We start from the raw sequence: 114,886 nt of genomic DNA on the forward strand, positions 1-114,886 counted from the left end.
ACAGAGCGAGACCCTGTCTCAAAAAAAAAAAAAAAAAAAAGGTTTTCTAGTGGCAGAAAAGGAAGTCGGAAGTCAGAGAGATGCAAACTTAACTATGCTGTTGATGGTTTCCAAATGAAGAGAGCTGCGTAAGAAGGAGTGTAGGTAGCCTCTAGGAGCCACGGGCAGCCTCTGGATGATAGCTAGCAAGTCAAGGGGGCCTCAGACCCACATCCTGAAGGACCTGGATTCTGCTAACAACCTGAGTAAGCTTGTAAGGGGCCTTTTCCCCAGAGCCTCCAGATAAGAGCCCAGCTCAGCTGACCACTTCACCTCAGCCTTGTGAGATCCTAAGCAGGGAACTCAGGTGAACACACCTGGATTTCTAACCTATATAACTGCGAGATGATAAATGGGTATCATACTAAGTTGTTAAGTTTGTGGTAATTTGTTATGGCAGCAATAGAGAACTAATAAATGGTGTGGGGATTCTTGATAACTACACCTAAACTTCACAAGTGGTTTTTTCTTAATGTTTCTTTGCAATGCTGAATCTGAAACTAAACTGTATCAGTGAACCTTTTGTACTCTGTTACATTAACATCTACTGGTCCGCCAGGTGCCATGGCTCACACCTGTAATCCCAGCACTTTGGGAGGCTGAGGTGGGTGGATTGTTTGAGGTAAGGAGTTCAAAACCAGCCTGGCCAATATGGCAAAACCCTGTCTGTACAAAAAATACAAAAATTAGCCAGGCATGGTGGTGTACGCCTATAGTCCCAGCTACTTGGGAAGTTGAGGCACGGAAATTGCTTGAACCTGGGAGGCGGAGGTTGCAGTGAGCCAGGATTGTGCCATTGTGCTCCAGCCTGGGCGACAGAGTGAGATTCTGTCTCAAAAAAAAAAAAAAAAAAATCAATTGCACTTTGAATGGATCTGTTATCCATGCATGATTTTGTAACATCATGCATTAGTCATCTGGAAAATATCTGTCTACCCAGTTATGCAGATCTTCCCATTGTTGACTCGTTTTTTGATTGTACAATATTAAAAAATCACATTCATTAATATCCCTACTAATCTTATTAGAAAGCTCTTTAGGATATTGAGAAGCTCGCAAGTTCACAGTGGCTGATACAGGTTTTCCAAAATTTTGCTTTTTCCTTGAAAGCTTAACTTTTATCATTGACAACAAATAGTAACAGTTGTTTTCCTTGAGGTGACAGGATCATTTTGTCCATTTTTAACAAAATACTTGCCAAGCACCCAAGTTCGAATAACCACAATTTATCTGTCAATCATTCAAGTAAAAAAATAAAGTGCTCCCCAGCACTTTGGGAAGCTGAGGCAGGTGGAACGCTTGAGCCCAGGAGCTTGAGACCAGCCTGGGCAACATAGCGACACTATGTCTCTACTAAAAAAATAAAACAATTAGCTGGGCATGGTGGCACAAGCCTATAGTCCCAGCTACTTGGGAGGCTGAAGTGGGAAGATTGCTTGAGGCTGGGAGATCGAGGCTGCAGTGAGCCATGATGGCACCACTGCACTTCAGCCTGCATGACAGAGCCAGACCCCGTCTGGAAAAAAAAAAAAAAAAAAGAGTTCCATAAAAAATTCGCTAGTTTAGCTTGCAAGTCAATTGTGCAAGTGCTTTTCCTCATGACAATTGCACTTCAGTATGCAAAAGTGCTTTATATATCCATATGTACTTCCTATTTTGTCACACAGATGATTACAAAGACATACTCAAAAGTTTGATATTGAATAAAAATTAATAACTTTTGCTGTTTCATTGAGACATTCTTAAATGAACCTGACATTTCTTCTACCAGGAATACATTGGTGACAAAGAAGAACATGAATACAATGTAGTGTCACTGCCTTGATCCATGCTAAGTCGCCAGCACTTTCACCCACCATAGCTTTTTCATCCTCAGTGCAAATGTCAACACAGCAAAAAAAGGCAAATAACGTCTTAGTACTATATGAAACGAGATCTTTTTTGTTTGTTTGTTTGTTTGTTTGTTTTTAGAGACAGGGTCTCACTCTATCGCCCAGGCTGGAGAGCAGTGGTGCAATCGTAGTTCACTACAGCCTTGAAGTTCTAGGCTCAAGTGATCCTCCCACCTCAGCCTCCTGGGTAGCTGGGATGACAGTTGTGCACCACCATGCCCAGCTAGTTTTTATTACTTTTTTTGTAGAGACAGGGTCTCATATGTTGCCCAGGCTGGTTTGGAACTCCTGGCTTCAAAAGATCCTACTGCCTTGGACTCCCAAAGTGCTGGGATTACAGGTGTGAGGCACCATGCCTGGCCCCATGAAAGCAGTTTTGACTGAACCTCCTGAATCTTAGGGGCTCCCTGGATCTTTGGACCACATTTTTAGGGCTGCTGGTCTAGGCTGAGACTGGAAGGGGAGGGAAGAGGCCTGAGAAAGAGTGGAGATGAAATTTTAATAATGCTTAGAAATGTCCTGTCAGTAGAGGAGACAGCTGGGCATGAAGAGGAGGAGAGGATTCCTAGGTTCCTTCCCAAAGGACCTCTGCTGCTGTTGTGCCCTTTCCTACTCCTGACCTGCCTTGTTCATGAGCTGTCCCAGCCAAGTTAACAGCGACCCTCTATAACTACTCGTATCCTGGGATCTTGAGTGCTCTGTCTTACGAGACCCCAATGCGAACAGAGAATCCCACCCTGGCCCATGCACCTGTCATAGCTGTCTGCCATCCTACCGTGGAGCCCCAAGGCTACTTGCTAGACTAAATCTATTAGTCTTCTCAGACCAATTACCTGTGTCAACACCATTCTATTTGCATGAAATGAATGCCTGCCATGTCCCCAGTCCTGGGCCAGGTGCTGATGGGAGGGAGGAGACGAGACTAAGCCACAGCACCTCAATACAAAGGCTTGCTTCCTATCCAAAACAGTGACTGAAAAAAGGGCTGACACCCCTACATGGGGGAAAGCTCAAATGAGAGGCCTGCAGAAGGAGGCAGATCTTAGCGTGGCTTGGAGGCTTCCTGAAGTCAGTGTGAATTCAAGGAGGACCTGGAAGGGAGGGCAGAATTTGTGTCATGGGGAAGTGAGGTGTTCTAGACTTGGAAGGGGTTAGGGGTGTGGAGATGGTCATGTGCAGGGATACTATAGTAACAAGCCTGCTGGAAGTAAGGGGGAGAACAGGGTGGAGTCAGAGGTGAGGCTTGAAAGAATAGGGAAAACGTGTAAATGCCTTTTATTCCCATCACTCATGAGCTGCCATTGCGGGTGTCTGAGCAGGATGGAAGCTATGTTCTGGGAAGCCAAATCTGGCCCAGTATGCAAAACACCTGAAAGTATGTGAGACAGAAAAGGAACACTAGCTTCCATACAGTATTTTATTTCATCCTCACTCTAGTCCTGGGAGATGGGTACTATTGTTTTCATCCCCAGGAAATTGAGGCTCAGAAATTGGTTCACTTACCCAACATTACCTGCATGGTAAAGGATCGAGGAAGGCTTCCAACCTAGGCCTGCTTCTAAACCCTGTGCTCTATATAGCCACAATGTATGCAATGATGGAGGGGCAAAAGGAATAATCATAATAGTCACCATTTACTGAGTACTAACTACATGTCAGGTTTTAAGCAAAATTCATGCACTATTTCTTTTGGTCCTCACTGCAACTCTGTGAAGTAGGAACCATTATTTTTTCCCCACACCCAAGTCTAGCTGTAGGGCCCAAGCTTTTTCCACTTTAAGTTTGACTGCAAAAGTACAGGCATTAGACAAGAAGGCCCTGAGTTAGAGTAGCAGACAAACCTCTCAATAGCTCCTTGAGCCTGGGTAAATTACTTAATCTCTCCATGCCTCAGTTTTGTGCTCACCTTTATTTTTATGGCTTTTTTTGTTTTGTTTTTAGATGGAGTTTCGCTCTATCTGCCCAGGCTGGAGTGTAGTGGTGCGATCTCATTTTACTTCAACCTCCACCTCCCGGGGTTCAAGTGATTCTCCTGTTTCAGCCTCCCGAGTAGCCGGGATTACAGGTGCCCCAAGCCACCATGCCCAACTAATTTTTGTATTTTTAGTAGAGACAGGGTTTCGCCATGTTGGCCAGGAGGGTCTTGAACTCCTGACCTCAGGTGATCCGTCCATCTCGGGCAGATCACCCAAAGTGCTGGGATTACAGGCATGAGCCACTGCGCCCGGCCTCTGCTCACCTTTAAATGTCAGTAATAATAGTAACTACCTCATAAGATTTTTGTGAGGAGTCAATAATAAAACAATAAAGCACTTAGCATGGTGCCTGGCACACAGTAAGCAGTCAATAGATGTGAGCTATTTTTCTTGTCATTGTTTTTGTTAGTTTCTCAGGATCCACATCCCAGGAAAATAGCTGCCACTAGTTACTAGTATCTTTTGCTTACTTAGCCAGGATCATCAGGACACCAAGACTAAAAGGACAAGAGGAAAGACCGCGCTACTGAGAATTCAGCATCGCTTCATCTTCCCAAGGTCTCAGGCCAGGCTGGGAAAAGGGGCTGTCTCAGAGAAGAAAGGATGAAGAGGCTGGCCCAAGGAGCCAGGGGAGGAGCTGGATGGAAGGACAGGACGGAGAAGGGATGGAGCCCAGCTGGGAGTGACGTTTCCAAACACCTCCCTCCTGCCCACCTTCTTCCTCAGAGCTTTGTTTTTCTAGGCTTCTGCAGTCCAAATGAGGAGCAAATGGGGAGCTGCGAGAGGTTCTGCCAAGAGAATCTGCACCACATGGGCCACAGCCCTGGCTCAAATGGTGGACCAAGCGGCGCAGGGTGTAGGAAGAGAGCTGACCCAGGAACAAACTGTTCTCCAGAGGGGACCCCCCGTCCCAGGAACCCAAGGGACTGCATATAAGAGTTGGCACATTTGGGACATTTGGACTGGAGGGCAGAGGCCCCAGGCACCATTTGCTATTTATGATTTGGAGGCGGGCCCAGGTTGGGGAGAGAAACTTCTCCTTTGCTCCTCTTTCAGAGCAGGCCCTGTGTTACTTCGGGCCTCCACCAGGCACCCTCACTGGATGTTTAGGCCTCCTGCCTTCAACCCCAGGAGCCCCAGCTTGCAAGGCAGAGGCCAGAGGGAAAGAGGAAGAGCTCCTTTCTGGAGTGGAGTTCAGAACCTGTTGCTGGAACTTTCAACCTGGCATTCAACGTTCTCCTCCCTCTGTTGCCCGCTGGCCTAGGCTCTCGCTTCCCAAGACAGCCCACTCTCCCCACTGTTTCCCAGTGGCAGGGTAGGACTGGGCAGTGGTTAGGAGCACAGAGACTCCCCGAGTTCAAATCCCAATCTTGTCACTTTTAGGTCTGTGACCCTGGGTAAGTTCCCCAGTCTCATCTTTAAAATGCAGCTTTTAATAGTATCTTCCTCACTGGGTTGTTTGTGAGACTTGAATTAATTCACGCAGAGTGCTTAGAACAATGCCTGGCATATAAATGTTTAACAAATGTTCTCTACTTATTATCCACCTCTGTGTCACTTTTCCCTGCCAGAATTGCATTTCCACCTGCTCTCTGCCTCCTTAAACCCAGTCCAGCTCAATCTCCCCCTCCTCCATGAAATCTTTGGGCAGTATCCAGTCTCTTGACCTCTGTTACACCCGGCAATGAGACCAGAACCATTTTGAGAGCAAAGGACAATGACGTGAGCAGCACTAACTAAATTAATCACAGAATAACATCTGTGCTATTCTCCTTAGTGCTATCAAACTTTTTGACTGTCACCCACAGTAAGAAATATATTTTATAGCATGGCCCAGTCCATGCATTTGGTATCAGTGTGTTCATTTGATATACAATGCATTTGTATATAAACATTGCTATAGAATATGAAAAAAAATAGCCGTGGGTGTTGGGACATACCTGTGGTCCCAGCTACTTGGGAAGCTGAGGTGGAAGGATCGTTTGAGCCCAGGAAGTCAAGGCTGCAGTAAGCTGTGATCGTGCCACTGCATTCCAGCCTGGGTGACAGGGTGAGACCCTGTCTAAAAAAAAAAAAAGAAAGAAAGAAAAAAAGAAAAAAAATACACTGTCTCAAGAATGATCCTGAGCCTTCCCTCCAGAGGCCCTAAACCCTGAAAAGTTTACAGGTGAATGGCATGTTTGCGGGATGGAGATAGAGTCGAGGGAGGCTGCAGTGGACGGCGTGTGGAAGGCCTTCTGAGGCAGAAGACCAGAGAGCAGGCTGAGCTCAGATGTCAAAGGGCTTTAACTGCCACATGAAGGAGTTTGGACATTTTCTATAGGCACTGGAAGTTTTTAAGGAGAAGAAGACCATACTTGGCTATGTATTTTAGAAAGACCTCTGGGGCAGCTGTGAGGAGAATGGATTGGAAAGGCTAACTCACAGACAGGGAAAACTGAGGAAGCTCTGGTTGAGCATCCAGGTGAGAGAGGATGGATGAGGCCATAATTTAAGAAACAATTGGGAGAGTGGAGGAGTGCAGAACATGGAGGAGACAAAAGTCAGAAATGGTGAAGACTGAAATCAGCAGCCAAAGTTTTGAGCTTGAGTAACTGGGTCAATATGATGCTGGTTTCCAAGGTAGGTACAGAGGAGATTTGTCCTGGGAGAAAACAGTTCAGTTTTGGAATAAGTTTGAGATACCCATTGGGAAAATTTCAGTGGGAAACATAACTCTCATTCTTTCATTTATTCAATAAACATTTATGAGACCGACATAGATAAACTAACATTTTGTTTTGCCAAAGTAGAAACATTAAAGAAATAAAGTAACTTCCATCATTGCCATCATTTCAAAGAACATTTTACTACCAAAAACTAGGAAGAGCATAATCTCAGAACGAAGGAGAGTCCTTTATAATTTTTTTTTTTTTTTTTTTTTTTTTTTTGAGAGGGAGTCTCGCTTTGTTGACCAGGCTGGAGTACAGTGGCACAATCTCGGCTCACTGCAACCTCCACCTCCTGGGTTCAAACAATTCTCCTGCCTCAGCCTCCTGAGTAGCTGGGATTACAGGTTTGTGCCACCATGCCTGGCTAACGTTTGTACTTTTAGTAGAGATGGTGTTTTGCCATGTTGGCCAGGCTGGTCTTGAACTCCTGACCTCAAGAGATCTGACCGCCTCAGCCTCCCAAAGTGCTGGGATTACAGGCGTGAGTCACAGCGCCCGGCCTAACCCTTTATAATTGAAAAGATTTATTTATTGAAAAACTTTCCTAGTAAAGTTTTTTTCATTTTGCCATGAAAACATCGCTGTATAATATCAGCCTGTTTTGTGGAGTGTAATTGGAGAACCACTGATTCGAGGAATGGGCAAAGGAAGAGAGGCCAGCAAAAGAGACCATGAGGAATGGTTCCAGAGGCAGGAGGAAAACCAAGAAAGCGTGATCATGCAGGCCAAAAGAGGGGACAGTTTCAGAAATGAGGACTTGGCCAACAGTGTCTTTTGCCACCCAGAGTTCAAAGAAGTAATCAAATTTGGCAATTAGGAGGTCATTGGTGACAGAGCCCTTTCACTGAGATAATGTGGCTGGAGCCAAACTCCTTTTGGTTGAGGTGTGAGTGGGAAGCCAGGAAAAGCGGAAGTCTAGCATGTAGAGTACTTTCAATAAATTTGAGACTGAGGGAAAGAAAATAGAGAGAGGAAAGGAGGGAGGGAGGGAGAGAAAGAGATCAAGAGAGAAAGAGCAAGTTAAAGGAGCAAGAGAACACACAGTGGAGAGGGAGTTCTTGTTTTTTGGGATAACAGAGACAAGCATTTTATAATTAGGAGAGAAAGAGCTGGTATAGAGAAGCTGAACTTTCCCAAAGACAAGAAGCATAACAAATGGCTGGAGGAAGGACCCAGGAAGGAGGTGGATGAGGCCAAGGCCCAGGCGAAGGGATTAGCCTTTAACCAGAGGGGCACCTTGTCCCCTGAGAAGAGAGGGCTGGAGGGGAAGGAAGTTGGAAAGGCAGGCCAAGTTTGAGGGGGGAATGGGGCAGGGCACTGAGGTAATTCACGCTTGAAGGCCTCTGTTTTCTCAGGGAAGTAAAAGGAGAGGTTATTCCACGCAGAGAGGGGAGGGGCAGGAACATGGTAAGGAGGTGAAGGAAGCTTGGAATGTGGCCAAAGCGAAATGTGGAGGCTGGAGCTGGGGCCTTGACAAGGGAACATGCTCAAGGATGACTGAGGCGAGCTGAGATTGGTCAAGTCTGTCTTCCCTCTGGTCTTGTCTCCCTCGCTAAGCTTGAGGCAGAGTCCACGGCACTTTCCTTTCCTGTCTGTCCCTTCGTTAGGCAATGCTAACTCCAGTACTCTCAGAAAGGTCTGGAAAAGCAATCACTGGCAAAACCCAGAAGCACTATAGGGCTGTTGCGGGGAACAGAGGTAAGATCTTAATTGCTCTGATAGGCAGGTCTCCATCTTGGTTGATCCAGACCTTTTCTGCTGCCTTGCTGACCAGTTTACTCCTGTTTTGTGTTAAGTGAAAAGGAGAACAGCTAACTTTTACCCAGCAACACTTGCAGGCCTTAAATCTTACAGGCCAGGGAAAAGCCAACAAGAGGAGCCAGCGGCTTCATGTCCCACAAGCTAAATGAGGCTGAGGCAATTCCTAGGAGGTAGCAAGACACAGCCATTGTGTAGAGAGGACAAAGACCCATGGAAACAGGACTGAAGGCTCCCTGGGCTCCAGGAGAGCATGCTGGGAGCTGAGTGTAAGTGGAACCCTGAGGCCTGCTAGTCAGAGGAGTGAAGGGACTGGACAGCTCCTAATGTGAAGGGAGTGACTGAAGGAACACAAGTTGAAGATGGGAGGTGGCATGATGGGTGGCATGGTTGAGTCTGGTCAGGCATAAGCCCCGAGCTCAGGAGGAATATCTGCCTCTTAGCCCTCTCCCTCCTTCCTTCTGCTGATTCTCAGAGGCCACTTACAAGTGGAAAAGATCCTAGAGTGTGACAACAGGTATTGTGCTTCTTTCTCCTTTGCACGCCATCTCCTTCCAGCCCAGTCTTTTCAGCCTGACTCCTTCTCTGAGCCACAATCCTCCTTTCAGCCAATGATGCAGTCAGTACAAGCAAATGCTCAGCTCATGAAGGTAAATTTAGCAAGAACTCTCAGAGATTGATAGATGCTCCGGCTCCCCAGCAACCCTCTCTTTCCCCACAAGATTTCCCTCTTCAGGACCTGGGATCTAGCTTGCACTTAGAAAATTCAGGGACAGAGAGCTCTCTCCAGTCCAAGGCAGCACATTCCACTGAACTCATTTCATCTCATATAATAAACCTGTGTTTATTGAGGGCTGGGACTGTGCCAGATCCTTGGGTTAGGTGGTGACTGAGCCATTAGAAAGTTTTCCTTTGATTGAGCCAAAATGTGTCTCCCTGTAGCTTCTAGCCATGGGCCTCAGCCCTGCCCTTTGAAGTCACCCAGAACAAGTGTAATCTCATTGCAGTCTAATCTTCAGATATTTGAAAATATCTGTCATTTCACCCAGCTTTCTCTCCTCCACGGATAAACATTTCTTTCTTGGTTTATGTTTATTTTTAGTGCCTTTCCTTTTCACTACTCAAATAATATCAGTTCATTGTGGAACTTTTTAGAAAATTCAGAAAAACATAAAGTAAAAATCCACCCCACTGTTACTCCCAGAAATGACAACCCTAGCATTCTTTCTTCTCACCAGTCTTATTTTTTCTCTGCACGCTGTCCATTCTACATCTTTTTTCTTACCAAAATGGGATCATCCTTTAAGTAATATTTTAGACACTTATTTTGTTTTCACTCTTTCAATATGTTAACTTTTCCCTCATTCTTCTACCATGCCAATTTTAATATGAAATTGTGTAACTGCCCAATGATTTATCTAACCAGCTTTTAAAAGTGAGACATTTAGGTTGTTTTCAATTTTCCTTTGCTGAAAAGAACATAGTGAGACTAGAATTGGAAGTGAGGTGAAGATGAGGGGTAGGTGAACAGAGAAATGAGGAGCCCTTAAATTAGTCATGCTATCTTACCATCTGATTTTTTTCCATTGTCTGTGTTGAAAAATTACACTTCCCAGAACATGATCATGAGCACCTGCTTGGTATTCAGTTGCAAGTATTTGCCCTAATTAATGTAACTGGTTTCCTATTATTGGACATTGAGGTTGTTTCTAATTTTCGACCATTACAAACCGGACTGTGATGAACACCCAAGAAGCTAAATCTGTGCTGGGGCTAGACACTGAGGTCAGGAGGAATATTTTTGAGACCTCTGAAGCGTAAGGTCCCTGCCAGTAGTTGTAACTAGAAGCTTTCTGGCAAAGGCCCAGAAAGCTGGCTAAGGCCGAGGACTGTGCTCAAGCCTCTGGACTTGCCCAGGTTCAGTACCCATTTATGTAGCCCCCGTCAGAGAGTGTTCAGGCTGGCATGGTCCTATGGGACCACTGGGTCAGCACCCTCATCTTTCATGTGAGGGAACTGAGGCCTAGGGCTGGGGCTGGTCCTTCAGCGGCTCTGTAGTCGGGCAGAACTTTGCCTCTCCCCAGCACCCTGGCTCCTGAACTGGAAGCTGAGCTCTGAGGTTTGGAATCTCACCCAGAGGCCCTGTGAAATCCCGCCTGCTCTCCTTCACTGGGCCACTTACTGCTGAGGCTGGAGGGGGCACTTTGGCAAATGAACTGATCAGTAAGGGGCTGAGGGGCATTGAAAGAAGACTTAAGGTTTACTGTACAGGCAACTGGGCCTGCTCTGCCCAGAATGCCCCCTTTTTTCCCTAACCCAGATGATATGCTTAATGGCAGTCACCCTATATTCAGGTCCACCTGGCAAATCTATTTGAGGCTGAGCTGAAATAACAAGTGAGTCCCTCACTCTCCTTAAAGAAGTCAGCTGTCTCTTCTTGCCAGGAATTGGCTTTGTTAAAGGCCTGTCTATTCAGCCCTCTGTCCCTGACAGCTCTATGGTTTCAGAGTGCTAATGAGCTCCTCTCCTTCCCCTCTCAGGCCTTGCTACTGCCTGGGGAATTCATACAAATGGTGTGCGATTTGCCCCTTCTGTGTTTTCCTTTCTGACTTGGAGGCAAAGCAAATCCCTCACCTCCCACTGACACCATGTTTATTCAACTGGGAGAGATTTCACACCCAGGAACCCAGCTCTCCCTCCTTGAGCCCCTTCCCTAAATCTTTGTCCCCCTCCCAAATCATCCCACCCCTGTCCTCCCTGAATAATTTATAAGACCAGGCAGGGCTTATAAAAGGGTGTCCCAGGAAAAGCCAAAAGAGTGCAGAAGGTTCTGGGAAGTAGGGGACCCCACAGTCCGCCTGGCTCTGGTCCCCTAAGAATGGACTCTGCTGCCTGTGTTGCTGCTGCCACCCCTGTTCCAGCCCTGGCCCTGGCCCTAGCTCCAGACCGAGCACAAGCCCCACTGGCACTCCCTGGCCTGCTAAGCCCATCTCCCCTTCTCTCCTCTGGAAAAGAAGTAGATGGGAGTGAAAGGTAAGTTGAGCTTGGCCTTTGGCAACCTGAACTTAGGCTTGAGGGCTTCCTGAGAGAGGAAGGAAAATGAGATGTCCAGGGCACCCTGTTCTTTGTGAAGGGGGAAAAGCAATGGCCTCATAGCCCTCCCTCCTCATCTCTAGCTGGAATATCTCATCTGGCTTTTCACCTCACTAATCCCGCTGGGTGGCAAGAGGGGACTTGGGGACAGTGGCTGTTGCCAAAGCTGAAGGTGAAGCAGCCAGGTCTTCATAGGCCAGGTGGCTTAGTCCCCTGAGGGGGATGGGGAACTGCTATGAAACCTGGGCTTAACACAATCTAGACTGTGGCGGTGCGGAGTATGGGGAAAGAGGACCAAAGTCTAAAGAGGTCCTTGACTGGGACATTGTCTTTTTCCTGACCATGACATAAGATTTCCATTGGCTTTTTTCCTACCTCTGCAAGTACAGTGGGGAAGCAGTGGGCCCAGGAACATTTCTGGCCCTCTTCCTCAGCCCAGGAAAATGGTAGAGCTCTGAGTTCTACTTCTTGGAGCAGGAAGTAGGAGGCAAGATATTTTCCATCTAACCCCTATTCATTACTCCAAACATTTAGCCTTCAACAAACATTTACTGAAACAGCTGCTGTGTACCAGACATTGTGCTAGGTGTTGAGGATTCAGATACGATTGAACATATCTTTGAGCTTAAGAAGCCCAAAGACAAGTAAATAGACAATTACAAAACAGGATGATAAAAGCAATAACAATATTGCTGAAGCTGAGAGAAGGGGCATCTGTCCTGGAAGGGGCTCAGGAGCCTTAGGAAAGGCTTTCTGGAGCAGATGGCACCTGAGCCAAGCTTTTGGGAGGCCTCTTGTTATCTCAGGGAGTCCACCTTTCAGTCTCTTCCTCTACCGATTAATCTCTTCTCTTTGTCCCAGAGGAACTTGTCTCTGGAGGCCCTGGCTGTCTTCCACAAATGATTCCCCAAGGCAGATGAGGAAGCTGGTGGATTTGGTGAGTTCGAGCCCTTGTGACGCATGACATGCAGCCACATGCATTAACACTGACCAGGTCACTTCCCAGAGAACCCCTGACCTCAGTCCAAGGGTGCAGATCTGAGATAGCATCCTCACAGTTTTGCCAACATTTGATTCCAATAGAGAGCAGATCCAAGTTTTCTGTGGCAATTGGAAAGATGAGGAGACCAAGGCTCAGAGTGGACAAGAGATCTGGGCAGGCCCCACATCCAGTGTGGGGCAGTGCTGGTGCTTGAGGCCTGGTCTCCTGGCACCTTGCTCCAGTGCTTTCCCACCCACCCCATCTCCTTGAATCTTTGCTGCTCCAGTAGAACTCTGTCCCCTGGAGAGCCTCCAAACAGGTGCTGGAACAGAAGACGGAAGCAAACAACCCACAGGACTCTGCTTGTTTTTTAACCAGAAACAAGAGAGACCCCTTGTTGAGGGGCAGGTATTGGGGGTTGCTGGGTCCCAGAGATGTCTAAGGTCTCTTCAAGATCATTTTACCTGCAGCTTTCTGACCTCTGGTACAGACGAGGAAGTTATCTAGCCATGTACTTTGAACCACATGCTAGCTTTTGCTTTGGACAGGCTGCTGGCGGAGCAACAGCTGCTGAGGTCACCAAGGCTGAATCCAAGTTCCATCACCCTGTCAGGTAAGCTTCTGGCATCAAGCTCCAAACTTGACATAGATCCATTAGCTCTTTGAATCTTCACAAAGATCTTGTAAAGCAGGAGAAGGGAGGGATTGCTATCTATGATCGCTGTTTCATAGAAGAGAAAGTTGGAGCCCAGAGAGGTTAAGGGACTTGGCCAAGGCTGTCTTCCCTGGAGGCATTGTTACTAATACCCAAGAATGATCCCCCATGGATGGGTCAGTGAAATAATCCTCAGTGGAAGGAGATAGGGGCCACAGGGCTGGAGAATTCTTGGCTAGAAGCCTTCTGGGGTAGGTAGCAGATGGGGTCAGAGCCATAGTTGATAGATGCTGGGGCTGGGCCCCCGCCCCCACCACTATAGGTCCATAAGGGGTTACCTTCCTGCGTGGGGCCATTTTGTAACAATTGCAGAAGGTTCTATTACAAAACTTTCTTTCTTCCTTTCCCTCTGACCTCATTGTTGCAGCCAAGAGAAGGGGTTTAGGGGCCAGCTTCTTTCTTGGCCCTACTGGCCCCTCTGCACATATGAGACCTGCCTAAGTTAGGGGCCATGTTTCTTCTCTGTCCACAGGCTCTTCTGGCCTAAATCCCACTCCTTCGACTATCTGTACAGTGCTGGGGAGATTTTACTGCAGAACTTTCCTGTCCAGGCAACCATCAACCTATATGAGGACTCAGACAACGAAGAAGAAGAGGAAGATGAAGAAGAGGAGGATGAAGAAGAGAAGTAGGAGGCTGATGAAAAGAGGCCAGAGGGTGTTGTGAGGGTACCAGGGTCCATATCCTACAGCGCCACAGCTCATCCCCCTTCCCTACCCCTAACCTATCCAAATGGAGGCAGCCAGAGCTGATTGGGATTCAATTTGTCTGGCAAGTTTCCACAGACATCAATTAGATAGAGCTTTCTGGACTGAAAATTGGGTCCTCTAACTGCCCAGCTCACCCTGGCTTACCTGACTGGCCTATAAGCCCAGGCCTCTGGCATCTCATTGTCTGGGCTGCTGTTGTGTTGACCATGGGAGGGTTCTAGGAGCTCTAGAAGAAGGAAGGCTTGCTGAAGCCTCCAGGAAGCAGAACAGGGCAGAGCATGCCTTTGCGGAGGGAAGTAGTCACTCCTCAGGCCCTTTGACTCCCCAGCCTTCCCAGGTGGGCATGTAGTCCCGTCTCTCTGTGGAAAGCCTGACTTCTGGCTTCACCCCCAGGAATACCAACAGCAGATCCATGTAAGGTTGGGGTGCCTTTTTGATGAGTCTTACAGTAAGGGAAGGGGGCGTGTAGAGAATCGGCTTCCTCTGGGGATGACCCCCATTTTGCCTGCTGTCCATTGAAGTCTGTGTGTTGGCATGAGATGAATCAGGAGAAAAATAAACTGGAGGGTGTTTTCCTTTTTCTTGGAACTGTGCTGATTTCTTAACTGAACTCTGCCCATGCTGTGAAGCCATGGGCAGAGGGTCAGAGACCAGCTCAAGGCCAATTCATTGCTTTTCCTACCTGAGGTCAGTTAACAAGTTTTTCTTCATGGGGTTGTAGGGCTGGGGACCCAGCATGGGGCCAGGCCCCCTCCATCAACTTGTGAAATCAGACTTGATTAAACTTCAAGGACGGCTTGGAAAGGAAACAAAAAGGCCCCCAAAAGGCAGCTTGAAAGTTGGGAGTAGGGATGGAGGTGAGAGGGGAAAAGTGACAGGTGCAGCCTCATCTGAGCCTCAGAGATGGCTGTGTGCATGTGGGGAGGAGGGCTACTACGTCCTAGCATTTTTTCCCCTCAATTCCCTTTGTATTTACTGCAGCTCAGACCCTCATGCTTACACTTGCTTCAATTACTCTTCGACTATTTTTTTTTTTTTGGCCTCCAGCTGTCCCTTTGTGATTCATCTTCCACACTGACCACCAGATTAGACCATATCATGCCTTTGCCAACACTTTTGGGCTTTTTTTTTTTTTTTTTTTTTTTTGGTCACAGATCCCCTTGAGAACCTGTGGCTTCTCTACTCAGAAAAATATATGTGTTCACACCACACACACATACACACACACACACTCATACACAGTGCTATATCTTCACAAATCAAGTACTTAACTTGATATTCTAGGCCTTTCAATTGTGTGGGTTTTGCCTGTCTCTTCAGACTCATCTCTCAACTCTTGAAGTTTACACTGCCTCTCCTTGAATGTGGCATGCTCTCTAACACCTCTGTGTCCTTAACCCTGTCTGGAATGCGTTTCCACTTTCGCATGCCTGGTAAACTCTCATTCATCCAACAGAACCAGCTCAGACACCCCTGCTGTAGGAAGCCTCCCCAGACCCCTCAGGCACCAGGTTGGGTGCCCCCACACATTCAGAGCCTCCTCTAACATAGCATTTGCCTCCTTTCCTATGTAGTAATCTGGGGCTGTATTTGATATTCCCATATGACTTCATTGCACAGAACACTGCCTGGCACAAAGGAGGTGCTCAGAAAATGCTGAAAGAGAAAAGATTCTCAAGTCTTCTGAAAGCAGCTCTTGGTGGAACCACCATTGCTCCTCAACTTGCCAGCTTCCTGGTTTAGCTACAAAGGGGAGAGGGTAATGTCATCTCTCTCAGGAGCAAAACGATGACCATCTTTCTTTTCCTCCTCCCTCAACATGAGACAGGCTGCTTTGGTTCTGAACCCTAGCTGGGACTTGCCTGCATTGGACAAAACCTTGAGTAGGCCACCATACTCACACACTGGTGCCATCTATTGGTCAAAATTTAACCTTGTTCTTTAATTAAGGCTTCCAGGCAGTTGACCTTTGACTACATTAATTCTTTTAGTCCATTCTGTTTCTGTTTGCAAGTAAAGTGGAATCTACCATGTGCTAGCAGTATGACCTTGGGCCAGTTACTTATCCACTCTGAGTCTCAGTCTCTTCATCTGTAAAATGGGGCCAATAATACTTCCTTTCAGAGTTATTGTGGGGATTAAATGAGATAATATATGTAAAGTACTTAGCATGCCCCCTGTCGTATAGTACAAACCCTCAATAAATGGTAGTAGTCATAATAATAGTAGTCTTAGTAGCTGCTATTACTGATTTTATAAAGGAAATGATCTTATAGGCCAGAGTCAGCTAATGACGATTTACTCAACTAATAACTGATTTGTCAGTTATCACCACTTGATCTTCCTGGCACCATTTGATAGTTTACCAGTAAAAGCATCTTTTCAGTGTTTATTCCAAAATAAAAAAAAAAAAAGAAAGAAACCCCAAACAATAATAATAATAAAAAAACAACAACAAAAAGCGGAGGCGAAGTGTGGCTCCCTGGACCACTGTCTACATTCAAATGGTAGCCCACAGGTTTCAGTTCCCTTTTTCCAAGGCCAGAGGTTTGTAAACATATTTTTTGTGCTTTAGCAGGAAAACTTTTCTTTTGAATTGAATGCAGAATCCCAATATATAAATCAAATAAAAATGGAGCTACCCAGGTGGAAGCCATAATGCGGGGGAGGGCAGAATTCTTATGCTGGTGTCTTCTCTGGTAAAGTAGCTGTCTCCACCCCTTTCTGTGAGGCACTTTCAGGGATCCCTAGACTGTGGGAAACACAATTTGGAAACCACTGTCCCAAGGGTTAAACCAGGATTGATTTGAAGTAGAAGGGAGATTAATTAGTACTTCAAAATGTCCAGTGTTCAGTTTAAAATCCTTGTTTTGGGTCCTAAGCACCCAGCATTTCATAGCTCAAAAATTGCTCGAATCCTTATACCATAGGTTATAGGGATTTAAAATCCTTGGAATCCCAATATCCTTGGTTTTAAGGTATTATATAGCATAGAATTACAAATCCCTAAATCCTCAGGGATTTAAAGACCCTAAAATCCTTGGAGTAGTAATTCTTAACTCAGAATGGACTCTTCTCATTTCCCAACCCCACCTCTCTTACTGCACACATGCTGTTGTTTACTGGGCAGACATTTTGTCTCACTGTCCTCTCCGTCCCCTGTCTTGAAATGGCTTCCAATCCTCCTCCCCATACGTGGTTGCTAAGTAATTGGAATTCACTGTTCTGACTAATCAGAGCTCAGTATGAGTTACTTTGTTATGGGCGTTTCCAATGTTTGTACCAACTTCAACTCCAGTGCACAAACTCAGGAGAAAAATCTCTGTGCAAAACTCAAGAGTCCTTCCTCCAGCTCCACCCAGCTGGCCCATTCTAGTGTTCCAGTACTTCCCCATCCTAGCACTGATTTCCTCCTGTTTCTCCCACCTTGTAGCAGCAGTGAGAGGACACATCTGTTGGGGTGAGGCTGCATTTGAACTGGGCTTTGAAAGATGGGCATGAGTAGTAATGGAGGGAGAAAACTTTTCAGAAAGAGGCAGCACTATGAATTCCTTCATTAAACAATACTTATTGAGCACTTACTATGTGCCAGCCCTTAATGTTGTAATGATTAAGAGCATGGGCTTTGGAAGCAGATGTACCTGGGTTCAAATGCCTTATCTGCTGCATGCTGGCTCAATTCATAGGCCCACTCCCCTCAAGTGTCAAGGTCAACTCTCTGCTCTTAACGCTTTCACTACAACCTCTGTAGTTTTTTTTCTTTTTCTTTTTTTCTTTATTTTTTTGAGACAAGGTCTCACTCTGTTGCCCAGACTCGAGTGCAGTGGTGCGATCTTGGCCCACTGCAACCTCCACCTCCCAGGCTCAAGCAATTCTCCTGCCTCAGCCTCCCGAGCAGCTGGAATTACAGGTGTGCACCACCATGCCCGGTTAATTTTTGCATTTTTAGTAGAGAGAGGGTTTCACTATGTTGGCCAGGCTGGTCTTGAACTCTTGACTGTAGTTCTTTATTGTATCACACCTCTTCCCCACACAGCACATGCTCATTAAAATAGTTGCCTATTCTCCTTTGCCTGGTCATGGAAAGCCGTCTGCCTTCCCAGTGGGTGTTACAAAACCTCACCTCTCAGCCCCTCCTCGAAACTGTGCCTGTGTGACCCATCTAGTGGGTAGATACATTGTCTCCTTTACTGCCCACTTCCTTTTTGCCAAATGGTGGCCAATCCCCGTCCCAAACAAGGTTGTTAGCGGACCTGAATCCACTGTTTTGGCCTATCAGGAACATGGTGTTGGTTCCTGTGTTTTTCGTTTATCCCCTGGCTGGCAAGGCTCGTGACAACCTCCGTGGAAACACAGAAACCCAGATACAGAAAGCCAACAAGGAATGAGTGCTCTGAAAGCGGGTGCCACAGCACTTGCTACGGACATTACACCCATCGTCTCGTGTGGTACTTGTAATCACAAGAGTCCTAGAGATAGGTCTTATTATTATCCCCACTTATTAATGAGAAAACTAAGAGTTAGTTGGGTTTCTATGCCTGGGTTTGTGTGCCTGCATGGAAGATGCTACAAACCTTGTCAGCGGTGATTAAGTAAAAAAATACAGGAACCAACATCAGGCCATGACAGGTAAAACAGTGAAGTCAGGTAGTTTATGACAGGAGACTGGAGAGGAGAGGAGATGAACTGTCTCTCCGCTAGAGAGCCATACAGGCACAGTGGGGTGGGGGTGGGTAGGAGGTGGTGACACCCACAAGTGTGGGAGTGGGGCTTTCCCTGTCCAGAGAAGACTAGACAACAGGATACCTAGGAGGATAAGAGAACAGCTGATAATTCTGGAATTCTTGTTACGAACCTTACATGGATTAACTCCTTTAATACAACAACTTTGAAGGATCGGTATAGTTGGGAAAACTGAGGCTTAGACTGGTTTTTAAAATTTGCCCCAAATCACACAGTTGGTAAACTGTGGCACCTTCTAAGTGTCAGGCTCTTTACACATTTTACCTCATTTAATCCTTATGGCAACCCTAAAACTCAAGCACTATTATTTTCCTTGTTTTATGGATGAGGAAACTGAGGTTCAGAGAGGTTAAGGAATCTTAAGGTCACGTAATTAATAAATGACCGACCCAAGATTTGAGAGATGACAGCAATTGCTCCAGGTTACATTAATGGTAAGTGGCAGAACCAGGATTCAGGGCCGCCTGACTCCAGAGCCCTGAGCTTTCAGGAGGTGGAATCAACAGGGTTTGCTGAAGGATTAAATCTGTGGGAGGGCAAGGGAGAAAAGGTTTAAGTTCTGGCTGCAGGGAAGTGAGTCATAGGATATGAAGAACTCTGGGCCAGGTGCCAGGAAAAACTGAGGGCCTCTGAAAGGTGTCACTGAGGGAGGAATGTTTGGGGACCTCCTGCCTGGCAGTGGCAGACTCTCATAGCACCTGGGCTGCGGGCACAGTGCTACCAGAGGTGAGAGGGGGATGAGGGAATTCTGTTCCTGCCCCTCAGTGCTGTGCTGCCTCAGAGTGGAATGGGCCCTGGCTGGGCACGTCTCATTCTGGCTGAAAAGTGGGAGGAACTACCAATTGCTGAGCTCTCCCGTGCTATCCCAGGCACTGTACTTGGCACCACACACGCTTTATCCTGAACTGGGTGGTGGTGGTGGTGGGGCATCCTAATGTTTACAGATAAGAAACCGGGACTCAGATAAGTGAAGTGACCTGTTAGTGGCACAGGCAGTGAGTGGGAAGCTGGGGTAGAACAGGACAGTGCGACTACAGAGTCCTGGCTGTTAACTACTAGTCTCCTCCTTCCCTTCTCCTTATTCCCCTAGAGAAGCCCTGAAAGTCCCTTAGGGCAGGCAGCTCACCTTGGCCTCCTGCAGCCTATGGGGAAAGAAGTGTGTAAACTGTCACACAAAGGCATTGCTATCCCCATCACTGGGGACACCTTGAGGCCTGGGACCAACTATGAATTAAAAGAGGTTGAGGGAGAGACCAGGAACCAGCTGGAGTAAGGCTCTGGGTTCTTCTAGAAGTCTTCCACCCAAGGGAGAGAACGGCGGCCTCCAAGTCCCTAGCGATTCAACTTGTGTTCGCTAACAGCAAGACAGGCAACCCCCTCTAGTGGCTGAACTCTAAACCTACAGCACAAGGCCCGGGATGAGGGGGCTCATCCACCCAGAGGATTCTACAGCCAGCACTGTTTTGTGCCTGGTGGTTAAGGAGACAGACTCTGGACTTAAAACTAAACCTGGGTTCAAATACTGGCTCGACTCCTTGTTAGCTAAGTGACCATGAGAAAATGTCTCCAAGCCTTAGTTTCTTCATCTATAAAATAGGAATGATAATAATACCATTTTAACAGGGTTAATGTAAGAATTAAATGAGACAGCATATGTAAGGGACTAGCAGAGTACTTGGCACATTACAGATGTGATAGAGACATACATATATATTTATATATACATGTTCGCACACTACTATATATAGTGCATAGGTGTATATATGAATGTATACACATCTAATAATTGTTCTTTTTGACACATGGTATCATAATACTCGTCACCATTTTGACTTCTCTTGCCTTTTCCATCTGATATGGTTTGGCTGTGCCCCTGCCCCCCAATCTCAAATTGAATTGTAGTTCCCATAATCCCCACATGTCATGGGAGGGACATGGTGGGAGGTAACTGAATCATGGGGGTGGTTACCTCATGCTGTTGTTCTCGTGACAGTGAGTTCTCAGAAGAGTTAATGGTTTTACAAGGGGCTTTTCCCCAATTTGCTTGGCACTTCTCCTTGCTGCTCCATGTGAACAAAGACTTGTTTGCTTCTCCTTCCACCATGATCCTAAGTTTCCTGAGGCCTCCCCATCCCTGGGGAACTGTGAGTCAATTCCTTTATAAATTACCCAGTCTTGGGTATGTCTCTATTAGCAGCATGAGAACAGACTAATACACTATCTAGCTCTACTAAGCCCTGGTGCCCCAAGTACTGTCAACACACTCCCTTGAAGCTTATGGGAAAGACATGGGCTAAGATACTTGCTTTTCTCCATGTACACTTTCAAGAATCTTGGACTGCACATCTTTGTCCTTCAGTATTCTGGGAATGTTAATAAGCTTGCTTTACACAGTTTCTAGGCTCTTTCTGTGTTTCAAAGCAGCTTTACCTCCGTGATCTCACTTGAATCTCTTAATACTCCCAGTACTCTCATTTTTTTTCATTTTGTTTTAGAGATGGGGTCTCACTGTCACCCAGGCTGGAGTGTAGTGGCTCAATCATAGCTCACTGCAGCCTCAAACTCCTGGGCTCAAACAATACTTCCAATTCAGCCTGCTGAGCAACTAGGACTACAGGTGTGTGGCATCATGCCCTGCTGATTTATTTATTTATTTTTTAGAGACAGTGGTCTCATTTTGTTGTCCAAGCTGGTCTTGAACTCCTGGGCTCAAGCAATCCTTCTACTTCAACCTTCCAAATTGAATTACAGGTATGAGCCACTGTGCCCGGCAACAATTTTTTTAATGAGGATATTGAAGATGATGACAAGGGAAATGACTTGCTCAAGGTTGCACAGCAAGTCAGTGCAGGAGTCAGGACTAACCTCCAGAATCTCGATGTTGAGTCCAGTGCTTTCTACCAACCCTTGCAATCATCCAGGGCCTTGAGCTCTGACTAAATATGAAGCACTTGTAATCCAGGACGGAGCTTACTTTTGAAGGCCACACCACTACACTTTGACACCAATTTCCCGCTTCTACTGAGGCCAAGGTTGTATTTCCAGGAAACTATCAAACTATGATTCTTCACCTAAAAGAAGTGGCACCATGTTGCCAGGACTGGTGACCCAAGACAGCCACATCTCCAAAACATGCCAAGAATACAATTAAATGTTAGATGATGGGTTTGCAGAGAGGTGAACATTATCTTCTCAGCCAAGCTGCATGCACTGCTAAAGAATTAGCTGCTGTCCCGTACTCACAGCCAACTTGACTTAGCAACTCTTTTCATGTTGGATATAACCATCAGGGCAGGGTCTCAAAAGGGCAGCCTTGTCCCTAGTCAGCACAAAGATTGGGAGGTGTTGATGCATGTCATCAGCATGGGTCCTGATGGCAGCATCTGTTTGTAGGCACTGAGAGAAGCAGTACGATAATAACTCAAAGCTCTCGGTGTCATTTGATATGACTTTGGGGGCAGAGGATGCAGGCTTGACTGTCAATAACAGTGGCCATGTTTTCTCATTCTAACACACTGGTGACAAAATGAGCACTGCTGAGATAACAAATCATAGAGCCCAAATACCCTCTTCCTAGCCCCCATGTGACACTGGCAAGCTTGGTTCTGCTCAGAGGGAGATCTTGTTACTTCCTTCTGGAGTGCTGGATCTCTGGGTGGCACTGAATTTCTCTTTCTGCTATCATTTGTTTTTCACTTGCTCATCACCATGGCAACTCGAGAGCGGGAACCAACATTGAAATCAATCTCTCCCCAATAGACATATGTGAAACAGCAAGTGTACTCCCTCTCTAATATTAGGGAAGCAAAACATTTTTAACCCTCTCTCCGTGCTTCAGCCTTAGTCCATGGTGAGAGAAAATACTTTCACCTGCAAATTCAGGCACCTTTGCTCTTCCTGCATGGGAGTTTCTAATCTCACTGGTCTGAGGCCAATCATTGGGCCACAGCTCACTGGTGAGCTAGGTCATCACGGTGAAAAGAATTATACACATCTGTGACTAGATAGCCAGTTCCACTTGCTGCTGGATGATTAGGTCAGGCCAAATTTGTTCTGAAGACTTTAGCTTCTCAGTTTCAGAGTGAAGGGAGTAGCTTAAGCTGCATTTTCCAATCCATTTTTTTTTTAAACCAAAGAACCCTGCAAAGGAAAGAGGAGAACAAGGTTACCAAGCCTATGCTGAATTCTCAGATCAAGCGTTTATTAATAGACACTTTGCTTACTATTGCTTACTATTGCTCCTTGCACATATAGTTCTCTTGGTGGGAAGGGTTAAGGAGAAGGGTGAGATTCAGGAATTCAGGAATAAAAACTCCAACTTGAACCCACAACATCTAGGAAGGTTTGCCCAAGGTCAGAGTCTTGTCCCAGCCTGTGTCTACACTGGGCAGAAAGGATGCACATGTTCAATTTCCTCACCTTCTGCTGGGGATTTTGGGAGCACATTCAATTGAAAATCAAATTTTATATTGAGCTTTCAGTAGTGTGTAACTCTTTCACAGATACCGAGAAGTGACCTGCCCATGTAGTGAAATTGTTAGCCTGGGAGTAGGAGCTTTGCCTTGGACTAACAGTGGAATTTCCCTCTGCTCAAACACAACCATAGAAACTTGAGTACCAAAATATTCTTGGAAAACTGATGACAATTTCCACGTGTAAGAAAGGCCTGAAATAAAAAGCCATTCTTTGCAAACTTAGCAGATTTTTTGAATGGATATTTAATATCTTCTGAGATGGGGGCAGTGTGGTGGGAAGGAAAGGGCACCAAGCATCAGAAGACTGACTCAGGTACTTGTTTAGTTCTGTCATTTATTACTTGTTCGGTTCTCTAATACGTTGGACAAGTGATTTAATTTTCTTATCTCTAAAATGGGGACAACCTTTAGCCTATCAACCGCACAGGTTTTTGGCAATGAGGTTCCAGTATATAGTTACATTATATGAGGTTCCAGTATATAGTTACATTATTAAACCACTCAGAAAACTGTAAAATGTTATATAAAGTTGTACTTTAATAAGCACTGTGGAAACAACTTCAGGATAATACTCTGCCTTTCAAAATGCAGACACAAGCCCTATAAATTTCTGGGAGAAACCCTTGGCGATCTTGCATAGAAGTCATTCATGTAAATTCCTAGAGAAGCTAAACCTCATGGCTTCACTTAAAAAGGTAGTAGAAATAGTTTTTGTCTGCCCACTTTTCCTGGATACCCCATTTCCTAATAAACTTGGGGAAGTTTTCCAAGAGGTCCTGTATGTGAAACTGTAAATGTGGGAACAGTAACTTTGCTTGAATTACTGGGAGTGGTGACATTTGGTGGTTGCCATTGGCAATGGCTTACAAAATCTGAAGTTCACGTTATTTCTCCGAAGCTAGGCTACTTGTGCATTTGAGTAACATGAACATATTATTTCATTCATTTTTTTTTGAGACAGTCTCACTCTGTCGCCTAGGCTGGAGTGCAGTGGTGCAATCTCAGCTCACTGCAACCTCCATCTCCAGGGTGCAAGCAATTCTTATGTCTCAGCCTCCCGAGTAGCTGAGACTATAGGTGAGAGCCACCATGCCCAGCTAATTTTTGTATTTTTAGTAAAGACGGAGTTTCATGTTGGCCAGGCTGGTCTTGAACTCCTGACCTCAAGTGATCTGCCTGCCTCGGCCTCCCAAAGTGCTGGGATTACAGGCGTGAGGCACCGCACCCGGCTACATATTATTTCACTCTGAAGACACTCAGCATGTTAGGGAAATGGACTTTTCTTTCTACAAACAACTTGAAGGATTCATACTATTTAAACTCCAAAAAGGTAGAGGGAAATTTTCAGGGTGTTTTTTTCTCCAATATAGTGGAAAAACTTACAAATAATCCATAAGAGAATCATTCCAGGTATAAGAATACCACCAAAAATGGTAGGCAAAATTCCAACTGACCAAAATGTTTGCTGAAACATAAAAAGTAAAATGAAGATAGAGGAATACAAATAAAATGATCAAAGGTAGGAGAGTTTCTTTTTACTTTTAAGAAAAGGAAGGGTGAAGATACTAGTTTTTATGTAACATATTATACACTTTTTGTGGACTCTTCCCCTATTAGATGTATAGAAAACCATACATAGGCTCATGAGGAGTTAGTAGAAATGAAAACTTTGCTCTTCCTATCTGAATAGAAGGTAAGAATCATAAATGTAGATGTTTGCAATGCTTCCTTATATATATTTTTATGAGTCCAATAAAATTGCATGCAGCTGGAGACTCCACAACTTTAACCAAATAGAAGGCAGTAGGATTAGACTGGGCATGGTGACTTATGCCTGTAATGCCAGCACTTTGGGAGGCCATGGATAACTTGAGGTCAGGAGTTCAAGATCAGCCTGGTCAACGTGACAAAACCTCCTCTCTACTAAAAATACAAAAATTAGCCAGGCATGGTGGCAGGAGCCTGTAATCCCAGCTACTTGGGAGGCTGAGGCAGAAGAATCGCTTGAACCCAGGAGGCGGAGGTTGCAGTGAGCCGAGATTGCACCACTGCACTCCAGCCTGGGCGACAGAGTGAGATCTCATCTCAAAAGGGGGGAAAAAAACGACAGTAGGATTAAAAAGAAAGAAATAGGCAGGGGATTGAATAATGAACCCTCTTTAAAATGTTTAGTATCCAGAAGCGCAAATCTGTGGTTGTGCTAGGCTGATGACATTAGATGTGATTTTACTTCATTTCCTCTTTTTTTCCAAATGTTCCTTAAAGGGCTTACATTGTTTTTAGACTTTTAAGTTAAGGGTTAAGACAGTTGGAGGGAAAAAAGAAGACATATTAACCTCAAAAGTACAACAATAAAACCGACAGCTTAAGAGAACCAATAAAAGTCAAAGACAATAGAATGAGCTTATCAAAGTGCTGGAAAATTAAAAAAATAAAATAAAAACAAAAAAGTAATCTAGAACTTGATATCCAGCAAAAATATCTTTGTAAAATTGAGGTGACTATCCTCACACAAATATGCGAAATTGATTTTTACCAAGACGTAAAAGCAGCCATTTCAAAAAATGGTACTGGAACAATTGGACAGGCAGAGGCAAAAATAGAAAATGAACCTTGATCTAAACCTCACATCTTCACAAAAATTAACTAAAAATGGATTATAAACAAATGTAAAATGTGAAATTATGAAACTTTTAGAGAAAACTATAGCAGAAAATCTGTGGTATCTACAACTAGGCAAAGATTTCTAGACTTGATGTCAATATCATGATACTATATAGGAAAAATTGATAAATTAGACCTCATTAAAATTAAAAACCTGTGCTCTGTGAAATGTCCTGTGAATTAGATGGAAAGACAAGTTAGAGACTAGGGGAAAATATTTGCAAACCATATAACTGACAAAGGACTCACATCTAGAATAGAAAAATAACTTTTAAAACTCAACAATAAAGAACTCAAACAATTCAATTAGAAAATTGGCAAAAGACATGAACAAATGTTTTTCCAGAGAGGATATATCCATAGTGAATAAGCATGTGAAAAGATGTTCAACATCATTAGCTGTATTCATTTGCTAGGGCTGCCATAACAAAATACCACAGACTGTGTGGCTTGAACAACAGAAATTAATTTGCGTACAGTTCTGGAGACTAGAAGTCCAAGATCAAGGTGTCAGTAGTGTTGGTTTCATTGTGAGGCCTCTCTTGTTGATGGCTTGTAGATGGCCATTCTTGCTGCCCTTTCATATGATTGTCTTTCTGTACATATGTGCCCCTGTATATCCGTCTCTTCTTATAAGGACACCACTTATATTGGATTAATGCCCTAATCTAATGGTCTCATTTTAACTTAATAACAATTTTAAAGACCCTATCTCAAATATGGTTGCATTCTGAGTTACTGGGGGTTGGGACTTCAACATATAAATTTGGAGGGGACACAGTTCATCCAATAATATGTAATAAGAACATAAAAAGATGCTCACATTAGGGAAATACAAAATAAAACTGCAATGAGATACCACTAGATACCTACTAGGATGGTTACATAAAAAGACAGACAATAACAAGTGTTGACAAGGATGTGGAGAAAATGGAAACCTCATACACTGCTGGTAATGTAAAATGGTTCATTCACTTTGGGAAACAATTTGGCAGGTCTTTAAAATGTTAGACATAGAGCTACCATATGATGCAGCAATCTCATTCCTAGGTATATACCCAAGAGAAATTAAATCATGTCCACACAAAAACATACCATGAATGTTCATAGCAGCATTATTGATAATAGAAAAAAGGTGAAAATAATCCAAATGTTCATCAATTGTTGAATGAATATATAGATAGCAATATATCCATACAATGGATAACAACTCAGCAATTAAAAGGAACTAACTACTGATACTTGGCTACAACACGAATAGCCTCAAAAACATTATATGTAAATGTAGCCACATGCAAAGACTAAATGTTGTATGATTTCATTTATATTCACTGTACAGAAAAGGCAAATTACAAAAGGTAGACAATAGATTAGTGGTTACCTGGGCCAGGAATGGGAATGAGGATTGGGAGCTCTCTTTGGAGTGATGGAAATGTTCTAAATTTGGATTTTGGTGATGGTTGTAAAACTGTAAATTTACTTAAAAATCATTGAATCTTACATTTAAAAATGGGTGGATTTGCATTGGGCACAGTGGCTAACATCTGTAATCTCAGCACTTTGGGATCTGACACGGGAGGAGCATATGAAGTCAGGAGTTTGAGACCAGCCAGGGCAACAGAACAAGACCCCATCTCTACAAAAGATTTAAAAATTAGCTGGGCATGGTGGCATGTACCTGTAGTCCCAGCTACTTGGGAGACTGAGGCAGGAGGGTCGCTTAAGCCTAGGAGTTTAAGGCTGCAGTAAGCCATCAACATGCCACTGCACTCCAGCCTGGGTGACAGAGTGAGACACTGTCTCAGAAATAAAAATTAAAACAAAAAACACAAAAGGATGAAATTTGCGGTACATAAATTGTATCTCACAGAAGCTATTTTTAGAAGTATATAAACAATAAAAATCACATCTTATGAAATAAAACAATGCTACATACTGTATGATTCTATTTATATGAAAGTCTAGAAAAACCAAAACTACAGTGATAGGAAGCTGTTCAATGTTGCCAAGGGCGAGGGGTGGAAGGAGGAGATTGCCTCAAAGGGGCCGGAGGGAACTTTTTAAACTGATGGAAATGTTCTATATCTTGATTGGAGTGGTGGTTGTATGAGTGTATACTTTCTTTCAAACTCCTCAAACTGTTTAAAATTGGTAAAATTTCATTATCTATGCATTATATCTCAATAAAATTGATTTAAATATTTTTAATCAGTGAAAGATTTTAACAAGCTTCACAAAAGATGATAAAAGAAACGTCCATAAGTACATTAAGTGACATTGGACTCCATTACATCAGTGAAATGCAAATTAACACGACAATATGAAATACTCTACACACCCTCTAGAATGGCCAAATTTAAAAAGACAAAATTTTTAAAATGCCAAGTGCTAGTGAGAATGTGGAACAACTGGAGCTCACATATACTGCTGGTGGGAATGCAAAATGGTTCATTAATCTGAAAAACAGTTTGGAAGTTCCCTAGGAAGTTAAAAAATATGTCCCATCATTTTCATTCCTGAATATTTACCCTAGAGAAATGAAAATATGTTTACACAAAGACTTGTAAGCAACTGTTCCTAATAACATTATTCATAATTGCCCGAACCTGGGTACAACCCGAATGACAATCAAAGGGTGAATGGATATACAAATTGTGGTATATTTATACTAATGGAACACTAAAAGGAATAAACTTCTGATATGGGCATGGATGATTCTCACAAACATTATTCCAGAAATGGCAGACAAAAAAACTTAGTGTATGACTCAGTTTTTATAAAACTCTAGAAAAGAAAAATCTATGATGACAGAAAGCAGATTAGAGGTTACCTGGAACTGAGGGTGGGGCAGGTTGACCTGGTTGAGGAACAAGGGAACTTTCAGGGTGATGGAAATATTCTGTATCTTGATTGCAGTGTGGTTAGTTACATGGGTGTATACATTTTGTGAAATTCATACATTATACATTTTGTCAAAATGTATACTTTAAATGAGTGCCTTAACTCTGTGTAAATTATACTTCAGTAAAGTTTACTTTAAAAAATAATTAGGAAAACGCAAATTAAAACTGCAATGAGATACTATTATACAGCCACCAGAATGGCTAAGATGTAAAAAGGTAGACGGTATCAAGTGTTGGTGAGGATATAGAGAGATCAGAATTCTTATTTATGACTGATTGGAGTATTAATTGGCACAACCACTTGGAACATTGTTTAGCAGTATCTATCAAAGCTGAACATATACATACTCTATTGACGTAGCAATTTCACTTCCGGATATTTAAATATATACCCAAAAGAAATGCATAAATATAGGCATCAAAAGACAAATATAAGAAAGCTTACAGCCACATTATTTTTATATTCCCAAACTGGAAACAATCCAAATTTCCATCAACGGTAGAATGGATTTTAAAAACCATAATATAGCCATACAATGAATTATCATACACAATAAAAGGGAATGAACTGTTGATACATAACATAGATGAATTACAAAAACAATGTTGAGTGAAAGAAGCCAACTAAAAAGATGCATGTTGTATTATAGCCATAAGATTCAATTTATATAATTTTTCATGGTATTTTTAATGGACACATAATAATTGCACATATTTATGGAATACAGTGTGATATTTTGATACATGTATACAATGTGTAATGATTAAATCAAAGTATTAATGTATTCTTCACTTCAAACATTTATTTTTTCTCATGTGCTGAGAACATTAAAAATTATCTCCTCTAGTTATTTGAAAATATACAGTAAATTATTAAATATCGTCAGTCTATGGTGATATAGAACACTAGAACTTATTCTCCTATCTAGCTATAATTTTAAATCTGTTAATCAATTTCTTTCTATCCTCCCCTCCCCCTACACTTTCCAGCCTTTAGAAACCACTGTTCTCTATTTCTGTCTCAACATTTTTAGCTTCTACATGAGTGAGAACATACAATATTTCACTTTCTGTGCCTGGCTTATTTCACTTAACATAATATCCTTTAGGCCCATCCATGTTGCCACAAATGACAGGATTTCATTATTTTTATGCTGAATAGTATTCCACTGGGTATATGTACCACATTTTCTTTATCCATTTGTCTGTTGATGGACAATTAGGTGGATTCCACATCTTCACTATTGTGGATAGTGCTGAAATAAATATGGTAGTGCAGATATCTCTTGGACATACTGATTTCCTTTCCTTTGAATATATACCCCGTAGTGGTATTGCTGGATCATATGGTTTTCTATTTTTAGGTTTTTTTTGAGGAATCTAAATACTGATTTCCATATTGGCTAATTTTTAAATTTACATTCCCACCAACAGTATATAAGAGTTCCGTTTTCAGCCGGGCACAGTGGCTGACACCTGTAATCCCAGCACTTTGGGAAGCTGAGGTGAGCTGATCGCTTGAGCCCAGGAGTTTAAGATCAGCCTGGGCAACATGACGAAGCCCCGTCTCTACTAAAAATACAAAATTAGCTGGGCGTGGTGGCGTACACCTATAGTCTCAGCTATTTGGGAGGCTGAGGTGAAAGGATCACTTGAGCCCGGCAGACGGAGGTTGCAGTGAGTGATCATGTCACTGCACTCCAGCCTGGGCAACCGATGGAAACCCTGTTTCAAAACAAAAAAAGAGGTCCCTTTGTCTCCACACCCTTGCCAGCAATTTGTTATTTTTTGTCTTTTTAATAATAGCTATTTGGACTGGGGTAAGATGATACCTCATTGTGGTTTTGATTGGCATTTCCCTGATTAGTGATGTTGAGCATATTTCCATGTACCTGTTGGCCATTTTGTATGTCTTGTTTTGAGAAATGTCTGTTCACCTTATTTGCCCATTTTTCCGCATCATTTGAGGTTTTTTTTTTTTTTTTTTTTTTAATGTGTTTAAGTTCCTTGTGTATTCTGGATATCGATGCCTTGCTGGATGAATAGTTTGCAAATATTTTCTCCCACTCTGCAGGCTATCTTTTCACTTTGCTGATTATTTCCTTTGCCGTGCAGAAGATTTTTAGTTTGGTATAGTCTCATTGGGTCTATTTTTGATTTTGTTGCTTGTGCTTTTGAGGTCTTATCCATAAAATCACTGGCCAAAGTCCTGAAGTGTTTTCCCTATGTTTTCTTATAGTAGTTTCATATTTTTTGTGTCTGACATTTAAGCCTCTAATCCATTTGAGTTAATTTTTGTATATGGTGGGAGGGGTCCAGTTTCATTCTTCTGCATATAGATATCCAGTTTTCCCAGCACCATTAATTGAAGAGACTATCCTTTCCCCAATATGTTCTTGGTACCTTTGTTGAAAACGAACTCTGCTGTAGGTGTGTGGATTTATTTCTGTGTTCTCTATTTTGTTCCATTGGTCCATGTCTGTTTTTGTGCCAGTACTATGCTGCTTTGTCCACTATAGCTTTGTAGTGTATACTTTGAAGTCAGGTAATGTGATGTCTCCAGCTTTATTCTTTTTGCTCAGGATTACTTTGGCTATTCAAGGTCTTTATTGGTCCCATACAAATTTTGGGATTATTTTTTCTATTTTTGTGAAGACTGTCATTGGTATTTTGATGGGGATTGCATTGAATCTGTAGATCACTTTGTGTAAAATACGGTCCTTTTAGCAGTATTAATTCTTCTAATCCATGAGCATGAGACGTCTTTCCATTTTTTATGTTCTCTTCAATTTCTTTCATCTGTCTTTTATAGTTTTCATTATAGAGATCTTTCCTTTACTTTCTTACATTTATTCCTAGGTATTATATTTTTAATAGCTATTGTTAATGAGATTGATTTCTTGATTTTTTTCAGCTAGTTCATTATTGGTGTATGAAAATGCTATTGATATTTGTATGTTGATTTTGTATACTGCAAATTTATCGAATTTATCAGTTCTAAGAATTTTTGGGTGGAGTCTTTAGGTTTTTTCTGTATATAAGATCATGTCATTTGAAAACAGGGACAATTTGACTTCCTCCTTTTCTATTTGAATGCCCTTTATTTCTTTCTATTGCCTATTGTTCTGGCTAGAACTTCTGGTACTATGTTGAATAAGAGTAGTGAAAGTGGGCATCTTTGTCCTGTTCCAGTTTTTAGAGGAAGTTTTCAACTTTTCCTTGCTCAGTATGATGTTGGCTGTGGGTTTGTCATACATGTTTTTGTGTTGAGACACATTCCTTCTATACCTAATTTGTTGAGAGTTTTTTATCATGAAAAGATGTTGAAATTTATGAAATGCTTTTTCTGCATCTATTGAGATGATAAATAAAGAATGTAGTACCTGGAGTGCTTGCAGGTGATAACATTTCAAGGAAATAGGAAACTGGAGATTAAATAATCTGGTTGAGTTTGAAAGCAGTGATAATTCTTTTAGTATTATAATATGGGATGTTGGTAGTCCATGTGCCTATTGAAGGCAAGGCTAGATGAACCAGGTAACTGCCACTACAGATTATTTTGGCATTAATAATGAACCCAAGAATTGTGAAGTGGGCTAACTTTTTCTAACTGTGCTCTAGAGTTTAAAGAAAGAAAATGGCTACACTGGGATTTACATGGTCAGCACAAGAAACAGACAACTATGAGTTTCTATTCCCTTATTTCTTGTTGATGTAGAACTGACATAGTTGAAAATTGGCCAGAGTCTGATATAATGGGTCATTAAATTATAGTATACATTGAACTCACAGCCTTACTAGCTCATTTTTGTGAAAGTAAGGATATTTATCAGGATAGAGTGAGACCACCCAAGAATAGAAATGGGGACATTTGGTGCCTGTCAATGATAGACTGGATAAAGAAAATGTGGTATATATACACCATGGAATACTATGCAGCCATAAAAATGAATGAGTTCATGTCCTTTGCAGGGACATGGATGAAGCTGGAAACCATCATTCTCAGCAAACTAACACAGGAACAGAAAACCAAACTCCGCCTGTTCTCACTCATAAGTGAGAGATGAACAATGAGAACATAGGGAGGGGAACATCACACACCAGGGCCTGTCGGGGGGTTGGGGGGCAAGGGGAGGGATAGCATTAGGAGAAATACCTAATGTAGATGATGCGTTGATGGGTGTAGCAAACCACCACGGCACATGTATACCTATGTAACAAAATTGCACATTCTGCATATGTATCTCAGAATTTAAAGTATAATAATATATTTTTTTAAAGAAATGGGTACATTTGGGTAGATTCAGATAACTCTAAGTAGTTTACCAACAAGTGTGCTTTGCCAGCAGAAGCAGCCCCGGTTTAAGGCTGGTCCTGCCTTCCTTGAACACTCTGAATTTACTTTTAGGGGAATGTAAACTTTCTTCATAAAGCACCCCTACCCCCTCTTATTGCTTCCAGACTTTTAACTAGAGTCAGATAAGCATATGCTCCAAGGGTACAAATATGAAGTCTGACCTGGAAGGAGACAAGAATTGCAAAATTTTGCTAATTTACAATGACAGAAGTCTGAAGAATATGTGTAGAAATGTGTCTTAGAATGGTATACCACGGAAGAAAAAAATAATTTTTGATCAGGCCAAATAGACCAACATCTGCATATTTACCAGAGAGTGTAAATTCAATTACTAGCTTACCTAATTGGAAGTGGTTCTGTTTGATCAGTTGATTGACAGAAGCCAAGGCTCAAAACTAGCCCATATTAAATGAAGTTGATATGGCAGATATTCCTTGGCATGCTGAAGAGGAAGTACTCCAAAGACTTAAGGAGACAGAAACATTGGAGTACATTTATATGATTTAGTCACTTACATTTTAACCATGTCCCTCTTCCAACAGGGACCAGAGGATGCTTTATTACTCAAGGCATTGAAAATTACCTTAATGAGAGGAGTCCCAGTATCCTTGAAACATGCTACAGTGGCTGTCTTTTGTAGGCTATGATTTATGGTGAAATTAAGTCTCCTTAACTTCTTTTTTAAAATTAATTTTTGACACATAATAATTGTACATATTTATGGGGTGAAGTGTGATGCTTCAATACATGTATACATTGTGCAATGATCAAATAAGGGTATTTAGCATATCCATCACCTCATATATTTATCATTTCTTCGTGGTGAGGACATTCAAAACCTTCTCTCCCATCTTTCCCAGCTATTTTGAAATATATAATACAATATTGTTAATCATAGTCACCCTAATATTCTAACACCAGAACTTATTCTTCCTATCTAACTGTAACTTTGTACTCCCTAATCCATCTCTCTCCATCCCTTCCTCCCCACTACCCTTCCAACCCTCTGGTAACCACGATTTCTACTTTCTTCTATGAGACCAACTTTTTCGAGATTTCACACATATTAGTGAGATCATGCAGTATGTGTCTCTCTGTGTCTGGCTTATTTCACTTAACATAATATCTTCTAGATTCATCCATGTTGCCATGAGTGACAAAATTTCACTTTATTTTATGGCTGAATAGTATTCTATTGTGAAAATATACCACATTAAAAAAATCCATTCATTCATTGATGATTACTTAGGCTGATTCCATATCTTGGTTATGTAAATAGTGCTGCAACAAACATCAGAATGCAGATATCTATTAGACGTACTGATTTCCTTTCCTTTGGATATATTCCTAGAAGAGGGATTGCTGGATCATATGGTAGTTCTATTTTTTTTTTTTGCTTATAAATTATATTCTTTATTATTTTTATGTTAAAATAGTGTCAAAATACAGTTAAGACTTTACATGTCAGAGAATTCAAAATGACATTTCTTTTAATTGCCTAGTCATATCTCAGGTACCATGTTTCTCATAACCTTAATACATTTGTGACATTTATTTGAAAATAGTTGCTGTGGAATCCTTTATTTTAAATTTCCTGGGTTTGTGTATATATCTCTAATTCTTATCCACAATGCTGCATTTATTCAGGGGTGGATTTTTAAACTTTTAAATTTATTATTATTATACTTTAAGTTCTAGGGTACATGTGCATAACGTGCAGGTTTGTTACATATGTATACTTGTGCCATGTTGGTGTGCTGCACCCATCAACTCGTCAGCACCCATCAACTTGTCATTTACATCAGGTATAACTCCCAATGCAATCCCTCCCCCCTCCCCTTGGTAGTTCTATTTTTAATTGAGGAACCTCCCCACTGTTTTCCATAATGGCTATACTAATTTACATTCCCACCAACACTGTGTAAGTGTTCTCCTTTCTCCACATTCACACCAGTATTTGTTAATTTTTGTCTTTTTGATAGCAGTCATTCTAACTGGGGTGAGGTGATACCTGATTGTGGTTTTGATTTGCATTTCCCTGATGAAAATGGTGAGCATTTATTCATATATCTGTTGGTCATGTCTTCTTCTGAGAAATGTCTACTCAGGTGGTTTGCCCATTTTTCAATTGGGTTGCTTCTTTTTTGCTGTTGTTTGACTTCCTTGTATATTCCGGAATATTAGCTCCATATTAGCTCCATGTCAGATGGATAGTTTGCAAATATTTTCCCCCAGTCTGTAGGTTGTCTCTTTACTCTGTTATTTCCTTTCCCATGCAGAAGCTTTTTCATTTGATGTAATCCCATTTGTCTATTTTTAATTTTGTCATCTGTGTTTTTAATTGTGTCACCTGTGTCTTATTAAAAAAAAAAATCCTTGACCAAACCAATGTCATGAAACACTTCCCCTATGTTTTCCTCTAGTCATTTTATCATTTCCGGGCTTATATTTAAGTCTTTAATCCATTTTGACTCCACTTTTGTATATAGTGAGAGACAGAGGTCTAGTTTCAATCTTCTGCATGTGGCTATCTAGTTTTTCCAATACCATTTATTGAAGACTATCCTTTCCTCAATGTATGTTCTTGGTGTCTTTGTTGAAAATCAGTCAGCTATAAATGCATAAATTTATTTCTGTGTTCTCTATTCTGTTTTATTGGTCTATGTGTCTGTTTTTGTGCCAGTAACATTCTGTTTTGGTTACTATAGCTTTGTAGTATACTTTGAAGTCAGGTAGTATGACACCTCCAGCTTTGTTCCTTTTGCTCAGGATTACTTTGGCTATTCATGGTCTTTTGTGGTCAAACATGAATTTTAATTTTTTTTTACTGTTTCCATGAAGAATGTCATTTTTTCATATAAATTGCATCAAATCTGTAGATCACTTTGGGTAGTACGAGCATTTTAACAATATTATTTGTAGGTCTCCTTAATTTCTTAGTTCATGCTGCCATTGTCAGGAACTTGCTAATTCTTATGAGAATAATGGGAACCTAGAATGGCAGAGACCAAGTGGTAGAACTTAATGACTAGAGATGAGGTGAGCATGGTGAGCATGATAAGAGCATGGCCAAGGAAGTAATCTATATGTTTTGAATTACAGAGATGTTTGGTAGTGGCTAATTTTTCTTCAGGTCTCTTAGATTAAAATAAATGGTAGCCTACTAATTACTACTTTATTTGTATAGGCAAAATATTTGCAGTCTGGTGAACAAAGATCTAATTTGAGTAATCATTATGGAGATTTAAGGTTTTTCACCCAATTTGCAGACCTGAGTCAGTTTACACACTCAGAGGCTCCTGAAGGAAAACCAGGTGACCTTAAGGAAGGATTTTGCAACACCATGAGCATGTGTTGTAAATCTTCTTTTAGGAAGAGGAGCCATTTACCAGGGTAATTTGCACTGGGCAAATGACTTGGACTTTCAGAGATTATTTGACACTGACTCTGAGTTCACATTCATTCCTGGGAGAGATTAGAAGGGGTTAGAACACAGTGGTTAACTAGTGGTCAGAGGCAGGGCTTATGGAGTCAAGAGATACAGTTTTATCTTGAATCAGTCTACAATGGATCTAGTGTATTTGCAAATATATTATATAGCTATTTCCTGGTTCATGAATGCACAACTTGAAATAGCCACAAGCAGCAACTGATAGATATACTACATCTGCTCCCTGATCAGTGTAGTAAGAACTTTTTGTGGTAGAAAGGGCCAAGTAGAATTAGTTGGGTCTGTCTAGGGAAATCACAGAGATGAGTGTGTACCAAAGATTTGAAGAACGTGTGTGTATGGCAGGTGGGGGTGATTTCTATCATACCCTCCTTTAACTTGCCTGTTTGGACTATGCCGAAGGTAGAGAGGTCTTAGAAAATGATATTCAATTATCAAAATTTAATCATTTATCTAAAACAGGATTTTTTTAAAGCTGGATAAATCATAGGAAACTGTAGAACACTAGAAAGATCAAGACCTTAAAAGTAGTCATAAAGAAATGGCATTATCTGCAAAAGGAAGACAAGTAGAATTAGGAGCTGGGAAATACATTGCTTGATGTTTCTGGGATGGGAGAAATATGTAGTTCTGATGACAGAAGTGGAAACTGCAGCATAATGTGAGAGATAGGATAAAATGTGCTTCTTTTGATGGTTATATGCCTAGGAATGTAGTTACTGGAATAATCTGCCTTGCCTTTAGGGACCGGAGCTACAGGGCCCCAGTGTCACATGCATCAATCTTGCTCCTCTCCCCTTGAGTGTGCGCAGGACCTGTGATTTGCCTTTAACCAACAGAACATGGTGAAGGGGATAGGATGTCATGGCTGTAATTATGTTACATTATAGAAGACACTGTCTTGCTAGCAGATTTGCTCTAGAGACTTCCCTTGCTGGCTTGATAAAGTAAGTGGCCATTTTGGGGGAAGCCGATGTGGCAGAGAACTGTTCACAGAAGGTGAGGGCAGCTGTTAGGAACTGACTGAAGCCTCTAGAAGCTGATGGTGGCTGCCAATGACTACCAGCAAGAAGCTGTTGCCCCAGACCGGAAACCACAAGGAAATGAATTCTGCCAACAGCCTGAGTGAACCTGGAAGTGGATTATTCCTTACATGATCCTTCACATGAGAACCATCCTGGCTGACACTTTGGTTGCAGCCTTGTGAGATCCTAAGCAGAAGGTCGAGATAAGTTGAGCCCAGAGTCCTGACCCACTGAAATGGTGAGATAATAAATGTGTGCTGGAATTAGTTATGCAACAATAGAAAACAAACACACTGTTCAATTTGCTTTCCACCCTCTTAGTTTGCCTTTCTATACTGTAGAGGCTAAAAAGCTAAATTTCCCAGATTCCTCTGCAACTAGGATTCTGGATTTATTAGAGGCTAATCAGATGCACACATGTGAGACTTGAATGACAAGAGTGAGGTGTTGGCTATGTTTCTGCCATTTCTGCTGTTAAACATAGTTGTGAAGATGTTTGGCTGTTCTATTGCAATTTAGTCATGAGTTTGTGGGTGATGAGAGGCAGGGTGCCTGCCATCTATTTTGCTAGTGTAAATCACAGCAGTTGAAGCATGGTTCCTGAGGTAGCAGCAGTAATGATGGCTTTTTATGACAGCAATAGGAAGTAGCAGTGTCCTTATCACTGAAGAGTTAGCAATTCCCTTGGTGGCCTGATAGTGGTGTGTCTTTGGAAGTTGTTCTTGAAAGCTCAAGTTAGTCTATCCTCCTGGTAATTATGTAAGCCACTTGATATCCAGTAATCAATCTTTTCCTGACTAAACTAACTAGAGTGAACTAGTTCTCTGCAATTGAATTCTGATACAAGAGGGAAGTCCTCAAGTGATATCTGAGTTAAGTGTAAGTAAAAATATATCATAGTTCTGTGTGAACTGAAATTTAGAAAAAGAAAAAAAAAGGCTGAACATGGTGACTCACACCTGTAGTTCACACTTTGGGAGGCTGGGGTGGTAGGATTGCTTGAGCCTCGGAGTTTGAGAACAGCCTGGGCTACATAGGGAGACCACATCTCTATCAAAAAAAAAAAAAAAAAATTAGCCAGGCATGGTGGTGTGTGTCTGTGGTCTCAGCTACTTGGGAGGCTGAGATATGAGGACTGCATGAGCCTGAGAGATCAAGGCTGTACTGCACTCTAATCTGGGTGACAGAATGAGAGCTGTCTGTCTGGGTGACAGAATGAGACCTGTCTCAATAAAAAGACAAAAAAAAAAAAAAAAAAAAAAAAAAAAAAGAAGATAGAAAAGAAAAGAAAAAGGAAAAAAAGGTATCATGATAAACAATATTAATCTTTTTAAGTAAACCATTTTTCATGTTTAGTAGATATAATATTTATTTTTATAAAGACAAGTAAAGCCACCTTATAACATATTTAATTTAATGTATAAGGTATAATGAACTGGTTCAGTTTAACACAACTACATAAGATTTTTAATATTATGAACAACCTGTTTGGTTAACAAGATAGCAGCTATAAAAATCTATAATGTTTAGTTTGTTTCTCCTGCAGACTCAGAAAATAAATGTTTTCTTTTTGCTTTGCATTTATAAAATTCTGCAACTCAAAAAATATCTTTCAGTATTGAATTTTAATTAATCGAGGCTAAAATATACTCAGTAATCTGTACTGTTCCGACTTTAAAATCATATCAAATATTAATAACATATGCTCTTAAGAAAGTACCTTTCTTTGTAAATACAACTGACAAAATATTCAACAAAGTGTGTACAATAGTGCCTTGTATACATGTGTCTTTCTGGAGCTACTTCAGTGTAATTTAACAATCATTGCATAATAGCAGATGTTTAATAGTTTCCATATAAACTATTAACTAAGCTCTAAAATATGGACATAGTTCAGCAAATCATTTCTGAGAAAAGGCATAGATGTTTATTTACCAACTATCTCTTTAAGTGGTAATTTCCTTGAAAAGACAAGGTTTATTAAATCATTTTAAAGATACTACTGGTAAGTATTTAGCTAAAACCAATTTATGGAATTTTCAAAGGCTCAACTTGAAAATTCTTGAACTTCTTTGAAAATAACATATTCTATGGGCGATGAAGCCCCATGTGTTGAGCTTTGTTCACAGTGGATTCTTCCCAAAGGCTGACTGTACCAACTCCCTCCAAGAAAGGGAGACCTCTTGAGTCACTCTGAAGGAGGTCTGCCCTTTCATGGTTTCACATCTAGAAAAGTCAAAGAGCTTATAACCAACGTCTTTTGTAAAGAAAGACGCTCCAATGAATGATTTCTCCCCCAATTTCCTAAGTCAATTGATTAATAAATTGCCCCTGGTAGGAATAGCACAGGACAGTGGACAAATGTGGTTTGCTGTTTTTTTTTTTTTTTTTTTTTTTTTTAAGTGCTAACAAAGCCCATTATCTCTAAATGGACTGTCTGTGTAATGATTGAAATACAAGCAGCATAAAGTATATAGAAATTACACATCAAATTGGATAGTCAAAACTTTTTAGACTGATGTCAGCAATTCTGTTACCTTGGCAATCATTACATACAAGTATACTTTATGTGCTTGCCAGACTATAAGATAATTCAGTCTTAGTGTAGCCATTCTTTACTATCTAATGTAAATTAACACATGAGTGGTGAAAATCCAAAATCTACAGCTAGAACCAAAGCAGTCATAAGCTACTCTGAGACAAATGCCACAAACAGTAGTGCCCAGAATTTCTAGTGATTTCTTAAGACCTATACATTTAATTGAACCATTTCTTAGCCCTTCTCAGAAGGCTGGTTTTATCCAGCTTAAATCCAAATCCAATATTGTTTTTTTCTTAATATCGGCCCAGAATTTAGAGTTATTGATTTGCTTTTATCAGTAACAGAGTTAGCAGTGTGAGTCAGCAGCCTCTGAACCCCTCAGGTAGGAAGACTGTAGAAGGTACTTAAAAAACCATTTATTACTAGAAGACTGAATGAGATTAACTTTAAAAAGTTAATAATATTTCAGTTAGATAACTTGAAAACAAGGGCCCCAAATGGTAATCTTCTAGATAATTTGGAAAGTAGGGTTTATCGATTGACATGACATATCAGCCTCACTAACACCCAAGCATAACACTGTCTTTTCAAAATCATCAGTAATTCATATGTAAATAGCAACACAAGCTAGTAATTTCCTTACTAAAAGTGATATGCTTGTGCCCTCTGGTGGTAACATTTAGCATATTCCCCTGATATTGCATATATTGTAAAATATAAAAAAGTATATTTGTATTTGAGAATATCATCAAAATTTGAGATAACAAATGTGGTTTGTTTTTGTTTGTTTTTTGTTTTTTTAAAAAAGTGCTAACAAAGCCCATTATCAACAACAAAGGAATGATGCATTGTGCTTCTGGATATATATTTTGGCCTTCAGACACATTTTTAACAAGATAAATCCCTGAGCCCTACTCACAGGAATCAAGCTGACAGCTACAGGAATCTTAGTAAACTGGTGGCCTATGATAGGCAATTCCTAGGGATTTACATCTTGGTTCTAGACCTTAACTGAGAAATTTTTGCATTTTCCAGCTTGGCTTTTACATCTATGGGTTTCTCAAAAAACCTCACCAATGCTGGTTCATTCAACAGCGATGCAAGAATCTGTTCAAATGCAAATGACCACTGGCTCCCTGTTTTTTCCTCACTGGGTCCTCCAGAAGCACAGACAGTACCAGAGAATCCTTTGGCTGATGATGTAGGGCTATGTAGTTTCCTTCCAACTTCTTCCATCCTGAGTAAAAGGCTGGTTACAACAGCAATGGCTTGATATAATGATTCTTCTTCAGGGTCCTCATGAAATAAGTTATAGAGGGTCTTTGAAAACTGAATAAACTGAGACTAGAAGACACAAGTTGAAAATATCACATTTGAATATTAGACTTAGCAAATATAAAGAGAACTTAGAAGTGAATAGTCTCCTATATAGGATTTGTACCATAGAAGCTTCACCCTAGAAATTATAAGAACTGGTGATTAATCCCAAAATAAATCTTGGTTCTAGAAAGTTGAGTATGGGCCAAGCGTGGTGGCACACGCCTGTAATCCCAGCACTTTGGGAGGCCGAGGCAGGTGGATCACCTGAGGTCAGGAGTTTGAGACCAGCCTGGCCAACATGATGAAACCTCATCTCTACTAAAAATACAAAAAATCAGCTGGGCGTGGTGGCAGGCGCCTGTAATCCCAGCTACTTGGGAGGCTGAGGCAGAAGAATTGCCTGAACCGTGAAGGCAGAGGTTGCAGTCAGCCGAGATCATGCCATTGCACTCCGGCCTGGGCAACAAGAGAGAAACTCCATCTTAAAAAAAAGATGAGTATGAAGCATGGAAGAAAATTTCATTTAGATGCTCACTTATTGCCTAATAGCAGTACATTTTATCCAGACTAATTCCTGGACTGTTTGCCTGCCAGCATTACTTAAATGTTAGGTGCTATTTTTTTTTTTTTCCTAGACAAGGTCTTGCTGTATTGTCCAGGCTTGAGTACAGTGGTGCAATCATAGCTCACTGCAGCTTCCAACTTCTGGGCTCAAGTGATCCTCACACCTCAGCTTCTCAAGTAGCTAGGACTATAGGCACATGCCACCATGCCTGGCTAATTTTCACATTTTTTGTAGAGACAGGATCTCACTATGTTGCCTGGGCTGATCTCAAACTCCTGGCCTGATCTTAAACTCCTGGCCTCAAGTGATCCTCTCCCACTTTAGCCTCCCAAAGCACTCAGATTACAGGCATGAGCCACTGTGCTGGCCAGGTGGTACTTCTAATTAGGCAAAGTCCCTTTGGAGCTGTCCTCACAGGGTGAACAAGAATTCTGGACAGAAATATAGTTATAATTACGCATAAATTAGGCTGCACTTGGACCTGCTTCCATGTAATGAAAAGTCACTGACATTAGAATCATAAGGCTTTTGTTTAAGAATTAAGAAGTTTAATCCTGAATTCCAGCAAAATAGCTGATGCAAACCAGTTTGAAGACCCCGACAGAAGAACAAAACCAGCATGAGAATAGTTTCTTCATCTCCCTGTCCAATGATTACACCCTGCATTCTTCGACCAATGATCTCCACACTTTGGCCCACTCCAAACCCCTTAAAAACCCTAGTCTCAAACTCCTCGAGGAGAGGGATTTGAGGCCTCCTCCTATCTTATTCAGCAACCCTACAATCAAACCTCTTTCTCTGCTGCAACCTAATGTCTCGGTTTACTGACTTGCTGTGTACATCAGGTAAAGGACCTATTATGGTTACACTGTATTTCCCTACACATAAATCATTCATTCATTAACCAATTGTAACAATTAAAAATGAGTTCCACTTAATCTGAAATGGCTGGAGTGGGTAGCTCAGCCAGAAGGTGGGTGGATCACAAGGTCAGGAGATCGAGACCATCCTGGCTAATATGGTGAAACCCTGTCTCTACTAAAAAAATACAAAAAATTAGCCGGGCGTGGTGGTGGGCGCCTACAGTCCCAGCTACTCAGGAGGCTGAGGCAGAAGAATGGTGTGAACCCGGGAGACGGAGCTTGCAGTGAGCCGAGATCGTGCCACTGCACTCCAGTCCAGACTGGGAGAGAGAGCCAGACTCTGTCTCAAAAATAAAAAAGAAAATTTAAGGAAGAATAAGTTTTGGGACTATCTAGTAGTACAAGGTGACTCCAAGTAACACTTTTTTTTTTTTTTTTTTTTGAGACAGAGTCTTGCTCTGTCACCCAGACTAGAGTGCAGCAGCACAACCACAGCTCACTGCAACCTCGACCTCCTGGACTCAAGCAAACCTCCCACCTTGGCCTCCCAAAGTGCTGGGATAGAAAAAACATAAGCCACCGTGCCCAGTCCAAGGAACCCATTTGGACATGTTTCTCTTTAAAGGCTGAAGTGGGGCCTAAGTTGACAGATAAACGGGTTTGCCTGCTAATTGCACCTTGATGATCCATAGATATTCCTAGAAGATACCTGTCAATTTACAAAAGCAATTCCAACATAAGAATTCTACAAGTCAATCATCCTACCAGAAAAGTTTACTTGTAAATAAACATCATATACAAAAGATACACTTCATGATAATATATTGTAACATTTTTCTTTCTTAATTAATCTACAGTTTTAGTGTTCCTATATAAATATAAATATATATATAATATATTTTTCTGGGTTCCTAGTTCACAACTCCCATAGTCCTTTGTTACAGTATTGTCTTATAATGTTGGGTGTATTAGGCCACAGGGGCAGGCGTCAGAAAACAGAATCTTCTCCCCACTCTAATCTTCTTCCAACCTTCCTTTCTTCCTTCCTTCTTTCTTTCCTTCCTTCCTTCCTTCTTCCTTTCCTTTCCTTCCTCCCTCCCTCTTTCCTTCCTCCCTCCCCCCTTCCTTCCTCCCTCCCTTCCTCCCTCCTTCCCTCCCTTCCCCTTCCCTTCCCTCCCTTTTCCCTCCTCCTCCCCTGCCTCTCCCCTCCCCTCCCCTTCCTTCTTTTTGACAGAGTTTCGCTCTTGTCGCCCAGGCTGGAGTGCTATGGTGCAATCTCGGCTCATTGCAACCACCACCTCCCAGGTTCAAGTGATTCTCCTACCTCAGCCTCCCGAGTAGCTTTCTGATAGTTGGTCTTAAACCCTCCCTAGAAAGGGTCGAACCTCATATCCTTGGGGGAAGAAATGCTGACATCATGAAGCTTCCATAAAAACCCAAGAGAACTGGGTTCGGGGAGCTTCTGATAGCTGAATGCATGGAGGCTGACAGGAGGAAGGTAAAGAAGAACTCATCCACAGCCGGGAGGGTGACACACCCCAACTCCATGGGGACAGAAGCTCCTGCGCTTGGGACCCTTCCAGACCTCGCCCTATGTATCTCTTCTTCAGGCTGTTTATCTGTATTCTTTAAAATATCCTTCTTAGTAAACCAGTAAATATAAGGATTTCTCTGAGTTCTGTAAGTCTCTCTGTAGCAAATTAATCAAACTCAAAGAAGGGATAGTGGGAACCCCAACTTGAAGTTGGTCAGCCAGAAGTTCAGGAGATCAGACTTGTTACTGGGGGAAAGGAGGGAGCAGTCTTGGGGACTGAACACTCAACCTGTGTGTGTGGGATCTCATACTATTTCTAGGTAGATAGTGTTGGAATTTAATTGGAGGACACTCAGCTGGTATCTACTGCTTGGTGGTGGGGAAAACCCCCACACATTTGGCCACAGATGTTTTCTTCTATGTTGATGATTGTTATTGTTGTGGTGTGAGAGTAGAGGAAAAAAGGCACTTTGAGAGAATTTTTCCCTAAACAATAGTACTGTTCATTTATAATAATTCTAGAATAAATATATCGTACTGACTCATTTTAGAAAGTACTTATTCAATTGTCAAATGATACAGTCCACTGAAAAATACGAAGTTGTTTGACAGTTTTCATTTTGGTAAAGTTCTCGGGATCCTCCGTATCTGTACTAACCAGATTTTAATTAAAAAAAGAAGAACATATTTTGATTAGGCAGTGTATAAGAAAAAAAGGAACTTAAGATTATGTTCAGATATAAGATCAGTAGGAACCAGGGTGTGACCCATCTCAGTAATTTATCATTCCCAGTACCTAGCATTGGGTTTGGTATCTGGTAGACAGTCAACAAATGTTTACTGAATAAATTAACATTTCCAATAAAGTTGGAAATATATTACACATATATTTTTTCTATAGGTGCATGTCATAGCAGAAGAATTCTCTGAAACACTAGACACATTTAAGTGTTAAAAATAAAAAAAAAAATCATTAAAAAATTTCTTCCCACTCTTCCATGCTCATCTGAAACTTAGATAATACATAGATTATTTAACTATTTTGGGAATAGCATGTTAGCTATTTTAGAGGTTACACCCACATTCATACAAAAAAGCAAGAACTTAGAATTTTCTTTTTGAAAATGCTATACCTGATTCATTCTTGGTAAATCCTTAATGTTTTCTTCTTTTTTGAAAAGCTCATCTTGCCATTGACTTAGATATGCTTGAATATCAATTTTCCCTTTGCCTGAAGAAAGGGAGTAAAACCATTTCATAAGGAACAGCCCACTATACTTTCTCAAATTTCAAAAATAATAATTATGATTAAAAGGTATTTCACTGAGATATAAGAGTCTATTTTTTTTTTAATCCAGGAAATGATCTGAAATTACCTTTCATTTCACCCACTGGCTCTCAGAATACTTTTCCCATTTCTGTTTAGACTAAAACGTTTACTTTGGGAAGGTTAGGAACTAGTGAAGATGTGGCAAGAGAGGGAGAAAGGACATACTTAGATTAAAACAATACACCCCGACTTAATAATGCAAATTTTATGTATTCATTCTCATGTATATTATTAAGTTTAAAACAGCTTCTATATTATGTTCTTAATATGCATATATTGTACCAAAGTGGGCTGGGCACGGCGGTTCACACCTGTAATCCCACCACCGTGGGAGGCCAAGGCGGGCAGATCACCTGAGGCCAGGAGTTTGAGACCAGCCTGGCCAACATGGTGAAACCCTGTCTCTACTAAAAATATGAAAACTAGCCGGGTGTGGTGGCAGGTGCCTGTAGTTTCAGCTACTTGGAATGCTGAAGCAGGAAAATGACTTGAATCTGGGAAGCGGAGGTTGTAGTAAGCTAAGATCATGCCACTGCACTCCAGCCTGGGTGACAGAGCAAGACTCCATCTCAAAACAAACAAACAAATAAACAAAACAAAGTGGTCTGTAGTGGCTCTTTTTCAAAAATTTGAAACACTACTTATTCATTCAAAGAGTTTAAGATACAAATGTACTGACATTAAAAGATGTCCATGATATATTGCAAAATCAAAAAAGGAAATTATAAAACAGTACTTATGGATTTTTGTTTTAAAAAGAGAGATGTCTGCATATGTTGTGTATACACAGAAATAGATCTGAAAAGGATATAGGCAAAAATGTTTTCGGGTAGGGTTGAGTGAAGGCAAAAGGACTTATGTACTGTCTGAATTTCTTTTCCAAGAATTATCTATTACTTTTGAAATTAAAAATAAATCTTTTTAAAATAATAAAATTAAATGAATATGGGTCATTTACTATCATATTTTCTATAATTTCTGAGACATCAATAGCCTTTAAAAGGAATCCATCTTTTCCCCCTTTGTAGCTATCCTTATTTACATAAACAATAACTAAATAAATTAAATGATAACTCCTAGATCATAGTACCTTTTTCAGGGCTGTGTTTTGCTGATTCTTCTTCCTTCTCATTTTCAGGCTTGGAAACTAGAAGAAAAGATGCAATTGCATTCTGTAAGATGTTTAACAAATATTCTTTGAAAGTAAAATAATGTTTCATATAGACATATAAGCACATTACTTTATTCAGTTCTGCAAACAAATTTTAGCTGACTTGACCTATCATCAGAAGACAAAATATTCCAAAACTTTCACAGTAAAAAGAACACCGGGGGGAAATCCATATTTTAAAAAATCTTAGAAGGAAGTATACCAAATATTAAGTATTTATTTCTGAGTAGTATTTTCTTCTTTGTGACTTTCTTTAAATACAGTTATATTACTTTTATTATCAGGTGGAAAAAAGCACATACTGGAAGTCAGAAGAGTGTGCTACAAAGCCCTGACTGTGGCAATAACTCACTGTGAAACCTTGCACAAGTCACTTCTCTCTGGGCCTCAGTGCCTTTATCTATAAAAGGAAGAGACTTGACTTGCCTTTATCTATAAAAGGAAGAGATTTGTAAGGTCCCTTCAAACTTAATGTTCAAACACTTTAACATATAATAACCATAAATATACATTAATCAGGGTTCATCCCTCTATAGGACATTGAATATTTATGAAAATAAACTAAAGGACACAAAAATAAGCTCATATCACTTTAAATTTTGTCTTGGAGACAGACTCATCCCTGTCTCCTACACCTACAGTGATTTATAATAAGTATTCACTGTTTGAAAAATAGCTATGACCTTTAATCATCAAATATTCTATTGTATTTTATCAAGGCATGAAAATGATCTAATACATTTTAGAAATCTCTGCAACATAAGTAGAAACAAAATACTTTTTTGAGTCTCCAATAAGCAAGAAATTCCATAAATCAAAGTCCCAAAATGCAATTTGGTTAACCGGTCAAACATTTATGGACCATGCTAAGTGCTGTGGTAATACAAAAGAAGCATAAGGTAAAATGAAGCCCAATTTTAGCTGGGTAAAGTATATCTAAGTCAACAAGATCTTTATGGGTGACTAATCATCAAAACAGTTAAAGTTTTAAAGAGGTATTTACCATGGAGCTGGCTGAAATAAAGTAATTCTTCCTTGGAAAGTTCATCTCCTTTTGAAGTATCCTTAGATTTCACTTCAGTATAAGCTGAAAACATATAAATAACCCAAATTACATTTATTAACAACCAGGGGCAGAGATGAGGTTCATAATGGGTCAGGAAAATCTGGGAACCGGGTGTTAAAGAGTTTCTGTATAAGAAAGATGTAAGTGAAGAAATGTAGAGGTGGTTCTACTCTACTGTAATATATAGTAATTATACTGTAATATACGTAATATATATAAAATATAGTAAATACAAGAAGTACTTGATCATTTTGAGTTCTATTATTTTTCCTACTTGTTGTTTTAATTGTTTTCCAAGAGCTATTAAAAGTTGAAATTGTTTAAATCTGGCATTTAGAAATCTCTGAAAATGTGACTTCAGCCATTTAAAAAAACATCCTCAATAATAAGGAAAACAGAAAGTTGGGTGCTTTAGTTTACTTCCTACCTGTGCTTTAACAGGTAAATAATGTTTTTCCTATTTTTTATCTCTCTGTTAAAAGCATAGTTGATGATAATATTAAACATTCTAAACTCCTTTTATAATTAAATTTTTAGGTGATTTGTCTTTTGCTTTTAATACTGTGCTTGTGATTTGAGTGTGTGAAGGGTTAAAGATGGCCTTTAGCTTGTTGGTCTGGTAAAGAATATTTCCTGGCTATCCTGAGAAAAGCTGAAAAGGGATCCCAGGTGTAGCTTTAAACAAATTATGAGGTGCTGTTTGTTTTTGTGAATTACCCAATCTCGGTTAAAAGGTACTTTTTGCAATGCTCCTTCAGTTTAAAGCCTAAGACTGTTTTCACAAAGTAGGGATCAGGCCTTGGCAAGGCATCCTCTTCAGATCAGTGGGAAAAACAAGTAAACTGAATGGTGTGGTAATTTTGAGGTAGTACGGAAGAATATAAAGAAATGTGAGCTTTGGAGTTAGACTTCAGTTTGCTATGCAATTTATTAGCGATGTGATCTTTGGCAAATTTTAATCTTTCCAGCTCTCAGTTTCCTTATCATCAAAATTGGAAGGATAATACCACCTATCAGGGATATTGTGAGAATTAAATTTAAAAAATGCATGTAAAGTTAATAACTTGTCAGAGCAAGTGTTTAATACATGATAGCTTTTATTGTGCTTCCTTTTTAAAATGTTTAATATCCCTGCTGCCTTGTCCCATTTTTCTGAATAATTTGTAGTATTTTGCGAGTTTGGCAATTTGTCTAAAGTTAATTTCCACTCTAATGACAACAACAACAATTCAACATTATACCAACAAGCAAATGATATGTAATTCTTATATACAAACTATTTATCATTAAATTGACTACTAACAGGAAGGAAACTTGTGGGCCCATATGTTACACAGGATCTCTTCCATAGAAGATCACTGTATCTATGTTAGCAAAAGTAGTCATAATATAATTTGAGGGCCACAATGAAGCAACGATCTTATATCATGTTGAAAATTAGTTTAGTTGTTAAAAAAATCTATAATTATATTTGTTAAAATGGAATAAATTCCTGCTGTACATCATTAAAGACTGGTAAACTCTTACCTGGAGGAATATGTAGCTTAAAAAGCAGCTTAAGCTTCTCAGTAAAACTTCCATTGTACATTATGTCTGTTCAATAAAATTCAATTGTAAATAATAATGTATCTAAAGAACATTGAATCAATTTCAGCAACAAAGATTAAGATATAGATATTAGTCAAAAATTAGGATTTAGAAACCTGTTACTTAAGCTAACAATTAACCACCTAGTCAGTCAGATGCTCTCCTTCAAGTGTATAATTGTATAAGCAAAATACTCTTTATCAAAAAAGTAAAATGCTCTCTTTCCTAGCTCCTTTTCCCCAATCTCAGATTTCTCTTTTCTTTTGAATGAGGCCTGTGGAAGACAGAACTGATCTTCAAGGGGTGATCCCCAATAAGAAAGCATGCTGGGGTATCTGGAAAAGCAAAGGAATAATGTCTACAACATGTTTGTAGGTACAACATGTTTGCTGGTTATTTATCTACCACTCTTCTAGGCTATGTGGTTGAATTTTTATGGGGAGGTCGGCGGCGGTGGGGGTAAGTCCTTCTGTAGTACCCATGCATCTGAGAGTGGGAAAATTGGGACGTTGTCTTCCTTATGTTAACCCTTAAAATACTCACATCTAACAGCTTGCTTTTCTGAAAGGATTGGGGAAAATAATATCAAAATACTTAGATTTAGTAACAAATGCAGAAAAGGGTCCATTTATTACTAAACACACTGTAACCCATGGTGATACATTTGACTAAATTGGCAATAATAGGTAGTACTAAGTATTTCTAGGAGCACTTTTTTTTTTTAACTTAAAAAAATCATCTTACCAATTGCAGAGGAGAATTCTTTGAAGTTTATAAGGCAATCAGAGTTTTCGTCCAACAATCTGAATGTCCATAAAGCTAGTGAGTCTCTATTTGCCGAATGAGCCCAGGGACTCAACAAGTGATACAACGCTCTGAACTGCTGGCAGTCAATCTGATACTGTTCCAAATATGGCAGACTGGGGTCATGATGCTTCAATACGGGACAACCCAAACACCAATAACAAGATAAAAACAGCTCTTTCTATTAAAAATAAATAAAAAGGGAAAGTTACTAATTAGAAAAAGTAATTTTGGAAGATTTTAAAAACCATGTTTGCTAAAATAAAGATAAAAATAATTAGAATGGCTGTGATACAATTCTGCTAAAAAAGCTTTATTTTTCATTTAAAAAAGAACAACAGTACCTTGAAGATGACATAAAGTTCATCCAATTCATGAAGGCTCAATTTCACATCTTGTGATACAACACGCAACTTTAAAAAGATTAAAAGCAATTTAGTACACAGAATTTAACATTGCAATAAAGAAATTCTCTTTGAATTTACTTAGAGTCTCTCTCTGCTAGAAGAAAATATTTGTCTTTTAACTTCTTAAATGAATAATAAAAAGTTATCTTATAAAGTTATTATCTATTTTATCCTTTTAAAAAGTAGTAGTAGACTAGTTCAATTCTACTATAATATGTACTTTGCTCTTCATCTCTTCATACTCAGAAATCACTGCCACAGGACAGCCACTTAATGTCTATAAATATAAGTAACACTATTCTAAGTCTTATTCCATATATTCCTCTCTTGTCACATAAGCAGCATATCTAGTCATCATGTGAGGTTGCCATTAAATACTTCAAAGGCATTGGGAGATGTACATTCCCTATCTATGCCAAAAAACATAATCCAATAAGTAATAAGCTTAGAAAATACGTAATTTTATCCTGTTCCATGAAGAAGAAGCACTTCTTTATGTTAACCCTTAAAACACTCACATCTAACAGTTTGCTTTTCTGAAAGGGTTGGGGAAAATAATATCAAAATACTTAGATTTAGTAACAAATGCAGAAAAGGGTCCATTTATTACTAAAGCTAAACACACTGTAACCCATGGTGATATAATCTGACTGAATTGGCAATAATAGGCAGTACTAAGTATTTCTAGGAGCACTTTTTTTTTTTTTTTGCTTAAAAAAATCATCTTACCAATTGCAGAGGAGAATTTTTTGAAGTTTATAAGGCAATCAGAGTTTTCATCCAACAATCTGAATGTCCATAAAGCTAGTGAGTCTCTATTTGCCGAATGAACCCAGGGACTCAACAAGTGATACAACTCAACAAGTGATACAATAATGGTACAATCATTATGGTATCTAAGAAATTTGAAAGCAAAGGTAAAGAAAAAAGCTAGAATTGAGGAAATAGGGAAAATTAAAAAAAAACAACCCAGTAGACTCAGTAAATAAAATTAAGAGTTGGTTTATTGAAAAAAATCAATAAGATGGACAAATTTCTGGCAAGTGAGATGAAAAAAATCACAAATGGCTATCATTGAGAAGTGGGTAATTTAAGCATGGATACAGAGGTCATTTAAAGTGCCCAGCAGGGGCATGGTGGCTCACGCCTGTAATCCCAGCACTTGGGAGGCCGAGGCAGGCAGATCACTTGAGGCCAGGAGTTCAAGACCAGCCTGGCCAACATGGTGAAACCTTGTCTCTACTAAAAATACAAAAATTAGCCAGGTGTGGTGGCGTATGCCTATAATCCCAGCTACTTGGGAGACTGAGGTACAAGAATCACTTGAACCTGGGAGGCAGAGGTTGCAGTGAGCCGAGATCATGCCACTGCACTCCAGCCTGGACGACAGAGTGAGACTGTCTAAAAACCTGTCTTAAAAAAAAAAAAAAAAAAGTGCCCAGCATGGGATGGGCCAATATGGCAAACTAGAAGCAGATAATGGGTGCTGCTCTCTTATGGAGGGGAAACAAAGGGTTTAGTGAACACTGACCCTAAAAGCCGACCATCTAAGAAACCACACTGGGAACCATCAAAGCAGCAAGGGTACACAGAGAGCAGAGAGGAGTGAAGCTGGGCAGTAGCCTATCTGGCATCAATGTTGAGTCAGGAGAAGCTCCCCAATACGGGAAAGGGTAATTCACACTCTCCATGGGGATCTGTGTAAGGCTGGGAATGGGAGAATCCCCCTGCCCTAACTCCCTACTCACGACTCTCATCCTCCCACCTCACCTCTAAACTGAGGCAGAGAGCCACCTAGACGGTTTGTGGTGGCAACTCTTAAGTCCAAGGGGACCTCTACAAGCCTCAGATCCCGGAACAGACCAACACTAGCGCCACAGACCCAATAGAGGCCACAGTCATGGTGCCTGGGAGCAGTAAGATTGGTCCACCCTCCTCAACAGACAAGGCTTGGTGCCAGCTTCCAACCCAGCACTCCCGCTTCTGCCTGAAATCAGCCAGAGGCTGCAGCCTCCTGTTGTCCCATGAAACACCTACACGGCAGGGCGGACGACTCCACCCACTCCTGGCAGGGCAGATGACCCCACCCACTCCTGCCAATGGTAGCCAGGCGGGCAACACCTGCTAGAGCTTCCAGCCCAGATGTCCCGCTTCTGCCTGAACTCAGCCAGTGGCTGCAACATCCTGTTGTCCCTGGAAACACCCAAAAGGCAGGGCAGGTGACCCCACCAAGGTCCACCACTGGTAGCCAGGTGGGCGATGCCTGTTAGAGCTTCCAGCCCAGTGGTCCAGCTTCTGCCTAAACTCTGCTGGCAGTTGCAACCCCGGGTACCCTCGGGATGCACTTGGACAGCAGATGAGGTGACACTACTCACCCCCGCAGCTTCTAGCTGGGCGGGACTTTCTGGTTTAGGTGGTGCCCAAGCATCACTCAGAGATGAGACACCCAGGTTCGCAGGTTGATAGAGGGTTGGTGTGTGCCTCCCTCCACAGGGCCGACTCAGTAAGGATAAGACCTGTTTGCCAACTGTGGCTCCTACCTAAGGGAGTCCTGTGAACCAGAGCACCCAACAAAAGAAATGTGGGCATGAAGCCAGTAATTGGAGGGGGTTCCTCCAAGGCCCAGGGGTGGACTAGGTGAATGGGCCATCTCCCTGCCCCCAATCACAGACCACTACCCCGGAGCCATGCAGCAGAGCAAGAAGCCATCTGCTAGCTAACACTCTTAAGTGCCACCTACCGGATTGCAGCCCAAAACACAACACGAAAATACTCTGCCAGTATATACCACCTGTGAAAACTAAGGTAAAGGCTCCTACTGGCACCCAGCCTGAGCCAATGCATGTGTACGCTGCCACCCTGCTACAGATGCTGGCATGCACGAGCAAGCATGGATTCCACTGCCACCACCCCGATTAAGTGTTTTGGCTAGCACCTCCACTGCAGTGATGAAGCCAATGGACTGGGAACACCTCGGCCTCTCTGGCAGAGCAGGTTCCTAGCCCCGAGGGCCCAGAGAACAAAGCTGGGGGTCTGGTACCAGCCCCACAGAGGTAGTGCACTCATCTCAGGAAAGCTCAGGTGAGCTTTGGCCATCTGAAATCTTCAAAATCAAAGCCAGTCAACTGAACCCACCTTATACCACAATCAAACCCCCAAGGGCATCAAAGAAGATAAAAGCCAAAAAAAAAAAAAAAAAAAAGACCCATCCAAAGGAAAACAACTTCAGAGATTAAAGGAATATCAGCTCATGCAGATGAGAAAGAACCAGCACAAGAACTCTGGCAACTCAAAAAACCAGAATGTCACCTTACCTCCAAACAACTGCACTAGTTCCCCAGCAGTGGTTCTTAGCTAGGCTGAAATGGCTGAAATGACAGACATATAATTCAGAATATACATAGAAATGAAGATCATCGAGATTCAGGAGAATGTTGAAACCCAATCCAAGGAATCAAAGGAACACAATAAAATGATACAGGAGGTGAAAGACGAAATGACCATTTTAAGAAAGAATCAAACTGATCTGATAGAGCTGAAAAACTTACTACAAGAATTTCATAGTACTATCACAAGCATTAACAACAGAATAGACCAAGCTGAGGAAAGAATCTCAGAACTCGAAGACTGGTTCTCTGAATTAGCTTAGACAAAAATAAATGAACATTTCCCCAACTTTGCTAGACAGGCCAACATTAAATTCTGGAAATGCAGAGAACCCCTGCAAGATACTATATAAGATGACCATCCCCAAGCCACACAGTCATCAGATTCTCCAAGGTCAAAATGAAAGAAAAAATATTAAAGGCAGCTAGAGGTAAGGAGCAGGTCACCTAAAAAGGAAATCCCATTAGCCTAACAGTGTACTATTCAGCAGAAATGCTACAAGGCAAAAAAGATTGAGAGCCTATATTCAGCATTCTTAAAGAAAAGAAACTCCAGCCAGGAATTTCATATTCAGCCAAACTAAGCTTCATAAGCAAAGGAGAAATAAGATCCTTCTCAGACAAGCAAATGCAAAGGGAATTCATGTTCATTAGATCTGCCTTACGAGAGATCTTAAAAGGAGTGCTAAATATGGAAAGGAAAGACGATTATCAGCCACTACAAAAACACACTTAAGTACATAGACTATTGACACAATAAAGCAACTACACAATCAATCAATTTTGCATAATAATCAGCTAACAACATGATGACAGGATCAAATCTACATATATTAATATTAACCTTGAATGTAAACAGACTAACCAGAATGTAACCAGACTGCCCTAATTAAAAGGCACAGAGTGGCAAGTTGGATAAGATAGTGAGATGCAACTGTATGATGTCTTCAAGAGACCCATCTCACATGCAATGACATCCAAAGCCTCAAAGTAAAAGGATGAGGAAGAATCTACCAAGCAAATGGAAAACAGAAAAAAGCAGGGGTTGCTATCATGATTTCAGACAAAACAGACTTTAGGCCAACAACAACAACACCACAAAACAAAAAAGGAATTATATAATGGTAAAGGGTTCAAGTCAACAAGAAGACAACTATCTTAAATATATATGCAGTCAACACAGCAGCACTCAGATTCATGAAACAAGTTCTTAGAGGCCTATAAAGAGACTTAGATAACTACACAATAATAGTGGGGGACTTCAACACCCCACTGACAGTATTAGACATATCATCAAGGCAGAAAACTAAAAAACATATTTGGGACCTGAACTCAACACTTGACCAAATGGACCTAACAGACATCTACATAACTTTTCCCCTCAAAAACAACAGAATATATTCTTCTCATCTGCACATGGCACATACTCTAAAATTAACCACACAATCAGACATAAAACAATCCTCAGCAAATTCAAAAAACCCAAAATCATAACAACTATACTCTTGGACCATAGCATAATAAAAATGAAAATAAATACTAAGAAGATTGCTCAAAACCATATAATCACATAAAAATTAAACAATCTGCTCCTGAATGACTTTTGGGTAAGCAATGAAACTAAGGAAGAAATCAAGAAATTATTTAAAACTAATGAGAATAAGGATAAAACATATCAGAATCTCTGGTACACAGTTAAAGGAGTGTTAAGAAGGAAGTTTATAGCATAAATGCTCACATCAAAAAGTTAGAAAGATCTCAAATTAACAACCTAACATCACACCTAGAGGAACTAGGAAAACAAGAATAAACCAACCAAAAAGCTAGCAGAAGACAAGAAATTACCAAAATCAGAGCTGATCTGAATGAAATCAAGACATGAAAAGCCATATAAAAGATCAATGAATTCATGACTTGGCTATTTAAAAGAATAAGTAAGACTGATAGAACACTAGCTAAACTAATAAAGAAACAAGAGATGATACAAATAGACACAATCAGAAATGACAAAGAGACATACCACTGACCCCAGAGAAATACAAAAAATACCCTCAGAGACTACTATGAACACCTCTATGCACACAAACTAGAAAACCTAGAAGAAATGATAAATTCCTGGAAACACACAACCTGCCAAGATTGGACCAGGAAGAAATTGAAACCCTGAACAGACCAAAAGCAAGTTCTAAAATTGAATCAGAAAACAAAAAACAAAAAACACCAATCATAAAAAGCCCAGGACCAGATGGATTCACAGCCAAATTCTACCAGACATATAAAGAAGAGCTGGTACCATTCCTACTGAAACTATTCCAAAAAATTGAGGAGAAATGACTCCTCCTTAACTCATTCTATTAGGCCAGTATCATTCTGCTACCAATAACTGGCAGAGACACAACAAAAAAAGAGAAAACTTCAGGTCAATATCCTCGAGGAGAACAGATGCAAAAATCCTCAACAAACTGCTAGCAAACCAAATCTAGCAGCACATCAAAATGCTAACCCACCATGGTCAAGTATGCTTTATCCCTGGGATACAAGGTTGGTTCAACATACACAAATCAATTAATGTGATTCATCACAAAAACAGAACTAAGAACCACACGATCATCTCAATAGATGCAGAAAAAGCTTTCAATAAGATTCAACATCCCTTCATGTTAAAAAGCCTCAACAAACTAGGCATTGAAATATATTTCAAAATAATAAGAGCCATTTATGACAAATCCACAACCAAAATCATACTGAATGGGTAAAAGCTGGAAGCATTCCCCTTGAGAACCAGAAGACAAGGATGCCCCCTCTTACCACTCTGGCTCAACATAGTATGGACAGTCCTAGCCAGAACAAGAGAAAGAAATAAAAGGCATCCAAATAGGAAGAGAGGAAGTCAAACTATTTCTATTTGCAGATGATATGATTCTATATGTAGAAAACCCCATAGTCTCAGCCCGAAAGCTCCTAGATTTAGTAAACAACTTTGGCAAAGTTTCAGAATACAAAAATCAATATACAAAAATCAGTAGCATTTCTATGTACCAACATTGTCCAAGCTGAGAGCCAAATCAAGAACTCAGTCCTACTCACAATAGCCAAAAAAAGAATAAAATACCTAGGAATACAATAACCATGGAGGTGAAAGGTCTCTACAATGGGAATTACAAAACATTGCTCAAAGAAATCAGAGGTGACACAAGCTAATGAAAAATATTCCATGCTCATGGATAGGAAGAATCAATATTGTTAAAAAGGCCATACCAACCAAATCAATTTACAGATTCCATGCTATTCCTATCAAACTACCAATGACATTCTTCACAGAATTAGAAAAAACGATTACAGAAAATTCATATGGAACCAGAAAGGAGCCCAAATAGCCAAAGCAATACTAAGCAAAATGAACAAAGCTAGAGGCATCACGTTATTCACCTTCAAACTATACTACAAGGCTACAGTAACCAAAACAGCATGGTACAGGTACAAAAACACATATAGTCTAATGGAACAGAATGAAGTGCCCAGAAATAAAGCTGCACACCTACAACCATCTGATCTTTAACAAGGTCAACAATAACAAGCAATGGGGAAAGGACACCCTATTCAATAAATGGTGCTGGGATAACTGGCTAACCATATGTAGAAGATTGAAACTAGATCCCTACCTTTCACCATATACAAAAATCAACTCAAGATGGATTAAAGACTTAAATGTAAAATGTATAACTGTAAAAAGCCTTGAAGAAAACCTAGGGAGTACCATTCTAGACATAGGCAGTGGCAAAGATTTCACGACAAAGATGCCAAAAGCAATTGCAACGAAAATAAAATTTGACAAATGGGACTAATTAAACTAAAGAGCTTCTGCACAGCAAAAGAAACTAGCAACAGAGTAAACAGACAACCTACAGAATGGGAGAATATATTTGCAAACTATGCATCTGACAAAGGTCTAATATCCAGAATCCATAGGAACTTAAAAAATTAAAAACCAGGCCAGGCGTGGTGGCTCACGCCTGTAATCCCAGCACTTTGGGAGGCTGAGGCGGGTGGATCACGAGGTCAGGAGATTGAGACCATCCTGGCTAACACAGTGAAACTCCGTCTCTACTAAAACTACAAAAAATCAGCCGGGCGTGGTGGCACATGCCTGTAGTCCCAGCTGCTCGGGAGGCTGAGGCAGGAGAATGGCGTAAACCCGGGAGGTGGAGCTTGCAGTGAACCAAGATCTTGCCACTGCACTTCAGCCTCGGAGACAGAACAAGACTCTGTCAAAAAAAAAAAAAATAATAAATAAATAAATAAATAAAAAAACCCAAAAATCAAACAACTCCACAAAAAAGTGGGCAAAGGTCATGAACAGACACTTTTCAAAAGAAGACCTACATGCAGCCAACAAGCGTATGAAAAAATGCTCAACATCACTAATCATTAGAGAAATGCAAATCAAAATCACAATGGGATACCATCTCACACAATCAGAATGGTGATTATTAAAAAATCAAAAAATAACAAGATGCTGGTGAGGTTGTGGAGTAAAGGGAATGCTTATACACTGCTGGTGGAAATGTAAATTAAGTCAGCCACTGTGGAAAGCAGTTTGAAGATATCACAAATAACAGAGAACTACCATTCAACTCAGAAATCCCATTACTGGTCATATACCTAAAGGAGTATAAATTATTCTACCATAAAGACACATGCATATGTATGCATGTCACAGCATTATTCGCAATAGCAAAGACATGGAATCAACTTAGATGCCCATCAATGGTAGACTGGATAAAGAAAATGTTGTCAATATATACCATGGAATATTATGCAGCCATATAAAAGAATAATATTATGTTCTCTGGAGCAACATGGATGGAGCTGTAGATCGTTATACTAAGTGAACTAACAGAGGAAAAGAAAACCAAATACTGCATGTTCTCACTTATAAGTGGGAGCTAAACATTGAGTACACATGGACACAAAGAGGGGAACGATAGACACAGGGGCCTACATGAGTATGGAGGGTAGGAGAAGGGTGAAGATCATAAAACTACCTATTGAGTACCATTCTTATTACCTGTGTGATGAGATAATCTGTACATGAAACCCTGTGACACATAATTTACCTATATAAAAAACATGCAGCTGGGTGTGGTGGCTCATGCCTGCAAACCCAGCACTTGGGGAGGCCGAGGTGGGTGGATCACTTGAGCTCAAGAGTTTGAGACCAGCCTAGTCAACATGGTGAAATCCCATCTCTACTAAAAATACAAAAATTAGCTGGGCATGGTGGCAGGCACCTGTAATCCCAGCTACTAGGGAGGCTGAGGCAGAATTGCTTGAACTCAGGAGGTGGAGGTTACAGTGAGCCGAGATTGTGCCACTGTACTCCAGCCTGGGTGACAGAGAGAGACTCATTCTCAAAAAAAAAAAATAAATAAAAACCAAAAACAAAACAAAACAAAAAAACAAGGAAGCCTGCTTCTACTGCTATTATTCAATAATTCTCTGAAGATCCTACCTAATGCAATAACACAGAAAAAAGAAAAGAGGTATAAATGTTAGGAAGGGTCAAAATTCTAAGACTGGAAATGACATGCTTGTCTATTCAGAAAATTCAAGGTCAACTAAAAAAAATAGTACAATTAATGAGAGTCAATAATGCGACCACTTAGAAAAGCAACATACCCAAATCAATAACTTTTACACACACAGCCAATAAACAATTAGGCAATGTAAAGGAAAAATGATCTCATTCATATTAGCAGCAAAACCACAAAATATATAGGGGTAGAATAAACCCAAAAGAAATGTGTAAGACCTACATGATGAAAACTAAAAATGCTTACTAAAGAACATTTAAAAAGACAGATTGTTACAATGAATAAAAGCCTTAACAGATTTCAAAATAGACAAACTACAGTAACTGAAACAGTGTGGTACTGTTGTAGTAACAAAAAAAGAAAGTCCAGAAATAAAGCCCATGTATGTACGTAAGAATTTAGCATATGAAAAAAGTAGAGTACTATGAGTTAAATAAACTGTTTAATAATTGGTTTTTACAAAATAAGTGATTTCAGTTGGAGAAAACATAATATTACATAATAAACAAAAATATACTCTAGGTGTATTAACGTTCTAAATGTTAAAAAAGCAATACCAGTACTATAAGCCAATATGAAAAAATATTTTTATAATTTATGTAATTTTAAATAGGGAAAGCTTGCTAAGTTTGATATGAAACCCAGATACCATGTAATAAAAAAGAGAAAGACTTCATGAAAATTTGTAACTTGTATAATCTGAAAGACATTATAAAGATAATGAAAGAAATAATAAGACTAGGAGGAAATATTAGGCCACAAATATAGCTGACAAAGAACTAGTACTACTAATAGTCAAAAGAGCTCCTACAAATCAATACTTAAGACAATCTCATAGAAAAATAGGCAAAGGCTATGAATAGGCAATTAAGAGACTAAATTAAAAAGGCTAATAAACATATGTGATCAGTGAATTGAAACCTTAAATGAAAAGTGATATTTGATCTATCACATTGGCACAAATTAAAGATTTTGTTTTGTTTGCTTTAGAGACAAGGTCTGGCTCTGTTGCCTAGGCTGGAGTGCAGTGGCATGATTATAGCTCAATGTAGCCTGGAACTCCCAGGATCAAGGTGATCCTCCCATCTCAGCTTCCTGAGCAGCTGGGACTACGAGTGTGTGCCACTATGCCTGGCCAACAAATTCAAGATTTTAAATATCTGGTGTTAGTGAGAATGTGGGGAAAGGGACATTCTTACAGGCTGCTGGTGGGATTACAATTTGGCAAAATCTTTTGAAGCATAATTTGGCAGGGACCTGTCAAATTTTAAATGGGCATACCCTTTTACCCAGCTTCCACTTCCAGATATCTATCTTGCAAAGAATATATATACAAGAATGTTTACATACAGTATTATTTGTAAGAGCAAAAAAGGGAGACATATTAAATGTACATCAACAATGAGTAAATTATAGCATATCCATATTATGGTACACTATTCAATGCATTAGGAAGAGTGAAGTAGATCTATATTTACTGATATTCAATAACCATGATCTATTTTTGAATGAAAAAAGTTGCAGAGCAAAGCGACTAGTATGATCTCATTTCAAAAACTATATCCTTCCAATACACATGTATGTGTGCAGACACCTAGAGAAGAGATCTGAAAGGATATATGCCAAATTATTTTAAGATGTTTACTTCTGGGGTGGGGAATCTACTTTTTACATTGATGTAATGCTTGAATTATTTACAGTGAGCATGTATTACTTCAGTAAATTAAAAAAAAATGCTAACATATAAAAACTAAAACAAGGGGCCCTATGCTAACCATGTCACAGTAACCTCACTGAATTATTCAATTGAAATCTAAACCTGGAATCTTCAGAAATGTTAGTCTTCCCAGATTTGTATCTCTGAGGACCTTGGCCTTTAAGCAAGTAGGTTTACAAGACAACACATGGCCATGATAAAAGCTCAAACAGTACAGAAGAATATAAACAGCAAAGTAAAACTCTCCTCCTTCTGACCAGCAATCTATTAATCCGATTCACCAAAGGCAACCAATATTAACAGCTGCTTATGGAGCCATCCAAATATTAAAAAGACAAGTATTTAAAACATAGTATTTAGGTATCCAAGGATAATAATATTCATTGGAGCACTGACTACTGTGTAGATCAGCTGTTCTTACTGATGCAGCACATCACAAATATGTTATGCTTAAATGCCAACATGATAGCATTCAACACTGAGCTGCAGGCTAGGTGTGGTAGCTCATGCCTGTAATCCCAACACTTTGGGAGGCCTAGGTGAGGAGGATCTCTTGAGCCCATGGGTTTGAGACAGCCTGAGAAACACACTGAGACCCTATCTCTACAACAAAATTTAAAAAACCAGCCAGGCATGGTGGTGTGTGCCTGCAGTCCCAGCTCCTCAGTAGGCTGAGGAAGAAGGAGTTTTTGAGCCCAGGAGGTAGAGGCTACAGTGAGCCATGATCATGCTGCTGCATTCCAGCCTAGGCAACAGAGCGAGACCCTGTCTCAGTGGTCTTGAAGGTCAAATAGTACAAAACATGTTGGAGAAGGCAACATAATTCAACCTGAAGAAAATAATTTATTTTCTCTAAAAAATAATTTACCATAGGCTAAACCTTGGCAAGGATCTAGCTCAAAAGTTTAGTCCTTTTTATTTGCCCAGAATGATAATTTCTAAAGAAAGTTAAAGAAAAAAATTACTCCAACTGGTTTTTCCCCATTGGTTGCATACTTACCACATTCTGTTTTGTTGTTTCCTCTAGGGTCTGTATCACATACAACCTATTTCGACAGCGCATACTGTGTATATCTTCATAGCGAATATTACCATATTTCTGCAAGAGATATGATTTCAGTAGATATTCATTCATAATAAACATCCACTTCTTCTTTTACAATTCAGTTTTATCAGACTCAATTCTTGGAGGCCTTGATTCTATTTCTAGGTAATTTCCTGACTTGTTCAATGATTTTGCAAATTTTCACCTCCCACGTTCAGTTTTTAAATATATTCACTGGAGAGAATTCCATCTACTATGTACATAGACTAAGTACAAAAATATGGGTAAAATTCGTAATCTCTAAGAAGTGAACAATAATAATGAGAATAATTCACCTTTTGATACAGAGATAGATGTTTAAAGTAGTCATTATTTGTGAAAGCAAGTGAATTTAATTTCATTTAATGAAAAACAAATTGAGGCAGAGGAGGTTACACAACCTAGGAACAGTTCACAAAACTCATTTTAAAAGTTAAGTTGGATTTTAAGTTGTATGTCTACTTGCATTATTATCTTACACTTAATATACCACTAGAGATATACCATAGTTCAATCATTTTAAATATGCTAGGTAATATATTTATGGAATGAAAAAACTTACCTCATTTGATTCTCTAATCAAATCTGTAATATCCACTCTAGTATGACTGGTTTTTTCATCACTCACATTTGAACCCCGCTGAACATTTGAAGGCAATGGACTATCCTTATTAGTGACATTGTCAAAGAACCTATTGAAAAGTGACAGTAATACAATAATTAGTGGAACTACCATTATTAAAGCAGAGAAATGACACCTAATTTCTCCCTAGGTAGAGGTTACTTTCAACTGAAAGGACAAGAGAAGGTCTCCTGAAGAAGTGGAACTTGTTTTTTGTGTTTGAGATGGAGTCTTGCTCTGTCACCCAGGCTGGAATGCAATGGCGCAATCTTGGCTCACTGCAACCTCCGCTTCCTGATTTCAAATGATTCTCCTGCCTCGGCCTCCCAAGTAGCTGGGATTACAGGTACCCATCAACATGCCTGGCTAATTTTTGTATTTTTAGTCGAGATGGGGTTTTGCCATGTTGGCCAGGCTGGTCTTGAACTCTTGACCTCAGGTGATCTGCCTGCCTCGGCCTCCCAAAGTGCTGGGATTACAGGCGTGAAGCACCGCGCCCGGTCAAGAAGTGGAGTTTGAAGATGGTTGAGCGTTAGGAGGGCATGGCTGAGGGAAATGGGATAGTGAAGGAATCATTTGGGGTTTTGAAGGAAGCAAACAGACTCAGAGAGTAATTGGCAAATACCACATAGCCCAGTAAGAGTGGAATATAGGGTATGTAGAAGTGTATAGGGGGAAATAAGTGAAGAAAGGTAAACTGAGCCCTTACCACAGAGTTCTGAATGCCAGAGTAAGATGTTTGTATTTTATTCTGTATATAATGGGATTTCATGTGGCATTACGATAGTTGCCCATTCAAATATTTATTCATTTAGCATACACACATACACACACATACAACACATGTGCTCCAATACAAAATAGCATCCATACAAAAGTTACTAGGAAAATAAAGTTCAACCCACCTGCAACCACATAGAAACCAGAATAACTTCCCAACCACTGGATATTTAACATTATCAACTACCCTTTTCCTGCTCGAACTACTTCTGCATAGACACTTTATAGCTCAAACTGGGAATATGAAAGTCCTAGCATACTGAATCAACAATATTAGTGTAAATGTGTACATAATTTAGTAGTTCACTTCAAAGTGATTTATTCTTGCTGTATTTTTTCTGGAGATAGAGGACTGGACTTTAGGCATAGCTGTTTCATTCAAGTGGCTTTGTAATGTCAGGCAAATTGAAATTTCTAGGGCTCAGTTTCCTCTGTAAAACATGGGGATTGAACAACATCATCTCTCAAATTTCCTTCAGATTTAAATGTCATGGTTCTTACAATACCTGTTCAAAGCTGTCACAGCTTCAGCATCATCTTTACAAGTCAGCAGTTTGTCTAAATTATAGTCAAGTATTGCCAATCCCAGTTGCAAAATGGCCTTTATTCCATCATAGAAGAAACAGTCCACCACATTCACTGCACTTTCAATAGGTAGCACACTAATAAAAAGTGTGAGAAACCAAGAGAGAGAAACTGAGGAAAAGAATGTCATATCAGTCATGTGTTCTGTCAGCTGAGGAAGGTGATCCCTGATAAGTTCTTCAAAGACTGCCTGATCCACCAAGGCACCTAGAGAGTATCAAAAGAAGTTTAAAAATAAACATTTTTCAAAAGGACTTGTTTCCATACCTCCCCACTTCTATTAGCATGCTGATGTATCTCATTTTTCTTCCTTAAATTATGAACTCTTTCAGAACCTTTTCTGTATTTTATACATCTAACTGCTAGTAGTGTCATGTACTTCAGAAACACAATTCAAATCACTTGGAGTTATTTATTGAGTCTTTATTATATGCAGAGACCTGTACTAGTTATTATAAGAGCTATACCAATTAATGAAATAGTCTCATGTTCAGGGAGTTTAATAGCTAGCACAACTCAAGATAAATACACAAATAATTATAATGAAAGACAGTACAATCAATGACCTAACCACAATCCTGAAAGCCTATTACGGTACAAAGAAGAGACCATCCATAAGTTTTAAGGTGAGGGGTCACAGATCTGTAAATATTTGATGACTAAAGAAAATATTGGCCAGGCACGGTGGCTCACATTTGTAATCCCAGCACTTTGGGAGGCTGAGGCGGGCGGATCACAAGGTCAGGAGATTGAGACCATCCTGGCTAACATGGTGAAACCCCATCTCTACTAAAAAAAAAAAAAAAAAAAAAAAATATTAGCCAGGCGTGGTGGCGGGCACCTGTAGTCCCAGCTACTTGGGAGGCTGAGGCAGAAGAATGGTGTGAACCTGGGAGGCAGAGCTTGCAGTGAGCCAAGATGGTGCCACTGCACTCCAGCCTGGGTGACAGAGGAAGACTCCATCTCAAAAAAAAAAAAAAAATTAAAATAAAAAAATATATACAATTAACAAACTAAGAACTTCATCCTTCTTTGAAATCTTGCAAATTATCTATATAATTCATACAAATGTGGAGATTTTAAGCTGATTGAAATCTCCCTCCCATCAAGAAACTACAAAAATTCACCAGTAGCTCTGGATACTTGAGATCGCCATTGTTTTAGCAATATAGAGCTTATGAACTTAATGTTTCCTTTTTTATTAAGAAACAGACCAGGTATTTTATTTTAAAAAGCAACATATTAAACAATCTTTCTGACTATACATTCAGTACAAAAAGCTCTTCTTTTGAGAATGTCAGTGAATGTCACATTTTGATATTGCTTGCATTTTATACCACAACTGAATTCATCAGTCCTTCTATTTTATTAGTAATTAGACAAGAGACACTAGAATTGTTTAGAAAAGAAATGTACATCTCCGTGTGTGTATGCATATGTGTGTGTGGTTTTTCTTTTACCAATAATTCGACGATTAAAATAATCAGGCAACATTCGTTCACATACAGCAACCAGAAGCCAAAAAGCTTCTTCCTCTTTTGCATATAGAAGCAGCACTGAAGTCAAAATATTCATTGCCTAAAATTCACAGAAAACAGTATTAAAAAGCAAATATTTCTCAGGTAATAATTATACTTTTTCAAACATAATAGTTTTTGACAGCAACAAGAATAACTGAGAGTAATAATAATGTAATAACAGTGGAAACATGAGAACTCTGAGCCAGTCCAAGGCAAAACAAGGTGAAGTCAGGCTAACATTTGATAATCAGTTATTTTATAAAGTAACATTCAAGAAAAGTGAAGCAGTAATATAATAAATACAGAATACTATAAGTAAAACCTCTCTAATTTCAAAGAGTGAAAAACCTTAATTATCACTAATCTGAAAAAAGCCTACATAATTTTCAAAGACATACTAAAATGAAAGAAAATGAACTTCATCTGTATTTCCAACTACCTATAAACAGCCCTCAGATATGAATCATCCTCAATTTTGTCCAAAACTGAACATCTTCTTTCCCCTATCAAGTAGGATTCTTCTTATCTATCCTAGTTTTGATTATGCTGAAAACTCTCTATCTGCTGCATCTGTTTCGCATCCTAGAGTTTCTTCTTATAAAATGTCTTTCAGATTTGCTTTTTCCTTCCCATTCCCACTACCACTCTAACTTGCTGCTGCTTCTTACCTATCTTGCACACAAATGTCAGATCATTACTTTTATATACATTGCCACATCCCTTGTTATAAAGGTAATAAATCCTTAATGGATAGAATTTGGAGAGAATGGAAAAGTATAAATGAGAAAATAAAACCTCTTGTATCCTACGTACTCAGAAATAAACTGTTAAGTTGATATATTTTTCTGCAGTTTTTCCTCCTTTTTCTCCTAAAATTTGTGTACTAAATCTTTATTTTTTCACTTAGCACTATATAGTAATATTCAATGCCATTAAATATTTTTCTAAAACAGTATTTTTAATGACTAAAAAAATCTAAGGTGGATATAATATAAATTATTTAACCATTCTATTATTGTTGGACATTTAGGTTAATTCCAATTTTTTGCTATTACATATAATGCTGCAGTGGTTATCTTTTTCATATAAATTTTCATCCAACTATACTTTTTTTCTCAGGAAAGATACCTAGAAATGAAATTGTTTGGTCACATGGTATTTTTAAAAGACTTCATATTATTGCCAAATTAAATTCCTGAAAGAAAATACCAATTTATATTTCTGACCAATAGTGTTTAAACGTTTATTTCACTGCATTTTTGCCAATATTGTGAATCGTAATAACTATAATCATCTTTATTGATTTGATAGTGAAAAATGGTATCTCATTGTTTTAATTTTAATTTCTTTGAGGTTGCACTTTCTTTTTCAGACTTTAACATCAACCTGTATTTTGTCTTTGGTGATTAATCCTTTCATGTCCATTGCTTATTTTTATACTTTGATACCTTTCATATAGATTTGTATATTAATTATGTCAATTTCTTGCCAAATCTAGTACACTGTTTGATGTCAAGCTTAGTTTTTACTGAATCATTTTCCCATGCAAGAAGCCATACTGGGAGGGGATGTAGTAAAAATGGCAGAGTAAGAACTTCTAAAAATGTTCTCCTCTATAAAAGCAACAAGAACACTGACAAAAGTCATCAGAATCAACTTTAGAACTCTGGAAATTAACCAATAGCTTACAGTAATTCACGTAGCATTTATTTAAGAAAATGGCTAAATCTCAGTAAAACCAGTAAGCTTTGTGGCATTTTAAATTGCCCTATTCCCACCCCCCTCCCCAGTTTCACAGTAGCCTTAAAAACCAACATCTAGGCCGGGTGTGGTGGCTCATGCCTGTAATCCTAGCACTTTGGGAGGCTGAGGTGGGCAGATCACTTGAGGTCAGGAGTTCATAACCAGCCTGGCTGACATGGTGAAACCCTGTCTCTACTAAAAATACACACACACACACACACACACACACACAAAACAGTGGGGCATGGTGGTGCACACCTTTAATCCCAGCTACTCATAAGGCTGAGACAGGAGAATTGCTTGAACCCAGGAGGTGGAAGTTGCAGTGAGCCGAGATCGTGCCACTGCACTCCAGCCTGGGCAACAGAGCGAGACTCTATCATAAAAAAAAAAAAAAAAAAAAGAGAGAGCGAGAGAGAGAAAAAAAGAAAGAAAGAAACCAGCATCTAGCAATTACAGTAGAAACCAGTACCTAGTAGCCACTGAATGTAACAGAATGGGGTTGGAACTGCAGCAAAGCCCCATTACCGAGTAACTGTTATTATTTGACTTGTCTGGTGATTCCCTGGAAGACTCTTCTCACAAGGCTGTCCTTATTGGACTTGACACAGAGCTCCTCTGGTGTAAACAGCCTTTTCCCCAGCGGTGTTTGTTGAAAACAATCAGAGGCAGTTGTTGAACATGTGGCTATCCAAGGCAGTGGATAGCAGTTGGGCCAAACAATATGCTAACAAAGTGTTAAAAGAAAAGTGGGGGCTTTGAAAAACTGTGACATATTCCTGGGAACTCAGAAGGCCAACTACATGCATATGGCTTTATGTATACTCATAGCTGTATGCATGCTTAGGAAAGAACAGAAAAGACCTAAGCTCTTATCTCTGGTTAATCTTCCAGCTTTGTGCAAGCAGAAAGTGATAAAGATCAGAAATAGAGAAAAATCAACAAAAGCAAAAGTTGGTTCTTTGAAAAGATTAAAAAAGACAAAAAGGATAAAAAACATAGAAATATCTTTAGGTAGCCTAACTAAAAAAATTTTCAAAAAAAAGAACAAGAACGAGATAGTGTGAGAGATCAAGAGTGTGAAAGTGAGGGTGTGCAAGAGTGTGAGTGAGAAGGGGGACTCAAATTATTCTAATCAGGAAATAGAGAACTATCAACCTTATAGAAGTAAAAAAGATTATAAGTGATTATGATGAAAAATTATATGCCAACAAATTAGATAATCTAGATAAAATGGACAAATTTCTAAAAAAAACCACAAACTACTGAAACTAAAATGGGAAAGGTGAAATAGACCTATAATAAATAAAGAGATTGACTTAGTAACGAAAAAACTTTCCACAAAGCAAACTCTAAGAACAGATGGCTTCACTGGCAAATTCTACCAAACATTTAGAGAATAATTACCACCAATTCTTCACAAACTCTTCAAAAAATAGGAGAGGAGGAAATGCTATCCAACTCATTCTAAGAAACCCAGACACCCAAACTAGACGAAGACATCACAAGAAAACTATATATCAATATATCTTACAAATAAAAACATAAAAATCCTCAACAACATGCTACCAAGCTGAACTTAAGAACATATAAAAAGGATCCCAAAAGGCTAAGTGGGATTTATTCTGGGAATGCAAAAGTGATTCAACATATAAAAATCTGTATATGTTTTTTCCATATATATACACACACATATATTTTTTCCATATATATATAAACATATATATATGTTTTTCCCATACATATATATAAATATAGGAAAAAATCACATGATCATCTCAATTGACACAGAAAAATCATTTGACAAAATCAACACTCTTTCATGATAAAAACACTCAACAAACTAGCCATATAAGAGAACTTCTGCAACCTGATAAAGATGATCTACAAAAACCCCACAGTTAACATCATACTTTATGGTGAAAGACTGATTACTCCCCTTAAGATAAATAACAAGACAGGGACATGCATTCTTGCCACTTCTATTCAACATTGTACCAAAGGTTCTAGCCAGGTCAATTAGGCAAGAAAAAGGGAAAAAGAGACATCCATACTGGAATAGGAGAATTAAAAGTAACACTATTTAGATGCCATGATTTTGTATATAGAAAATCCTAAGGAATCCACAAAAAAATCTACTAGAACTAGTAAATAAGCTCAGCAAACTTACAGGACACCAGATCAGCTATCAGTTGTATTTCTATATGCAGGCAACGAACGATCAAACCATGAAATCAAGAAAACGATTCAATTTACTATAATAAAAAATTAAAATACTTATAAATAAAATTAACAAAGGAAGTGCAAGCCTTGAACACTGAAAACTATAAAACATCTTTGGATGAAACAAATTAAAGAATAATTAAATAAATGAAAAGGAAAGACATCTTGTCTTTATGGGCTGGAAGAGTTAACATTGTTAATATGAAATACTCCCCAAATTGATCTACAGATTCAATACGATGACTACCAAAATCCCAGCGGCTTTTTTTTCTTGTTTGCAGAGATTGACAAGTTGATCCTAAAATTTGTATGGAAATACAAGGAACCAAAAGAGCCAAAACAATCTTAGAAAAGAACAAAGTTAAAGAACTCACACTTCCTGATTGACAACTTTCTACACAGATGCAGTAATCAAGACAATGTGACACTGGCATAAGGGTAGACGTACAAATCAATGGAATAGAATTGAGAGTCCAGAAATAAACTCTAACATTTATGGTCAACTGATTTTTAACAAGAGTGCCAAGGCACCACTTCACGTTCACTGGGATGGCTGCAATCAAAAAGAAAAGACAATTAAGAAGTGTTGTCAAGGATGCACAGAAATTAGAATCCTTGTATATAGAATGAAGGGGAGATTTGGTAAAAAAATAAAATAAAATAAAGACAAAGAAAAAATAAAACCCTCATACATTGCTGGAGGGAATATAAAATGGTACAGTCTCTTTGGAAAATAGTTTGACAGTGCACCAAAATGTTAAACAGACAGTTATCACATAACCCAGAAATTTCACTTCAAGGTATTTACCCACAAGAATAAAAAGCAATGTCCATACAAAAACTTGTACATGAATATTCATAGCAGCATTATTCACAACAGCTGAAACAAGAAAATATCTCAAATAACTATCAATGTTGAATAAACAAAATGTGGTATGTGTCCATATAATGGAGTATTATTAAATCATAAGAAAGAAATCCTGATACATGCTACAACATGGATGAACTTTGAAAATGATATGCTAAGTAAAAGACGGCAGGCACAAAAGATCACATATTGTATCACTCAATTTATATAAAATGTGCACAATAGGCATATTCATAGAGCTAGAAAGTAGGTTAGCAATTGCTTGGGTTGGTAGTAGGAGAAATGGGGAGTAACTGCTAATGGATATGGGGCTTCTTTTTAGGGTGATGAAAATGTTCTGGAATTAGATAATGGTGAAGGTTTGCACAACTTTGTGAATATATTAGAGACCACTAAAGGGGTGACATTTGTGGTAAATCAATTATATATCAACATTAGATAGATACAGATGATAAGATTAGATAGGATAGATAGATAAATAGATAGATAGATAGAGTGAGCAAGCTAGCCAGCCATGTGTCTCACGTAGGTTTTTGATCAAAACCAACAAAATCTGTTTACCATATTAAGTTTAAACTGTTTTCCCAGGCTTTGAAGATTCTTCATGATCTTGTCCCATACAAATTTACTTTTTTATTCCAATGTGAACCTAGTGAATCTTATCTCCCAAGGCAGGCTTATTCTCACCTGAATGGTATCACTCATACTTTAACCCCGAATAACTTTCCTCCTGCCCGCCATGTTTCTAACTTTGCTCTCATCTTTTAGAAGTCAATATTAAGTGCTGCCTATTTTGAAGCTATCTCTAAACTACTGCTTACAGACAGTATCACAGGGTCTGTGAGTATAAGCTCTTTGAGAAAAGAAGCATTATGCTTCTTTTGTACCTTTCAGAGATCCTAAAATATGCTAAAAATCCTTGCCATTTAGATGTTCCATTCACTTAAACAGTTTTTTTAAAAAAAATAATATATATATATCGACAAGTTACAGTGGATAGGTAGTATTGGCATGCAACAATTACAGGTATTCAACCCATTATAAATAAATGTATGGCACAGAGTGCTATCTATCCATGACATTCTAATCTCCTCTTTTTCCATAGTAGCTGCACATGTCTGTTCAGCCACACTATACTCTACAGACTGCCTTGTGAATAGGTGTATCCATGTGACTACGATTATCCAATAGAATGTGCATGAAGTGGTATCTGCCCCTTTCAAGCCTAGCCCGAAAATCTTTTACAGTTGTTTCTCCATGCTCTTTCCCTGTTCTTGTGAGTGCTAATGGTGATGAAAGTGTACTCGGGAAGCTCTGTTTTGAAAATGACAGTCTGCTGTCAGCCTACAGTCTAAGTTCCTGAATAATCTCATGGAGGAGAGCTGCCTTCTGACCTGAAGAGTAAATCTCCTTTGTTTATTCCTTCAAGAAATAAAATTATACTGTTTCATCTATTATCTGTGTTTGTGTTAGCAGTCTAGCCTACCCTAATTGATGGTGTGCTCCTAAACAATTTGTTTTCCAATGATTCCTCCACTGCCTGTAAAATAAAATTCAAACTCCAGCTCTATCCCAATCTACCTTATTGATTTGTTTCTCCAACTACTTCACTTCATCCACCCTATGTTTCTATCAAACTAAACAAACATGGTCCTATATAAACTTTAGGTTTACATCTACCTGTGTTCGGTTACATGGATTCCCTCACCTGGCATGTTCTTTTCATTCTATTTCCATATGTCCAAAATTCACCAATTTTTAAGACCTGCAAATGCTACCTTTTCCACGAAGCCTTCTCTGACGCCTCCAGATGAAAAATAGTTTCTCCTAATTATAAATCATGACAGGACTTTCTATTTCTCTAACAGTTTTTCTCACTTGATTTTTGTTTCTTAATGAATATGCTTTAACATCTCCTGGTCTACATACTTTTAAGGGAGGACCCTTATCTGATACATCTTTATATAGCCTTAAGTTCCTAGCAGAGTATCTTTTATAGAGCAGAAGTTCAATAAACATTTGTTAACTAAAAAAGAAAAATAATGAAATATCAATTCTCCTAAGTATTCCCACTACCATCCTACTTAAATTAATACTATCCTCTATCTATCTCACCCCAATCTCTTTCCTTATAATCATCACTTCCAAATTAGTGGAGCTGGATTTGATGTGATTTTATTTGGAACATACACATACAGTTGGGCTCATAGTTAAGTCATACCTGGCAGTATCCAATTTTGGGATTCCTGTATGCATAAGCAGTGAGTACCCTTCTCAGAGCAGATATGCCAGTGTCACTCTGAAAGGCTGGGTGCTCAGGCAGAGAGCGACGTAAATCACGTTCAATTTCTTCAGTAGCCAAGTTGCAGGTCCCTAAGGACTGCTCAACTACTTCAGCATAATAGCCAGGATTAGTAGCCATGTCATTAACAGCACCTGTGAAGATTATTACATTAACATACAACAGAAGAGGGATAAAATTAAGCTATTATTTCATATATACATAAAGAATTGGATTTCATTTCATTACCTTGATATTTAGCCTTATGTTTAAGTGATTCCTGAGCACAAACAGAAGAGCTTTACACTAGAATCTATGTCAAGCTACTAATTTTATCCAACAGAATACCATTTTCATGAGCTTTTTTCCCCCTTAACTGACTGTTGACACTAGAGATAAAGATTCCCCCATTATACATATCTTGCCTAATAAACTAATCTGCTCAGATGCTGGATGTGTGGATAGATAGGTAAGTTATAAGTAACTACTTACCTTTCTCTCTTTGACTAGTCTGAACTCAAGATGAGTAAGACTTTGTACTAACCATCTTTGTAATTCTTTCGCTTTAGCTTACGGCATAACTCCTAGAAAGGCATAGTTAATATCTGTTAAATAAATAAAGTGAATAAATGTAATACCTGAAAAAAGCATCCAGAGTTCTCCTCTTAAGGTTTCTGGAATCCCTCTTACAACAAGACCTCGGGTCTTTTTGGTTCGAAACATACTAACACCACGCCCACATTCTGCAAAGAGTATTTTCCATGACTGTTCCTTCATTTTTTCTTTCAACTGTAATGACAGAAAAATCAAAACAACTAAATCTAGTGAGAAATTAACTGTAAAATAACTTGCCCACTCTCTTTACCTTGAAACAACATCTATAGAAATTAAGAACATAGAAAACCAAAATCAGCATTTACCCAGGGGTGAAACACTGAATCCTTGTCATCATGAAAATCTTGTAAACTCATGTGAGCACAGCAGCTTTAATTTACTATTTTAATTCTTAGCTAAATTCATATAAAAATGGTAAAAGTGTTATACTTGGGAGACAAAGCTTTAAACCATCAGTCTCCCCAAATCACGTCTATGTCAGGATTAGAAATCTATGCAAATAAAACCCAATGTCAATAAATATGTACAACTATTATGTATCTGTAAAAATCCCCAATGTCCAACTTTTATCTTTTATCTTCATTCCTGATAATAGTCCTTGTGTATAGTGGAACTAAATAAGTTACACAGTAGTACCTGCTGGAAAACTTTTCAAGTCCCAAAAGAAGAATTTTCAGTTGTGTCACCTTCTAGTCTGCTTTTAAAATTTTTACTTTTCACCAACTGTTTCAGCCCATAGGTTTAAATATTTTGTTTTCCTACCATTTTAGAATTAAGAGTCTCCAAATTCTGAGGGTGAAATACCATCATTAAGGCTTCAGTGTTCACAGTTTTACCACATTCCCTCTGACTTGTTGAAGATTGAGCCTCCAAATTATCAGATGGCTCTGTAGACTCAGAACTAATAGCAAGCTGAAAAAGAAAGAATGCAATTATCCCAGATGCATGCTTAAGTTTCTGCAAGAAAAATATTCTAATGTTTACTGTCATTTATAAGCCACAATCTATATATATAACAAATATTAAAGCAATATCTCAGAGACATACCTATCAAAATTAGATATGTCAACAACCTGACTTCTAGAATGGCAAGCTCAGAATCTCTATGAACACACTCCCCAACAAAAGCAACAAAATAGTGGCAAAACATTCAAAATAAACCATTTCAGAACACTGGAATTAACCAAAGGCACGCAATAAACTGAAAAGCATCTATTCGAGAAAAGCTAATGAGCCTGAGTAAGACCAGAAGAGTCTGTGGGGCTTTTAACTCTATCTACCTGCCCAAGCTCAGAAATGAAAGCCAGTAGTATGGCAGCCAGTGGATCTTTTGGAGTTTCATTAAAAGCCTTATCCCTAGGGCATAGACAATATTTGACCAAACTTGCAACTCCCTGGAAAATCTCTATTCCCAGGGTGTTGTTATCATTTGATTTTATTCACAGCTCAGCTTGGTGAAAAAACTCTGTTCCCAGGGTATTATAGAAAACAATAGCAATTGGCTGGTGACAACTTAGCTGTCCAAGGCTATGATTTCAGCTAGAGCAAACAAGAGCCTGGCTAAAGATTTAAAAGGAAGACCTGAAAAACCAGATGTGATATGGAATTTTGAAGGGCTGCAACATAGTCTTGGGGATCTAGAAGAATGAATACATGTACAGGGCTGTGAACATGCCTAGGAAAGAAACAGGACAGAAGAAGTCCCCAGTCACTCAACTCTGGCTATCTTTGAAAGCAGGGAAGAAAAACTAAAGCTGATGTGTAAATTGCCTGAAGTTTGACGTATGCCTTGACACAGATATCCTTGAGAAAAAGGTGGAATATTTGATAGCATAAGGCATTTAAGGAAATCTAACCCATCACTGAATAACCACTAAATTATACTGATTCAGGGGGTGATCCAAGGAAGTCAGGCTTAAAAATAGAAATAAGAACTTAAAAAAGCAACCAATAGAAAGTGTCTTGAGGGGACCCACTTGTTGGATTTCATAAACAAAGACTGTAAAGTAGCTATTATAAATATATTCAAAGAATTAAAACTATGTTTAAAAAAATAAAGTACCCATTAAAAAGTGGGCAAAAGGTCTAAATAGATACCTCATCAAAGAAGATATAAATGGCAAATAATCATATGAAAGAAGTTCAACATCAGATGTCACTGGGTAATTGCGAATTAAAACAACATTACACACCTATTAAAACCCAAAACATTGAAAATACCAATTGCTTATGAGGATGTGTTGATACAGGCATGCAATGTGAAAGAAGCATAAATATATAAACTATACCCCTATGTTTCTTGCATCACTACTCAAAATAGCCAAGATATGAAATCAACCTAAATGTCCACCAACAGATGAATGGATACAGAGAATGTGATAAATTTTTATAATGGAACACTATTCAGCCAAAAAAAGAATGAAACATTTTCATTGGCAGCAACATGGATGAACATGGAGAACATTATGTTAAGTGAAATAAGTCAGGCACAGAAAGATAAATATCATATGTTCTCACTCATATGAAGGAGGTAAAAAGTTGAGCTCATAGAAGTATAGAGTGGAATGATGATTATTAGAGGATAGAAAGTATGGGGGGGAGGTTGTACCATTTTACATTCCCAACAGCAATATATGAGAGTGTCAATTCTTCACTTTCTCCTCAACAGTTATTATCTGTCTCTTTAATTATAGCCACCCTAGTGGGTATGAAATGGTATCTCGTTAGGCTTTTGATTTGCATTTCTCTGTTGACTAATGATATGAAAAATCTTTTAATGTGCTTATTGGCCATTTCTTTATTTTCTTTGGAGAAAAGTCTATTCAAATCCTTTAACCATTTTTAAAATTGGGTTGTTTGCCTTTTATTATTTAGTTGTAAGAGTTCTTCATACATTCTAATTAGAAGTCCCTTACCAGACATATAATTGGCAAATACTTCCTCCATTCTGTGGGTTGTCTTTTCACTTTCTTGATGATACCATTTGTAGCACAAAAGTTTTTAATTTTGATGTAATCCGATTTACCTATTTTTTCTTTAGGGTCACATGCTTTTGGTGTCATATCTATAAACAATCACCTAATTCAAGATCATGAAGATTAACTCCTATGTGTTCTCTGAGAGTTTTATAGTTTCAGCTCTTACATTTCAGTCTTTGATCCATTTTAAGTTAATTTTTGTGTATGCTTTAAGAAAAGAGTACAACATCTTTTGGGGGGTGGGGAGTATGTTGCTATCCATTGTTTTGGCACCATTTGTTGAAAATAGTTCTTTCCCCCATGGAATTAGCTTGGCTTTCTTGTTGAAAATTAACCGACCATAAATGTGAGAATGTATTTCTAGAGTCTCAATTATATTACATTGATCTACATGTCTCCCCTTATGCCAGTATCACAATGTCTTATTTACCATAGCTGTATAATAAGTTTTGAAATTGGAAAGCTTGAGTCTTCCAACTTTGTTTGTCCTCATCAACACTGTTTTAGTTACTCTGAGTCTTTTCTTTTTTCACATAAAACTTTATGAACTCCAAAGTTTTACTTTTAAAACATATCAGTTACCCGGCCTCTATGGATTATAACTACACCAGCTATTGCAAGTTATTACTAAGAGTGGTAAAAAATAAAAGAAAGACAAGACTCACTAACTTCATCTCTTAAACTTTAGCAAACCTTAGTAGCTTAAGTAAGATAAAGAATGCCCATGACTGAGGCAGAGGAAAAGTAGCAGCTTAGGGTGGACCAATCCAGTGGTATTTTAGTTTGAAATCCAAGAAGCCAGTACAAGCCCTAGCAGGGCTGGACATTAAGATTGGCTCTGAGTCCCCACCCAAATCTCACCTTGAATTGTAATAATCCCCATGTGTCAAGCATGGGACCAGATGGAGATAACAGAATCAGGGGGATGGTTTACCTCATGCTGTTCTCATGAGTTCTCAAGAGAGCTGATGGTTTTACAGGGGGCTTCCCCCTTCGCTCAGTACTCATTCTCTCTCCTTCCATCATGTGAACAGGTGCCTTCTACCATGATAGTAAGTTTCCTGAGGCCTTCCCAGCCATGTGGAATTGTGAGTCAATTAAACCTCTTTGCTTTATTACCGAGTCTTCGGTATTTCTTCATAGCAGTGTGAGAACGGACTAATATAGTAAATTGGTACCAGGTAGTGGGGTGCTGCTGTAAAGATATCCAGAAATGTGGAAGCAACTTTGGAACTGGGTAACAGGCAGAGGCTGGAATAGTTTGGAGGGCTCAGAAGAAGACAGAAAGATGTGGGAAAGTTTGGAACTTCCTATAGACTTGTTGAATGGCTTTGACCAAAATGCTGATAGTAATATGGACAATGAAGTCCAGGTTGAGGTGGTCTCAGATGGAGATGAGGAACTTATTGGGAAATGGAGCTTTAGCAAAGAGATTGGTGGCATTTTGCCCCTGCCCTAGAGATCTGTGGAACTTTGAACTTGAGAGAGATGATTTAGGATATCTGGTGGAAGAAATTTCTAAACAGCAAAGTGTTCAAGAAGAAGCAGAGCAAAAAATTTGGAAAACTTGTAGCCTGATGATGTCATGGAAAAGAAAAACTCATTTTCTGGGGAGAAATTCAAGCTGACCACAGAAATTTGCGTAAGCAACAGGAGCCGAATGTTAATCACCAAATTCGGATGTCTCCAGGACAGGCCAGAGACCTTCATGGCAGCCCCTCCCATCACAGGCCTGGAAGCCTAGGAGGGAAAAATGGTTTCATGAGCCTGGCCCAGGGTCCCCCTGCTCTATGCAGCCTTGGGACATGGCGCCCTGCATCCCAACTGCTTCAGCTTCAGCTGTGGCTAAAAGAGGCCAAGGTTCAGTTTGGGCCATTGCTTCAGAGGGTGCAAGCCCCAAGCCTTAGCGGCTTACATGTGGTGTTGGGCTACAGATGCACAGAAGTCACAGGTGCACAGAAGTCAAGAACTGAGGTTTGGAAACCTCTGCCTAGATTGCATATATATGGAAATGCCTGGATGTCCAGGCAGAAGTTTGCTGCAGGGGCAGAGTCCTCATGGGGGGAAACTCTGCTAGAGCAGTATGGAAGGAAAATGTGGGGTCGGAGCCCCCACATAAAGTCCCCATTGGAGCATTGCCTAATGGAGCTATGAAAAGAGGGCCACCATCCTTCAGACCCCAGAATGGTAGATACATTGACAGCTTGTACCGTGCACCTGGAAAAGCTGCGGGCATTCAACACTAGCCTGTGAAAGCAGCCAGGAGGGGCACTGTACCCTGCAAAGCTACAGGGGTGGAACTGCCCAAGGCTGTGGCAGTCCATCTCTCTCATCAGTGTGACCTGGATATGAGACATGGAGTCAAAGGAGACCATTTCAGGGCTTTATGATTTGGCTGCCCCGCTGGATTTCAGACTTGTATGGGGCCTATAGCCCCTTTGTTTTGGCCAATTTCTCCCAATTGGAACAGTATATTTATCCAATGCCTGTACTTCCATTGTCTCTAGGAAGTAACTAACTTGCTTTTGATTTTACAGGCTCATAGGCAGATGGGACTTGCCTTATCTCAGATGAGCCTTTGGACCTGGACTTTGGGTTAATGCTGGAATGAGTTAAGACTTTAGGGGGCTGTTGGAAGGGCATGATTGTGTTTTGAAATGTGAGGACATGAGATCTGGGAGGGGCCAGGGATGGAATGATATGGTTTGGCTCTGTGTCCCCACCCAAATCTCACCTTGTAATAATCCCCACATGTCAAGGGCAGGACTGGGTGGAGAGAACTGAATCATGGGCAGTTTCTTCCATGCTGTTCTCATGATAGTGAGTGAGTTCTCATGAGATATGATAGTTTTATAAGGGGCTTCCCCCTTTGCTCAGCACTCATTTTCTCTCCTGCCACCCCTGAAGAGGTGCCTTCCACTATGATTGTAAGTTTCCTGAGGCCTACCCAGCCACACAGAACTGTGAATCAATTAAACCTCTTTTCTTTATAAATTACCCAGTCTCAGGTATTTCATCATAGCAGCATGAGAACAGATGAATACAGATGGGATTCAAGGAAAGGTAAGGAGGAGTATTCAAATCAATGTGTAAATAAAAGGGTAAGGTAGAAGAAGCCAATAAAGGAAGAATGAATGATTAGAGAGTATAGGTCTCAAATTGCAACAATTCCCTTCTTTTTTTTTTTTTTTAAAAAAAAATGCTTATTTTGACAAATCACATACTTGACCACTTAATATTTTAAGTTTAGCGGTTTGAATGAGGAGCTACATTTTTGCAAATACAGGTTGGAAAATTCATGGTTGTAGTCTGGATCTCAAGCACAGCACATTCCTTTAGTTTGAATGACTGAATCATCAGTTTATCTATTGTTCTAAACTACAGGAAAAGTATCCCAGAGGGAAAAAAAATAACCTCTTAAGTAATGAAACCCTAAACATAAATTTATAAGAGTGATGACAAGTATGCCAGTCCTATCCATTATTACCTCTTAAGTATTCATAAAGTCATGTTAAAACATTCACCTTCATCAACAGGCAGTAGGTGGTCAGAAAATTTAAAAAATGACAAAAAATAAAATAAAAAACACTTACCTTCAAAGATGGTAGTTTAAAATAATGTTTAAAATTTTGAAGAGTATAATAAAGTAGATTATTCAAGGAACTAAACTTAAATTTTTTGAACATTTTTGCTCTGGCTCTTTTGAGTGGAAAGTTTTACCCATGGTGTTTTATATATGTACTTGGAGATAAATATATATTTCTCTCCATTTGGGTGTTCACACTTATGACAAGTAAATTTGGCACTCATCAGACTTTTAGTGCCTGAGCAAAATCCAATCACATCTAGAAAGCAATATAGATTGTTAACTCTATAGCAGCTATTCTTAATCAGTTTCATTTTTATTATCTGACATTGATTTTACAATTATCATACGGCTCTAAAAGTGAAGGAAAGACAAAGAAAAGATGAACATTTCTTTATGTGTAAATTTCTACAAAATACTATATTTAAATTAGAATACTTCTTAAACTCGGTATAATAAATGGTTACAGAGTTGACCTGTAAAACCAATAATTAAAACAAAAAAATATAAACAAATACTTTTCTCAAATATCAGAAGCTTATCTTAAATAGGATCCTGTTCATAGTCCACAATTTAATGGGTGTGAATTTCATTTTCAATAGTTTCTGGTTTCCCAACTTAGAAATAAATCTACTCCCACAGCTAAAAATCATTTTCCAAATTTATATTATAGTCATAAGAAACACCTTATTCTTATCAAGGCAAGAAAAAATCAGTCATGTTGGTTAAACTATTATTTGGATGTACATTATCATGTAGGAAACCCATTACTTCTATTTAAAAACTTAGTAAGATAGTCCTGCTTATGAAATTATCTTATTAAGATAATAACTATATTTCGTATAGTTAGTAAGTTACTATATGTTTACATGTTCTGTGATAATCTGTAGAAGATACTTATTTTCCCATCTAAAAACTTTAAGGCATGAACTCAATTACTACCTTTCTTGACATTCCATAGTTTCCACAATTCATTCATAATGTAGTTTAAAAGCATCAGGCAACGGGTCTTCAGTAGTGCTTTCCATTCTTAGGTCACTTTGCTTAAAACTAACCTAAGAGGGCCCATTTTTCTTTCACTGAGTAGTTTTGAAAAATTACCGGAGCAAGATGGCCGAATAGGAGCAACTCCAGTCTTCAACTCCCAGCGCCAGTGACACAGAAGACCGGTGATTTCAGCATTTTCAACTGAGGTACTGGGTTCATCTCACTGGGGTGCACGGACAATCAGTGCTAATTAAGCTGCAAGCCATTGGCCAGGCTGGAAACAGGGCAGGCATTGCCTCACCTGCATAAGGGGAGGAGTCCTTTCCTAGCCAGGGCTAGGGCTCACCTTACCTGGAGGAATGGGTAGCCACCCCAATACTAGCTTTTGAGCAGAGCAAGGCACACCAAGGATCATATCCCACTGGCGGGAGGTCCCACACCCGGGCCTCCTCATTGCTATCACAACTTAGTCTGTAGATCTGCAGCCAAGGCAGCAGCGAGGGCTGGGGAGAGCCACGCCATTGCTGAAGTAGATGCGCTCAAAGCTGGCAGGAAGCTCTGAACTGGAATTGGGGCTCACTTGGCAGCTCAAGGGAAACCTACCCTGTCTCTGCTGGAGGCTCACCTCTGGGGCGGGGCTGGTAAGCAAGCCAACAGAAACTGGCAGACACCTCTGCAGGCATGGCTTGACTCTGTCACACAGAGAGCAGTGGATCTCCCCAGCCACGGAGGTTGAGGATCTGAAGGGACAGACTCCTGCTCAAGCCGGAGTCCCTGATCCCTAGGTAGCCCTGCGCTGGAGACATCCCCACTAGGGGCAGTCTGACGCCCCCTCACAGGGGTGGAGTACACCCCTGAGAGGCTTCCAGAAGCAAGAATCAGACGAATTTTTCGCTGTTCAAAATATTCTATCTTCTTGCGGCCTCTGCTGCTGATACCCAAACAAACAAGGTCTGGAGTGGACCTCAAAACAATCCTCCAACAGACCTACAGCTGAGGAGTCCCTGAAGCTGTTAGAAGGAAAACTATCAAACAGGAAGGACCTACAAAACCCATCAATTACATCCCACCATCATCAAAGACCAGAGGCAGATGGAAAGCCACAAGAGATGGGGAAAAAAGCAGGGCAAGAAAACTGGGGGTTCAAAAATAAGGCGCATCTCTGACAAAGGGCGCAGCTCTGCTCGCCAGCAGCGGATCAAAGCTGGATGGGAGAATGGCGACTTTGTGAGATAGAGAGAAAGAAGAGTTTCAAGTCCATCAAATTTCTCAACAGAGCTAAAGGAGAATTATGTACCAATATAAAAAACTAAAATGAAAAAGTGGAAAGTGATGAAATTTCGATGGTAATGCAGAAGGTCATAAAGAATGAAGAGTCAGAAACCATGACCGAAATCCGTGACGAAATGCACAAGCTTCAGTAGCATGACTCAGATCAAAACTTCAGGAGAGAGGTATCGGCGATTGAGGATCAAATGAATGAAATGGAAGTGAGAGAGAAACAAAAGAAAAAAGAAAAGAAATAGACGAAGCCTACAGAAGTATGGGGATTATGTAAAAAGACCAAATCTCTACGTCTGATCCAGGGTGCCACCTGAGAAGTGAGGGGAAAATGAGACCAAGTTCCAGAAACACTCTTCAGGATATCATCCAGGAGAACCCCAACCTAGTAGGGCAGGGCCAACATTTCAAAATCCAGGAAATACAGAATGCAAAGATACTCCTCGAGAAGAACCAGCTCAAGACACACCAAATTGCAGATTCTGAAAGTTCAGAATGAAGGAAAAAATCTTAGAGACGAAATGAGAGAGAAAGGTCCAGATTTACAAAGGGAAGCCCATCAGACTAACATGGGTCTAATGAAACTCACCGAAACAGGAGGAGGCGGGACGTATTTTCAACATTCTTAAAGAAGAAAGAATTTTAAACCAATTTCATATCCAGCCAAACTAAGTTTCATAAGTGAAAGGAGAAATAAAATCATTTTACAGATAAACATTGCCCAGAGATTTTATCACCCTGGGCACCTTACAGGGAGCCCTGAAGGAAGCACTAAACATGAAGGAACAGCGGTGCAGCCACATCTCAAAACATGCCAAAATCATAAGAGACCATCAGGCTGGAAGAAACTGCAGTCCAACTAAAGAGCAAAATAACCAATTAATGTCATGTGGCAGGATCAAAGTTTCACACACCAACAATCTCAACTGCCCAAATGTCAATGGACTAAATGCACTCCAATTAAAGAGCCTGCAGACTGCTTAAACTGGATGCAAATTCAAGACCCATCAGTCTGCGCTGTATTCAGGAGACCAGCCCTCTGCATGAGAGACGCTTACATAGGCTCAAAATAAAAGGGATGGAGGAAGATTGCAAGCAAATGGAGGGAACAAAAAAAAGCGGGGTTGAAATGCCTAGTCTCTGATAAAACCAGACTTTACAGCAAAATGAGATCAAAGGGGCGAAGGCCATTTTATAGTGACGAGGATCAATTCAACAGAGGCTAACTGTCCTAAATGCCATATGCACCCCAATACAGGGCACAGATTCCTGAAGTCCTTAGGGGCACTGAGGCTTGGAGCTCCCATGCAATGGAGACTTCAGCACTCACTGTCCCAGCATTAGACGGATCAGCAGGACAGAAGAGTTATGGGATATCCAGGAATTGGGCGCTCATCTCTGCAGCCAGACAGACCTAATAAGACATCTCAGACTCCTACCCCAGATCAACAGAATGCAGTGCTTCTCAACATGTGCTTGCTCCAAAATTATTGCGTAATTTGGAGTAAGCCTCCTCAGCAATGCAGAACAGGGGTGCTTGGCTTTGCTCTCTCAGACCACGGAGTGCAATCAAACTAGAACTCAGGACTAAGAAACTCGAAAAATCCAGAATAAAGCTCAACTGCAGAGGCTGGGCAAGCCTGCTCCTGAATGACTACTGGGTACATAGCAGAATGAAGGTGGCAGAAATAAAGATATTTCTTAAATAATGAGAACAAAGATACAATATGCAGAATCTCTAGGACACATTTAAAACAGTGTGTAGAGGGAAATTTATGACACTAAATGCCCACAAGAGAAAGCAGGAAAGATCTAGGAATTGACCTCTAACATAGGTGCCAAGACTAGAGAAGCAAGAGCAAACACATTGAGAGAAGCTAAGCAGAGAGGCAAGAAATAACTAAGATCAGAGCAGAACTGAAGGGAGATAGGGAATTTACAAAAACCCTCCAAAAAATCTATTAGAATCAGGGAGTTGGTTTTGAAAAGATCAACAAATTGACAGACCACTAGCAAGACTAATGAAGAAAAGAGAGAATCAGAATAAAGCCTTAATTAAAAATGATAAAGGATATCACCACTGACCCCACAGAAATACAAACTACCATCAAGAGAATACTATAAGCACCTCTCTTAAAATGAAACTGGAAAATCTAGAAGAATGGATGAATTTCCTGGACCTTTGCTCTTCAAGAATAAACTGGGAAAGAAATTTGAATCCCTAAGATAGACTAATAGCAAGGCTCCTGAAATTGAAATAACAATTAGCCTACCAATAAAAAGTCCAGGACCAGATGGATTCACAGCTAGATTTCTACCAGGTACAAGGAGGAGTTGGTACTGCTGTGAAACTATTTCAATCAATAGAAAAGAATCCTCCCTAACTCATTTTGAGAACCAACATCATCCACTGATACCAAACTAGCGGAGATACAAGCAAAAAAAGAGATTTTAGACCAATATCCTGATGAACATGATGCAAAAAGATACTCGGTAAAATGCACTGGCAAACCCGGATTCAGCAACACATCAAAAACATCCACCCTTGATCAAATTAGAGCTTCATCCCTAGGATACAAGAGGCTAGTTTAACTTGTCCCGCAAACCAATGACGCTAATCCAGCATATAAAAGCAGAACCAAAGAACCAGAACCATGATTATTTTTAATAGATACAGAAAAACGATAAAATTCTTAGCCAGCTTTGCTACTCAGCAACAAACAATTTAATTATTGATGGAACATTACCTCAAAGATAATAAGAGCTATTTGTAACCAAACCCACAGCCAATATCATACTGAATGGAAGCTGGAAGAATTCCCTTTTGAAAGCTGGCTGAGACTGGGATGCCCTCTCACCATCATTCAGCAGGTATTTAGGAGTTCTGGCTGGGGGAATCAGGCAGAGAAATCAAAGGGTATTCAGTTTTAGGAAAGAGAATTAGGTACCCTGTTTGCAGAGATGACGCAGTTGTATATTTAGAAACCCATTATTCTGGGCACAAATCTTCATCCCAGCACATTAAGCAACTTCAGCAAAGTCTCCTGGGATACAAAATTAGTATTTTTAAGAAATCACAAGCATTCTTATACTTGTAACAGACAAACAGAGGCCAAATCAGGGCTGAACTTCCAGTTCACAATTTACTTCAAAGAGAATGAAATACTGAAGTCCCAACTTACAAGGGATGTAAAGGACCTCTTCAGGAGAACTACAAACCACTTGCCAATTGAAATAAAGACCACAAACAAATAGGAGGAGCATACCATGCTCATGGATAGGAAAAGTCAATATTCGTGAAGGCTAGCCTACTTTGGTATTTATGGATTCAATGCCATCCCCGTAAGGCTACCAACAGGTTTCTTCAAATTGGAAGAAACTGCTTTTAGTTGTATGGACAAAAGAGCCCATCTCAGGAATAATCTTAAGTCAAAGAACCACAAAGCTGGAGGCATCCATGACTGAAGCTATACTGCAGGCTACAGTAACCAAAACAGCATGGTACCAGGTGCCAGAGCGAGATATAGACCAGGTGGAACCAGAGACAGGAGTCCTCAGAAATATTACCACACATCTACATGGCCATCTGATCTTTGAAACTGAGAGAAACAAAGAGAAATGGGAAGATTTCCCTATTTAATAAATGGTGCTTTAGGAGAATTATTTCCAGCCATAGAGTAGAGAAAGCTGAAACTGGGATATTTCCTTGCTCCTTATCACAGAAATTGAGTGAGATGGATTAGGGCTTGATATTTAGACCTAATGCCACTTAAAAATCCTAGAGGAGAAACCTAGGTAGTACCATTCAGGACATGGCATGGGGCAAAGACTTCATGTCTGACACACCAAAAATACTTGGCAGCAAAGCCAAAAATTGACAAATGGGATCTCCCATTACACTAAAGGCTTCACACGCACAGCAAAAGAAACTACCATCAAATTGGAAGCTGAGCAACCTATAGAATGGGAAAAGGGTGCACAATCTACTCATCCCTAACAAGGGCTAATATCCAGAATACCACGAGAACTCAAACAAATTTACAAGAAAAAAACAAACAACCCCAGTAAAAGTGGGCGAGGATGTGAATAGACATTTCTCAAAGAAGACATTCCATACAGCCAACAGACCGCGAAAATGCTCAATATGCTGGCCATCAGAAATGCAAATCAAAACCACAATGAGATACCATCACACAGTTAGAATAAGCTGATCATTAAAAGTCAGAAACAACAGGTGCTGGAGAGGATGTGGAAATAGGGAACACTTTTTACACTGTTGGTGGGATTGTGACTGGTTATCCATTATGGAAACAGTATAGGCGATTCCCCTCAAGAATCAGAACTAGAATGTACCATGGCCAGCCTCCCATTACAGGTATATACCAAAGAGATTATAAATTATACTGCTCTAAAGACACATGCACATTATATGTTTTCTTCAGCACTATTCCCTGTCTTAAAGACTTGGAATCCTTAAATGTCCATGGTGACAGATTGGATTTGAAAATGTAGCTTTATACACCATGGGAATACTACAGCCATCAAAAGGATGAGTTTGTGTGCTTTGTAGGGACATGGGTCGCAGCTAGGATCCATCATTCTTATGAAACTAACAGAACAGAAACCAAACACATGTTCTCACTGCAGAGGTGGGAACTGAACAATGAATGTAAGACTCAGGAAGGGAACATCACACACACGGGGCCTATCATGCAGGAGGGGAGAGGGAGAGTTACATTGGGAGTTATACACAGTGCTTAAATGGCGAGTTGATGGGTGCAGCATTACTGTGGGCTTTGAAGTATGCATATCATGAAAACAAACCTACTGCGTTATGCACATGTACCCTACAACTTACAGTATAATAATAATAAATAGAATTAAAAAGAAAATTACCTTATCTAGTAATAGTTCCTGATTATATGTATCAACAAAGTAAAAGATTCATGTATTTTCCAAGCAGTTTATTAGAATTTTACTAAATCTCTTTATATGCCCAGATTTTAGTATAACTTATTAAAATGTGGAACATTTTAATATATACCTATATAAAAACTTGGATAGAACTGATACTCATGCATAATTTCAATTACTTCTGGTAGGATTTGTTCTTTGTATCATGTCTTTGACATTCTCATAGGAAAAATTTCCTAAAGTACTTCCTGTATTCATATTTAGACTTGTTGAATTAGACTCCTGGAGATTTAAATTAAAAAGTCTTGCTGTTTGTACAAAGTCACCAGGTTCATGAAAATAGAATGCAATTTTTCTCTTTGTTTCAGAATAAGTGTAGTTATAAAAGGATATAGCTATAATTTCTGTTACTTAGAAATCAAATGGAACTAGCTCTTGTTTAAAAAGCTTTCTCTTTACTAATTTTTTACATGTACTATTATTAAAGCTAGATATATACAGATACTAAAATGGGTTAATATTCTTCATCATTGATAAGATAAAAATCTTAAGTGAAAACAATATTATAGCAATTTAAAAATACATATTTCCAAGCAGATACTATACTAGCTGGTATTTTGTACATATATTTATTAAAACCTCGAATAAAGAGTAAGAGAAACTAGAAAACTGTAGAATTCTGATGCATATTTGGAAAGATGGTAAACTCATTTTGAAACAAAATCTTTTCTTGACAACTGAGCATACTCAGCTACTAAAAGCACATGAAAGTTTTAAGGGGAACAGTTACAGCTCTCCAGGTTTTGGAAAAGCAAATTAATTAAAGGAAAAAGAAAGATATGTTAAGCTTTGAAGCTAACACATGGACTGAATGTGAAATAGAACAGAACAAGGAAAACATGATATAAGTAAGAATTTGGGAGCACTGGGAGAGAAAACTACTAAGGCTGGTCAGATTTTACTTGTATTCCCACATCAAACTAAGGAATATCCTGGGTACATACTAAAACAGAATGAGAGATAATAAAGTTGGGGCAAGAAAAACTCTTGATGGCCAATGTAGAAAATCTGTGTCTGGAATTGAGATGAAAAAAAAATTTAATTACATGTTTTCACTGTGCTTTTTAATTATCAAAGGGAAAATTAATTTTACCAATACTACATTATAATTGACTTAGCGTATTATTTTCAATCTCTACTCTGGAGATAGCAGTAAAAGGCTCTATACTCCAATTCAAATAAAATAATATAGCCAATAAAGACATATTTAGTTTTTCTTTGAATTTTACTTAAAATACAAATAGCTATAATTTGTTAAGTTTTATCAATCTATTAAAACATGGGGTTCTTGGACATTGTAAAAGAAAATTCATTTGAATTTGGCCTGTCTGCATTTCCATGAGAGACATATGAAACATCAAAATCCTCCTTATCCTCTCTAATATTTTACTAGTAAACAGATATACTATTATTTTGCTTTTGGCCAGATTATGTAAATAAGGCTGACCTACAAGATATTAAATAAAAGATATCCAGACAGGTTTAAAATTGCTATCTCTTTGCAACAATAAGAGGAGTCCTTTTTCGAGGCCTCACTGAATTCTCAAATATATTTTGATTTCTTAAAAACCAAACTATGTGAAAGTACAAGGTATATTTATATGGTAAACAGCAAATATAGTAAAAGAAAGATCAAATTATAATAATTTTATAAAGTATGAGTTTCTAAAAATGAATGAGTTTCTAAAAATGAAGTCCTTAATTCTCACTTCTGCTTTAGGATGTGAGTTAGACAATATACTTTCTTAGATTCTATCTTTAAAAAAAAAAAAACCTGAATCCCAGCTACTCGGGAGGCTGAGGCAGGAGAATTGCTTGAACCCAGGAGGTGGAGGTTGCAGTGAGCCGAGATTGTGCCATTGCACTCCAGCCTGGGTGACAGAGTGAGACTGTCTCAAAAAAAAAAAAAAAAAAAACCTGGACATAAATAGGAAAGGTATTATGAATTCCTTTTGAAGAATGGGCTACACTAAACACACACCTTTTTTTTCAAAATGATTTGATTGCTGTATAATTAATTACCTCTGTGCTAATATCATGATATTGAGCTGAAGCTGCTCCGCATCTGAGCCTGAGTTTTGCCACCAGTTGTTCAAAGTCTTCAACTTCATGGAAGCGAAAAGCTGTTTTCCCTTTGATGCTAATGATGACAGATTTGCTGGAATCATTTGTCTTATCTATAGCTAAGACCTAGGGGGTGAAAAACATAGAGATGAATTAAATTTTCCTTTATTGTTGACACCTTCAGGTAAATTGTGTTTGGCTTACCCTTTTGTGGCCAGAAGTTTTGGTCTATAGGTATGACTTATTAAGAAATTGACTTTGGGTACTAGTTGAACCAATCATACAAGTAACCTCAGTGCAAGTTATTTCACTTCTGAAGAAAAAGGTCTAACATGTATCCTTTAAAAATGACAATACAAATGTAAAACTTCAGTATCAAATACCAACAATTTATTTCTGACTTACATAAAAGATGTCAATGTTATTTTTTCTGCCAGAGTACATCAAAAGTGATAGTCTAAATTTGGGTATTGATGTCATACATTTTTGAATGATCAAACTCCATTTTGCACTAACCTAAATGCTTATCTTGTTTTTAAATTTTAAAGTTTAAAAATTTTCACTTTCAGTAAGAACTGTAAGACTTTACTAAATGGAACTGAGAATATCTCAGAAGGTTGTACTCTTATCCTGAAGAATAATTATTTTAAATTACTAAAAGGATATTGCATCTTGAGGTTTTAATAATTTATAGAATTAAAGGACATTTTACTCTGTGGAAGATATCATTTTCAAACTAAAAACTGATATGTAACCAAATTCACATTACCTCTCGTAGTGGAATGATTACACTATACTGATTGCCATCTTGGCTAGCAAAGCAGATATAATTTTCTGAGATGCACATTTTTCCATGAGTATTGAAGTGGCTGAATGGTACCCATAAGAAACATTCATGTTCCTCTTTCAAACTCTCTCCTTTGGGCAGCCTAAAAAAGGCATTAAATTGCTCACTGTGGGCTCTATTTTCCAGATCTCTGTAGGAAAGAAAAAATGGGATGAGGCACAAATGAATTCTCAGAAATGAATTCTAAGGTGTACATATGCCTGTATTGACTAATCTACATATACTGTGAAGCACACAGATTAAACACTAAAAATGCTGTATTTTTCAACAAATTCTGAAATAGAAAAAAATACACTGATTCCTTGCAAACTCCTTTTGTTTGTTCTTTTCTTCCAATTTCATTTTATTAGTAGATTAAAATGCACAAAAGTTAGAGATCATGTAGGTCTTCAAACTATCTCTAAGGGGTGATTTGCTAGAAGACTATTATTATATTATCATATAGGCATAATATGTGACTATGGTTAAAACCAATCCTGGAAGACAACAATGTTCCTATCTGGTTACCAGAAAATCAAGCGAGTTACCCAGTTCAAGTAAAATAAAATAATGAAAATTTGTGGCATAAAAATTTATAGGGAAAGAGTAGTCTATTAAAGACAGTATTAAAAATTAAGTGAAGTAAAATTTTAATTGAATGTTTTAAAAAATCTAAAGTAGAAGTATGATAAAATAATACTGCTTGCACTATGTTGGACACAGGATAGGTGTCAGTAAATACAGAGGACTTATCAACTGATAGACAAATGTAGCCTTTGTGTAAAAAGCAATTGCTTTAAATAGTATAATTTTTCTAGGGACACAAAACAATTGCATTAAGTATCAATGCCATCTGGGATAATAAGTAAATAATGCAAGTTCTAATTCAAATCCAAAAGCGCTAAAACTAAATTCATTCTTCCTGCATATACTATTTAAATATGTGGTAGTTCATCATGTCTTTCAAAGTACTTCTGATAAACATGAACAGAAAACCACAATCCTGTTAATTTTTACCTCAGTTAAATGGTATTTTTTTCAACCTGGGAAAGCTGATAAAACAAATGAACTGTAATTTGGTGAGTTCACTCTTATTTAAATAAAATAAAGTCCACTTATGTGAATGGAAAGATGTCCATGATATAAGAGGAGAAAAAAAGCAGATTGTAGAACAATGTGTGATGTTCAGACCTATTTTTGCAAATATTTTTAAATTCATGCATTAAAAAGCCTAGAAGGATATACACTAAATTTAACTATCATTACTGTGCTTCTGTATTGTTTAAACTATAAAAGTAATATATATTTGTAAAAACAATAAGCAGAGCAATAAAGATATTCCATTTTATAAAAAAGCCATTTGGAGACTAAGTCCCAATACATTACTGTTCTTTTTAACTTACTAGGAAAAAAGATGTAGATATACACAATTTTCAATGGGCTCTCCTAAAAATGCACACAGACAAAAATGGATTTATTATATCTTAATTAAATACAGATTTGGTGATGAATAACTCATTGATAGCCTTTTAGACTATATTTTAATGGAAATAAAATGGCAAAACAGTTTATGTTTATGGTTGCCAATCAAGGAATGAAATACAAAAACAGATGCCCACTTATAACATAATACAAACAGGATTCTTAATCCTTATAGAATTCTATTTATAAATCATGTGTACTGAGACCTAATTTTGGTAATAAAGTGTAAAAAATGTACCTTGCTGATCTAATTTCCAGAAAAGCAGGGAGGTTCACAAACAAATCCTTATGTATATGAATTTTAGGAATGGTTTAGGAACAGGCAAGAGGAACAACTGTACCCAATCAGGGCTGTGTAGTGATTATACAACCTTCTAGGTCACTTGTTCTGGTCTAGCCATAGGACTGCGGCTTAGGTTCCTCTTATACTTTCCCATATAGTCTATACCGTCATCCTCCTTGCCAGAAGCTGCTTTCACTAGCTATTTCTGGATCCTCTCCTCTCCTTTTCCCCTTTGGCATGCTCATTTTAGTCAACTGTTTAGAATGTTCAGCAGGATAAAAGATATCTGGTCAGTTTCAACAAACCAAATATAATGGCAAACAGCTGTCAGACAAGTACTTCTGAAGGGAGGCACTAATAATGATTAACATTTACCTCATATTTTATATTTTACAAAGTGCTTTCACACATATCATGCTCATTTCTCATAAGTGCCCTCTGAGATAGAAATGACAGATGAGGAAACTGAGGTCCTGAGAGATATGACTTATCTAAGGGTTGTTCTACTTTCATTCTAAAGTCCATGCTCCACTGACTCCACGAACTTGCCTCTTCATTTAAAAAAAAGTTTTCTATAAGTTATTTTAAAAAATAAATAACATGTTTAACAATTTCAGACCCAAACTGTCTAGACTATTCATAGAGAAATTTAGAGTTAGACTAAACACACACAAAAATCTCTGCATTTCTAAAAGCATTCCAGGGCAAGTCCTATCTGAATCTCAAGAAATAATTTTCAAACCTAACTTTTATTATTTCTTACAATTAAATTTCATGGAGAGAAGGGTAGTATTTATGCAATGCATATGAATAAACTCACAAACACACACACACCCACAATCAACTCCAAAAAAACCTCTGTCATATAACACAGAAGAGTTAACTTTTAATGGTAAGCAATACTATCATTCTTATGGTCAAACAATACTTTGAAAAGTAAAAATTAAGCTTTGAATACCTTTTGGTGATCTGTAGAGGATTATAAAGGACTGGGTCATTATCAAATGTTTCCTTATCAAAAAGTCTTCTAATGGCATAGTTTGCCAGCTGTTCCATAAGAAGGTATGTTTGGTTAATGTGCAAAAACATTGAAAAGTAGTGATTCTCTCCTTGGGAACACACGTGAATACTCTCTGTCAGTATGACATTTGAAGTCTTTTCAAGTTTTGAGACTTCATCCCAGGAGATAATGAGTTTTACTGCAAATAAGAGGTATAAGCAGGTATGATTAAACTCTCATACTGATTTATGTTTATTAATCAGGTCTTCTGAAACAATAGTTAACCCCTTGAAAAATACTATAAACAGCTAAAATAGTTTAGAGTTCCAGATTAGTTAAAAATTTGAAGCATCAACATGAACATGCAAGAATTGGTGATTCCAGGAAAAGATCTAATTTTTAAATAATTTCTTTTGAGATAGAGTCTCCCTCTGCTTCTCAGACTGGAGTGAGTTGATGTGATCATGGCTCACTGCAGCCTTGACCTCCCAGGCTCGAGTGATCCTCACATCCCAAGTAGTCCCCCCCGAGTAGCTGGGACTACAGGCATGTGCCACCATGCCCAGCTAATTTAGATTTTTTTTGTTTTGTAGAGACAGGGTCTCACTATATTGCCCAGGTTCATCTTGAACTCCTGGGCTCAACTGACCCTCCTGCCTTGGCCTCCCAAAGTGCTAGGATTATAGGCATGAGTCACTGTTTGTTTGTTTGTGGTGAGAATGATTCTGATTTGATATTTAAATCTATTTATTTATATAATTACATAATTGTATAACTACCAATGTAAAAGCTGTTTGTATGTATGCTATAAATAGTACTGTTTGATTCTTCTTTGTGGCTACAAAGTGAGATGTGGGTCATTAGGTACTATGGCCACTATATTTAAACTGTGTGTTTAAAACAGATTAAAACACAGACTAAAGCAAGTAGGTAGTTTATAACAAGGAATTTAAAGCAGTCATATGCCAGATCATCATCATCATTTAATACTGACTCACTTCCCACGATATGCAAGGCATTCTATATATACTTCTAAAGGTTTTATGTTAAGCAACCAGTCTTAAAAGTGTTCTTTCCCTAGATGAAATAAACTTTTATTATACAGTTTAATTACCTTTAATATCAATCCTATTATTTTATTTACAACCTAACATCATTAGAGTTGATAGGTCAGAGAGCAAATTCAAGGCCATAGTAAGCAATAGAAACCACTTACTTTCTGATCCCAACAAAAAAGAATAGAAGCTCAGAAAGTTGGTGCTAAGATAAAGCCAGCCCTGACAAGGAACCCGTCCTTTCCAATAACTGCATGAATAATAGGTCACTAACTTCTCCTTCTCTGGTAAACCAAAACATTTTTCAAATTTCAAAAGGGCTTCTCGAAATTTCTCAGGATCATCTTCTTTTGCAAAACAATGTTTTCCCTCTTCAGCAATTAATCCCTAAAGGAGACAAAATATTTTCCGAAAATTCATCATCACTTACCAACAAAAATATATTTCATACATTCAAATAGTTGATTGAATACAACTGTACAGTCATCCTTCCATATCCACGGGTTCTTCACCCATGGATTCAACCAGCCAGGTATTGAAAATATTTGGGAAAAAAATTCTACAAAGTTCCAAAAAGCGAAACTTGAATTTGCCATGCACCGAGGACTATGCAGAGTTCACTCAAATGAAGTGATGCATAGGCATTGTATTAGGAATGAGTAGTCTAGAGATGACTTTAGGTATATAGGCAGATGTGCATAGGTTATATGCCAATACTCTGTCCTTTTATATTAGGAGACTTGAGCATCTGTGAATTTTGATATCTACAGCAGGGGCCAGAACCAATCCCCATGGATACCGAGGGATGACTGTATATATCTATATAGGTACACATGTCATATGTATGTATATAGATAATTCTCTTAGGACAGAGGTAAGCATATTTTCTTCAGTTGTGTACTTAGGTTTTTTTCTGAATGCCTCACAAGGAGCTACTACAAATACAGGTGCTAAATATATTTGTTTGAATGAACAAATGGTTTATTCAACTCAAAACTCAAGAGATATTGAAATAAAAATGCCCCTAAGAGTACTCACAAGGGCGCCAAAGACAAACATTTAATGAAAGGGGAAATAGTAAATCCAGCTCATCAGAAAATATATAAAATTCCAAAAACAATATGTCAGTAATTGGTACCTAAAGAATAACCAGTATGTTTTAGAGAATATTTCAATATCTATCAATCTTCCCCTGTGCTAAAAGACTTTACAGTTTTCTTTAGCACACTGATTCTGAAATTCATATGTTTGTTTCTACCAATCCTGAAAGGTGCCAGTGAAACAATGACCTTCCATGCAAACTTTGATCCTCATATACGAGAGTCAAAGATTTTGGTACTCCATCTACGAGCTATATCCATGCCACTTACTCTTATTTTTCCTTGTACAAAATTAGTAATATCTTCATTTGAATCAAATACAGATAAGGTCTTCATAATATTTTGTTCCAACCAATCCCAATGCTTGGTTATTTCTTCTCTGTTGGCTCCTGATTAATAACACAAGAAAATAAAACACTCAAGGAAAACTCCACAACAAAACTGCTCTTGTTATTTAAAAGCTTAGTTTAAAAAGAAATAACATTTTCACTTTAAAAATTGACGGTCATAAAGGAGTAAAATAATTACATTTATTCTCTACTTTATCCCTGTATGTGGGCATGAACAGTATTTCTCATAAATAGAAAGAATAAAACATTTAATGAAAGGGGAGTAAAGTAAATCCAGCTCATGAGAAAATATATAAAATTCTGAAAACAAGATGCTAGTAACTGGTGCCTAAAGAATAACCAGTATCTTTTAAGAAAATATGTAGAGTACCAGAAAATACATAATGCACAATTCAATCCTTGGTCTACAAATAATGCAGTTAGTACTGTGTCTATAATATGTGTGGCTGAAAACAGCATGTATGTGACAGTCCTATGCATGCTAAGTAAATGTAGATCTCAACTGTGACCACTCTACTTATTTCAGAAGCCATGAAACCTTTGCTCAGAGCCACCCCATTGATCAAAAGACCTAGTAAACTTATAGAAATGTCATAAAGGAGGTTAAAAATTCTGTAGCAAGGTTAAATCCATGTGACCCGCTGAATCAGCATTAGGAGGTTTGCAGAGGGTGAGGTTAAACATTATTAGCCCTAGTTGCTTTGGCTTGAAGAATATTTCAGTATTTATCAATCTCCTCCTATCACTCACATACCATTAAAGTCTTCTCAGCACTGTGTATTATATAAATATCCAAAATAAATATGCTGACTTTTTAGTATATTTTATAATATATGGAGACCGGCATATTAAAAAATTTGTTGACATTGCAAATGGTCTATTTCCTACAATTCAATCAGAATTTCATTCATGTTACTAAGTCACCATACCAAGAGTAATAACTGTCTTTAATGAACCACAAATAAAAGCCATGGGGGAAATGTTAAGGCTTTAAGTTTGATTCTTTTGGTATAAGGAAGCTTCATTAGTAGGTAATTCCACTATTTCTGCATCAGGTTAATTTGGGGAAATAAGTTATACAATCATCCTTTTTTTTTTTTTTAAGTAGAAAGGCCTTTTTTTAAAAAAAAAAAAAAAATTTTTACTAACTAGATTTAGAGTTGAGGTTACAGAATTCTTGTGATGTCAGCAGGTACAATGTCAACCTCATTTAGGTTAAACGACATTCAATTTAAGAGGGCCAGGAGGAAAGACTCACGGGCAACACTAAAACAAATTTAGGGGGAAATATAAAAGACAAGCCACACATCCTAAAAAACTAATTGTATGCTATATGTTCACACATATGAATGCTCCAGAAACTCATGTGCTTTTGTTCTGTTTTAAAAAGTATAATATATCTACTTTAGAAGAGAGGGGGATAAGAAGAAAGGCAGTTTTTCAATAGCAAAAGGGCTAGAAATCTGGGATTCTAATTTAGACCAACATTATAATTGCATCATAAAAGGAAGTAAGAAACTGTCAATGCAGCTTTTTAAAAATTTATTTTGACTTGCTTTATTAGAAAGTATTATCCTAATTCCTTTTCTACCCATAATATATATGTTGAAGCATCTGAACCACCCTGGCATGAATGAATATGTAGCATTAACTGTAAGACACTCCTTCATATTTCAAGGATATGATGCTTTTTCTGAGAAGGTGGGAGTGAATAAAAAAGGTTTAATTTTCCAGGCTTATACTTCCTTAGGAGTCAACCTTTATGTTTTGGGTTCACAGATAACTTCAGATTCTTCTCATTGGAGTTATTCGTAATGAAACAATTTATTTCATGGAGAAGTTCCCATCTTCCCAGTAGTTGGATAAAGCAGAAGTTGAAGAAAGAAGTTATGTAGCAGTAACACTGACCAAAATCTGTTCAGAATCAGCCCTGCTAGACCACATGCTTCAGGTCCCTCACACCAATGTATTAAAAAAAAAAAACAACCTAATAACCCATATCCTTTAAAAATAAACAAAGGTCTTGCTATTCTTTCAAAGTAAAGTTACACATTTAATTTGTTTTTAAATCTCAAAGCAACTACAGCGTATAAATAAATATGAATACTCAGCTTTGTAGTACCCTTATTTAATTTGAATTATGTTTTAAAAATCATACTCACCACATGCAATTGACAAGTAAACTTGAGAATCTGGCGTCTGGTGTAGGATGCGAAATGGAGCTACTTTAGCAGTAGAGTCTAAGACTGAATCAAGAGTCCCAACCAGAAGCCCTGTTGTAATAGGAAGATTGTTGAAATAAGGACTTTACAAGAGATAAATCAAATCTGTATCACTTCATATAACAAGCTAATAAATTTATTTTAAAACTTTTCTAGTCCAAAGAGTCCTTATAGTGGTTTTTCTTAAAGAAAAAATATATTTGGGATAAAGAGAGATTACAGTATGCCAATGTGAGTAGTATCTGAGAAAATTATCTTTCAATAAAAGAGTTAAGTCAGCTTCAATTGTCCAAATCTCAAAATGTATCTGCAGCACTTAGGTATCTCGTTCATAAGGTTGTATGTATATTAGATAAGAATGTAGAATCTAGTACTATAGACTAACTGGATTTAAATTCTGGCTCTGTCACTTGCTTGTGTCAACTTGAGCAAGTTAAAGTACTTACCCTTTCTGCATCCTCATTTGTAAAATAAGATTAAAACAGATCTTACTACAAAGGGCTTTTGTAAAGATTAAATGAGTTGTCACATTTAACACACTTAGAGCAATGCTTAGCACACAGTAAAACACCCAATATTAGCTAATACTATTATTATTTAAGAAAATCTTAGATATTTAAACAAGATAAAACCTTGATTAAATAAAATGCTTCTGTACAGGGATTTTCTTTTCAACAATTCTTAATTCCTCAATTAGGAATTCAAGGCTCTTGATCAATTAGTTCCAGTTTAATAATCTAATTATATTTCCTAGAACAAAGTTCACTGTTTTCTTAAACAACCAGCTAATTTCTCCCATAGGGTCTTTGCTAAGCAATTATCATTTTACCTAGAAATGCTAATGAAGAAAAAAAAAAGAAATCCTAATGAGAGTCGTCTAGCCCAGTCCAGCTAATCTGAATCCTACATTTTCTTCAAGACCCACTTCCCCTGTGAAATCCTCACTGGCAATCCCAAGCAATAATAATTTCCCTTTTCTCTGAATATTCATAGGACTTAGGTCTATACAGGTTGAGTATCCCTTATATGAAATGCTTGGGACCAGAAGTGTTTCAGATTTCAGATTTTTTCAGGTTTTGGATTAAGTGCGTACACATACCAAGATATCTTGGGGATGAGACCCAGGTCTGAACACGAAACTTATTTGTTTCATATATACCTTATACATATAGCCAGAAGATAATTTTATACAATATTTTAAATAATTTTATGCACGAGTTTTGACTGCATTTTGACTGCAACCTGTCACATGAGGTCAGGTGTGGAAATTTCCCATTTGCGGCATCATGTCAGCAATCAATGTTTTGGATTTTGGAACATTTCAGATTTTTCATTTTCAGATTAGTGATGTTCAACCTGTACTACACAACCTAGTATATATTAGGCTGGTTATTATAACTACTTTCTAAGAGCTTCATGTATATAATTTTTGTCTCTTTATCCAGATTATTTGTCCTCTGAGGAAAATAACCATGTCTTCTATCTCTGTGTTTATATCCATAACTTTCAACATATTGCTGCACAATAAGGATATAGTTTGTTGATTTAACTATAACAATGGGATGGCTGAAATATAAAAATTTACCTTCCTTTTCTGGAAGCTCTGATTGGTTGAGTGTTGGTTTTGCTTTATGAGGCATTTGCCTTTAATTTAGAATACAGATTTTTAAGAAAAATTTAAATCAATTATAAACCAGGCTTTTGGCTCTCTTCCTATTTTTATCCACTTAAAAAGAATTAAGATTTTAAGCAAGGTTTGAATGAGAATACAGATAGGTTGGCAGATGCTCACATCTGCCTCACATCACTTCCTATCATGTTAGGAAGTTACATGCATGGAAGGAGGTAAATTAGAAGAACAGGAGATAAGACAAAGACATAAAGAGAAATTTGGCTTAGCTGAAAGGAAAGGGTAGAAGAGTAGATACAGGAATTGATAAAAAGTAAAAATAGGGGTCACAAATGCAGCATAGTATCAATTAGCAATTTTCAGAGGATTTTGATAGTGAGGGCAAAGTTCAAGAAAGAAGATTTTGGCAATGGCAGTATGTGCAGATTACAGAGGTAAGAAATTATCTGATATGAAAAAAAGTTAGGGTATGAACTGAAGTTTTTAAAAAATAGAAATGAGAAAACTGACAAATATTATGAAAGAGAAAGTATTGGGGAAAAGACAATGGGAATGAGGATGAGGGAAACAGGAAATAATTATGCTTCAACTAATTGAGGAGGGAATTACTGATAGGTTTGGGGATAAAAGGGAAAATAATTCTATCACTTTTAGCATTGAAATAGTGACTATGAGAAATTGGAGATTTCGTAAAGTAAAAAGGAAGAAAAGTAGAGCTAAAATATGCAGATGGTGTCTTTAGAACTATGTGATTAAAATTACTCAGGAAATGGAGAAGAGGAGAACGTTTTCAATTTGAAGCTAGGAATGTGAAAATACTCAAAAAAAGGATAAAAGAGTACTTGCAAAAGACAACCAAAAGAGCTATCTCTATATTGAAAAACAGAATTAAGTACATAAGTGTGTGTATATATAAATAAACATAACTTGTCAAATTTGTCAAAATAAAGGAATTACAATTTCAAATGAATGCACTTTATTGAATACAGGATAGCTTTAGCAGATAACAGATAAAGATAAAAGATAACTATCTTTTTGAAGATACTGTTTAAAGATTAACGGTGGCTATGTGGATGTGAGAATGGGAGAAAATTTTTGCAATCTACTCATCTGACAAAGGGCTAATATCCAGAACCTACAAAGAACTCAAACAAATTTACAAGAAAAAAACAAACAACCCCATCAAAAAGTGGGCAAAGGATATGAATAGACATTTCTCAAAAGAAGACATTCATACAGCCAACAAACACATGAAAAAATGCTCATCATCACTGGCCATCAGAGAAATGCAAATCAAAACCACAATGAGATACCATCTCACACCAGTTAGAATGGCGATCATTAAAAAGTCAGGAAACAACAGGTGCTGGAGAGGATGTGGAGAAATAGGAACACTTTTACACTGTTGGTGGGATTGTAAACTAGTTCAACCATTATGGAAAACAGTATGGCGATTCCTCAAGGATCTAGAACTAGATGTACCATATGACCCAGCCATCCCATTACTGGGTATATACCCAAAGGATTATAAATTATGCTGCTCTAAAGACACATGCACACGTATGTTTATTGCAGCACTATTCACAATAGCAAAGACTTGGAATCAACCCAAATGTCCATCAGTGACAGATTGGATTAAGAAAATGTGGCACATATACACCATGGAATACTATGCAGCCATCAAAAAGGATGAGTTTGTGTCCTTTGTAGGGACATGGATGCAGCTGGAATCCATCATTCTTAGCAAACTATCACAAGAACAGAAAACCAAACACCGCATGTTCTCACTCATAGGTGGGAACTGAACAATGAGATCACTTGGACTCGGGAAGGGGAACATCACACACCGGGGCCTATCATGGGGAGGGGGGAGGGGGGAGGGATTGCATTGGGAGTTATACCTGATGTAAATGACGAGTTGATGGGTGCAGCACACCAACAAGGCACAAGTATACATATGTAACAAACCTGCACGTTATGCACATGTACCCTACAACTTACAATATAATAATAATAAATAAATTAAAAAAAAAAAAAAAAGAAAAAAAAAAAAAGATTAACGGTGGCTATGTGGATGTGAGAAGAGTAGTCAAAGTCACTGGCAAGAAAGGTCACATTTGGCAGCAGAAATGTTCACAAGATTATAAGCGCCTTGTACTATGTAGAAAGAAAATTGCTCAGTTTTTGTAAGTATGAAATCAGGCAGTTAGTATAAAACTATGCAACAAATAATTTGGAAGCTAGTGCTAGACTACATTTGTAGTCACTTGGGGAACTCTTCCAGCTCATTAAGCTGTAATCATCATCAAGTCCCTGCAAGTCATTCAGAAATTAATATGTACCAATTTCTGGGTTCTAAATACTCCCTCCTGGAGTATTTTAAAGTAAATTGTAGACTTGTATCATTTCATCCATGAATAATCCAGTATCTTTTAGTTTATTTTAAAAGGTCCTCAGAGGCTGAGCTTGGTGACTCATGCCTGTAATCCCAGCACTTTGGGAGGCCGAGGCGGGTGAATCACCTGAGGTCAGGAGTTTGAGACCAGCCTGACCAATATGGTGAAGCCCTGTCTCTATTAAAAATACAAAAATTAGCTGGGCATGGTGGCGGGTGCCTGTAATCCCAGCTACTCAGAAGGTTGAGGTAGGAAAGTCACTTAAAGCTGGGAGGCGGAGGTTGCACCACTCGGAGTGAGCCAAGATTGTGCACTGCACTCCCGCCTGGGCAACAGAGTGAGACTCATCTCAAAAGTAAATGAATGAATGAATGAATGAATGAATAAATAAATAAATAAAAATAAAAGGTCCTCATTTGAATCTAACATGTGGCCAATATTGAGAACACTGATCTATGGCATTAATTGCCCCTTCCAATATTTAGACACCTGCAAATTTTATAAAAATTTCTTTTTTTGCATTAGGTCAATGGTAATGATAAACAGGGCAATGGGCTGAGTGCCAGAGGAAAGACCAGTAAAACAGTCACAGCTTGAAAATGGTACTCATTATCAATGTGCTAGTTTAGTACACAAACTAAAGTGTCCTTTAGTTTGACAAGTGGCTCTTTCTGTTTGTAAACTGGATTGAGGGCACTGTGTAAGTGAATACTGCTCTAGCTGCAGAAGAGTCATGTAATGAACTTCCTAATTACAAACAAGATTTATTTCCATTCTAAGTAAACTGTTCAATTATAATTTTTTTCCATGGTAATGATTACTGGAACCTTACAGTGGATTCTTTATCTTGTCATAAGTTGTCATGCTTACAAAGTCAAACAAGTACACCTTTACTGAACTTAGCTTCATTATATGTTAATAAACTAATTAGTAAACTGCCAATACACTTAGTAGGAAATATATTCAAATAAGAGAAGGTAGTGTACTCAATACAGTTTGTGGATTTTCCTGATTCTATTACTTTGCTACCAGATCTAAGTCCTTAAAATGACACTATGAATGCTTATTTTGGAATAATTCAATAGCCACAGCTGGCATTTTGAAAGCTGTCAACTTTACATTAAGAGCTTTGGAAAACAGTTAATAAAAATAATTCTTCTTTGGTCCTGTTTTCCCTCTCCCTGAATTCTTTTAAAGGCACTTACTTGAAAACTGAATACACACACACACACACACACACACACACACACACACACACTCATTTCCTTCCCTAACTGAAATCCTTTTTTCATTAAAGGATTTAGAATTTTTTAGGGAAGCAATTGATATAACAAACAACAGATTACAATGCCTTGTGGGAAAAAAAGAATAGATGAATTATTAATCAAACCCAGCTACATTTCTAAAGATTGAGACACAGAAAAATATGAGAATTGGTACTATATTTACAGCCACTTCTTACTCTTCAAGACCTATGCACCAATGCACAAAAAGAGTAACCCTCAGAAAAGCAAAGAAATTGCAACACCTGAATTTCTAGGTACAAAGCAGAAAGCAAGTATGATAGCAAATGAATAAACTGGTATACAGTGTAGTACTTTTAAACATTATTTAGAAGAACTAAACCAGGCCCATCATTTTGGTTAGTTTAAAACAAGAGAGCAACTAATACTATAATAATAATCAGAAAATGTGATTACACCTCATTTTATGTGTTTATTTTGAGACAAGGTCTCATTCTGTCGCCCTGCCTGGAATGTAGTGATGCAATCTCAGCTCGCTGGAGCCTCCACATCCCTGGCTGAAACAATCTCCCACCACCCTAGCCTTCCATATAGCTGGGACTACAGGCACACACCACCATGTCCTGCTAATTTTGTTTATGTTTTGTAGACATAAGGTCTTACTATGTGGCTGAGGCTGGTCTCCAACTCCTGGGCTCAAGCAATTCTCCTGCCTTGGCCTCCCAAAGTGCTGAGATTACAGGCATGGGCCACCATGCCCGGCCCTATACCTTGTTTTAAAACTTCACTTCTTTATAGTGTAGTAAGGGAGGGGAAAAAAAGGGGCAAGTCGCACTGTGTATTCCTCTCCCTCCCTCCCTGGAACATTTTATTCTCTGAAATCAAGCAAAAAATTACCTTTAAAGATCTCTTTGCACAAGAAAGGGCAGCCTTGTAAGAGATTTTGAGAAATAAAGTATGGCCAATGTCATGACTTTTCAGTCTTTTTTTTTTTTCCCCCCCCATTAGAATGAAATATACTTGACAGGAAATATTCGTTTTCTACTTAGGTATGCAGTCAATAATCTTTCTACTGCTACCAAAAAAGGGGGGAGGGGGTTAACACTGATCATCCTTCATTTTTCAAAACCTCCTACAAGGTTGCCCTTTCTCATTCAGAGATGTTTAAAAGTAATTTTTTACTTGATTTCACAGGCACCAAGATGTTCCAGGGAGGGAGGGGAGCACACAGTGTGATCTGCCCTCTCTAGGGGTTGCCCTATGTTATTTTCTTTTTAATAAGCCAAAATGTTAATTTATTTGGCTTATGAGTTGAAACACTTCTAGTGGATATCTGATAGATTACTGACTATTTGCCTAATTTTATCTTACTTAATTGTTCTGGCTCACAGCAGGATGGAATGTCTTGTGGAAATTTTTGTTATACATAGGCTATTTTATGTCCACTGAAAGAACAGTGGACACAAAAAACAAAGGTTTAATTCTTAGGTGCCTTTAATTCTCTATGGGTTTTCCTCTGGTATAGATTAAGACATTGCTCTTCAATAACCTTTTTCTAGTCGCTAAGTGCATTATATATTAAGTCTCATATTTTCAACTCCACGTAAATGAATCTAGAATATTTGCTGTGTCCCCAACAACTGTTATCTTTTGCTTTTGCACTATCACATTATTCTTTCCACTTAGAACATCCCACCCCCACTTCTACCAAACCACCTCTCAGATATTGTTAGTGCTCATAGATAGATGATTTAATTTGAAAACACCCCAAACTGGTTTTTGGCAAGATGCTTCACAGATGCCACACTGGAACTTTGCCACCAGTACACCACCTATTATTAATCACTGCTTTTAGGAAATATTTGTATCTTTAATAGGACTTCAGATAAGCATACTTTACAAGACAGCTGGCCTTGGAAAATTGCTTTGGGGGTTTCCCTGCATTATGGAGATTTCTAAGCCAACAGAACAAGGCTGTTATTAGTACTGACTACACTAGCAATTGTATTTGTTTGCTTACATATTTATCAACTGTCTGACCCATCACATTATAAACTCTGTAAGGGTTGGAACTATTTCTGTCTTCTTTTATTTTATTTTATTTTTTTGAGATGGAGTCTCACTCTTGTCACCAAGGCTGGTACAGTGGCGTGATCTCGACTCACTGCAACCTCCACCTCGTGGGTTCAAGTGATTCTCCTGCCTCAGCCTCCCAAGTAACTGGGATTACAGGTGCGTGCCACCATGCCCAGCTAATTTTTGTATTTTTTGTAGAGATGGGGTTTCACCATGTTGGCCAGGCTGGTCTCGAACTCCTGACCTCAGGTGATCCACCTGCCTCGGCCTCCCAAAGCGCTGGGATTACAGGCGTGAGCCACTGCACCCGGCCAGAACTATTCCTGTCTTAGTCACCATTGTATACTCAACACCCACGACAAGGGCCAGCTACCACCCTATTTCTTTGTTTCCCTTCACAGAAAAACTCCTAGAAAAAATTATATGTATTCACTCTGTTCCCAAATACTTGTTTGGCTCATATACTCTAGTACCACCAGTCTCTGCTCATAGGTCACCCTAAAAGGCCTTCCCAGACCAGTTTCTCTAATATACCAATCTCCTCCCCTCTCTATCATGATACCTTACTTTATTTTTCTTCATATTGCTTATCAGCACCAGTCATATAATGTATTATTTGTTTATTTGCCTCCCCCAACTGCACAGTATTAGCCCCATGAGAGTAGGGACTTTGTTTTTTTTTTTTCATTGCTTTATCTCCAGCACTTAAAACAGTGCTTGGTTTTTAAAAGGCACTCAGTAAATATCTGTTGAATTAAAGTATTGTATACCATCACATTTAGGATTTACTTTTACCTTTTGTGGTTACATAACAGTAGCAAAAGGTGGAAAACTGGGCAAACGTTCTATCATAAAGGCAATATAAAATCTGTCATAGCTGTAGAGCAATGTGGCAAACATTGTTATGCCTTTTACTTTTTAAAATATTTTTTATCTCACTATATTGCCTAGGCTGGCCTCAAACTCCTGGACTCAAGCAATCCTCCACCCCACTCCAGCCTCCTAAGTAGCTGGGACTACAGGTGTGCACCACCACGCCTGACTGCTTTTTATTTTTTATTTTTAGCTTACCTTATAGCCATAAGCCTTCCACAATTGTTCACAAACAGCATGAGTTTTCACTAGTTGAATAATTATTTCTTTTTTAAGTATTGTTTTGAAAAATACCACTAAGGTAACCGGTGTTATATGTACTCTTTATCACTACTCAGCAAGACAAGTGATGCTGATATCTGTGGAAGCACTGTTTGAGAACTTCTAGGTTTTGGGCGATGAGACATCAAAAGGAAATGATGTCCTGATAAGTTATTCTAATTATTGTACATTATTCTGATTATAAACCATAAATGCATAATCACTATCATGCCCAAATTCTTCAATTAGTAACTATCAGTGTTTTGTTTCTGTAGTGACATCATTGCATATCAGATATAATCCATGTTACCACTCCAAATCAATTTATATATTCAACATGGGGAAAGTAATTACTAGGGAAAAGGGCATAAATATATAGCCCCCTTTGGTCTTCAGGCCCAGAAAATGGCATTTTAACATCTCTCTCTTTCATTAATAGATAAATGTCAAGTATTTGTATAGTTGCTCACAAGTTTCAAAACTCATTTGACTCACATAAAAAATGCTGTGAGGTAGAGAAGACAAGTTTTATCCCCATTTTACAGATGAGGAAACTAAGCCTTTATAAAATAATTATAGCTGAATAGAGACATAAAACTATCAAAAAATCAAGGAAGATAAAAGAAGCAGGGTTAACGGGGCAAGTGGAATCACTGAACTTGGTGGTATATTCATATATTTGTGGATTTTGGCTTGTAGTTGGTTTATTTATTTTTTATTATTATTATTTTGGAGATGCAGTCTCTCTGTGTCACCCAGGCTGGAGTGCAACAGCACCATCTTGGCTCACTGCAGCCTCCACCTCCTGGGTTCAAGTGATTCTCCTGCCTTAGCCTCACCAGTAGCTGGGACTACAGGCACCCACCACCAAACCCGGCTAATTTTTATATTTTTAGTAGGAACAGGGTTTCACCATGTTGGCCAGGTTGGTTTCAAACTCCTGACCTCAAATGATCTACCTGCCTTGGCCTTCCAAAGTATTGGGATTACGGGCGTGAGCCACCATGCCCAGCCTGGTTTATTTATTTTTTATTTTTATTTTTTAATCCCATAGGACAATACCTAGGGAGGGCAAATCACACTGTATTCCTCTCCCTCCCTGGAACATTTTGTTCTCTGAAATCAAGTAAAAAATTACCTTTAAAGACCTTTTGAATAAGAAAGGGCAGCCTTGCAGGAGATTTTGAGATATAAAGGATGGTCAATGTCATGACTTTTCAGTCTTTTTTTTTTTTTTTTCATTAGAATGAAATCTACTTGGTAGCAAATATTAGTTTTCTACTTAGGTATGCAGTCAATAATCTTTCCACTACTTTTTAAAAAAAAGGTGAGGGGTAACACTGATCATCCTTCATTACTCAAAACCTCCTACAAAGTTGCTCTTTCTCATTCAGAGGTCTTTAAAAGTAATTTTTAACTTGATTTCACAGGGACCAAGATGTTCCAGAAAGAGATGGGAGCACATAGCGTGATCTGTCCCCTCTAGGGGTTGCCCCATGGGATTTTCTTTTTAATAAGCCAAAATGTTAACTTATTAATTTTGTGTGTGTGTGTGTGTGTGTGTGTGTATGGCGGGCGGTAGATCTTTCCTTACCTTAAATGAAATGTCATGCTTACCATTTGGGCACCTTCGTCTTAGTAAACAGGTACTTAGAAGGCCAAAATTTGTTATCATGAAATGCAGGGATATTTTGCTAATAAATATCTAAGGCGAACATTTTCAGAGTTGGACTCCTTGAGTCTGGGGTAAGGAAATAGGGGAAAGAAGCTTTATATTTTCAAGGGATGGTCATTAAGAGGTTTTTATAAGGCTACCTTATTGTTTATTATGTATGTGTTTATGACAAATTGTTTATACAGTGATTTGCGAAGTCTATGTGAATATAAAATGAAAAGCTTACTTCAAACATTATCATATTCTGGTTTTTACAGATGATTTAATTTCAAAGTAATGGTACCAAGACGAAAAGGGAAATAAACAGAATATCTAAAAATTCTCCATTTTAATAAGTGTTACTTCCTAGCTTTGTTCTATACCACACAAAAAAGGTCTACTGAGGGAGCTTATCAATCTAACACCCAAGAACCTGCTTACACTATTCAGATATGGAAAATTCAAAAGTAAAATACTCTTTAAAAACTACCTATATGAAGGCTTCCTGATTGGCAGACCTTCCTAAATCCCATATACTAGAGTACTTAGTAGAACGTAGCCCCATAGCTCCATTCATGTAGTAGTTCCCATCTGCCAAGCAAAGCAAATTGATTTGTGCTTAATAAGACAAATATTCATAAGTTAGTTTTAACTCTATAAAACCAGGTGCTAAATGTAGGTGCCACAGAAGAGTCATTATTAGCTGGGAGAAGCAAGAGATAACATAAGGGGACCGTAAAATCCAGAAGAGTAAATTATTTCTCTAAATGAAGGAAAATCGCTTTATCTATAAAACAGCTTATGTATAACAAAAATTTCCACAAGATATTCCATCTTGCTGTGAGCCAGAACAATTAAGTAAGATAAAGTTAGGCAAATGGTCAGTAATCTATCAGATATCCACTGGAAGTATTTCAAAAATTTAAAAGAGGTACCTCAGAATTCTAACTTCAAAACTCATCTCTTGTTTTAATAATCCTTGGGTTCTCTGTGGCTGCTATTCCATTATTAGAAAAAAAATGGAGTCAACTAACTTTATCAAGTTCACACTTAAAGTCACTACATTGCTGGTGATTACCGCCAATTATCATATGGCAAAGAAATGAAATCTTAAAGTATAACCATTAACATTTCTAGATGATCATTATCATTTCTTCATTAAACAAAATGCAAACTAATCTTTTAAAGGGATAGCACGTAACACTGGATTTTAGCAAACAAAATGGACAGAGGCAAACTTATGCTGGCACACAGTTAAGCTCCTGTGAGAGCTAATCCAAATGTGGATTTGTGGTAAAGCACAACAAAGCTTTTGGCTTCATGATTTTAAGTAAGAATACTGTAATTGAGCAGTCAGGAAAATCAGCACACACTTTTGCTCTGGACAAAAAAGAACCAAATGAACCTTAAAAGCACCTCTTTGTTCCTTTCTGATCCATTTTGTTTAATTTACATGGAATTACAGTGGTAGCTCTCATGTGGTAATTTCAAGCACCTTGTCAATACCACAGGTAAAATAATCATGAAGAGATATAAACTGACCACTAAATGAATGGGGATATCACTAGTCACAACATATATATGTGGTAGAAATCTTAGTTTATTTCTTCAGACAAATTCCTCTTATTCTAGACTATGGGAACTAGTAAATGGAGTGGGCAGGATAGAGGTAAACTAGTGCAGTTGGTCCACGCTTTAAGAAGAAAGCATGTCAAGCTGGGTGAGGTGGCTCATTCCTGTAATCCCAATCCCAGTCATTTGGGAGACCAAGGTGGGAGGATCCTAAGGCCAGGAGCTCAAGACCGTGCCTGGGCAACACAGCCTGTCTCTTAAAAAAAAAAAAAAATTAAATTACCCAGGTTTAGTGGCTTGTACCTGAAGTCCTAGCTACCCCAGAGGCTGAGGTGGGAAGATCACTTGAGCCTAGGAGTTCCACGCTGCTGTGAGCTATAATCACGTCTCTATCACTGCCCTCCAGCCTGGGCGACAGAGTGAGAGACTCTGCCTCAAAAAAAAAAAAGCATGTCAAATGAAAAAATCAAACACAGAAAACAAGGAGTGATTGTTTAAAGGAAACTTGCAACAAGTTTAAAAACCATGTAATACTACATTACAGTGATTACATTTTCAAGAATTTGATTTACCTACTTAAAGGAGCACAGTTTTATTATGAGGAACAAAAATAAATTATAAGACTATTCCTGAGGCTGTAACACAGGATATAAAATCTATTTTTTTTTTTTTTGAGAAGAGTCTCCCTCTGTTGTCCAGGCTGGAGTGCAGTGGCCCTGTAGCCTTGATCTCCCAGGCTCAAGCCATCCTCTCACTTCCGTCTCTCCAGTAGCTAGGGCCACATGGCCAGCTAATTTTAGTCTTTTTTGTAGAGATGGGTTTTGTCATGTTGTCCAGGCTGGTCTTGAACTCCTGGTCTCAAGCGATCCACCTGCCTCAGCCTCCCAAAGTGCTGGAATTACAGGCCTAAACCACCGTGCCCAGGCTGAAATATATTTTAAATATTTCCTAAACTATTCTCAATGGACTCAAGAGAATAATTTATGTCACTGGGTAATTATGAACATCGATTCTAAAATTTTGATCTGAAAAATATCTGCATCTACTAAATGGAAAGACTCTTCTGTAAAATAGCATTTGTAATTTTTAAAAATTAGAAAATGACAAAATGTCACATTTAACAGGGCAATTTTTGTTGCCATATCTTCAAGAGGGCCTTTTTAGAAGTTGGGTAAGATTAATAGGTCTAGCAAAATTTTAAAAAATGTCCTGTAGAACCTCAGAATTCTTTGCACCCTGGGAGTGGCTTGAAAACGAAATAACAGCATACGTTTATCACCATCTTAACGACATACATTGATTTGTTGCCATTATTTTTCGTTTTATCCTCTCAACTTTGTGAGATAGGCACCATTTTCCAAGAGAGAAAAAGCAAGGTCATCTCCTCCATGAATTATAACTTGCCTAGTTTACTAGTTGGTCTTCTTTTTCCCTTAGCCCATCCCACCCTTCTTATCCAGATTATAAGCACTGCAAAGCCAAGGAACTGAATCTTGTGAACCTTGTGGCACACAGTAGGTGCTTAAGGTTGAGTAAATGAAAGAATTTGAGGAATGTCATCCAACAAGTAAGAGAGTAGGATGGGACTAAAATGCAGTCCCATCTTTTGGGGACTCTTGGAAGGAAAGGACTCTTCCCTCTTTCCATTACATCACGCTGCCTGGTCCACCACTTCAAGGTCACAATACCAAATTAGAGATTGATTAGAAAAAGAGCTCTTGTTTTCCCAACGTCCAAAACTTTAAATGTCCCTACCCAAGATGAGTGGTCTCAAAATAACATTCTTTGGAAACTTTAAATATTTGGCCAAAAAAACAGTTTTTAAGAATTGGGGTCAGGGTGGGTTAGACAGGAAGAGTTAAACTCTTACCGTCTGGCTTACAATCACAGCTTTGAATGAAGGGGCAGCACCAGACACTCAAGAGATTAATTTATTACGACATTGTTAACAGATTTTGAGAGGGAATCCCAAAGATTTAAAACTTGGAGACAAAGTAAAAGATGCTAAATTGGGAGAGGTCAGCAATTCTGAGCCTACCCCTCCACCTCCCCTGACTCCAGTTTTCCCTCCTCCCTAATCTTTCTTTTGATGTCTATTTCTCAGGATGTGATGGGGCGCCTCCCTTTCTCCGCACCATCCCCGCGTCCCCACTCCATCCCATCCCCCATACACTTAAACTCCCCAGGGTGCTGATGATCAGTATGGGTTCTGTGAGAAAAGTTAAGTTCACAACTGCGAACTGGCCCCTGTCACCAGCCTAAATGCGACCTGTCTAGGTCTAACACTCGTCATCAGTCCCCCTCCCCCCATGGGAAGCGAGAAGGTAGGTGCCCGTTTCTTCCTTGGCCTCAGAAAGAACCGCGCTCCTCCCTTCACCTGTCCCAACCAAAGAGCAACTCGTCGTCCAGTGAGATATTCTCAGGACTTGGAGGTGGTGGCGGAAAGGTGGTGTCGGGAAAAGAACCCCAGTCCCTCCGCCCACGATTTAGGATCGGGAAACCGGTACGAGTAACTGTTGTCCTCGCCACCTTTTAAGTAACAGCGAAGACAGCCCAGAGGCAGGTAGGGTGGCCACAGCTTACCTGTGAGCCCCCCTCCGCCTTCCTCCCCGTAGCCCCGACGCCGCTGCAGCACGAAGTAGTCGTTGGACCTTTCCATCAGCCACAGCTTCAGCGCATTTTTCAGAAGCACTTCCTCAGGATTCAGCCACATCGCGAACTTTGTGCCCCCCGGGAGCAGTGACCTAGATGCCCTCCTCGCCTCACCCTCAACCCGTCTCTTCCCCTCTGCTTCTCCTCCTACCAAATCTTCCTCAGGCGACAGCAGCTCAGGTTCAGGTTTTCCACACTTCCCCCAACCCTCCCTTCTCTCCCACGTAGGCACAGAGATTGCCAATTCCCTCCCACAGCGCTACCGCCAGACTGGGAAATAGTCCCGCTTCTTTACCTCTTGGGAGTTGTAGTTTCCTACGCGCTTTTCTGTGCTCACGCAACTGGAACATGGGACTACGCTTCCCACAATACACTGGGGTGAGAATGGGTGGGGGTGCTTTCAAAGCGGGTCCCAGCCACCAGTTAAGTGTGTTTTACCTATCTGAAGTTTAAAGCGTTTTTTTGGTTCAAATAAGTGAGTTCCAGGTGTAAAGGTGTTGCTTCTTTTTATCGTTTTACAGCCGAAGGCATTAAACTGTAGAAAACAAAGTTTCTGGAATTTTGGAATATCGGCTCATTCCAGGAAGCAGCAGTAGCAACAACTAACACTTAATGAGTTCTCACAATAAACTTAGGCGATCTCACGTAATGCTCACAGCAGTCTTGCGAAGTAGACATTCGTCCCCGCTTTGCACATTAATAAAGGAAAGCACTGTCGGGTGAGGGAACTTATCCAAGGTCACACAGTCAGTGATACAATTCCTTCTCTAAATCCAAAATTCATGCCTAGATTAAGCTCTTTTTGGTTGTATAGGAAGAACATAACATTTCCAGAAGCCACGCATTTTCTTCACTCCGTGCACCCCTCTTTTCCTTCACTGTCGCCCCTATCTACTTATTAAACTACTGTAATGAACCACAGAAAATCTCTTGTCCAACTTCCTATTTTGGAACCTAAACAATTTATGAGCATTTTTTTTTCTTTCTTAAACTCTTAAGAAAAAAAAATCCCTTTGGGAGCAACCTTTACCTCTTTGTATCTTGGCAATGACGCGCAGCGGTTTGAACACTAAGGTGAATGAGGTCAGTAATTTGCATGATATCGCTGTGAGGAAATATTTGAGAGATGTTTTTATTTATTGCAATAACTAAGTCCACCGGAATTAAAGAGTGCACTAAAAGTGAAAACAAGTTTAGAGGGAGGAAGGAGTTGGGAGGCAATGTATAAGCAAGGGGCTCTTGGCAAGCTGTTTTGAGAACACAGCCTCAAAGCCATGTGGATAAAAAAAAAAAAAAAAAAAAATGGGGTGGGGCACACGCAGATGCCAAGCCAAGGAACTCTGCCCTGGAGGAGCGTCTCTGGGGTAACCTTCCAAGATGTGAGCCATCTCGAGTGAGACAGGCGTGTGCTCCAAGCAGGGATTTTTCTTGTGAATGAGAAAAGGGGCAATCTGGGATTCTCTTCTACTAAATGGCAGTAAGTAGTCCCAAGGCAGCTATCTGGACAGTTTGGAAAGAGATAATCCTTTCGGAGTCCAGACTGTAATGTATCTTTGGGAAAAGTCTTCGCAATTTGAATGTGTACTAAGGGAGGTAATTTCTTCTCTTCCTGGAGAAAGATCAGTAAATGTAACAAACGTTGAGAGATGTCTTCCATTCTTTTTACTTTTCCTTCCTCTTTTTACTTCCTTCCCCATCAAACCACATTCTTTTCCAATAACCTTAAAGGTTACAGTGTGTCAAAGGCTATCCAGAACTGGATGGTTTTTCTACCTGTTTACTCTGCAACTTCATCCAGGTATTCCCACATGCTCCCTGTTACAGGATCAGGCCCACTTTTGGCTTACAGCAGGGCATTTAGAGAGCTCCAACTTTTGTAAGTAAACATTTCACCGATTATGTAAACATTTTTTTCTAATTAAATTGCTTATGTGATCTAAATTTTTGGCTTGATCATAACTTATTTCACACCCTTGCAAATAAAAGCATTTTCCTAGAAGCACCTTAAAAAACAGAGCGTGCCACTCTATTCAATGTCAATATAAATTGTTTGGGGAAGGAGGACTGGGATTGCACACTGCATTGCTGGTACTGTACTGGTGCTGTACTGGTGCTGTATATGTATTATGTCATTTAATTTTCATTAATAAGCTTACACATTTTTACATGCTTACTTTACGAATGAAGGAAAGGAGGCTCAGAGAAGTAATTTGCTTAAGATCATATAGCTAAATAAATGGCAAAGCTGGAATTTGAACCTAGATTTGTCTGATTACGAACCATGACACTATATTGCTTATACACATGGTCCATAGTTACTTCAAATACAACATGTTCAAAGCTAAACTTATTTTTCCAATATTCCCCCTGGTTGATGTTTCTCCTACTAGGTTTCCTAGTTCAAAGGCCACTGATTACCAAAACACTGAAGGTAAGAACTTGGTCGGTCAGTCCATTGGTCCGTCAGTCTCTCTCTCTCTGTCTCTCTGTCTCTGTCTCTCTTTCACACACACACACACAAACACACACTCCTCTACTTCTTTTTCTATGGCTTTAGATTAGCCTCACAACACTTTCCTGCCATATGATAATATAGCTTCCCAACTCATCTGTCTGCTTCCATTCTTGTTTTCTGACTT

General features: G+C 38.8%; 2 protein-coding genes across 5 annotated transcripts; one reads left to right on the top strand and one right to left on the bottom strand.

Annotated features, from left to right (window-relative positions):
• The first annotated feature begins 7,040 nt into the window (after positions 1 to 7,040).
• On the top strand, positions 7,041 to 14,464 carry RIPPLY1 (ripply transcriptional repressor 1). The gene is made up of 4 exons (XM_003918093.5): positions 7,041 to 11,409; positions 12,331 to 12,406; positions 13,000 to 13,064; positions 13,639 to 14,464. The coding sequence occupies exons 1-4, from the start codon at positions 11,255 to 11,257 to the stop codon at positions 13,796 to 13,798; spliced, it is 456 nt and encodes a 151-aa protein (XP_003918142.2). The 5' UTR covers positions 7,041 to 11,254; the 3' UTR covers positions 13,799 to 14,464.
• Positions 14,465 to 21,325: 6,861 nt separating this feature from the next.
• TBC1D8B (TBC1 domain family member 8B) lies at positions 21,326 to 113,517 on the bottom strand. 4 transcript variants are annotated; one of them, XM_009198059.4, is made up of 22 exons: positions 112,179 to 113,516; positions 97,830 to 97,940; positions 95,588 to 95,706; positions 94,379 to 94,604; positions 93,121 to 93,361; positions 90,341 to 90,548; positions 89,530 to 89,697; positions 74,464 to 74,613; positions 73,725 to 73,875; positions 73,027 to 73,241; positions 65,912 to 66,029; positions 64,373 to 64,658; positions 63,027 to 63,156; positions 62,381 to 62,479; positions 50,621 to 50,689; positions 50,217 to 50,457; positions 49,413 to 49,478; positions 47,823 to 47,906; positions 46,739 to 46,795; positions 45,452 to 45,549; positions 41,111 to 41,380; positions 21,326 to 22,759 (listed from the first exon to the last, which is right to left on the bottom strand). In XM_009198059.4, the coding sequence occupies exons 1-22, from the start codon at positions 112,306 to 112,308 to the stop codon at positions 22,745 to 22,747; spliced, it is 3,252 nt and encodes a 1,083-aa protein (XP_009196323.2). In that variant the 5' UTR covers positions 112,309 to 113,516; the 3' UTR covers positions 21,326 to 22,744. The 4 variants fall into 4 exon arrangements, with proteins under 4 accessions (XP_009196323.2, XP_003918150.3, XP_017809628.1 ...); XM_003918101.5 differs by lacking the exon at positions 21,326 to 22,759 and having other exon boundaries at positions 39,869 to 41,380; positions 112,179 to 113,515; XM_031660751.1 differs by lacking the exons at positions 21,326 to 22,759; positions 41,111 to 41,380 and adding an exon at positions 44,060 to 44,966 and having other exon boundaries at positions 112,179 to 113,517.
• Positions 113,518 to 114,886: the final 1,369 nt, after the last annotated feature.

Source organism: Papio anubis, chromosome X (genome assembly GCF_008728515.1).
Source record: "Papio anubis isolate 15944 chromosome X, Panubis1.0, whole genome shotgun sequence".
Classification (NCBI taxonomy): domain Eukaryota; kingdom Metazoa; phylum Chordata; class Mammalia; order Primates; family Cercopithecidae; genus Papio; species Papio anubis.

Excerpts from the sequence above, each read along its gene's own strand:
- TBC1D8B (XM_003918101.5), bottom strand. The coding sequence starts at position 112,308 with ATGTGGCTGAATCCTGAGGAAGTGCTTCTGAAAAATGCGCTGAAGCTG. Across the intron at positions 89,698-90,340 it reads TAATCATTCCACTACGAGAG|GTCTTAGCTATAGATAAGAC; the intron begins GTAATGTGAATT and ends TTCACCCCCTAG. Across the intron at positions 73,876-74,463 it reads AGACTCTTAATTCTAAAATG|TTGAAAGAAAAAATGAAGGA; the intron begins GTAGGAAAACAA and ends CTGTCATTACAG.
- RIPPLY1 (XM_003918093.5), top strand. The coding sequence starts at position 11,255 with ATGGACTCTGCTGCCTGTGTTGCTGCTGCCACCCCTGTTCCAGCCCTG. Across the intron at positions 11,410-12,330 it reads GAAGTAGATGGGAGTGAAAG|AGGAACTTGTCTCTGGAGGC; the intron begins GTAAGTTGAGCT and ends TCTTTGTCCCAG. Across the intron at positions 13,065-13,638 it reads AAGTTCCATCACCCTGTCAG|GCTCTTCTGGCCTAAATCCC; the intron begins GTAAGCTTCTGG and ends CTCTGTCCACAG.